Genomic DNA, 144,179 nt, shown 5'->3' on the forward strand with positions numbered 1-144,179 from the left:
TTCCCCGCTCCAGATACCCGTACTTCAAGTTCGCCCATACCCCACGCCTTAAGCACAATCGGGCGAAGTTTAACATTTACCACCTGGATGACCTTTGCCCTCCTGTGACCTTTAAAACCAATTGAGAATATTAAATTTTGAGAATTATCGGGCATAATTTAAAATTAGACCTCATATGACCTTTCACCTCGAGTGACCTCGGTTTGATTGAGTTCAATGCTCCCATGATATGAAGAATTACATTCACTGCAAGTTGAAGTCCAATCGGGGGAATTTTAAAATACGACGAACAAAAACGAAGCGTGTCAAAATGAGTAAGACACAAATTTTCATGGAGTCCAATATATAATTTTCAGTGTAACATGATTTTTTTTCAGATAATTACCATTATAATTATTTATTATGTGATTTAATTCATTATGTTATCCTACAGAATGAATAAAATCAGGTCACTGCGTCATAACGTCTTGCTTATCGGAAGTGGACCCGTCGTTGCGACCTTGGCTCGAAAATTGGTTGAGGGTGGGCGTTCGGTGTGCATGCTGGAAGCAGGGGCGTATCAGTCTGAGCGAGCAGGGGCGAACCTGAGGAATGCTGCGTATTATCAGCGCAACATCGACAAATTTTATCCAGTAGTGGCATCACATCTTCTAACAGTGTCAGTACCGACAAATAGTGCAACAACTCCAACGCTCGATCCAGTAGCATTCAAACTTAACACCAGTGATTATAAGGGGTATGCTAGTACTGCTCTTTCTGGCCTTACAAGATTAATACAAATTTTGAAAATAAGAAACAAATATATATTTATTTATTGTAACATCTAAATATATCGATTATGTTTTTATTGTTGTATTCATTTAATATCCCCATATGGTCCAATGTGAAAATTGTATTGCATGATGTAGGAAAGCCTCTATGATTGTAATAAGGCTAAAGTGACAGAAAAATAATTAGGGAGTATTACCAGTTTTACCACCTTGGTATAAAAAGTAAAAAGCAAGATGTTTTTGGGACAGAAAAATACTTGTATAGGCCTTCTAATGTGTTTTATAGTTTATGTGGCTTCAAAGAAATGTACCTGTGAGCCAGTCAATTTGCATAGCCAATAATGTGCTATTAATCCAGCAATATATAACGAATGAAACTTCGAGTGCAACAACTTGTTTAAAGGAGGATTTCGAGATCCTAGCATCATCTTTTTATGTCACTTTTCAGTAGATATCCACGACAAAAGCTTATTTCCAAAATTTCAGTTGATTCCGATTTAGAGTTTGCGAGTTATGCATGATTATGTGTATTACACTGATCCATAGGCCACTGTTGTAATTTCGTTCTGGTATACCAGAACGAAATTCAAATTTGGCGATATTTTTGCTAAACGAATTAATCTGCAAGAAATATTTGGTACGTAAGCATTATGTAGCCAGAGGTGGTATAAAAATCTCAACTTTTTTTGAGAAAAGTGGGGGATGAGGCTGTGGATCACGAAATGCCCTTTTAAGTCTGGTTTATGAAAGTACACATTTGTTAATGTATAAAGTGGAAATGTGCGGGAAAAACTTGTTTCCTGGAGAACGGGAGAAAGTGAATGATTGGTGAAAGCAAGAAATTGTCATCTGTGCGAAGATTTTATACGCAACGGATATATAATTCAAGCATACAGTGGACTTCGCTGAACAGTGATCTTCGCAGGACAAGTTTGAATTATAGTGAAAAATGAACTTGAACATAGCTGTCAACAGCGGAACGGCTGTCAACAGTGGCGGTCACCAGGATTTTTTTCGGGAGAGGGCATTAAGAGGGGCAAAGTTAATTTTGGGGAGGGGACAAAATTACCACAAAAAGTGGACATTTTTGTAATTTTGGGATCTTTTGCCTTAAAAGTGTGTGTGTGTGTGGGGGGGACCTCTCGATGAATAGCTTGTCGGCAAATCAAATCAGTCATATAGACATGTATACCTGGCAGCCGGCCACGCATCCCTGTTACGGGTAATCGATCAGCAACACTATTCAACTTATTTGAATGGTGCGCCTGAAATAACGTGGTTGGTAAATGCATCGACGCTAAAGTGTACCTTTTGTGCTTTCGGCTACTCAATCACACCCTAGGGCTGTATGAAAACAAAAGGTACCTGACGCTCAATTATGCACTTTCACGTGACTTTCGTTCGTTCACATATTGACAGCAGCCTCCCTGGTAAAGCGTTAATACGCTGAAGGTCAATTACCGATTTAATGACGGAACCCTTTTTCTATGGACAAAAAGGTACCTCTCGATAAATAGCATGTCGGCAAATCAAATCGGCACAAAGGAACAATGCGTTACGTAATCTATTGCTCCTCTATGTTATAAAAGCTCTTTGATTGTATCCATGGTCGAGTGTTCGCGTTGTACTTTGAAATACTCGACATGCGATCGCGGTCGGATCGCGTACAGCTGACAGGTAGCAGCTGTGTTCATTCAATTGGATTTTTTTACTATAGGATATACATCAGTCGTCCGGAACATTAAGTGCAACATAACTTTTAATCAACAAGAACAATTCTACCGGATAGGTAGCAAGAATTAATGTGGCTAATAAAGTGTATGCATTTACGTTTATGGCAGAATCATTGTTAACCATATAATTTTCATTAAAGATTCTGATTTTGTTGATGTCATCAAAAAGTGTGTTGTTGTTGTTGTGCATTCGTGTAAAAACAGGACCAAAATTGGGAAACACCAAACTCACTGTGAGGAAGGCCCTCTAATTGTAAAAATTTGGTTTACGTATAAGATCGACAGTGGCGGCGGATGCATTAGAATTTAAAGGGGGAAGAGTATATTTTGTTCCGATTTTTGACATTTGCACGTGACCAATTTAGTTTCAGACTAATTAAGCGCACAATGAAAGTGAAATTTGCTACTTGCAGGGCCAGTGCGCTCAAAATTGTGCCCAAAACATCATGTTTCTTGGGCTAAAAGAAGAAGACAAACTGTGCAATTTGGGACTCTCAAATTTCAGGGACCCTGGGCCCATCTAGCCCAATGCTGAATCCGGCCCTAATAAGAACTGGGAAAAGGTGGTTTTGGCTTTGAGTTATTTGCAACTCGTAACAATTATCACATTATCCGTAGAATTGTGATATAAGTGTGTCATCCGTTGATTATACTCATAGTGTACTATACATACAACTCGTAATAATTTTTTTTCCATTTTATTATGCATATCGAATAATTCAAAATTATCGTCACAAATAATATAATAATTCAACATTAAGAATACAATAATCTTCACGTTGAAACAATTGGCCTTTATGACGGTATTACGCTAAAACACAGGTTCATTCACGTGTCTTAATATCAGATAGATATTATTTTCTTTAAACTACAGCTATGTTCAGAATAACCAGAACCCGGATCAGGATCCGCACGTTAACCTAGATGGTGCTGCAGTAACCTATGCTGTGGGTGGGATGGGGACTCATTGGTATTGCTGCACACCACGTCATCATCCAACCATGGAGAGGTCAGATATCATCCCCGGCAAGGAGCGGCCATCACTGTATGACGAAGCTGAAAACTTCTCTTGACAAACAGGGATAGTTTTCAAAACTCCGTCAGGAACACAATTGTCAAGGAACAACTGCAGGTAATTCAGCTTGCACCTTTAGCAAAACAAATCATACAAAATTATATAAACCAAAGTACTGTAGGCCTATATGTTTCAAATACGAAGACAATTTCGATTTCTTTAGAACGTGAGCCTCTATATAGAACAATACAAGTATTACACATGAATCCAAGATGACAAAATCTGGTGATAGTATTCATTAGAAAAGAATATTTATAATATCCAAATATTGAATGTTTATGAAGATGTGAAGAAGGTCCATTCATTGTGTATTACACTGATCCATAGGCCACTGTTGTAATTTCGTTCTGGTATACCAGAACGAAATTCAAATTTGGCGATATTTTTGCTAAACGAATTAATCTGCAAGAAATATTTGGTACGTAAGCATTATGTAGCCAGAGGTGGTATAAAAATCTCAACTTTTTTGAGAAAACTGGGAGATGAGGCTGTGGATCACGAAATGCCCTTTTAAGTCTGGTTTATGAAAGTACACATTTGTTAATGTATAAAGTGGAAATGTGCGGGAAAAACTTGTTTCCTGGAGAACTGGAGAAAGTGAATGATTGGTGAAAGCAAGAAATTGTCATCTGTGCGAAGATTTTATACGCAACGGATATATAAATTCAAGCATACAGTGGACTTCGCTGAACAGTGATCTTCGCAGGACAAGTTTGAATTATAGTGAAAAATGAACTTGAACATAGCTGTCAACAGCGGAACGGCTGTCAACAGTGGCGGTCACCAGGATTTTTTCGGGAGAGGGCATTGAGAGGGGCAAAGTTAATTTTGGGAGGGGACAAAATTACCACAAAAGTGGACATTTTTGTAATTTTGGGATCTTTTGCCTTAAAAGTGTGTGTGTGTGGGGGGGGGGGAGGTACCTCTCGATGAATAGCTTGTCGGCAAATCAAATCAGTCATATAGACATGTATACCTGGCAGCCGGCCACGCATCCCTGTTACGGGTAATCGATCAGCAACACTATTCAACTTATTTGAATGGTGCGCCTGAAATAACGTGGTTGGTAAATGCATCGACGCTAAAGTGTACCTTTTGTGCTTTCGGCTACTCAATCACACCCTAGGGCTGTATGAAAACAAAAGGTACCTGACGCTCAATTATGCACTTTCACGTGACTTTCGTTTGTTCACATATTGACAGCAGCCTCCCTGGTAAAGCGTTAATACGCTGAAGGTCAATTACCGATTTAAGGACCGAACCCTTTTGCTATGGACAAAAAGGTACCTCTCGATAAAATCTGGTGATAGTATTCATAAGAAAAGAATATTTATAATATCCAAATATTGAATGTTTATGAAGATGTGAAGAAGGTCCATTCAACGAGGCTTTGCCGACTTGTATAGAACAGTTCATATTTTACCGAATAAAAATATTTTTATATTGAACGAATACAAACATTCAATAATTCCTTTTCTTCCACTTAATTTTATAAATCACCAGGAAAACAAAATAGATTAAAAATATATATAAAGTGTATTTATTTTAGAAGCGTCACCCACACCTATAATCGGCGAGTCGAGGTGGTCACCGTGTGCGCTATACGCTCGCGTTTATCAGCGTTGTCAAGGTAGCTGCGAGTGAGTGCAATGGAAAATAGACTATTGCACTCTCGCGGAGTACAATAGTCAATAGTAATTGACCAATCAAATGATAAGAATCTTTGTATTAGTTATATAATAGCTGTATAAAGTGTAAATTAAATATCTGCAAAAGAATAATGAAATTGCAGAATATTCACCCAATAACAAAATTCACACCATGACTTGATCGCAGAACGAAGTTCATTGAAATCACCATTAACCATCTAATTGATCAGTTGTACCTAGTATTAAAAATTAATTGATTAATTAATTAATTAATTGATTAATTAATTAATTAATTAATTAATTAATTAATTAATTAATTAATTAATTAATTTGTTATTTCCATCCATAACATAATTAGGCAGAATTCAGTGAATTACAAGGAGATGCCCGCCCTCAGAACATCCCTTCTGCTGGCTACCGTTTAAAGGACAACCCGGACTTCATGCACTGGACCGGAAGTGACGACATATTTGGTCCGTTACTTGACGATTCAGAATGCAAGTCACGTTTCACTCTCAAGGTAGACATTCTCAATCGTTAATAATTATAAACATATTCCGCTACAATAATACACATATAATCGATATGTTAGAAAATAAATAGAATGTGTTGAATGCGGTAACCTATAGTATGGCTTACTTGCCTTGTCTTAATAGCATAGGACGGGTGTCCACTCGTTCCAGTGATTCTTTTCCATACTGATATTTCTAGCGTTAGGCTTTCGGTCTTCTGAATTAGGGCATTCCTGAATCTTGCCGCACTTGGTATTTTGTTGGTGGTCGTTATGAATTTCTTTGGACATTAGAGTAATCCTGGTAGGTTTGGAGTGGGAGTAGTTGTGATGGCATTCCGACGACATGCTGAGAGACTTCTGCAGTGATTGTCTTTGTTATGTCTTTATTTCTTATCTTGTCCACTAGGTTTACCCCGAGGATTGACCGGATGTATCTCATTTGAAATACATCAAGCTTTTGGTACTCTGATTTTCGTAATGTCCATGATTTATCTCCATAGGTGGCAATATGGAAAAGGTGTGCTTTGTAGATTTTAAGCAACTAAGCGATCATACACTTTGTTGATAGTAGATACTTGAGTGTAATATCCCGTGGGTCATCTAACATAATCATGCACTTCGCAGAGTTATTTCATTCCACATCTGCTGCATGCTTTTGTCAGTTTCAAGACTGTACTACGGTCTGATCCAAGGTTGCTTTGAAGTATCCCAAATACAATGAGAGATCCTTCTTCTGGACTTTTTGAATGTGGATTTGAAAGGTATCGTAGACCTTATCGCTCACTGTTCACTGTGCGTAACTGTTGGACCATAGACCTGGATTATATTACAATACACTCCTTCATCTCCATTTTGAATTTGCCTGTAAGTATCGTGAACGTAATTGCTTCATAGCTTAACAGGCATTGGAGATATCATGAGCTCTTCTCCCTCTCTGCAGATGCTATCTTTACTACTGCACCATACGATGACATATTCGTCTTTGTTTATGAGTGTCTATGTCTGTTGTAAGTGTTCACCATATTGTATGCATATTTAAGTTTACTTCAATTTAAATGATAACCATGTCCTACTTTTCATTAATTATTTCTGCCTGTGTTTGTTTTGTTTATTAATGCTCCACAGTTGTTACCCGGAGTTGTTACCAACATAAAATCGTGTGTAAAGACCCCGGGAACTAAAAAGGACTATAAGGGCTTGATTCACATTAAGTGCATTTCGAGGTAAATTGCAAAGAAAGTTGTTATGACCATGTAGTTTATATGCAAAGAGGTTGTTTTGTCCATGCAATTTCGATGATCTACCACATTATTTCACTATGAAATTTACACAGAGGGTACTGTAGATAGTCCCCTTGACATAATCTCATTTTTCATGAATTTGTGACTTAACACCCTTTTGGTTATGAGGTCTTCATTGTAATATCAACTCGACTGTTTGTAATGCTGCGTTTACGCACAGGCTACTGGATTAGGTATATCCGGTGCTGCAAACTAAAAGTTCAATTGAGTAAGTAAGTTCAATTGAGTACAGTCCCTCATAAAAGGCTTTTGTCAAAGCTGAGAGCCTATGGTATCTCCGGCAAAATCCTTGAATGGATTGCAGCTTTCCTACAAGACAGGAAACAACAAGTTGGAGTAAGGAAATGCTTGTCAGAGTGGGCCGATGTCCTAAGCGGCGTACCGCAGGGCTCAGTATTGGGACCGATCCTTTTCGTCCTGTACGTCAATGATCTGCCAGAAGTGGTATCGTCCAAAACAAAGATGTTTGCTGATGACACAAAGCTTTACAACAGGGTCCAGAAGAACAGCTCTAAAGGAGGTGATGATATCCAGGAAGACCTAAACCATCTCAAAGATTGGTCTGATACGTGGCTCCTCCGGTTTAATGCCTCCAAATGCAAGTGCATGCACATGGGAATCAACAACAATGAGAGAAGCTATTTGCTAGGGGAAAAAGAAATCACGACAGCTAAAGAGGAGAAAGACCTAGGTGTATACATTACAGACGATTGCACACCAAGTCTGCGATGCACAAAGGCAGCAAACAAAGCTATGACTAGCCTGAGGATTATTAAGAGAACTTTCAAACACATTGACAAGGAGAGCTTCCCTATCTTGTATAAGGCATACATTCGCCCACACGTAGAATACTGTGTGCAGGCATGGTAAAAGACATCACAGCCATTGAGAAGATCCAGAGAAGAGCTACCAAATTGGTTCCAAGCCTGAGGGAGAAGCCCTACCAAGAAAGACTTGAAGAACTGAACCTGTATTCCTTGGAGATCAGGCGACTGAGAGGTGACTTGATCAAGGTCTTCAAAATTCTCAACGGCTTGGAAGATATCCACCCAGATCAGCTTTTCACCATGTCTCATAACACAGGCACCAGGGGTCACAAATTCAAACTCTTCAAAAGGCAGCTGAAGAAAGGTTTGAATTTGAGGAAGTTCTTCTTCTCCCAGCGAGTGGTAGATGTGTGGAATAACCTTCCTGAAGATGTTGTTGGAGTTAATACTACAAATCAGTTTAAAGGAAAGATTGATCAGCACTGGAAAGAAAATGGATATGGGGTACTAAAAGGCCTAAACCTATAATTAATCCCATCAATCCTGTAACTGTAACTGTAACTGTAAGCATGTTGTATTATATATATTCTTTGTATATTCAGGCTCAACATTTGGTAGAGAAGTTGGTATTAGCATCTGATGGGGGTAAGGTTGACTATGCCGTTGTGCGCGATCTGCAGAAAGATCAACTCATTCGTATGCATTCGAATCAATTCGTAGTGACAGCTGGCGCTATCTTGACGCCACAAATCCTCTTCAATTCCGGAATCCGACCGAAGGCACTTGGCCATTATCTGTCAGAACAACCACACACATTCACTCAGGTATAACGAGAATGTTTTTTTAACGATGGTGTGAACAAAGTGTGTTGTATCTGATCCAGGAAATGCCCTTACTTGTGTACGTTTAAGCACACTGTTGCCTTTGTCAACACTTGATGAGTGATTGCTACTGACAACTGATACTTCCCGCTCCGGTGACCACATTACTGCTAACGTTCCCCGCATCCTCCCTGTGTTCCACTAACCGCGTACCAAACTTTCTCCTTGTTTCCCGGTGTAAGATAGCTTACATTTCACGCAGGGGATCGTGTAAACTGCATGGGTCAAGTTGTTAGGATCACGCTAACATCTTTTGTGTGGGCTAGTTCACTTCGAAGATTGTTGTAAGACATTATTTCAGTTGAGATATTGTTCTTAGTAAATTCTGCACACACTTTCCGTGACTCCTTTGACATACGGTAGTACGATCATACCTTGATTATTGATGATTTCTTCAGTCATTTTAGCCGATTTCTTTGGCTTGACACTTTACTGATCTTTGACTTTTTCAAAAGACCACTTAGGTTAACATGTATATCATCCTCTTCTCTTACGATGCCTTCCTTCTTGTTGTACAACATGCGTACTACCACCAGTTTCTGATGTAAAGGGTGGAATGACTGGTAGTTGAGGTATTGGTCGGTGTACGTTAGCTCACAACATCTGGAGTTTATATTGTCCACCACCTATTTTACTTTAAAAGGCAAAATACATCTTCGCGCCCTTTGGTACGGCAATGGGCAGTCCAAACATTTTTATGGAAGCTTTAGAGCAGCAGGCTATTGCTATGGTTCCCCTTGATTTTAGACCAAAGCTATGGCTTAGTTATGTGGACGACATTGAAGAGGTTACACAAAGGTATAGAGTTCAGCAGCTCACAGACCACATCAACCAAGTTGACTATTAAGTCAAGTTCACCTCTGAGCAAAACTCCCAAGGTCAGCTTCCATTTCTGGATACATTAATTGTGAAGAAAGACGATAGAGCAGTCAAGTTGCTGATCTACAGTAAACCTACGCACACCGACCAATATCGTAACAGAAAAGGAGGACATAGTAGAAGAAAAGACAATCCAGGAAGCTCTCCAAACATGCAAGTACTCAAGTGATCTTTAAAAAAGTCAAAGACCAGTTTCAAAGTGTCAAGCCGAAGAAATTGGCTGAAAACCCAAAGGTCAAGGTATTATCTTACTACCGTATACGTCAAAGGAGACAGATGGAAAATCGACTGGCGACACCAAGACCTGCTGGAGATACATCTAGCGTCGGTTGCCAGTAGCAAGCACTCATCGTCTAGGCCTAGTGTTAACAAAGACAACAGTGTTTGCTGAAACATACACAAGTAAGTGCATTTCCTGGATCAGATACAACGAACTTTGTTTGCTGATGAAACTGTTCAAACAGGACTGATGATTACTGGATAATTTCAGACTCACAATCTCGAATCTCAGTTTTGATTCTAAGATGTTTCGGTAAGGAACACCACAGTTATATTGAATTTGTAATCTTATTTGCTGATTTTTTTCACACGCTTTGCCTGAATTAGATAAGATGGCATTTGCCGTACAAGTACAGTTTTGTGATAAGGTTATTTTCATAGAACAAAATGAAAATGCAGCTTTATCAATTTCGTTTAAGTATTTCAAAACTTCTAATTAAAAAAATGTCAATGCTAATTGCAGGTGGTGATGAAGCAGAGCCTCATTGATAGTGTGGAGACCGACCAACGATTTGCTGAAAGTGCAAAGGAACACCACGAGAAATACCCACAGGATCCACTGCCATTTAAATTCTCTGATCCTGACCCTCAGGTATGAATATTATATATATTTAAGTCCGTGTCAGCAATATAGTAACGAATAAGTCCTTTTTCTGGTATTTTTGTCCATTCATATGACTACCACCATCACATCTACCATCACACACACCCCACACAAACCCTACACATGCTACTCACCACGACACCCACGTGACTCAGTTTATTTGTGAACTTTTAACATTAAATATATTTTTGTATATGTTATAATTATATATATGTATTCTCTTTTCGGTTCCTTTTTACATAAACAATATATTACTTGCTTTTGTTTCTAGTTATACATTCCAGTATCGGAAGGCCGACCATGGCACTGCCAAGTGCACCTTGCTTTTGGAGCTCCCCAATCACACATCGACAGCCGAATTGTCGTTGACTTCCGGTGGTTTGGAATAATGAGGCCGCGTGCTGAAAACTACGTCACATTTTCTGAATCTATCAAGGACAGCATGGGGATGCCTCAACCCACCTTCAATGTCACTCTAACGTAAATGTTTTGATCTATTTTTACTGAAATTACAATTAAACGCAGAAATTATACTAACCCTTACATTAAATATAAAAAGTTGTTATTTTAGTATCGTATGTTTGGTCCCCTGGATATGCTCATTTCTACTCAAGTGGCACCCCTGCGGTGTCCTCAAAACGAGATCCGAAATTATACCAATTTGCAGATTTGTTTTGCAAATTTGGCCCGGAAATTTGGCTGAAAAATTGGCACTTTTTCGAGAATCAATAAACCAAAATGGCAAAAATGCACCCCGACTCTAAACAAGAACCCCCGGGTTATCGCATAATTACTTTGTCAAAATAACAAATGTGTTGTTTCATGATTTTCATGTGTACATTTATAAAAGCCTGCTAGTCATGTACAGCATGCTGTTTTACTAAGTTTCATGTTGCTTTATATCGTCGACTGTGCTGCATTGATCTATTCTTACCATCAAATTGAAGCTGACATATAACGAGACATCACCTAAAGTGACATATAAAGTCAGCTTAAGCGGTGTGTCATGGAATGGAACACGGGCCATTTCCATCTTCAGTATTTCTAAAGTTTAAGTCCAAAGTATATGTAACCCTGTTAAATTTCTTAACCTTTGCTGCCCTCGTGAGTGGCAAGAAAGTTAGGATTTCCCTGTCACTCTGGCACTGCCTGGCAAGCAGGTCACACACAACCCCAACTCTGCAGAGCTTCAATTTATCTTTTCGTTTAAAACAAGTATAAACCCATGAGATGCAAATAAAGGAAACTATGACAACTGTTAACTGTAAATTGGCTGAATCAGCAAGGAACGTGAAACTGGCTCTTTTAGGTGAGTTAGTAGTATATTGTATTATTTTCTCCATTATGTAATTGTTGCGATGAAGTAACATTTTAATGGGACGTACACCATTCATTAAGTGCGTTAAATGATATTTATTTTCTGATTGGTTGATTGCTTTATTTTGATAAAGCGGAAACTTACGAACATGCATGTGTATAGATTTGAATGTATTGAAACATACGTTGATGATTGTAATAATTAGGCCTCAAGATTATAGCTTGACGAAGTTATTCTTGGTGTAGGTTTATCTTCCACCCAAATGGAGGACATAATTAAATAATTCTCTTATCATCGTTTATTGATTTGAGTATCCCCTACAAAATGGTTTTCTATTACTTTTGAACTAAGAAACTGATTTATATGATTATGTAGATCTGAGTTATTCTACATGAATCAGGGCGTATCCCTGACTGACTAGACTTAATTGTTCTAGCTAGATTGTCTTAAAATACTCGAACGATCGATCATGCTTTATTGTTCTTAAACCATGTATTGATATTTGCTTACTATTTAATTCTAATGATCTAATTAATTATGAAGTTTAAAGGTTTGGATATTATTAAATATGTTACTTTGAGCATAGTTAGTTCTCTATAAATAAATTCAGGAATGTGCCGAAATGGGTGTGTTCCACACTACAAAACCATTAGTATAGTAAAGTGCTTGGTCATGTTATTAGGTGTATTTTAGCACCCAAACTAGGTGTGTCAAAAGGATTTCTTTTGAAACTTATTCAAGTATGGTTCAACAAAACCATTGAAGTGACCAGTGTTGTTGCATTTTACCACCCAAAAGTTATTTAGTATGCACCCAAAACTTTCTCACTTATGCACAAGGACACTCAATTGTCAGAGGCACAAAGCCTAAATACCCCCCCCTTTATACAGGTGATGATTTTATCAAAACATTGGCTGCAGATAGTTCTAAAGATGTTATTTTACTTAAGGAATAAGATTTGCATATTAGCCTTTCCTGTACAACTCTATGTAGAGATTTATTTTACTGTCACTTAATATGAGAAGGAAGTGTCATGTGTGTAATATTAAGACTACATTGTAACATAAAATAGGTATTTTGATGTAAACAACTTTAAATATTTGTCAACAATATCCAGCTGTTAATAACTTGAGCATAAAGAGCCTGCATGGTTTTTCAATTAATGTATTGCAGATATTGTTTGTACTAAACTATAAAATCTTGAGATAACTAAGTAAATTGCAGTTAGGATATTTAATGAAACTTTAAGTGAAATAATAGATCTTTGTCATAAAGATCTTCCGCAGATAACTATGCTTAATGTAACTTTTTGATTCTGCAGTTTTTATTTATTTGCAATTGTTGATATTCAAATGAAGTAATTTGTTTGTATTTGGTGAGATGGCCAATCACCATGTGGCATGCTTTACTTTTGAAAATACTGTGTGAAGTATAATGAGCTGCAGAATTGAACTGTTACTTGATTATAGTGCTGACCATATTAGCTTAGTATTATTGTATAGTTGTGCTTTTATTTTTCTCTTTTAGATACCGGCAACTCCAAGACGATGTGACAGTGTTATATTTAACCTTCCGTTATGTTATCCTGCTAATACTGTGAATCTGTGTGGATTGTGGAGTCAAATGGATCATCTTCCCCAAGCGCAGTACTTGGCATGCAGCAATGAAGCCGTTTCCTAATGGTGCATCCCTACAGGCGTGGATACAGAGCAGATTTGAGACAGCATTGCACTGGATGATATTATTCTGGACATTTGCTAGTTCTGAATTCAGTAGCGCGGTTACCTCAGCGGCAAGGCTCACGTATTAATTCTCGCTATTCGCAATAAGGGCGCAGCCAGCGGTTTGCCATGTAATCGTGATGTATCATGGAAAAAGGGCGACATCCAAGTCCGCGCAATACGAATATTACCATGCTATTACATAGGAACACGTGACAATATTTTTTAGTTTGTCAAAATAAAGGTGTTACACGCGAATCGATACTCAATAATACTTAATAATGTGATTTGAAATGTGCACAATTAATTTTTTCTCTATCGATTTGCGTGTAATACCGTTATATTGACAAACTAAAAAATATTGTCACGTGTTCCTATGTAATAGCATGGTAATATTCGTATTGCGCGGGCTTGATGTCGACCTTTCCCATGATACATCACGATTTTCCCATGATACATCACGATTACATCGCAAACCGCTGGCGGCGCCCTTATTGCGAATAGCGAGAATTGACCGTTCATTCGCGAATCGCGTGTTAGTAATTCTAGCGGACTTTATCCAAGCAAGGTTCTTGGTATCTCCGATTACGGAATCGGAAAGTCCCATGTTAAAGAGCGTATCTTGTTTGATCATTCAAGTGATACATGTGTCACATGACAATTTTATGTCCATTGATTATACTGTTTGATTAAACTGCTTAATTTAGTCCAGTTAATTCATATTTATGTGTTTATCTGTTTTTAGGTTTAAATAAAGAAGTACAAGTAGGCAAATATAACCATTCGTCAAGTTGTGTATTGTTTTATTACGTTTTATCTATGATCACAAGCAAACCTGGGTTACATATACAAAACTAATTTTGTAATGGGAAAGAATCAAGGAATCCTATGGTAAGTTGAATTTCAAGTTAGAAATTATATGCTGTACATGACAAGCATACCCAACATAATGTACATGGCACTCATTAAACAACGGTTGTTATTTTAGCAAAGTAATATGCGACCACTTCAGGTGATATCACTTGAGGTGATATCACTTGAAGTGGAAGCTATCAATATGCCCTACTTTATCGGATAGTTTTAAACGAAGAAGTGCAGTCGGTTCCTATATCATTTATATACATGAATATGAAGTCTCTCAACATTTTAAATGCCTTTGTTATGGTAATGTTACAGAGATGAAGACAAGGAGTTGAGTCACGCTATGATGAAGGACATGATCCGGGCGGCCACCGCCGTAGGCGGATTCATGCCTGATTCTCTGCCTCAGTTCATGCCGCACGGCGCGGCACTGCATGTCACGGTCAGTCACCCACCGACTCTTTATATTTTAGTTTAAATTACTTAACTTAAAATTTGATCGAAACGAATTATTATTAGTATAGAAATGAACAAATATATAAATGCAACAATGAAGGATCGAGGAGATATAATTTCAGGCAGCAACTGGACCCTCACAGTTTTCCGATAACCTTATATCTTAAAATGTAGACGTCGCAGAATATCATTTCATCATTATAACAATCTGACACAGATGAAACAGATGGTGTCAGTGTAATGCCACAAGTTCATACCCAATTTACGCTCAGGCACCTTTTTTCCGTGTCTGACCGACTAGATTGTAGATACTTATTGCGGATATTACTGTTCGTAATTTTAATTTATGAGCTCTTTTGTCCGACAATTTTCAATGGCTTATACACGTCGCAAAGGTTGCTTATGGTACTCCGATATATTTATATAACAGTATCGGTTTTTGACCAAAGAAGCCACATAGGGTTCCTATACTAGCATGTGCTGAAACCAAGATACCATTACAAACGTTAGGTGATAAACAAGTTTTGGTGTAGACCCTATGGACAATTGCAATAAGTTGTGTTCTGATAGTTTAAGTTTTTAATATCATTTATGCTACTTACCCCAAACGTTGTCGATTTTAGTTCTTGTTTTTTTAATATACATTTGGCCATTATTTCACGTAGTATATACCGTAGCTGCGCTATGGATTCAGATGTAACTTTTAAAATAGCCTCTTTTGAATCATTGTGACTGAACCCTATAATGCGTGATGCTATAACTTGGTCCTATAAACTGTGGATCCTATTCTATGATCCTATAGAGTATATATCCGTTTATACGCCAGTTCATACCGCATACTGTGCAGCTCAGTTCAAAATATTGTGCAACATAATGGTCTCAGGAGGGCGATTAACAGGGTATTTAACGGTCTAGGACTTATGCCCGTGTCTTATATGTCTACTTTAATTTAGCATGCTTTTAATTTTGCCAATAAACTAGGGCTATAACATGCTACTTGAAATGAATTGTATTTCAGTGCTTCAAGAAAAGTATATGCTTGCCAATATTTTGGATGGTTAAGGGCTGGGGTATGAACGCTTGGACAGTATTTATTTTGGGACATTAGATCACATCAGACATATCGAATTGCATTCTGAATACGAAGAATGTCATTCTGATATCAAATAATTTTGATTTTTGAAATTCGCAATTTAATACACATTTTATGGCAAATCATTAAAAATTGATATTTTTGATATTTAACAGTACTTGAAGTAAACTTTATAAATCTGATGATTTATACTTAAAGTGTATGTAGGTGGGATAAAAAGCCGACGATCAATTCAAAATTTTGACCTTTCGTTTTGAAGATATGGATTTTTTCCCCCAAACAAAAATAAGGTCTTTTGGGAAAAAATCCATATCTTCAATATGAAAGGTCAAAATTTTCAATTGACCGTCGGCTTTTCCTCCCTGCTACATACACTTTAAGAATATATCATTAGATTTATATAATTTACTTCGAGGACTGTTATATATCAAAATGTGAAAAATATCAAATTTTTATAATTTGTCTTAAAATTTGTATTATATTGTGATTTTGAAAAATGAAAATTATTTGATATCAGAAAGACATGCTTCGTATTCAGAATGCAATTCGATAGGTCTGAGGTGCTCTCATGTTCCACAAAAAATACTGTCGAAACGCAATAAACGGTCATTTTGGATCCCTTAAGGACCACTACATAAACATATTATGACTCAACCTGGTATCCTAATTAAACTACCGTGTATAGTCAGTTTACACATAGGCTCTTAACTGACTATAGATAAATAGATCAATTTAGGATGACTTTATTGACGCTCTCTGTTGGTCAACGTTACATTAAGGGCTGGGGTATGAACGTTTGGACAGTATTTATTTTGGGACATCAGAGCACATCAGACATATCGAATTGCATTCTAAATACGAAGAATGTCATTCTGATATCAAATAATTTTGATTTTTGAAATTCGCAATTTAATACACATTTTATGGCAAATCATTAAAATTGATATTTTTGATATTTAACAGTACTTGAAGTAAACTTTATAAATCTGATGATTTATACTTAAAGTGTATGTAGGTGGGATGAAAAGCCGACGATCAATTGAAAATTTTGACCTTTCGTATTGAAGATATGGATTTGTTTCCCAAAACACCAAAAAAATTAGGTCTTTTTGGGAAAAAAATCCATATCTTCAATATGAAAGGTCAAAATTTTCAATTGACCGTCGGCTTTTCTTCCTGCTACATACACTTTAAGAATATATCATTAGATTTATATAATTTACTTCGAGGACTGTTATATATCAAAATTTGAAAAATATCAAATTTTTATAATTTGTCATAAAATTTGTATTATATTGTGATTTTCAAAAATGAAAATTATTTGATATCAGAAAGACATGCTTCGTATTCAGAATGCAATTCGATAGGTCCGAGGTGCCCTCATGTTCCACAAAAAATACTGTCAAAACGCAATAAACGCTCATTTTAGATCCCTTAAGGTTACGCATACCGTACTTTCTTTTCATGCGGGCCTATAAAATATATTGGACTCCATTAGTTGCAAGCCTTCACTATGATGAAAGTCTCTGGCCTAGCCCTGCCGAGCTTGCGGCCTTGGTGTTTTTCATAATTCTGGCTCCTGGCCCGCCAGGGCTTAAAAATATCAAGGCCGTTAGCTTATAGCATTATATATTGCAAAACATATAAATCTTGTGCATTTCTTGCATTTTCTGCGTTGTCCACGCTTTCATATCGTACGTTCAGGATCTTAAATACTGGCTAAATAAGCGACCTCGAATCGATCCATGGTAGGATAGTGATTTTAAATAGTTAAATGGGCGTACGATCATGGCGTATGGGAATCGCAACCAAATTATGTTCCCTAAACCGACCGTTAACATTTTACCCATAATTTTCCAGTCTGCCGCCTGGACAACCAATTCTTTAGAAATGCTTAGTCGCGCTAAAAGTCGATCGATACATGTAAAAATCAGCACAATTCAGAGATACACCTTTTTGCTATGAAATTAATTTTCTCGGTCAAATATAAAGCAATATTTTTTTTCTTCAGTAATGTCAGTTAAAAACTTGGTGCTTGAATATACATTTTTTTAAATCCTGGTGTTAAAATTAAGCATCAAATTGTGTCTTTTAGTGTGATATTTTTGATTTTTATAGGCCTTGAATTCGCCTGCGAGCTTTTTACGGAATTCATGTTTTAGCGTCTCAAACTAACATAGTTTGCTAAAGAAAGATATTTCCCACCTCTGTAAAGCACATCGTGTGGGTCTATATGTTATAGTTTTGTCAGAATTTCCGTTTTTGTTTTACCCTTTTTCCATTCATGGTCCGAAAATGTCAAACTAAGTAAAAGTAGGCAATGGTGAGTACTTTTATCTCGAGAGCAACCAGCTGAAATAGTCGATATTTCCTTTGTTGTTATCCAGGTCAATTTTTCATTGAAAGCAAATTGCCCGACCAGCGATTAAATCCCCAATTGGGTGTTCTGGTTAAACATGATCAGTAGGAGCGCTATAGGTCTGGGAATTTCTTTGCTATATTGAAGTTCTGGCAACACTATAGCCATGCCGGTATTCCTATTAAACCCAGGGATATCGATCCACAATGCTAGTACTAGCCTTTAGATTTCACGTGTTGATTTATAATTTTTTTCAGCCGACAGTGAAAGATGGTGAAATCAAAACGGAAATTCTGACAAAACTATGATATATAGCTCACGGTGATGTGCTTTAGAAAGTTGGGGAAAATCCTTCATTAGCGAACTATATTACTTTGAAAAGCTAAAAGGTTGATCCAAGAAAAAGCTCGCGGGCCGAGCTGAAGCCTATAAAAATCGAATATCTTACACTAAATGACTGAATTTCAGGCCTAAGTTTAACACCAGGATTTTAAAAAAAATCAGTATCAAGCATTATAGTTTTTCCAGCCATTTACTGAAAAAATGAAAATTATTGCTTTTCATTTGGCTGAGAAAAAATTTTTACACTGAAAAGGTGTAACTCAAAATTTTGCTCATTTCAACACCAATTTCGATCGTTTGTATTGCCTCATTAAATGACTGAGTGAGCCTTGCAGAACAAAAAGAATTGGTTGTGCAGGTAGCTGACTGTTTCCATGTATTTATATACATTTGCAGGGTACAATACGTATGGGTAAGGAAGATGACGGCACGTCGGTTGTTGATGAATACTCCCGTGTGTGGGGAATAGACAACTTGTGCCTGGGTGGTAACGGTGTTATTCCTACCAGCACGGCCAGCAACCCGACCCTCACCAGCGTGGCCATCGCAATACGATCCGCCAAGAAAATAGGGGAGCGATTAACCGACTACCAGGGCACAGAGTAATTTATGTACGCATGCGCAGTGTCGGTGTATTTAAATGATCTCTTACGTGTACAATAAGCTAAACGGATGATGTAAACGAGATTAAATAGGCAAATATGTATTAAATTACATAAAGGCATACATGTTCTGTATTAATATGCAAGACAAGCGGTACGTTATTTATGATAAGAAAAGAGGTACCGCTAGAATGTACCTCATTTCTTAACATATATACAGCGTATATAAACACCTAATTGGCTGCACCAAAATTTAAACTGCATTTGACTTTTTAATGCATCAAAATAGAGGCATATTTAACAAAGTTATGTTAATTTATGAATAAAAGGGTAATTACTTGTACCGCAAGAGGAATATTATTGATCGAGCGAGTGGGGTGTGTTTGGAGGTGTCAGCGTGGACATCGGTCAGCTGATCGGTGTATACAAACGCCTAGGCCTTCTCATAAACCGCATTCGTGTTGATCACAAAAACCAAACCAAACCACACACACCCACCCCCACCCACACACCCCTAAACCCATATAATGAACCACTGACAATTTCAGTGAAGTAATTTGATTCCTTGCCCTTATAATATACATAACTTTTGTTACCAGTGTGTAGTTATTTTTTGAGAAAAATGCAAAGTGACAAAATTTATCAGGGGGTGTAGTACCACCTTAATGATCAAAAATTGCTTCAATGGCAAAGCCACTGTAGACATTCATGTTGGACCCCTCAACCGGGTCCTCATCCTGTATACAAGTTTATGTATTGTATTAGTGGAGATGGGTCAAACGAAAAGTCATTTTATATCTATCTGGCGGGTTAGGGTTAGGTATATCTATCAAAGTAAACGATTTCATTTAGTGGATATTTTAAAGAATAATTGGTAAGTTTTTAGCGGGTTCGCCCTCGGACAAGTTTACAACTGTCAAGTTTTCGTTAGGAGTAGCTCTGACTTCTTCAGGACAAAGTACCTAAGAATGAGACATGTAGGCCGCCCCTTGGCTACCGGTGGCTCTGAAAAGATTCGTTCACTGAAGACTGCCCCTTGTCAACAGAGAACAAGCAGACCTCACCTATCTGCTAATGTAAAAGGTTTGGTGGCTCTGAAAGAGCCGTTCACTGAAGACTGCCCCTTGTCAACAGAGAATAAGCAGACCTCGTCTATCTGTCCTTTGCCTATTTATTTATTTATTTATTTATTTAATAATCACACAAAGGGTACAGGGCAACCTACTTTGTTGCAAACTAAGGTTACTGAGGTCTGCTTGTTTTCTGTTGACAAGGGGCAGTCATCAGTGAACGGATCTTTTCAGAGCCACCAAAGGTTTAATTTAACAGTCAGACGAGGTTTATATAACCCAACATTTTAACGTTTTCTGGCCACCTTTTCTAACCTTTTGCGGATAATGTCGAAAACGTTTTGTGTTTGCTGGGCAGCAGTGTTAAGTTCAGCAAAGGAAACCATCTCAAATAAAAATTCCCTTTAAAAGGGAAAGCCAGCCTCAATGTAGAAGAGGTCTTGTAATTAGTTTTGGTCAATGTGAAAGGCATTTTTAGGATCACGCTTACATCTACATGACAGTCCACCAAACCATCAACGATGAGAACATGCACACTGAAACAGCAGAAAACATTAATTCCTAATCTCATGTCAACTCTTTTAATTCATTACATGTACTCCAAATTGTTCTGGTCTGTTTGTTTTGTTGTTGTTGTTGTCGTTGGTTTTTTTGTCTTTTCAGCTTTTACCCACGATATCTCAATTTCCAATTTTGTAATACCAGAACTTACGAACTCAATATCTTCGCTTAGGAATGTCCGATTTCACTGCTTTCGATATATACACTGCCGGTTTGAGTTAACTTACATGTACATTTTATTTTAAAATAACTTAATTAATTCGCAATGTATAGTTTAAGCCTACTATATTATAATAGATAGTGGCCAGCACATTTATAAAGGACTGGTTACTCACTACAATCTTCACTCTTAAACTGTGTTTTTCTGAATGTGCTGATCATGTTGATTGCTAGTCGGAAACTCCTGCGAAGCTATGGACATGGCATCTTACATACCCCATTCTATAACAGTCTGCCTAGTGCCTTGTGTGTTTTCTCTTCAATCATTTTGTTGAATGTAATTTTATGAATCAAATAGTTATGTGTCATTTTATTTATAATAAAGAAGTTATTAAATTAATAAAGTAAGACAATTTATTTATCTATAAGTGCATGTCAAATGGGGTACATTGTTCAATACTATATGCATAAATTATGCCCATATTATAGCTAGGCCCTAAAAACTTTATTTTGCATCGGATTTTTCCTGTTGAAAAGACAAAACTGATGTTTATGATAGCAACCATTTCATCAATAACATTTTGAGTCATTTTTATCCATAAAACGACACAGGATATGATAGATAACTACTTTCACATCAATATGGTCCATATGATCACAGATTGTTGAGAATCTGTGATATGATCCGGGATATGATGAAGATTTTGATTCTATAGATCTGTTATCAACATGATATCACGCTGTTCAGTGGTCAAGGAGTAAGGACCCCCGGTCAAGGACACTGATATGACATCATAGATGATGTCAGATTTTCTTCTGCTGATGATGCTATATATATTAACTATTATTGTTACATTTAGGCCTTTAAACTTTTAAAGTCATAATTAATTAGTTCAAACATAACTTTGGTAATACTCACTCGTTTTCGTTCGTTGAAACGGCAAAACATACTTACTTTTCCTAACAAATCGAATTAAAATATTTTTAAAAACATGTAACCACAAAAAGTAAAAAAAAAAAATCATTCCAATACCACTAAAATATAATCTCTTGAGTAAACTGACCCCAAACCTGAAACAGGTACCAGCCCCGAATGGGCTGGCGAAAATAAGGGAAAAAAGCAGCCTTGAATATCTAAGAATACACTGGAGCTTGCTGATAAGAGATGCATGATGTATGTGGGCGAAACAGTAGCCTTGATCAAGGCTTCCTCCTTACTTTTTCTCTATTCATGCTCCTCATAGGACCCATGTATAAATCAGTGATAGAAGTAGGCCTATCATATACTGGACTCTCTAAAATTTTTAGTCAGGTCAGATTTTTTGTGTAGGACGAACGGCAACATGAGCTAGGGAGGAAGTGTGCCTTGTGGGGTGGGCGTGGTGGTCATTTTGCTCAAACACTACCCCTGCAGTGCACAGTATGTTTGGAGTAAAGTAAGATAAGAAAGTCCACTATATCTGGCCTCAACAATTCAAATGTCAAATAAATTTTTACAAGATGCTAAATAATTATTTCAAAAGAATAACTTTTGAAACAGAAATTTTTGGAAAATGTGGCAAAGCTTCCATGAATTTTACATTCATTAACTATGGACGCCAAAGGACTTGAAACAAGTCTAGCGAAACAGGTGAAGCTCACTGGCTTAGAATTCTTTTTGACATTGGGAGATGGGGTTACAAAAATCTTAAAGTATAGTGACTCAGCACCTTTTGGCGACAGAATAAGATTATGGTACAAATGCGCGCGAAGTGCGAGTTGCGAAGTTAAGGTGATGAAATATGGTGTAAAAGTGGAACAAATTCGCGCGAATTGTCTAAAAAAAAAAAAAAATCTTTCGATTTGTCTATCAAAATTAAATAATGTTTATAAATTGCCTAAATCATAAAACAACATATTTGTTATTTCGACAAAGTGGTATGCGATCACCCCGGGGTTCTACTTTAGAGTCGGGTGTATTTTAGCCATTTTGGTTTATTGATTCTCGAAAAAGTGCCAATTTTTTAGCCAAAAATTTCTACAAATTGGTATAATTTCGTATCTTTTTGAATGTCGGGTAGTTTTTCATAGTTCCAGCCGCACATCGCCATGATCCGTCACACACCAATGTTGAGAACACATATCCAGGGGACCATACATAATATGTGATGCAAAATCAGTCGGAACTCGGAAATATTGATTTTGTGATATATCAAGACAAATGCAATTTCCTTTTTGTTTCCTGTTGTTTTAGAAACTCATTAAATGTTCCTATATTTGGAACTGGTTGCTCAATTTCAATGGGGTTTTCTGCAAAATGCAGCTTTGTAAATGTTTTTACTATCCTATAAGAAACTGCAAATTTAATATTTCCGAGTTCTGACTGATTTTGCTTGATCGCATCACATATACTAAAATAACAACTTTTTATATTCAACCAGCGGGACACCCGCGCATCGCGCGGGTCCCCGCTAGATGAGTAATTGGGAGCGTTCACTGAAACAGGAGGAATAACTGAACATAGAATCATTGAAAAGGTAAATTTTATTTATCTGAACCTGACCCTCTTTAGGTCTACATTTCAATTTTAGCTTCTTTCTTTCTTTTTAGTATGTAAAATATGTCCTTTCTCACATTTCCCTTTTAGCGTCTTTTTTATTTGCTGCTTGTGATTTCCCGTTTCCATGTTATTTATTTAATTCTGTTGTCAGTTTAATAGCATTTTTTATTAATATTTCCTGATCTTATTTTAGCTTTTTTTCTTACATTTCCTGATTAGTTTTTTTTCTTTCCTTCTTTAGCCTATTTTATTCCAGTTTTCATTTTCTTATAACTATAACCCAGTAATACCCGTACCTTTTTGTTGTTTGTACTTTTTAACAAACACACATCTTTTCCCGTAGACCTATTTATTACGTTTTCCTCTCATAGCTTGTCTACAGATGTTCACCCGTATAATCAATACGTGGCTGTGCGTCATTTACTCGCGTGATGGCGTAGTGCTGCGTTACCCGCGGGTTATCGCTGCGCTACGCGAGCCTTGGCGTTAGATACGCTCTTGCGACGCGCGTGGCTAGGTTAGCAACTGACTAACTGAATAGTATAAAACCAGCCTAAGGAGTGAGTCAAAACGTAACAAAACGAAACGAAATGCATCGATTTCGTAACAAAATGCGTCATTTATGTAACAAAATATATACGTAAATGCGAGTCGGTTGCACGATGAAATGCTTCAAAATGAGTCAACACCCCCCCTAATCCATGGCTTGGCCATGGTTTGGTTGGCTCAATTTTGAGATCATTTGCAAGGTCAATGCAGCCTTGTTGTGTACCAACTGTTATCAATTGGTCAATAGACCATTATCATACTGTGCCAGTTTGTGTCAATTAGACCTTTGAGTCAGTACGGTACGTTGTTGTTGCAGGAACATTTTTGTAGGAATTTTAGGACATCTTAAAATCTGGTAGGTATAGCTCATGAACTCTTTATGTAATCATGTTTATTCAAACTACGATATTGTAAGAGCTTTTTATGATAGATGGGTTACGGCGAATTCACCGTGACCTTTCCAGCCATTTCATTTCATTTCATTTCATTTTATTTGCCAGAAAAAACACAATTCATACAATATAAAAGTACAATACAATCATGATAAAATACATTAAAAAATTAAAATGTGACCGTACAGCACGAATGAGCCGTAAATGTCCTCAATTGTATTCTGAGTTACAGTGTAAAATGGGCATGAAGGTCGTATTCATAGGTACCTCAATTTGGTGCTACGTGTACCTCATTTAATGAGATACACGTAGCACCAAATTGAAATACCTATGAATATGACCTTCATGCCCATTTTACACTGTAACTCAGAATACAATTGAGGACATTTACGGCTCATTCGTGCTGTACGGTCACAAATAATGAGGGAAATCGATTTTAAATTAAATACAATCATTAAATTTAATTAAACATAAATTGACATTCCTACCAATAAAATATCGACAGCAAAAAAGGGGGAGCATTTGGGTGAGGTGTGTAGATGAACAGTCAAGAACACAGGGACGAACAAGAACGAGAGTGCCCTGGCAGGGAAGACCAAATAGTAGCAAATGCCACTTTCGAAGTGGTCAACCTAAAAGCACTCCATGAAGACAAAGAACAAAAGTGCATGCATGCTGTTCTCCAACCATCTCATCCAAAGGCTCCAAATCTAAAGAAAAAGAAATAATGATATTGCACATAATAAATTATTTACATTTACAATTATTTCAGAATCAACCAGCCAGCTGGATTGTTTAAAATGTAATTTACAGTTAGATAAAAAGCTAGAAAGACTGATATTCAACTTATCTCTAATGTGGAGAGGTAATGATTGGAATTGCACGGGAAACCGGGTATAAACATTATATTTGAAACAATCTGTCCTACCAAAATTGTGGTGAAATTTTGTAGTGTCAGTATGACGAGTGTTAATTTGAACATAAACAAAAGGATCCACATCATACACACGATAGAGACATTTACTGACAAAAGCTATGGCTAAGTAATGAAATCTGTTTTCAAGTGATGAAAGTCCTAGTTTTTCCAGTCTGAATTGGTAAGTAAGCTCCCCCCTAGGTGCTGGAATGCATGAACGTGCCAACCTCTTCTGAACATTTTCAAGACGGTTTATCTGACTTTGTTGATAGGGCAGCCATGCAGGAGCACCATACTCAAGAATGGGGCGGCACAGGGTTTTAAAAAGCCTAGTTAAAATAACAGGGTCATTACAACGGACAATGCGTTTAATAAAACCAACAAGCCGAGATGTTCTAGAGGCAACATGATTAACATGGTCATTCCACTTGAGATTCGAGGAAATAATAACACCCAAATACTTATAAATTTGAACAACACTTAAACTTGAGTTGGAAATTTTGTATGAAGGAGAAGTGCCATCACACGTAACCTTTTTACTTAGCCTCATGACTTTACATTTAGCTGCATTTAAACACATTTTATTTGTGGTACACCAAGAAATTATATTATCCAGGTCATTCTGCAAGATGGTGACGTCATCTTCCGAGTGGATGGGCCTATAAAGCAGAGTGTCGTCAGCATACTGGGGGAGGTTAGACTGAACAAAATTGGGTAAATCAAGAACAAACAAGTTAAATAAAAGGGGACCTAAAACAGAACCCTGAGGGACTCCCGATAAAACAGGCAACCAATTGGAAGAAGACCCTCTAAACTGAACACATTGAAAACGCTGATTGAGAAATGAAGAAATCCAGTGCCACATGGGGCCACAAATACCATAATTGTGCAACTTATTGAGGAGAATTGAGTGACTGACTTTATCAAATGCCTTACTCCAATCAAGGAAGATGACGTCAATAACTGGAGGGGATCTCACATCAAGCAGTTGAGCCCAGTGGTGGCAAACTGAGCTGAGGAGGGTTGTACAAGATCGACCTGCGACAAAGCCATGTTGCTGCTTAGAAATTAAACCTACGTCTCGCATGTAAACAATCATTTGATTTGTAACCACCCTCTCCAGCAGCTTTCCAACCACAGAGCACAACGTAATAGGTCGGTAGTTCTTGATACTAGAGATGTCACCTGACTTGTGAATCGGTACAACATTGGCTCTCTTCCAGTCATCCGGAATAATACCTTCTCTTAAGGAGCGGTTAAACAGCAACGTAAGAGGCAAAGCAATCTCACCGGCTATAATCTTAAGCATGGTGGATGTAATTCCATCAGAACCAGGGGCCTTACCAGATTTAAGACGGTTAATGAGATCAAAAATCTCATTGGCATTAGTGCTAATGGATGACAGTTGATGAGAACCAATGTGTCCTTCACAAATGGTGTTGCAATCAGAATCAGCATCTGTAAAGTTTGAGGCAAAAAATTCATTAAAAGTGTTAGCAATTAAGGTTGGATCTGTGATATCATTGTTATCAACTTTAAACGAGTTAGCACACTGTTTAGCTTTTGAAGCCCGGACAAAGGACCATAATTTAGTCCCATTATTGGAGTCATCAGCAGCAATATCAACAAGATAATTATGATACTCTTTTCTTACTTGGGATTTAAGTTTATTTCGGCACTGCTTGTATTTGTTGAGTTTGGTAACATTATTAGGTGATCTACGGTAAGAACGGTAAAGCTTGCGCTTCCTTCTGGCAAGATTGATTGTTTCCAATGTTATCCAAGGTTTCTTTGGATTCCTCTTAGCCTTCCTTTTTGGAACAAAGTTGTGAATGCATGCAAGAAATTTGTCCCGGAAAGCACACCACGCATCATTGATGGATTTATCCTCGATAAGTGCATGCCAATTGATTTTATTAAGATCGTTTCTAAGTCCATCAATGTCAGCCTTGGAATATTGAAAAAATGTGCCAGGAGGAAGAGCAGGTTTAGGAGTAACAACACTGAGAGTGAGATGAATACCAGAATGATCACTACCAGTTATACCATCATGAGGAGAGACCCTTTGAATAATATTGAGTAAGGTTTAATGGATCTAAAGTTTGCGAAAGGAGATTAAAAAGTCTAGTATCTCCTTCTGAGAATCTCCCAGATGGTTGTGTATGTGGAATATCAATATTAAAGTAACCAACGAGCAACACAGCTAAATATGAACTGGCATGCTCAAGAACTTTTTCAACACATTCATTTAAATCATTGAAAAAGGCCAAGTTAGGTTTTTTGTGGCAGTATAGAGTACCATAAAGCAATGTTCCTTTGCGGCATGTGATCTTGGTCCATATGAGCTCGAGATTATCATGTTCAAGTTCCGGAGCCCTAGTAGGTTTGAGAGAGTCTCTGGCTGCAACCATAACACCCCCACCGTTGCGGTTACGATCACGGCGAAAAACTACATAAGGGGAAGTGATAACCTCAGCATCAAATATGTGCTCTGCCATAAACCCGCTTATTGAAGATTAAAGGGACTCGATCTTTTGTGCGTAATTATAGAGGGTCAAGGGATCCACTCTATCATTAAAAAAATATTTGAAGAAGTCCTAGGAATAAAAACTGTAATGTAATTCACGCCAGATACAATTTCTTTATGCGACAAAAATTTATTTTTGTAATCGATCCAAAAACAAACGTTTTATGTCAATTTTAAATTTAGCCTGGATCCGTAAATATGGTACCTCTAGCCCTTTTTTAGGTCAAGGCTATTATGCAGCGAACCATTGTTGAAGCTATTTCACATACATGTACAAAACATTCTAGAGAAAGAATGAGGACATATAGTGTTGAAATATCTTTTGTTGATTTCGAATGATGTCATGAAGTCGTAAGTTTTAAGGTCAAATTATTAAAACCAAAACAAAACATTGCGACGCAGATAATTCCCGACTTACGCAATTTCATCATCACATCAGTGTCTTTATTATTTGTTTGAAACCTTTCCCAAACATTCGTGCTATTTATGCATAAAACGGCTAATCTATCTTTACAAAACGCGTCTTTTTTAGCAAACAAAAGGCTAAAGATGGCATTATGAGATTTATCTTTTATCATTACACTCATCCGTTCAACTGCCACGGTGGCCGAGCGGTAAAGCGCTAGACGCGTAATCGAAGGAAAGAATCGATGGTTCGAGTCCCAACGAAGACTGTGGAAACTTTTTTTCTTCAAAATTCATTATCGCATTCCGAAATGAGTCACTTGTCGGTAAATCATGTAATCGTATCCTTAAACCGATATATGCAGTACTAAACCATTATATAGTAATATATTGTCCAATGCAAATTTATTACCACCTGATAATATTGATCCAATGAGCGACCGAATTGTCCGCTACGGACGACTAATCCAATCGATAATGACTCTATTTACATGTACGAACGGAGCCCCACTGACCGAGTTTTGGGATATTTTTCACTGGTTTGCAGCTGTTTGCTGTCTTTTACTCATCAAGGCGGAGTACCGTTATTATAAGGACTATGCCAATTATTTAAAGATTTAGAGAATAAGCCATTGACCGAAAGTACTAAATTTGTACCTATGACGGTTTTATGACGCCAATCTTCAAAATACGATCAAAAAATGGCTGTCCGGTGAAGTAAAATGTGCATTGGAATAACACGGCGAGTTTGGATAGATGGTAGGATTTCTTTTAATAAAATGTATGTTCCCCCGTTATTAAAGCTTGTACCGGGTTGAAGATTCAGATATTTGGAAAAGAATAAGTAATTGAAACAGAGAAAAAATACTAAAATCATAGCTTTTATACTTTTTGATATATGATACTAACTAGTTCATCCCCAATAGCAAAGATACAGCGCTACCAGTAGGGTTCAATTGCCTATTGTGAGTACCCCTTTGTTGTGTGCATACATGTAGTTAACAATAACTGTATGATGAGTGTTATGTAAATTATAAGCTTTAAATATTTCCCTATTTTGCTGTTCTTTTCCATTATTAAGGCTTAGCTGATGCAATACATTGAGAGGGGTAGGGTTCACCAGAGAATGTAAGATGAAACAGGGTTAAGTGGGTCAATTTGAAAACGAATTGGTAGCGTTTCATATAAAAAGATAAAATGGTTGGTTTCAGGTTGGGGTTTCAGGATACCACAGATACCCAATTTGAAATAAATTGCAGTTGTTGATATTTTCATTCTGATATTTTCATATAGGGCGAGTTTCTCGACAGGAGTCTTATTAAGCCTTAGCCTTAAGGTGGCCCTAAGGCTACTAAGCCTGTTATCTCGACAAGGGAAGTTAATAAGCAGTATTAACGAAGAAGAAGACGAAGAGAAAGAAGCTCGAAACTCTAGCCGGATTTCTTAAACGCAAATTCAACCTAGTCTTAGTGATCTTGCAGGCTTAACGCTTGACAACCGCATCCCTTTCTACTAGGCAGTTGGAGGTAGCAGCTAGTGTCAAAAGTTTTACACTAAGATTGTCAAGACCCGATGACTTATTATTGTTCGTGTTACACAATTCATCCTATACAAATTCTGGAGTAATCAAATCAAATTCAACGTCAGAAGAGTAGTGAGAGTTGGGAGAATTTGAAATTGTGGCTAAAAACTCTTTACATAATATATCAGCCAGTTTATTACCAATAAAAGTAAAATCTTTAAATTTGTCAGCAGTTTCTTTATCATCATTAGTCATACCATTATCCGAGTTAACACAGTGTACAGAAGTACTATTATTAGGAATTAATTTTTAAGGTGCTGGGGTAAAACATTTTATCACTAAAATGAGCTACAAAAGGGTGGATCTACGAAAGTTTAGGTCGTTTGGGCGTAATGTCTTAGGGGTCAAAAGCGATAAATCGGCAGTACTTGGAAAAAATCGTGTCGCACACGTTGAATTATAATTTTCACGAATGCTTCAACTTCCATTGTTAATTTTTTTTGTAAAATCAAACAACCAGACTGTACTCAGAAAAATGGTAATGTTTTTTATTATCGCATTAATTCCTTTTATAAACCACGGTAGGTTGTTTGAGGGATTTATGGTCAAAACACTGTGTCGCAGGTGAAATATTTTTAATGTTGCTCATTCTTAACCAGAAGTGCATTCAGTTGGAACATGGCTCGTATTTGAAGTAACAATCTATACTGATACAAAGCAGCATGGCCTACTTCAAGGGAAAAATATTTTACTCAAACTGAGTAAAAAGATCACAGCTCAACAGTTGAGTAAAAAATTACTCAACATTGAGCTCATAATAGGTCACAACTTAACTGTTGAGTAACAATTACTCAACATTGAGGGATTTTTTTCTCATTTGTTGAGTTGTGACACATATGAGTTCAATGTTGAGTAATTTTTTACTCAACTGTTGAGCTGTGACCTTTTTACTCAGTGTTGAGCACTGAATAAAATATTTTTTACAGTGTTTGAGTTTTTAGAAATACCATCGAAATCGAAATATGTCGCAAGGTTTCGTGAAACCTACGTTACCCCGATATGTTAACACGTACCTTAGTCGCGGCAAAAAGAATTAGTAAAGAAAAAAGGGCGGAAAATGTGAAAAAATTATACTATACATCAAAATTTGGTGCTTTTGGGGCGGTAGCGCTTATAAATCCTATTTTATTTCACTTTTTCGAACGACCGTAAAAAAAATTGGGGCAACCTTTTCGGGCTGTTGAGGAAGGGGCGGCAAATTTTCTTCAGCCCCCCGGGAAGGGGAGGCCACGGTACGCCACTGCAAAGTGTCCTTAAAAATACAAGCTATATGATAGTAATGTTTTCAGGTCCACGTGATTTATGTATTTAAGAAAGAACTCCTAGGAAATTCGAAAATTCAGACCGTATTTTTAAGAAATGAAACATGCGTCACCATAAAGTGCAGGATTAAAACAAAAAAGTGACTATAACTGTTGAACAAATTATAGCCGCAGGCGCACTTGATAAACTTTATTAACATTATTTCATTAACGCATTACTTTAAATGTAACCTACGTATCTGAAACGGCATGCAATAGTTTGAATGTTGACACTTTTCTTTCCATATAGGCCAACATGCTTATATAGGCTTTTTAGCCTGGCTTGAGCATTTTGTTTGAGCCTGGTCTCATCAGGACCCAAGCGAGTCTCCACACGGAGCGACAGTTTAAACAAATAAACAAACAAACAAACCATGGAATGTAAATTCTGCCATTCCAAGGAGATGGTTGTCTAGCCAAAATATTTCTCCGTCGTGTCGTCTGACGATCGCCTTTAGGTCTGACCCCGATACAACTTTATATACGGACGGCGTAATTACATTAATTTGTGAACTCGTATTCGTGTTGTGACAACGTAATTTTCGGACGTTGATATAACGTCATAATGACGTTGTTTCGACGTTCACAACTTGACGTCGATCATGATCACGTTATATATTAATGTTCGGGAATAACGTTTCACAACACGAATACGAGTTCACAGATTTACGTACTTACAACGTCATATTACGTTTATACGACTTTACATAACGTTTATACGACGTTGTAACAACGAAAAATTGTTAGTTGGGCGGAGGCACTTTTAACAGAGCACCCTCATGTTTGTAAAAAAAAAAAAAAAAAAAAAAGGTCATTGAACTTTGCACAGAGGGTCATGTTCACGCCATCGTAATCCTCTGGTAATAAAGGATTCATGAAAAGTATACTTGATGTATGGTTATGGAGTTGTGTGCTAAAGAGTAACATTGTGAGGTCCAATTTTGCCCCCGGTGGGGGTGAAAATGAAATTTGCTCTGATTTTGATGAAGCGGGATCTCAAATTATCTGTCTTGTTGCAAGAAACCAGAAAAAGAATAGTTTGAACTATTTTGGGTGCTTTATTATCCTGGTAACGATTTGTCAAGATCAAATTGATTCACGTAGAACCATCTGTGGTAGAACTCAATGCGACTCAATGTGTCTGTTGTTGATTTTGATGTGTTACTAACCTAACGAAACATCCTACATAGTGTAAAGTAATATTTTTCTGAAAAGACCAATAGTTTGTGACTATTTTCACCTTAAAAAAGAGCATTTTTCAATTTTGTTCCCTGTGGTGCCAAAAGTAGACCTATTACGTCTCGCTCGATATTACATTTTTGCTCGTAACTCCATAGCTGTGTACATCGTAGATTGCTTAACCAAGTCAGAGCAATTTTGAACTTGTCCTCTATGTAAAGTTCACAAACCTTTTCCCACCAAATAATGGTGCTTTTTCAATGCCTCCATAGCCTATAATTCTCAGTTACCCCTGAGTCGAATCAAAGAAGTTGGACCGTGGACATTGCAAAATATTACAAGGTGATCAATCATTGAAAACAGATGGTTAATTTCAACAGCAGAGTCGAATCAAACACGTTTAACCGTGGACAATTGGTGCCACATACGCGCCTATTTCTGATTTAAATGATAACAGCCTTGTGACGAGCCTGATCACACCAAACAACAACCATGTTTGACCTTGAGCATTTTGTTTATTTTACATTGAAGTTGCAAGGTCAAAGTCTGAGCAAGATCAGGGGCGTAGCCAGCTTTTTGGTCGGTGGGGGGCACAGACAAAAAAAAACCAGTTGTGTTATGGAGCCCCGTTCCCGATTTCATTATAATCGGATGGAGACACCATGACCTCGTTAACCTAACCTTTTTAACTATTTATGAGTCGGCGCATTGACGACTAAGCCAGCTTGGCAAAGACTGCCCCGCCCTTGTTGAGTCAGTTGATTGCGAGCTGGCTGGTCGACAACACGTCTTTATTTAGTGAGTACATTTTATACATAATCAATTTGATTTGTAGTAACTTGAAATAAGAATTAAATATATTGCAAAGAAATTAATTTATTGGTTTCAGCTAGTTATTTTGTGTTAGATCTCGGTTTCCTCATTTGGCGTTTAACGTCATAATAGTTGCATCATACAATACATAGATACTGTGTGTCTTCGATCTTCAAATAAGACTTTATTGCGACGATGTGCGCGCGTAGCGCTCAAAAATTGGTATTTTACTATTTTTTTCCGTTTTTGTTAGGATGGAAGTGGCTTTATCTTTACAAAATTTGTATTTTACACTATTTTGGCCCATGATCAGGATGAATCTTTTTCCTTTTCCCTCCTGATTTTCTCTTTCATTTTTTTTTTCAGGGGGGCACTTTTTTCTTTCATTTTTTGTCGGGGACTCTTCCCCTGCCTACGCTACTGATCAAGACGAAAGGTTTTCGCCATGACACCCAGCAGCGTAGCCAGCGGGGGGGGCAAATAATGAAAGAAAAAGTGCCCTTTGACCAAAGGGCAAAGGAAAAGAAAACCCGCAAGGAGCCCCTTTTCCATCAAAATTCACCCCGATCATGGGCCAAAATAGTGTAAAATACAAACTTCTCAAAATAAAGCCATTTTCGTCTAGATCATGCGACGCGCGCACATCGTCCCAATAAAGCCTTTTTGGGAAGCTCGAAGACGTCTCTCTAAAAACAAAGATGGCATGTTGCAACTGCAATTTTTTTTTCAGCTGTGCCCCTGAATTATTTTTGCCCCCCCACCAAGAAAGCTAGCTACGCCCCTGATGACACTCATAGAATTCTCGCTATTCGCAATAAGGGCGCCGCCAGCGGTGTGCGATGTAATCGTGATGTATCATGGGAAAAGGTCGACATCCAAGTCCGCGCAATACAATTACCATGCTATTACATAGGAACACGTGACAATATTTTTTAGTTTGTCAAAATAAAGGTGTTACACGCGAATCGATACTCAATAATACTTAATAATGTGATTTGAAATGTGCACAATAAATTTTTCTCTATCGATTTGCGTGTAATACCGTTATATTGACAAACTAAAAATATTGTCACGTGTTCCTATGTAATAGCATGGTAATATTCGTATTGCGCGGACTTGGATGTCGACCTTTTCCCATGATACATCACGATTTTCCCATGATACATCACGATTACATCGCAAACCGCTGGCGGCGCCCTTATTGCGAATAGCGAGAATTGGCATACTAAAAGTAGAATACAAAAACAACAAAGCGACGTGTCGAGTTGACTTCATAGGGGCACTGCCGGGGGGCACTAATGACGATTTTAAAGGTATGTGCACTACTAAAAATAATATGCGATCAGATCTATATTCATAATTATGATAACACTTATCATAATTTCAATATTCAATGTAATTTAATTTTAACATTAATTCATATGTTATCCTACAGAGTGAATCAAATCATGCCATTGTATCATGACGTCTTGATTATCGGAAGTGGACCTATTGGAGCGACTTTTGCTCGAAAATTGGTCCAGGATGGGCGTTCAGTGTGCATGCTGGAAGCAGGAGCATATCAGTCTGAGCGAGCAGGGGCGAACCTAAGGAACGCGGCGTATTATCAGCGCAACAGCTACAAATTTGGTCAATTGGTTGCGTCACATATTCTAACACCGTCAGTTCCTACAAATAACGCTGCAACTCCGTCGCTCGATCCAATAGCATTCAAACTGAACACCAGTGATTACAAGGGGTATGCTAATGTTGTTGCTTTTGGTATTACAGTATAACATAAATACAAAATTATCGGAAAGAAATCTTTATTAATAAATCTATGAGCGAAGTCTGTGTGTCCGGCTATGCGTTTCATAGGTCATCCGACGTCAAAGGTCAAAATTTCAAACTTCGTCAGATCGGGCTCAAACCTCTTTGGTGGAACCCGCGATACGAGGAGAATATGATTGTGCGAAATATTATCGAGGTCAACTGAAATAAAAGATCATTTAGGGGCTAAATTTAAACGTCGACCGATTGAGCTTAAACTTGGGTGGTGGAATCCTTCGTATGAGAGGAGCATGGAAAAATTTAAATCGAGGTCATCCGAGGTTAAAGGTCATCTTGGGGCTACATTTTAAACCTCGTCGCATTGGGCTTAAATTTGGTAAAAGTAATCTCCATATCATGGAATGGGAGCATGAACAAAATCAAATCGAGGTCACTCGAGGTCAAAGGTCGTATAGAGTTAACCCGTTTAAGTATGTCCGATTGGACTCAAACGTGGTAAAAAGAATCCTCGATATGACGGAATTTCACGGAAACATGTCATGTCAAAAAGTCGAAAGGGTCATCGGGGTCAAACAGTATTGCTACCATGCTGTTGGTGTTCTCACAGCTATTAGGTGGCCTTAAATATCAAATCGATAATATAATTTCTTTAAACTACAGCTATATTCAGAATAACCAAAACCCGGATCAGGACCCACTTAACTTAGAAGGCGCTGCAGTAACATATGCTGTGGGTGGGATGGGAACTCATTGGTATTGCTGCACACCACGTCATCATCCAACCATGGAGATGTCAGATATCATCTCCGGGGAGGAGTGGTCATCACTATATGACGAAGCTGAAAAACTTCTCTTGACAAATAGGGATAGTTTTCAAAACTCCGTCAGGAACACGATAGTCAAGGAACAACTGCAGGTAATGTTCAGCTTGCACCTTTAAAATAACAAAACAAATCATGCAAATAATTATATAAACCAACCCAGCAAACACAAAACGTTTTCGACATCATCCGCAAAAGGTTAGAAAATGTTGCCAGAAAACATTTGTATCAATATCGGGTTATATAAGGGACATATAAAGGGTATAAAACGTGTTCATAACATTAAAAACATTTTTATGTAACCTACTGCAAACATTCTAACATAATGTTATTAAAGTGTTGACAAAATATTTGGCAAAAAAATGTTTGAAAAAAATATTTTACAATATAATCTTGAAAACATTTTAAAAACGTTATTGTAGTGTATTTAAAACGTTTTCATCACCTTTATATATGTTTCAAATACGAAGGCAACTTCGATTTCTTTAGAACGTGTGCCTCTATATATTTGTAGAACAATACAAGTGTTACACATGAATCCAAGATGACGAACTCTGATAATAGCGATAGAATAGCATCATGTCATAAAATCATATCTATTATTAAAGTTTAAAAAAAAATTAAAATCTGAATTGTTATTCCCCCATAACACAATTAGGTAGAATTTAGTGAATTACAAGGAGATGCTCGTCCTCAGAACATCCCTTTTGCTGGCTACCGTTTAAAGGACAACCCAGACTTCATGCACAGGACCGGAAGTGACGACATATTTGGTCCGTTACTTGACGATTCAGAATGCAAGTCACGTTTCACTCTCAAGGTAGAAACTCTCACTTGTTAATAAATATAAACATATTCCGCTACAGGATCAAAGGAATACAGCGATTTTGCTAAAATCATAGGACATTCTCGAATTCTTCAATAATACACAAACAATCGATAGGTTAGAATTTAAATAGAATGTGTTGAATGCGGTATCCTATAGTATGCCTTGCTTGCCTTGCCTTAAAGGGCAGGTCTATTGCAAAAACAAGTTTATCTCTATTCGAAGAGAATAATTATTACATTACAAGTTGACACTTGTTGCAATTTTTCCATGCGTATTTCTCCTGAAAAAGCAGAAATTGTGTGGGTAAAGTTCAGCCTCGTACGTGCTCTTCCCCCGTTTGAAGTGTACGTGTTCTCCCCCGTCTGGCTGATGACGTAGGTAAATGAAGCGGACACTATATCATACAATCAAAATCACTTTGCACATCTCATTTCATGACGACGATGACGTCGCCTTTTTTCTAGGCCAAATCTGTCTCGTTCGAAGGAGCTCACCGCTTAAGTTGTTTTTTGCGGAATATCAATTTTAAACGTCTTATTTTCTCAAAAAAAGTCATTTTCATTGTTATTCAATATTGCCAATGATATGATGTTGTTTTTGCAATAGACCTGACCTTTAATATAGCGCTCAGGAATCTACAAAGTTTAATCATAATTGTGGAGGGGTGGTGTGTAGGGGGGAGGAGTAGTATGTTAGCCTACAGAGCTAAATTTTCCAAAAAAATTAAAATGCGCTTTTACATGTATTTGTCAATATATTATTCAATGTGACAACGTGTACAGGTAAAAAGAAGGAAGGGTCATATCCAAAATATGAAGCAGGCTACATGTACTCACCAACGCCCCTCGTGTACCGACGGCCTTAAATGAACCGACGGCCATGATGAGCGGGAGAGAGGGGGGGGGGGCACCGGCCCTTGGCCCAGGTGGCTACGCCACTGTTTCCTCTACTGATGGAACTATACTAACAAGATCATCCACGTTGTCGATAGGTACTTCATTGCTTGTAATGTCCAGTGGATCATCTGACATTATTTCGTTTCCCATCTGCTGCATGTTTTTCCAGTATCCTGCCGAATACCTTACCAAAGACTGTAGGGTGATTTTGCTCTCTCTATATATAAAGTTGCAATTGGCTGGGTCTAGTTTATCCCCTTCTTGAATACTTGGGTGATGGGACATTTCCTCCCGTATTCAGGTATTTCCCATTATGACCAGACCAGGCGATGATTTCTGCAGATATGTTATCCCAGTCACAAGCTCTGTTGTTTTTCATACTCTTCTTCTTCTGTGAATGGCAAACATGACGTGTCCGATTCAGCTGGATCTGGGATGGAGTAAAAAGAACGCTTGTGAATTCTGTATTCAGATGTTTGCCGAAATATAATATTCTTCCCAGCACTTCCCATAATGTCAGTAGGTGCTTTTTTGCATTTTGTCTCTTTCTCCTGCTAGTTTCTTCACCTTCGTTGCTTTGTCTTCCAATTGTTACTTGATACCGGTACTTGATATTCTTGTTCAATTTGGAATATGCAGATTTATTCCATGCTGTAGGGTCATTCATCATTAGGATTCTGGACTTTTTATAAGGCAATCCTTTCACTTTCAGAACCCTTCCACGTCGCCTCTAGTTGATGGACAGGTTCAAAAGCTCCTTCAATCTTAGCTCTAAACTCTTCAGCAATTCTTAGCTCTAAATTCTTCAGAATATAATTATTTGAGGCCTGAAATTTCACTGGGATTATGAGAAACATATGAGCAATTTTCCAATGCCAAAATCTTAATTTTGATAGAAAAAGGTGGGGGACGAGGCTGTTGATCAGGTCACCCATATCTAATAAACTATGAACGAACGAATAATGAATGAATGAATGAATGAATTGAATGTTCAATTGAGTAAGTATATTTTATATTCTTTATATATTCAGGCTGAACATTTGGTAGAGAAGTTGGTATTAACATCTGATGGGAATAAAATTGACTATGCCGTAGTGCGCGATCTGCAGAAAGATAAACTCATTCGTATGCATGCGAATCAATTCGTGGTGACTGCTGGCGCTATCTTGACGCCACAAATCCTCTTCAATTCTGGAATCCGACCGAAGGCTCTTGGCCATTATCTGTCAGAACAACCAATCGCATTTACTCAGGTATAACGAGACTATTTCCAACGATAGTGTAAACAGAGCTGGTGATTCAGTAAACAAAGTTTGTCGTATCTGATCCAGAAAATGCACTTGTGTACGTTTCAGCACACACTGATGCCTTTGTCAACACGCGATAATGAGTGATTGCTATAGACCTTTCCCCTATTTCCCATCATGCACTATTCCAGGGGGTACTTCCGCCTGTCGGGTGTCACAAAACACATCATCTACCCGCGGGTGTACAGAGATTCATTACATTCTGGAATACGACATTTCGGCAGGTGCCGTCATCGGAAAAAGGAATCGAATAATCACAAATAATGGCGCACGATCACTGATACATTCGGGGGCAAAAAACAACATTTCTATGAGTTATTGACACGGGGTCGCCGGGAAAAACAGTTTCCTCTTATTAACACGTTTTATAGACCTAGAGGTGAAAAACTAATGACACGTAGTGATATACGGCCGGTGTCCGTTTAATTTTTTTCTCCAGAGATGAAAAACAAATACGTAAACAACAATCTCTTAGACAGATATTATACATCGCTCTATATCTGCATCACCCGTGTATTTAATAATAATTACATGATAAGTAACATCAATGGCCTTTTCGAAAATCCACATGGAATTAGTATGCCCATATCAAGACAAAATAATTGCCAGGACAATCGGATGCACACGATCAATGAGGTTGATGGAATAAGTCATACCCCCTGGAATAGTACATGAAGGGAAAAAGGTCTATTGGCAACCGACACTAGATGTATACCCAGCGCAGGTATTGGTATTGCCAGTTGATTTTCCATCTGAGGATTTTTATCCCAGTTTTAGAAATTCATCGCAAGATGTGAGATTATTGATAATGTCCTTCATCACTGTTCATGGTGGTGCCTTTCTTCTTCCTTAGCAATTTGCAAAATTGCTAAGGTCTGTTTCTGTCAAGTTCTTTGTTTCTTAAGTTAGGCGTGCAGCCTAACTTATTTCTTTCTTAGTCTAGCCGAGCGGCGGCTAGACTCCTGTTTCTGGGCGATTTCTTTCTTCTTCTTAGTCTAGCCGAGCGGCGGCTAGACTCCTGTTTCCCAGTAGTTTCTTTCTTCTTCTTCTTCTTCTTCTTCTTCTTCTTCTTCTTCTTCTTGCACAGCCGCCATCGGCGCTGTGCATTGTTTTTTCCGCGTTCTTCTTCTTTCTTCTTCTTCTTCTTCTTTCTGTCAACATCATTAAATCAACCATCGTAGCCACATGCTTTCAGCCATGTTGATCATAGTTGGTCACTGGGACTATTGGGTGGTGCCACATATGTCACATGATCAACTTCCGATCAAATGTCATCCACTTCCGGTCAGTGGCCAAAAACGTGATTTTCACTAAAAGTGCTACTCCTCCCACATATAACATACCATCGTGACGTCACTTGCACACATACATCACCTATAGCCAGTGTCTAAAAGTCCTTCACAGAATTGGGATCAAAGGTCATTAAGGGGTCACTTCCGGTAAAAGTATGAAAAATTTGTAAAAAATATTCAAAAAATCACTGTCTTTACAAATTACATAGCAGAGAGTCGCCATTAGCACACATGCATTGCTACTAGCTAGGGTCTTTAGGATGCCTACAGTTTTGGGGTCAAAGGTCATTAAGGGTTACTTCCGGTCAAAAACCAAAATTATCAAAAAGTTTAAAATTTTTTTATCTCAAAATGTAAACAGACCAGAGCAATATAACCATCATACATGAATTGGTATTACCTGATGTATGCACGGTATTTTTATTTTGGGGGTCAAAGGTCATTAAGGGTTCACTTCCTGTTTTTAGCTAAATAACTTTAAGAATTTTTATCTCGACAACTAAACAAAGTAGAATTTTTTAATTAAAATTGGAACAATGCATTTTGTCGGTGTACATAAGGTTTTTTTTTTCATTGAGGTCAAACGTCATTAAGGGGGTCAAAGGTCAATCATAAATTTTTAAAAAAATCAAAATCCATTTATAAATTCCGATTAAGCTGGAATTCACCAGGAATATTCCTTATGACATCCTGAGCAGTATGTAATATTTTGCGGGGTCAAAGGTTATTAAGGGATCACTTCCGGTTATCAACAAAACCGCCTGGTGGCTGTGCTCGCGGTCGCAGGTGACCGCAACCAATCAGATCTCGTTCTTCTTCTTTCTGTCAACATTTAACATAATTTGCTCTAGCTCCTTTATTATTTGACCGATTATGACCAAACTTGGGCACAAGCTCCACTACCCCAGCCTTTACATTTGACATGACCCATTTGGGGTCAAACGTCATGCATGAGTAATTTTGGCTAAAAATATGATTTTTACCAAAAATGCTTCTTCTCCTACAGATTACATGGTACAGTAATGAGATTTATACATTGACCTTGGCTATAGCCGGGTCCTATGGGGTCCTCACAGATTTGGGGTCAAAGGTCATTAAGGTGGTATTTTCGGCACATAACCAAATACCTTCAAAATGCTTCTTTTCCTACAGATTCTATGGTACAGAGATGCGACTGACACATATGCATTGACATTAGTTGGTGTCTATGGGGTCCTCACAGATTTTGAGTTCAAGGTCATATAGGGGACAAAAATGGTTGATTACTGAAAATCACTTTAAAATTCAATATTTTCTGCATATTACGTGCTGTGATCATCCGAATAATGCCAAAAGGGCTCTAGCATTATGTTCATATACGATTGTAATCAGATTTGGCTTAAACATGGAGGAGGGGTCTGTTTTGGGGTCAAAAGGGGTAAAATTCTAAAGTTTGTCCGATTGAAATGAAAATTAGTATATGTGATCTTGATATGATTCAAAATATATTGGAGGTCATGTCAAGGTCAGCAGAGGTCAACCAAAGGTCAAAAGGGGTCAAGTTCTAAAGTTTGTCCAATTTAAATGAAAATTAGTGTATGTGATCTTGATATGATTCAAAATATTATGGATGTCATTTCAAGGTCAACAGAGGTCAACCAAAGGTCAAAAGGAGTCAAATTGCAAAGTTTGTTCAATTTGCATGGAAATTAGTATACGTTATGTGGATATGATGCAAAATATGTGGTGAAGGTCATTTCCAGGTCATCAGAGGTCATTTCAAGGTCACGGCTAGACTTCGCAGCCTTACTAAGGATGCAATATATCTAGTTCTTCTTCTTCTTCTTCTTGCACATCCGCCATCGGCGATGTGCATTCTTTTTACCGCGTTCTTCTTCTTCTTCTTTCTTTCTTTCTTTCTTCTGTCAACACTATGATCAGCCATCGTAGCCACATGCTTTCAGGCATGTTGACCATACTTGGTCAGTATAACCGTTTGGTAGTGCCACAGATGTCACATGATCAACTTCCGGTCAAATGTCATCCACTTCCGGTCAATGGCCAAAACTTGGATTTTCACTAAAAATGCTACTCCTCCCACATATTACATAGCACCGTGACGTCACTTACACACATGCATCATCTATAGCCAGTGTCTAAAAGTTATACCACAAAATTGGAATCAAAGGTCATTAAGAGGTCACTTCCGGTAAAAGTCTGAAAAATTTGTAAAAATATTCAAAAAATCACTGTCTTTACAAATTACATAGCAGAGAGTCGCCATTAGCACACATGCATCGCTATTATCTAGGGTCTTTAGGATGCCTACAGTTTTGGGGTCAAAGGTCATTAAGGGGTTACTTCCGGTCAAAAACCAAAATTATCAAAAAAGTTTACATTTTTTTTATCTCAAAATGTAAACAAACCAGAGTAATATACCCATCATACATGAATTAGTGTTACATGGTGTATGCATGGTATTTTTTTATTTTGGGGGTCAAAGGTCATTAAGGGGTAACTTCCTGTTTTAGCTAAATAACTTCAAGAATTTTTATCTCAACAACTAAACATAGTAGAATTTTTTAATTAAAAGTGGAACAATGCATTTTGTCGTTGTATATAAGGTTTTATTTTCATTGAGGTCAAAGGTCATTAAAGGGGTCAAAAGGTCAATCATAAATTTAAAAAAATCATAATCCATGTATAAGTTCCGATAAAGCTGAAAATTCACCAGGAATATTCCTTATGACATCCTAAGCACTATGTAATATTTTTGCGGGGTCAAAGGTAATTAAGGGATCACTTCCGGTTCTCACAGATTCGGAGTCATAACTCATTTGTCACTGCTGGCTGTGCATCCTCGCGGTCGCAGGCGAACGCAATCAGATCTCGTTTACATTATTGATTTTTATTTAGGGTCAAAGGTTATGAGGGGTCACTTCCGGTGTTAAACAAAATACCTTCTAAAATACCTGGCGGTTGTGCATGCTCGCGGTCGCAGGCGACCGCAGCCAGATCTTGTTCTTCTTCTGTCAACACTATGATCAGCCATCGTAGCCACATGCTTTCAGGCATGTTGACCATACTTGGTCAGTATAACCGTTTGGTGGTGCCACAGATGTCACATGATCAACTTCCGGTCAAATGTCATCCACTTCCGGTCAATGGCCAAAACTTGGATTTTCACTAAAAATGCTACTCCTCCCACATATTACATAGCACCGTGACGTCACTTACACACATGCATCATCTATAGCCAGTGTCTAAAAGTTATACCACAAAATTGGAATCAAAGGTCATTAAGGGGTCACTTCCGGTAAAAGTCTGAAAAATTTGTAAAAAATATTCAAAAAATCACTGTCTTTACAAATTACATAGCAGAGAGTCGCCATTAGCACACATGCATCGCTATTATCTAGGGTCTTTAGAATGCCTACAGTTTTGGGGTCAAAGGTCATTAAGGGGTTACTTCCGGTCAAAAACCAAAATTATCAAAAAAGTTTAAATTTTTTTTATCTCAAAATGTAAACAAACCAGAGTAATATACCCATCATACATGAATTAGTGTTACATGGTGTATGCATGGTATTTTTTATTTTGGGGGTTAAAGGTCATTAAGGGGTAACTTCCTGTTTTAGCTAAATAACTTCAAGAATTTTTATCTCAACAACTAAACATAGTAGAATTTTTTAATTAAAAGTGGAACAATGCATTTTGTCGTTGTATATAAGGTTTTATTTTCATTGAGGTCAAAGGTCATTAAAGGGGTCAAAAGGTCAATCATAAATTTAAAAAATCATAATCCATGTATAAGTTCCGATAAAGCTGAAAATTCACCAGGAATATTCCTTATGACATCCTAAGCACTATGTAATATTTTTGCGGGGTCAAAGGTAATTAAGGGATCACTTCCGGTTCTCACAGATTCGGAGTCATAACTCATTTGTCACTGCTGGCTGTGCATCCTCGCGGTCGCAGGCGAACGCAATCAGATCTCGTTTACATTATTGATTTTTATTTAGGGTCAAAGGTTATGAGGGGTCACTTCCGGTGTTAAACAAAATACCTTCTAAAATACCTGGCGGTTGTGCATGCTCGCGGTCGCAGGCGACCGCAACCATATCTAGTTCTTCTTCTGTCAACATTTAACATAATTTGCTCTAGCTCCTTTATTATTTGACCGATTATGACCAAACTTGGGCACAAGCTCCACTACCCCAGCCTTTACATTTGACATGCCCCATTTGGGGTCAAACGTCATGCATGAGTAATTTTGGGTAAAAATGTGATTTTTACCAAAAATGCTTCTTCTCCTACAGATTACATGGTACAGTAATGAGATTTATACATTGACCTTGGCTATAGCCGGGGCCTATGGGGTCCTCACAGATTTGGGGTCAAAGGTCATTAAGGTGGTATTTCCAGCACATAACCAAATACCTTCAAAATGCTTCTTTTCCTACAGATTCTATGGTACAGAGATGCGACTGACACATATGCATTGACATTAGTTGGTGTCTATGGGGTCCTCACAGATTTTGAGTTCAAGGTCAAACAGGGGACAAAAATGGTTGATTACTGAAAATCACTTTAAAATTCAATATTTTCTGCATATTACGTGCTGTGATCATCAGAATAATACCAAAAGGGCTCTAGCATTATGTTCATGTACGATTGTAATCAGATTTGGCTTAAACATGGAGGAGGGGTCTGTTTTGGGGTCAAAAGGGGTAAAATTCTAAAGTTTGTCCAATTTAAATGAAAATTAGTATATGTGATCTTGATATGATTCAAAATATATTGGAGGTCATTTCAAGGTCACCAGAGGTCAACGAAAGGTCAAAAGGGGTCAAATTCTAATATTTGTCCAATTTAGATGAAAATTAGTATATGTGATCTTGATATGATTCAAAATATATTGGAGGTCATTTCAAGGTCACCAGAGGTCAACTAAAGGTCAAAAGGGGACAAATTACAAAGTTTATTCAATTTGACTGAAAATTAGCATATGTTATGTGGATATGATGCAAAATGTGGTGAAGGTCATTTCAAGGTCATCAGATGTCATTTCAAGGTCACGGCTAGACTTCGCAGCCTTACTAAGGATGCAATATATCTAGTTTGCATTTCTTTTTCTTTCTTTAGTCTAGCCGAGCGGCGGCTAGACTCCTGTTTCAGGTAGTTTCTTTAGTCTAGCCGAGCGGCGGCTAGACTCCGGTTTCCCAGTAGTTTCTTAGTCTAGCCGAGCGGCGGCTAGACGCCTGTTTCCCGTAGTTTCTTTCTTAGTCTAGCCGAGCGGCGGCTAGACTCTTGAATCCCAGTAGTTTCTTTAGTCTAGCCGAGCGGCGGCTAGACTCCTGTTTCTGGGCGATTTCTTTAGTCTAGCCGAGCGGCGGCTAGACTCTTGAATCCCAGTAGTTTCTTTCTTAGTCTAGCCGAGCGGCGGCTAGACTCTTGAATCCCAGTAGTTTCTTTCTTCTTCTTCTTGCACAGCCGCCATCGGCGCTGTGCATTCTTTTTACCGCGTTCTTCTTCTTAGTCTAGCCGAGCGGCGGCTAGACTCCTGTTTCTGGGCGATTTCTTAGTCTAGCCGAGCGGCGGCTAGACTCCTGTTTTTGGGCGATTTCTTTCTTCTTCTTCTTCTTCTTCTTCTTCTGTCAACATTTAACATAATTTGCTCTAGCTCCTTTATTATTTGACCGATTATGACCAAACTTGGGCACAAGCTCCACTACCCCAGCCTTTACATTTGACATGACCCCTTTGGGGCCAAACGTCATGCATGAGTAATTTTGGCTAAAAATGTAATAATTAACAAAAATGCTTCTTCTCCTACAAATTACATGGTACAGTAATGAGATTTATACATTGACCTTGGCTATAGCCGGTGCCTATGGGGTCCTCACAGATTTGGGGTCAAAGGTCATTAAGGTGGTAATTCCGGCACATAACCAAATACCTTCAAAATGCTTCTTTTCCTACAGATTCTATGGTACAGAGATGCGACTGACACATATGCATTGACATTAGTTGGTGTCTATGGGGTCCTCACAGATTTTGAGTTCAAGGTCATACAGGGGACAAAAATGGTTGATCACTGAAAATCACTTTAAAATTCAATATTGTCTGCATATTACGTGCTGTGATCATCCGAATAATGCCAAAAGGGCTCTAGCATTATGTTCATATACGATTGTAATCAGATTTGGCTTAAACATGGAGGAGGGGTCTGTTTTGGGGTCAACAGGGGTAAAATTCTAAAGTTTGTCCGATTGAAATGAAAATTAGTATATGTGATCTTGATATGATTCAAAATATATTGGAGGTCATGTCAAGGTCAGCAGAGGTCAACCAAAGGTCAAAAGGGGTCAAGTTCTAAAGTTTGTCCAAGTTAAATGAAAATTAGTGTATGTGATCTTGATATGATTCAAAATATAATGGATGTCATTTCAAGGTCACCAGAGGTCAACCAAAGGTCAAAAGGGGTCAAATTGCAAAGTTTGTTCAATTTGCATGGAAATTAGTATACGTTATGTGGATATGATGCAAAATACGTTGTGAAGGTGATTTCCAGGTCATCAGAGGTCATTTCAAGGTCACGGCTAGACTTCGCAGCCTTACTAAGGATGCAATATATCTAGTTTCTTCTTCTTCTTCTTCTTCTTCTTCTTCTTCTGTCAACATTTAACATAATTTGCTCTAGCTCCTTTATTATTTGACCAATTATGACCAAACTTGGGCACAAGCTCCACTACCCCAGCCTTTACATTTGACATGACCCATTTGGGGTCAAACGTCATGCATGAGTAATTTTGGGCAAAATGTGATTTTTACCAAAAAATGCTTCTTCTCCTACAGATTACATGGTACAGTAATGAGATTTATACATTGACCTTGGCTATAGCCGGGGCCTATGGGGTCCTCACAGATTTGGGGTCAAAGGTCATTAAGGTGGTATTTCCAGCACATAACCAAATACCTTCAAAATGCTTCTTTTCCTACAGATTCTATGGTACAGAGATGCGACTGACACATATGCATTGACATTAGTTGGTGTCTATGGGGTCCTCACAGATTTTGAGTTCAAGGTCATACAGGGGACAAAAATGGTTGATTACTGAAAATCACTTTAAAATTCAATATTTTCTGCATATTACGTGCTGTGATCATCCGAATAATGTCAAAAGGGCTCTAGCATTATATTCATATACGATTGTAATCAGATTTGGCTTAAACATGGAGGAGGGGTCTGTTTTGGGGTCAAAAGGGGTAACATTCTAAAGTTTGTCCAATTTTAATGAAAATTAGTATTTGTGATCTTGATATGATTCAAAATATATTGGAGGTCATTTCAAGGTCACCAGAGGTCAACGAAAGGTCAAAAGGGGTCAAATTCTAATATTTGTCCAATTTAGATGAAAATTAGTATATGTGATCTTGATATGATTCAAAATATATTGGAGGTCATTTCAAGGTCACCAGAAGTCAACTAAAGGTCAAAAGGGTCAAATTACAAAGTTTATTCAATTTGAATGAAAATTAGTATATGTTATGTGGATATGATGCAAAATGTGGTGAAGGTCATTTCAAGGTCATCAGATGTCATTTCAAGGTCACGGCTAGACTTCGCAGCCTTACTAAGGATGCAATATATCTAGTTTCTTCTTTCTTCTGTCAACATCATGTTAATCAGCCATCGTAGCCACATGCGTTCAGCCATGTTGATCAAAGTTGGTCACTAGGACCATTGAGTGGTGCCACAACTGTCACATGATCATTTCCGGTCAAAGGTTATTCACTTCCGGTCAGTGGCCAAAAACGTGATTTTCACTAAAAATGCTTCTTCTTCCACATTTTACATAGCACCATGACGTCACTTGCACACATGCATCGCCTATCACCAGTGTCTAAAAGTCCTTCACAGAATTGGGATCAAAGGTCATTAAAGGGTCACTTCCGGTAAAAGTATGAAAAATTTGTAAAAAATATTCAAAAAATCACTGTCTTTACAAATTACATAGCAGAGAGTCGCCATTAGCACATATGCATCGCTACTAGCCAGGGTCTTTAGGATGCCTACAGTTTTGGGGTCAAAGGTCATTAAGGGGTTACTTCCGGTCAAAAACCAAAATTATCAAAAATGTTTAAAATGTTTTTATCTCAAAATGTAAACAGACCAGAGTAATATAATCATCATACATGAATCAGTTTTACCTGATGTGTGCATGGTATTTTTATTTTGGGGGTCAAAGGTCATTAAGGGGTCACTTCCTGTTTTTAGTTAAATATTTTCAAGAATTTTTATCTCAACAACTAAACATAATAGAATTTTTTAATTAAAATTGGAACAATGCATTTTGTCGGTGTACATAAGGTTTTTTTTCTATTGAGGTCAAAGGTCATTAAGGGGTCAAAAGGTCAATCATAAATTTAAAAAATCAAAATCCATGTATAAGTTCCGATTAAGCTGAAATTGCCAGGAATATTCCTTATGACATCCTAAGCACTATGTAATACTTTGCGGGGTCAAAGGTAATTAAGGGATCACTTCCGGTTCTCACAGATTCGGGGTCATAACTCATTTGTCACTGCTGGCTGTGCATCCTCGCGGTCGCAGGCGAACGCAATCAGATCTCGTCTTACAGGTTCTTTCTTCTTTCTTCTTTCTTCTGCCGACCACTACATTTGCTCTAGCACTTACATGCTTGCACCGATTTTGACCTAACTTGGTCACAACTATCATTGCCCATGCCCCTACATGTCACATGAAACTCGTGGGGTCATAGGTCACGCAGGGGTCATAGGGGTCAAAAACGTGATTTCAACTCAAAACGCTTCTTCTCCTACAGATTACGTATGACGGTGACACCACTTGCACACATGCATTGTTATTACCCAGTGTCTATGGGGTCCTCACAGATTTGGGGTCAAAGGTCATTAAGGGGTCACTTCCGGTATAAAACCAAAAACATTCAAAAATTTTTATTTGCTAAGAAAAACATAGGACAGTAACGGTATGTTCACACATGAATTGTGATTATCCTGTGTATATGTGGTATTTTTTTATTTAGGGTCAAAGGTCATTAAGGGGCTACTTCCGGTATAAAACGAAATTCCTTTAAAATGCTTCTTCTTCCACAAATTACGTATGACAGTAACGCCACTTGCACACATGCATTGGGGTCCTCACAAATTTGGAATCAAAGGTCATTAAGGGGTCACTTCCGGTATAAAACTAAAAACCTTCAAAAATTTTTATTTGCTAAGAAAAACATTGGAGGGTGATGGTATATTCACACGTGAATTGTGTTTACCTATTGTACATGTGGTATTTTTTTCATTTGGGGTCAAAATTAAAAAAAGGGGTCACTTCCGGTCTGAGACGAAAAACCTTCAAAATGCCCCTTTCTGCTACAAATAACATAGCAAAGTGGTGCCACTTGCACCCATACATTGACATTAGCCAATGTCTATGGGCGTTTTATATATTTTAAGGTCAAAGGTCATTAAGGCGTCAAAACACGGCTGTGTTCGTGGTCTTAGACCACAGCTAAGTCTAGTTCTTCTTCTTTCTGTCAACATTTGATATAATTTGCTCTAGCTCCTTCATTATTTGACCGATTATGACCAAACTTGCGCACAAGCTCTACTACCCCAGCTTTTACATTTGACATGACCCATTTGGGGTCAAGCGTCACGCATGAGTAATTTTGGCAAAAAATGTGATTTTTACCAAAAATGCTTCTTCTCCTACAGATTACATGGTACAGTATTGAGATTTGCACATTGACATTGGCTATAGCCGGGGCCTATGGGGTCCTCACAGATTTGGGGTCAAATGTCATTAAGGGGGTATTTCCGGTACATAACCAAATACCTTCAAAATGCTTCTTTTGCTACATATTATATGGTACGGAGATGGGACTGATACATATTCATCGACTTAAGCTGGTGTCTATGGGGTCCTCACAGATTTTGAGTTCAAGGTCATACAGGGGGTAAAAATGGTTTATTACTGAAAATCACTTTAAAATTCAATATTTTCTGCATATTACGTGCTGTGATCATCAGAATAATGCCAAAAGGGCTCTAGCAATATGTTCATATACGATTGTAATCAGATTTGGCTTAAACATGGAGGAGGGGTCTGTTTTGGGGTCAAAAGGGGTAAAATTCTAAGTTTGTCCAATTTAAATGAAAATTAGTATATGTGATCTTGATATGATTCAAAATATATTGGAGGTCATTTCAAGGTCACCAGAGGTCAACGAAAGGTCAAAAGGGGTCAAATTCTAATATTTGTCCAATTTAGATGAAAATTAGTATATGTGATCTTGATATGATTCAAAATATATTGGAGGTCATTTCAAGGTCACCAGAGGTCAACTAAAGGTCAAAAGGGGTCAAATTACAAAGTTTATTCAATTTGAATGAAAATTAGTATATGTTATGTGGATATGATGCAAAATGTGGTGAAGGTCATTTCAAGGTCATCAGATGTCATTTCAAGGTCACGGCTAGACTTCGCAGCCTTACTAAGGATGCAATATATCTAGTTCTTCTTCTTCTTCTTCTTCTTCTTCTTCTTCTTCTTCTGTCAACATTTAACATAATTTGCTCTAGCTCCTTTATTATTTGACCGATTATGACCAAACTTGGGCACAAGCTCCACTACCCCAGCCTTTACATTTGAAATGACCCATTTGGGGTCAAACGTCACGCATGAGTAATTTTGGCTAAAAATGTGATTTTTACCAAAAATGCTTCTTCTCCTACAGATTACATGGTAGAGTATCGAGATTTGGACATTTACCTTGGCTATAGCCGGGGCCTATGGGGTCCTCACATATTTGGGGTCAAAGGTCATTAAGGGGGTATTTCCGGCACATAACCAAATACCTTCAAAATGCTTCTTTTCCTACAGATTCTATATTACAGAGATGCGACTGACACATATGCATTGACATTAGTTGGTGTCTATGGGGTCCTCACAGATTTTGAGTTCAAGGTCAAACAGGGGACAAAAATGGTTGATTACTGAAAATCACTTTAAAATTCAATATTTTCTGCATATTACGTGCTGTGATCATCAGAATAATGCCAAAAGGGCTCTAGCATTATGTTCATGTACGATTGTAATCAGATTTGGCTTAAACATGGAGGAGGGGTCTGTTTTGGGGTCAAAGGGGTAAAATTCTAAAGTTTGTCCAATTTAAATGAAAATTAGTATATGTGATCTTGATATGATTCAAAATATATTGGAGGTCATTTCAAGGTCACCAGAGGTCAACGAAAGGTCAAAAGGGGTCAAATTCTAATATGTGTCCAATTTAGATGAAAATTAGTATATGTGATCTTGATATGATTCAAACTATATTGGAGGTCATTTCAAGGTCACCAGAGGTCAACTAAAGGTCAAAAGGGGTCAAATTACAAAGTTTATTCAATTTGAATGAAAATTAGTATATGTTATGTGGATATGATGCAAAATGTGGTGAAGGTCATTTCAAGGTCATCAGATGTCATTTCAAGGTCACGGCTAGACTTCGCAGCCTTACTAAGGATGCAATATATCTAGTTACACAGCCGTGACGTTAGTCACGGCTGTGTCTTTTTTCTTACAGGTTCTTTCTTCTTTCTTTCTTCTTTCTTTCTTCTTTCTTTCTTCTTTCTGCCGACCACTTCATTTGCTCTAGCACTTACATGCTTACACCGATTTTGACCTTACTTGGTCACAACCATCATTGACCATGCCCCTACATGTCATATGAAACTCGTGGGGTCAAAGGTCACGCATAGGTCATAGGGGTCAAAAACGTGATTTCAACTAAAAATACTTCTTCTCTCACAGATTACGTAGGACAGTGACACCACTTGCACACATGCATTGTTATTATCCAGTGTCTATAGGGTCCTCACAGATTTTGGGTCAAAGGTCATTAAGGGGTCACTTCCGGTATAAAACGAATAACTTTCAAATTTTTTTATTTGCTAAGACAAACATAGGACAGTAACGGTATGTTCACACATAAATTGTAGTTATCCTGTGTATATGTGGTATTTTTATATTTAGGGTCAAAGGTCATTAAGGGGCCACTTCCGGTATAATACGAAATACGTTTAAAATGCTTCTTCTCCCACAAATTACGTAGGACAGTGACACCACTTGCACACATGCATTGTTATTACCCAGTGTCTATGGGGTCCTCACAGATTTGGGGTCAAAGGTCATTAAAGGGTCACTTCCGGTATAAAACGAAAAATCTTCAAAAATTTTTATTTGCTAAGAAAAACATAGGACAGTAACGGTATGTTCACACATAAATTGTAGTTACCCTGTGTATATGTGGTATTTTTTTATTTAGGGTCAAAGGTCATTAAGGGGCCACTTCCGGTATAAAACGAAATACCTTTAAAATGCTTCTTCTCCGACAAATTACGTAGGACAGTGACAGCACTTGCACACATGCATTGTTATTACCCAGTGTCTATGGGGTCCTCACAGATTTGGGGTCAAAGGTCATTAAGGGGTCACTTCCGGTATAAAACGAAAAACCTTCAAAAATTTTTATTTGCTAAGAAAAACATAGGACAGTAACGGTATGTTCACACATACATTGTAGTTACCCTGTGTATATGTGGTATTTTTTTATTAAGTGTCAAAGGTCATTAAGGGGCCACTTCCGGTACAAAACGAAATACCTTTTAAATGCTTCTTCTCCCACAAATTACGTAGGACAGTAACACCACTTGCATACATGCATTGTTATTACCCAGTGTCTATGGGGTCCTCACAGATTTGGGGTCAAAGGTCATTAAGGGATCACTTCCGGTATAAAACGAAAAACCTTCAATTTTTTTTTTTTGCTAAGAAAAACATAGGACAGTAACGGTATGTTCACACATGAATTATGGGTACCCAATTCATATGTGGTATTTTTTTATTTGGGGTCAAATGTCATTAAGGGGCCACTTCCGGTCTGCGACGAAAACCCTTCAAAATGCCCCTTCTGCCACAAGTAACATAGCAAAGTGGTGCCACATGCACCCATGCATTGACATTAGCCAATGTCTTTGGCCGTTTTCATATATTTTGTGGTCAAAGGTCATTAGGGGTAACAACACGGCTGTGTTCGTGGGTTAGACCACAGCTTAGTCTAGTTCTTCTTCTTTCTGTCAACATTTGATATAATTTGCTCTAGCTCCTTCATTATTTGACCGATTATGACCAAACTTTCGCACAAGCTCTACTACCCCAGCCTTTACATTTGACATGACCCATTTGGGGTCAAGCGTCACGCATGAGTAATTTTGGCTAAAAATGTGATTTTTACCAAAATGCTTCTTCTCCTACAGATTACATGGTACAGTATTGAGATTTGCACATTGACCTTGGCTATAGCCGGGGCCTATGGGGTCCTCACAGATTTGGGGTCAAAGGTCATTAAGGGGGTATTTTCGGTACATAACCAAATACCTTCAAAATGCTTCTTTTGCTACAGATTATATGGTACGGAGATGGGACTGATACATATTCATTGACTTAAGCTGGTGTCTATGGGGTCCTCACAGATTTTGAGTTCAAGGTCATACAGGGGCAAAAATGGTTGATTACTGAAAATCACTTTAAAATTCAATATTTTCTGCATATTAAGTGCTGTGATCATCAGAATAATGCCAAAAGGGCTTTAGCAGTATGTGCATATAGGATTGTAATCGGGCTTGGCTTAAACATGGAGGAGGGGTCTGTTTGGGGGTCAAAGGGGTAAAATTCTAAAGTTTGTCCAATTTAAATGAAAATTAGTATATGTGATCTTGATATGATTCAAAATATTGTGGAGGTCATTTCAAGGTCACCAGAGGTCAACCAAAGGTCAAAAGGGGTCAAATTGCAAAGTTTGTTCAATTTGAATGAAAATTAGTATATGCTATGTGGATATGATGCAAAACGTGGTGAAGGTCATTTCAAGGTCATCAGAGGTCATTTCAAGGTCACGGCTAGACTTCGCAGCCTTACAGGGATGCAATATATCTAGTTCTTCTTCTTCTTCTTCTTCTTCTTCTTCTTCTGTCAACATTTAACATAATTTGCTCTAGCTCCTTTATTATTTGACCGATTATGACCAAACTTGGGCACAAGCTCCACTACCCCAGCCTTTACATTTGACATGACCCATTTGGGGTCAAACGTCATGCATGAGTAATCTTGGCTAAAAACGTGATTTTTCCCAAAATGCTTCTTCTCCTACAGATTACATGGTACAGTAATGAGATTTATACATTGACCTTGGCTATAGCTGGGGCCTATGGGGTCCTCACAGATTTGGGGTCAAAGGTCATTAAGGTGGTATTTCCGGCACATAACCAAATACCTTCAAAATGCTTCTTTTCCTACAGATTCTATGGTACAGAGATGCGACTGACACATATGCATTGACATTAGTTGGTGTCTATGGGGTCCTCACAGATTTTGAGTTCAAGGTCAAACAGGGACAAAAATGGTTGATTACTGAAAATCACTTTAAAATTCAATATTTTCTGCATATTACGTGCTGTGATCATCCGAATAATGCCAAAAGGGCTCTAGCATTATGTTCATATACGATTGTAATCAGATTTGGCTTAAACATGGAGGAGGGGTCTGTTTTGGGGTCAAAAAGGGTAAAATTCTAAAGTTTGTCCGATTGAAATGAAAATTAGTATATGTGATCTTGATATGATTCAAAATATATTGGAGGTCATGTCAAGGTCAGCAGAGGTCAACCAAAGGTCAAAAGGGGTCAAGTTCTAAAGTTTGTCCAATTTAAATGAAAATTAGTGTATGTGATCTTGATATGATTCAAAATATAATGGATGTCATTTCAAGGTCACCAGAGGTCAACCAAAGGTCAAAAGGGGTCAAATTGCAAAGTTTGTTCAATTTGCATGGAAATTAGTATACGTTATGTGGATATGATGCAAAATATGTGGTGAAGGTCATTTCCAGGTCATCAGAGGTCATTTCAAGGTCACGGCTAGACTTCGCAGCCTTACTAAGGATGCAATATATCTAGTTAGTCTAGCCGAGCGGCGGCTAGACTCTTGAATCCCAGTAGTTTCTTTAGTCTAGCCGAGCGGCGGCTAGACTCCTGTTTCCCAGTAGTTTCTTTCTTCTTCTTCTTCTTCTTCTTCTTCTTGCACATCCGCCATCGGCGATGTGCATTCTTTTTACCGCGTTCTTCTTCTTTCTTTCTTCTTCTTCTTCTTCTGTCAACACTATGATCAGCCATCGTAGCCACATGCTTTCAGGCATGTTGACCATACTTGGTCAGTATAACCGTTTGGTGGTGCCACAGATGTCACATGATCAACTTCCGGTCAAATGTCATCCACTTCCGGTCAATGGCCAAAACTTGGATTTTCACTAAAAATGCTACTCCTCCCACATATTACATAGCACCGTGACGTCACTTACACACATGCATCATCTATAGCCAGTGTCTAAAAGTTATACTACAAAATTGGAATCAAAGGTCATTAAGGGGTCACTTCCGGTAAAAGTCTGAAAAATTTGTAAAAATATTCAAAAATCACTGTCTTTACAAATTACATAGCAGAGAGTCGCCATTAGCACATGCATCGCTATTATCTAGGGTCTTTAGGATGCCTACAGTTTTGGGGTCAAAGGTCATTAAGGGTTACTTCCGGTCAAAAACCAAAATTATCAAAAAGTTTAAATTTTTTTATCTCAAAATGTAAACAAACCAGAGTAATATACCCATCATACATGAATTAGTGTTACATGGTGTATGCATGGTATTTTTTATTTTGGGGGTCAAAGGTCATTAAGGGTAACTTCCTGTTTTAGCTAAATAACTTCAAGAATTTTTATCTCAACAACTAAACATAGTAGAATTTTTTAATTAAAAGTGGAACAATGCATTTTGTCGTTGTATATAAGGTTTTATTTTCATTGAGGTCAAAGGTCATTAAAGGGGTCAAAAGGTCAATCATAAATTTAAAAAATCATAATCCATGTATAAGTTCCGATAAAGCTGAAAATTCACCAGGAATATTCCTTATGACATCCTAAGCACTATGTAATATTTTTGCGGGGTCAAAGGTAATTAAGGGATCACTTCCGGTTCTCACAGATTCGGAGTCATAACTCATTTGTCACTGCTGGCTGTGCATCCTCGCGGTCGCAGGCGAATGCAATCAGATCTCGTTTACATTATTGATTTTTATTTAGGGTCAAAGGTTATGAGGGGTCACTTCCGGTGTTAAACAAAATACCTTCTAAAATACCTGGCGGTTGTGCATGCTCGCGGTCGCAGGCGACCGCAACCAGATCTAGTTGCACAGCTGCCATGATACATGAATTGGTATTACCTGATGTATGCACGGTATTTTTATTTTGGGGGTCAAAGGTCATTAAGGGTTCACTTCCTGTTTTTAGCTAAATAACTTTAAGAATTTTTATCTCGACAACTAAACAAAGTAGAATTTTTTATTTAAAATTGGAACAACGCATTTTGTCGGTGTACATAAGGTTTTTTTTTCATTGAGGTCAAACGTCATTAAGGGGGCAAAAGGTCAATCATAAATTTAAAAAAAATCAAAATCCATTTATAAATTCCGATTAAGCTGGAATTCACCAGGAATATTCCTTATGACATCCTGAGCAGTATGTAATATTTTGCGGGGTCAAAGGTTATTAAGGGATCACTTCCGGTTATCAACAAAACCGCCTGGTGGCTGTGCTCGCGGTCGCAGGTGACCGCAACCAATCAGATCTCGTTAGTCTAGCCGAGCGGCGGCTAGACTCTTGTTTCTGGGCGATTTCTTTCTTCTTCTTCTTCTTCTTCTTCTTCTTCTTCTTCTTCTTCTTCTTCTTCTTCTTCTTCTTCTTCTTCTTCTTCTTCTTCTTCTTCTTCTTCTTCTTCTTCTTCTTCTTCTTCTTCTGTCAACATTTAACATAATTTGCTCTAGCTCCTTCATTATTTGACCGATTATGACCAAACTTGCGCACAAGCTCAACTACCCCAGCCTTTACATATGACATGACCCATTTGGGGTCAAACGTCACGCATGAGTAATTTTGGCTAAAAAATGTGATTTTTACCAAAATGCTTCTTCTCCTACAGATTACATGGTAGAGTATCGAGATTTGGACATTTACCTTGGCTATAGCCGGGGCCTATGGGGTCCTCACAGATTTGGGGTCAAATGTCATTAAGGGGTATTTCCGGCACATAACCAAATACCTTCAAAATGCTTCTTTTCCTACAGATTCTATGGTACAGAGATGCGACTGACACATATGCATTGACATTAGTTGGTGTCTATGGGGTCCTCACAGATTTTGAGTTCAAGGTCAAACAGGGGACAAAAATGGTTGATTACTGAAAATCACTTTAAAATTCAATATTTTCTGCATATTACGTGCTGTGATCATCAGAATAATGCCAAAAGGGCTCTAGCATTATGTTCATGTACGATTGTAATCAGATTTGGCTTAAACATGGAGGAGGGGTCTGTTTTGGGGTCAAAAGGGGTAAAATTCTAAAGTTTGTCCAATTTAAATGAAAATTAGTATATGTGATCTTGATATGATTCAAAATATATTGGAGGTCATTTCAAGGTCACCAGAGGTCAACGAAAGGTCAAAAGGGTCAAATTCTAATATTTGTCCAATTTAGATGAAAATTAGTATATGTGATCTTGATATGATTCAAAATATATTGGAGGTCATTTCAAGGTCACCAGAGGTCAACTAAAGGTCAAAAGGGTCAAATTACAAAGTTTATTCAATTTGAATGAAAATTAGTATATGTTATGTGGATATGATGCAAAATGTGGTGAAGGTCATTTCAAGGTCATCAGATGTCATTTCAAGGTCACGGCTAGACTTCGCAGCCTTACTAAGGATGCAATATATCTAGTTCTTCTTCTTCTTTCTGTCAACATCATTAAATCAACCATCGTAGCCACATGCTTTCAGCCATGTTGATCATAGTTGGTCACTGGGACTATTGGGTGGTGCCACATATGTCACATGATCAACTTCCGATCAAATGTCATCCACTTCCGGTCAGTGGCCAAAACGTGATTTTCACTAAAATGCTACTCCTCCCACATATAACATACCATCGTGACGTCACTTGCACACATACATCACCTATAACCAGTGTCTAAAAGTCCTTCACAGAATTGGGATCAAAGGTCATTAAGGGGTCACTTCCGGTAAAAGTCTGAAAAATTTGTAAAAAATATTCAAAAAATCACTGTCTTTACATATTACATAGCAGAGAGTCGCCATTAGCACACATGCATCGCTACTAGCTAGGGTCTTTAGGATGCCTACAGTTTTGGGGTCAAATGTCATTAAGGGGTTACTTCCGGTCAAAAATCAAAATTATCAAAAAAGTTTAAAAAATTTTTATCTCAAAATGTAAACAGACCAGAGTAATATAATCATCATATATGAATTAGTGTTACCTGATGTATGCATGGTATTTTTATTTTGGGGGTCAAAGGTCATTAAGGGGTCACTTCCTGTTTTTAGCTAAATAACTTTAAGAATTTTTATCTCGACAACTAAACAAAGTAGAATTTTTAATTAAAATTGGAACAATGCATTTTGTCGGTGTACATAAGGTTTTTTTTTTCATTGAGGTCAAACGTCATTAAGGGGTCAAAAGGTCAATCATAAATTTAAAAAAATCAAAATCCATTTATAAATTCCGATTAAGCTGGAATTCACCAGGAATATTCCTTATGACATCCTGAGCAGTATGTAATATTTTGCGGGGTCAAAGGTTATTAAGGGATCACTTCCGGTTATCAACAAAACCGCCTGGTGGCTGTGCTCGCGGTCGCAGGTGACCGCAACCAATCAGATCTCGTTCTTCTTCTTTCTGTCAACATTTAACATAATTTGCTCTAGCTCCTTTATTATTTGACCGATTATGACCAAACTTGGGCACAAGCTCCACTACCCCAGCCTTTACATTTGACATGACCCATTTGGGGTCAAAGGTCATGCATGAGTAATTTTGGCTAAAAATGTGATTTTTACCAAAAATGCTTCTTCTCCTACAGATTACGTGGTACAGTAATGAGATTTATACATTGACCTTGGCTATAGCCGGGGCCTATGGGGTCTTCACAGATTTGGGGTCAAAGGTCATTAAGGTGGTATTTCCGGCACATAACCAAATACCTTCAAAATGCTTCTTTTCCTACAGATTCTATGGTACAGAGATGCGACTGACACATATGCATTGACATTAGTTGGTGTCTATGGGGTCCTCACATATTTTGAGTTCAAGGTCATACAGGGGACAAAAATGGTTGATTACTGAAAATCACTTTAAAATTCAATATTTTCTGCATATTACGTGCTGTGATCATCAGAATAATGCCAAAAGGGCTCTAGCATTATGTTCATGTACGATTGTAATCAGATTTGGCTTAAACATGGAGGAGGGTCTGTTTTGGGGTCAAAAGGGTAAAATTCTGAAGTTTGTCCAATTTAAATGAAAATTAGTATATGTGATCTTGATATGATTCAAAATATATTGGAGGTCATTTCAAGGTCACCAGAGGTCAACGAAAGGTCAAAATGGGTCAAATTCTAATATTTGTCCAATTTAGATGAAAATTAGTATATGTGATCTTGATATGATTCAAAATATATTGGAGGTCATTTCAAGGTCACCAGAGGTCAACTAAAGGTCAAAAGGGGTCAAATTACAAAGTTTATTCAATTTGAATGAAAATTAGTATATGTTATGTGGATATGATGCAAAATGTGGTGAAGGTCATTTCAAGGTCATCAGATGTCATTTCAAGGTCACGGCTAGACTTCGCAGCCTTACTAAGGATGCAATATATCTAGTTCTTGCACAGCCGCCATCGGCGCTGTGCTTTCTTTTTACCGCGTTCTTCTTTCTTTACACAGCCGTGACGTTAGTCACGGCTGTGTCTTTTTTCTTACAGGTTCTTTCTTCTTTCTTTGCACAGCCGCCATCGGCGCTGTGCATTGTTTTTACCGCGTTCTTTCTTCTTGCACATCCGCCATCGGCGATGTGCATTCTTTTTACCGCGTTCTTGCACATCCGCCATCGGCGATGTGCATTATTTTTACCGCGTTCTTCTTCTTTCTTCTGTCAACACTTGCAGACCCCCCCTCTTGAAATTTACAAATTGCTCTAGCTCCGACATACTTTCATGGATTTCAACCAAACTTAGACACACTCATCACTGGCACTTGCTACAAATGTCACATGATCAATTTCCGGTCAATGGTCATCCACTTCCGGTCAATGGTCAAAACGTGATTTTCACTAAAATGCTTCTTCTTCCAAATATTACATAGCATCGTGACATCACTTGCACACATGCATCATATATAGCCAGTGTCTAAAAGTTATACCACAAAATTGGAATCAAAGGTCATTAAGGGGTCACTTCCGGTAAAAGTCTGAAAAATTTGTAAAAAATATTCAAAAAATCACTGTCTTTACAAATTACATAGCAGAAAGTCGCCATTAGCACACATGCATCGCTACTAGCTAGGGTCTTTAGGATGCCTACAGTTTTGGGGTCAAAGGTCATTAAGGGGTTACTTCCGGTCAAAACCAAAATTATCAAAAATTAAAAAAAAATTTTATCTCAAAATGTAAACAGACCAGAGTAATATAATCATCATACATGAATCAGTGTTACTTGATGTATGCATGGTATTTTTATTTTGGGGGTCAAAGGTCATTAAGGGGTCACTTCCTGTTTTTAGCTAAATAACTTTAAGAATTTTTATCTCGACAACTAAACAAAGTAGAATTTTTTAATTAAAATTGGAACAATGCATTTTGTCGGTGTACATAAGGTTTTTTTTCATTGAAGTCAAAAGTCATTAAGGGGTCAAAAGGTCAATCATAAATTTTTTAAAATCAAAATCCACGTATAAGTTCCGATTAAGCTGAAATTCACCAGGAATATTCCTTATGACATCCTAAGCACTATGTTATATTTTTGCGGGGTCAAAGGTAATTAAAGGATCACTTCCGGTTCTCACAGATTAAGGGGTCATTTTTATTTTGCATCAGCCCCCCTAAAATACCTGGCGGTTGTGCATGCTCGCGGTCGCAGGCGACCGCAACCATATCTAGTTACCTAGCCGGGACACCGGCTAGGTCTTGTGATGCTATCGGATCTTTCTTCTTTCTTCTTTCTTCTGGCAACAAATTTCAAAATGCTTCTTCTCCTACATGTTACATCCTACAATGACGTCACTTGCACATATGCATCGGCTATATCCAGTGTCTATACGATATTTACAAATTTGGGGTCAAAGGTCATTAAGGGGTCATTTCCGGTATAAAACCAAATATCTTCAAAATGCTTCTTCTGCCACAAATTACATAGCACGATGATGTCACTTACACATGTGCATCGGCTATATCCAGTGCCTATAAATTATTCACAGAATTTGGGTCAAAGGTCATTAAGGTGGTCACTTCCGGTCTGAAAGCTAAAATATTCAAAAATCACAGTTTTTACAAATTACATAGCAGGGTGTTGTCATTAGCACACATGCATTGCTACCAACCAGGGTCTTTGGGGTGTCTACAGTTTTGGGGTCAAAGGTCATTAAGGGTCGCTTCCGGTCAAAAACCAAAAATCATCAAATATGTTCATTTTTTAAATCTCAAAACGTAACCAGACCAGAGTTGCATAAACTTTATATATGCATTAGTGTTACCCGATGTGTGCACGGTATTTTTATTTTTTTTGGTCAAAGGTCATTTAGACGTCATTTCCGGTTTTAAGCTAAATAACTTCAAGAATTTTTATCTCCATAACTAAGCATAGTAGATTGTTTTTATTTAAACTGTAACAATGCATTTTCGTGGTGTATGTGAGGTTTTTTTGTATTGTGGTCAAAGGTCATTAAGGAGGTCAAAACGTCAAATTTGCAAAAAAAAATTTAAGATTACGGAAAAGTAGCTATATCTCAGCCTATGGAAGACGAATAAAGCCCCTACATGCTACAGTGATGCACCATTAATGGTATAAGATGTCCATAAACTTTAAGACTGGCATTTCCGGCTCCGGCTAGGTCCAGATCTGTAACCAGATCTAGTTCTTTCTTTCTTCTTCTTCTTCTTCTTCTGTCAACACTATGATCAGCCATCGTAGCCACATGCTTTCAGGCATGTTGACCATACTTGGTCAGTATAACCGTTTGGTGGTGCCACAGATGTCACATATCAACTTCCGGTCAAATGTCATCCACTTCCGGTCAATGGCCAAAACTTGGATTTTCACTAAAAATGCTACTCCTCCCACATATTACATAGCACCGTGACGTCACTTACACACATGCATCATCTATAGCCAGTGTCTAAAAGTTATACCACAAAATTGGAATCAAAGGTCATTAAGGGGACACTTCCGGTAAAAGTCTGAAAAATTTGTAAAAAATATTCAAAAAATCACTGTCTTTACAAATTACATAGCAGAGAGTCGCCATTAGCACACATGCATCGCTATTATCTAGGGTCTTTAGGATGCCTACAGTTTTGGGGTCAAAAGGTCATTAAGGGGTTACTTCCGGTCAAAAACCAAAATTATCAAAAAGTTTACATTTTTTTATCTCAAAATGTAAACAAACCAGAGTAATATACCCATCATACATGAATTAGTGTTACATGGTGTATGCATGGTATTTTTTATTTTGGGGGTCAAAGGTCATTAAGGGGTAACTTCCTGTTTTAGCTAAATAACTTCAAGAATTTTTATCTCAACAACTAAACATAGTAGAATTTTTTAATTAAAAGTGGAACAATGCATTTTGTCGTTGTATATAAGGTTTTATTTTCATTGAGGTCAAAGGTCATTAAAGGGGTCAAAAGGTCAATCATAAAAAAAAAAAAATCATAATCCATGTATAAGTTCCGATAAAGCTGAAAATTCACCAGGAATATTCCTTATGACATCCTAAGCAGTATGTAATATTTTGCGGGGTCAAAGGTAATTAAGGGATCACTTCCGGTTCTCACAGATTCGGAGTCATAACTCATTTGTCACTGCTGGCTGTGCATCCTCGCGGTCGCAGGCGAACGCAATCAGATCTCGTTTACATTATTGATTTTATTTAGGGTCAAAGGTTATGAGGGGTCACTTCCGGTGTTAAACAAAATACCTTCTAAAATACCTGGCGGTTGTGCATGCTCGCGGTCGCAGGCGACCGCAGCCAGATCTTGTTCTTCTTCTTTCTGTCAACATTTGATATAATTTGCTCTAGCTCCTTCATTATTTGACCGATTATGACCAAACTTGCGCACAGGCTCTACTACCCCAGCTTTTACATTTGACATGACCCATTTGGGGTCAAGCGTCACGCATGAGTAATTTTGGCTAAAAATGTGATTTTTACCAAAATGCTTCTTCTCCTACAGATTACATGGTACAGTATTGAGATTTGCACATTGACCTTGGCTATAGCCGGGGCCTATGGGGTCCTCACAGATTTGGGGTCCAATGTCATTAAGGGGTATTTCCGGTACATAACCAAATACCTTCAAAATGCTTCTTTTGCTACAGATTATATGGTACGGAGATGGGACTGATACATATTCATTGACTTAAGCTGGTGTCTAAGGGGTCCTCACAGATTTTGAGTTCAAGGTCATACAGGGGGCAAAAATGGTTTATTACTGAAAATCACTTTAAAATTCAATATTTCTGCATATTACGTGCTGTGATCATCAGAATAATGCCAAAAGGGCTCTAGCATTATGTTCATATACGATTGTAATCAGATTTGGCTTAAACATGGAGGAGGGGTCTGTTTTGGGGTCAAAAGGGTAAAATTCTAAAGTTTGTCCAATTTAAATGAAAATTAGTATATGTGATCTTGATATGATTCAAAATATATTGGAGGTCATTTCAAGGTCACCAGAGGTCAACGAAAGGTCAAAGGGGTCAAATTCTAATATTTGTCCAATTTAGATGAAAATTAGTATATGTGATCTTGATATGATTCAAAATATATTGGAGGTCATTTCAAGGTCACCAGAGGTCAACTAAAGGTCAAAAGGGGTCAAATTACAAAGTTTATTCAATTTGAATGAAAATTAGTATATGTTATGTGGATATGATGCAAAATGTGGTGAAGGTCATTTCAAGGTCATCAGATGTCATTTCAAGGTCACGGCTAGACTTCGCAGCCTTACTAAGGATGCAATATATCTAGTTTCTTCTTAGTCTAGCCGAGCGGCGGCTAGACTCCTGTTTCTGAGCGATTTCTTTCTTCTTCTTCTTCTTCTTCTTCTTCTTCTTCTTCTTCTTAGTCTAGCCGAGCGGCGGCTAGACTCCTGTTTCTGGGCGATTTCTTTCTTCTTCTTCTTCTTCTTGCACAGCCGCCATCGGCGCTGTGCATTGTTTTTACCGCGTTCTTCTTCTTCTGTCAACATTTTGCAGACCCCCCTTCTTGAAATTTACAAATTGCTCTAGCTCCGACATACTTTCATGGATTTCAACCGAACTTAGACACACTCATCACTGGCACTTGCTACAAATGTCACATGATCAATTTCCGGTCAAAGATCATCCACTTCCGGTCAATGACCAAAAACGTGATTTTCACTAAAAATGCTTCTTCTTCCACATATTACATAGCACGTTGACGTCACTTACACACATGCATCATCTATATCCAGTGTCTAAAAGTTATACCACAGAATTGGGATCAAAGGTCATTAAGGGGTCACTTCCGGTAAAAGTCTGACAAATTTGTAAAAATATTCAAAAATCACTGTCTTTACAAATTACATAGCAGAGAGTCGCCATTAGCACACATGCATTGCTACTAGCTAGGGTCTTTAGGATGCCTACAGTTTTGGGGTCAAAGGTCATTAAGGGGTTACTTCCGGTCAAAAACCAAAATTATCAAAAATGTTTAAACAAATTTTATCTCAAAATGTAAACAGACCAGAGTAATATAATCATCATACATGAATCAGTGTTACTTGATGTATGCATGGTATTTTTATTTTGGGGGTCAAAGGTCATTAAGGGGTCACTTCCTGTTTTTAGCTAAATAACTTTAAGAATTTTTATCTCGACAACTAAACATAGTAGAATTTTTAATTAAAATTGGAACAATGCATTTTGTCGGTGTACATAAGGTTTTTTTTTCATTGAAGTCAAAAGTCATTAAGGGGGTCAAAAGGTCAATCATAAATTTTTTTAAAATCAAAATCCACGTATAAGTTCCGATTAAGCTGAAATTCACCAGGAATATTCCTTATGACATCCTAAGCACTATGTTATTTTTTTTCGGGGTTAAAGGTAATTAAAGGATCACTTCCGGTTCTCACAGATTAAGGGGTCATTTTTTATTTTGCATCAGCCCCCCAAAAATACCTGGCGGTTGTGCATGCTCGCGGTCGCAGGCGACCGCAACCATATCTAGTTCTTCTTCTGTCAACATTTAACATAATTTGCTCTAGCTCCTTTATTATTTGACCGATTATGACCAAACTTGGGCACAAGCTCCACTACCCCAGCCTCTACATTTGACATGACCCATTTGGGGTCAAACGTCACGCATGAGTAATTTTGGCTAAAATGTGATTTTTACCAAAATGCTTCTTCTCCTACAGATTACATGGTAGAGTATCGAGATTTGGACATTTACCTTGGCTATAGCCGGGGCCTATGGGGTCCTCACAGATTTGGGGTCAAAGGTCATTAAGGGGTATTTCCGGCACATAACCAAATACCTTCAAAATGCTTCTTTTCCTACAGATTCTATGGTACAGAGATGCGACTGACACATATGCATTGACATTAGTTGGTGTCTATGGGGTCCTCACAGATTTTGAGTTCAAGGTCAAACAGGGGACAAAAATGGTTGATTACTGAAAATCACTTTAAAATTCAATATTTTCTGCATATTACGTGCTGTGATCATCAGAATAATGCCAAAAGGGCTCTAGCATTATGTTCACGTACGATTGTAATCAGATTTGGCTTAAACATGGAGGAGGGGTCTGTTTTGGGGTCAAAAGAGGTAAAATTCTAAAGTTTGTCCAATTTAAATGAAAATTAGTATATGTGATCTTGATATGATTCAAAATATATTGGAGGTCATTTCAAGGTCACCAGAGGTCAACGAAAGGTCAAAAGGGTCAAATTCTAATATTTGTCCAATTTAGATGAAAATTAGTATATGTGATCTTGATATGATTCAAAATATATTGGAGGTCATTTCAAGGTCACCAGAGGTCAACTAAAGGTCAAAAGGGGTCAAATTACAAAGTTTATTCAATTTGAATGAAAATTAGTATATGTTATGTGGATAAGATGCAAAATGTGGTGAAGGTCATTTCAAGGTCATCAGATGTCATTTCAAGGTCACGGCTAGACTTCGCAGCCTTACTAAGGATGCAATATGTCTAGTTCTTCTTCTTCTTCTGTCAACATTTAACATAATTTGCTCTAGCTCCTTTATTATTTGACCGATTATGACCAAACTTGGGCACAAGCTCCACTACCCCAGCCTTTACATTTGACATGACCCATTTGGGGTCAAACGTCATGCATGAGTAATTTTGGCTAAAAATGTGATTTTTACCAAAAATGCTTCTTCTCCTAGATTACATGGTACAGTCATGAGATTTATACATTGACCTTGGCTATAGCTGGGGCCTATGGGGTCCTCACAGATTTGGGGTCAAAGGTCATTAAGGTGGTATTTCCGGCACATAACCAAATACCTTCAAAATGCTTCTTTTCCTACAGATTCTATGGTACAGAGATGCGACTGACACATATGCATTGACATTAGTTGGTGTCTATGGGGTCCTCACAGATTTTGAGTTCAAGGTCAAACAGGGGACAAAATGGTTGATTACTGAAAATCACTTTAAAATTCAATATTTTCTGCATATTACGTGCTGTGATCATCCGAATAATGCCAAAAGGGCTCTAGCATTATGTTCATATACGATTGTAATCAGATTTGGCTTAAACATGGAGGAGGGGTCTGTTTTGGGGTCAAAAGGGGTAAAATTCTAAAGTTTGTCCGATTTAAATGAAAATTAGTATATGTGATCTTGATATGATTCAAAATATATTGGAGGTCATGTCAAGGTCAGCAGAGGTCAACCAAAGGTCAAAAGGGGTCAAGTTCTAAAGTTTGTTCAATTTAAATGAAAATTAGTGTATGTGATCTTGATATGATTCAAAATATAATGGATGTCATTTCAAGGTCACCAGAGGTCAACCAAAGGTCAAAAGGGGTCAAATTGCAAAGTTGTTCAATTTGCATGGAAATTAGTATACGTTATGTGGATATGATGCAAAATATGTGGTGAAGGTCATTTCCAGGTCATCAGAGGTCATTTCAAGGTCACGGCTAGACTTCGCAGCCTTACTAAGGATGCAATATATCTAGTTAGTCTAGCCGAGCGGCGGCTAGACTACTGAATCCCAGTAGTTTCTTTCTTCTTCTTCTTTCTGTCAACATTTGATATAATTTGCTCTAGCTCCTTCATTATTTGACCGATTATGACCAAACTTGCGCACAAGCTCAACTACCCCAGCCTTTACATATGACATGACCCATTTGGGGTCAAACGTCACGCATGAGTAATTTTGGCTAAAAATGTGATTTTTACCAAAATGCTTCTTCTCCTACAGATTACATGGTAGAGTATCGAGATTTGGACATTTATCTTGGCTATAGCCGGGGCCTATGGGGTCCTCACAGATTTGGGGTCAAAGGTCATTAAGGGGTATTTCCGGCACATAACCAAATACCTTCAAAATGCTTCTTTTCCTACAGATTCTATGGTACAGAGATGCGACTGACACATATGCATTGACATTAGTTGGTGTCTATGGGGTCCTCACAGATTTTGAGTTCAAGGTCAAACAGGGGACAAAATGGTTGATTACTGAAAATCACTTTAAAATTCAATATTTTCTGCATATTACGTGCTGTGATCATCAGAATAATGCCAAAAGGGCTCTAGCATTATGTTCATGTACGATTGTAATCAGATTTGGCTTAAACATGGAGGAGGGGTCTGTTTTGGGGTCAAAAGGGGTGAAATTCTAAAGTTTGTCCAATTTAAATGAAAATTAGTATATGTGATCTTGATATGATTCAAAATATATTGGAGGTCATTTCAAGGTCACCAGAGGTCAACGAAAGGTCAAAATGGGTCAAATTCTAATATTTGTCCAATTTAGATGAAAATTAGTATATGTGATCTTGATATGATTCAAAATATATTGGAGGTCATTTCAAGGTCACCAGAGGTCAACTAAAGGTCAAAAGGGGTCAAATTACAAAGTTTATTCAATTTGAATGAAAATTAGTATATGTTATGTGGATATGATGCAAAATGTGGTGAAGGTCATTTCAAGGTCATCATATGTCATTTCAAGGTCACGGCTAGACTTCGCAGCCTTACTAAGGATGCAATATATCTAGTTAGTCTAGCCGAGCGGCGGCTAGACTCCTGTTTCTGGGCGATTTCTTTCTTCTTCTTCTTCTTCTTCTTCTTCTGTCAACATTTAACATAATTTGCTCTAGCTCCTTTATTATTTGACTGATTATGACCAAACTTGGGCACAACCTCCACTACCCCAGCCTTTACATTTGACATGACCCATTTGGGGTCAAACGTCATGCATGAGTAATTTTGGGTAAAAATGTGATTTTTACCAAAAATGCTTCTTCTCCTACAGATTACATGGTACAGTAATGAGATTTATACATTGACCTTGGCTATAGCCGGGGCCTATGGGGTCCTCACAGATTTGGGGTCAATGGTCATTAAGGGGGTATTTCCGGCACATAACCAAATACCTTCAAAATGCTTCTTTTCCTACAGATTCTATGGTACAGAGATGCGACTGACACATATGCATTGACATTAGTTGGTGTCTATGGGGTCCTCACAGATTTTGAGTTCAAGGTCAAACAGGGGACAAAAATGGTTGATTACTGAAAATCACTTTAAAATTCAATATTTTCTGCATGTTACGTGTTGTGATCATCAGAATAATGCCAAAAGGGCTCTAGCATTATGTTCATATACGATTGTAATCAGATTTGGCTTAAACATGGAGGAGGGGTCTGTTTTGGGGTCAAAAGGGGTAAAATTCTAAAGTTTGTCCAATTTAAATGAAAATTAGTATATGTGATCTTGATATGATTCAAAATATATTGGAGGTCATTTCAAGGTCACCAGAGGTCAACGAAAGGTCAAAGGGGTCAAATTCTAATATTTGTCCAATTTAGATGAAAATTAGTATATGTGATCTTGATATGATTCAAAATATATTGGAGGTCATTTCAAGGTCACCAGAAGTCAACTAAAGGTCAAAAGGGGTCAAATTACAAAGTTTATTCAATTTGAATGAAAATGAGTATATGTTATGTGGATCTGATGCAAAATGTGGTGAAGGTCATTTCAAGGTCATCAGATGTCATTTCAAGGTCACGGCTAGACTTCGCAGCCTTACTAAGGATGCAATATATCTAGTTAGTCTAGCCGAGCGGCGGCTAGACTCTTGAATCCCAGTAGTTTCTTTCTTCTTCTTCTTCTTCTTCTTCTTAGTCTAGCCGAGCGGCGGCTAGACTCCTGTTTCCCAGTAGTTTCTTTCTTCTTCTTCTTCTTCTTCTTCTTCTTCTTTCTGTCAACATTTAACAGAATTTGCTCTAGCTCCTTTATTATTTGACCGATTATGACCAAACTTGGGCACAAGCTCCACTACCCCAGCCTTTACATTTGACATGACCCATTTGGGGTCAAACGTCATGCATGAGTAATTTTGGCTAAAATGTGATTTTTACCAAAATGCTTCTTCTCCTACAGATTACATGGTACAGTAATGAGATTTATACATTGACCTTGGCTATAGCCGGGGCCTATGGGGTCCTCACAGATTTGGGGTCAAAGGTCATTAAGGGGGTATTTCCGGCACATAACCAAATACCTTCAAAATGCTTCTTTTCCTACAGATTCTATGGTACAGAGATGCGACTGACACATATGCATTGACATTAGTTGGTGTCTATGGGGTCCTCACAGATTTTGAGTTCAAGGTCAAACAGGGGACAAAAATGGTTGATTACTGAAAATCACTTTAAAATTCAATATTTTCTGCATATTACGTGCTGTGATCATCAGAATAATGCCAAAAGGGCTCTAGCATTATGTTCATATACGATTGTAATCAGATTTGGCTTAAACATGGAGGAGGGGTCTGTTTTGGGGTCAAAAGGGTAAAATTCTAAAGTTTGTCCAATTTAAATGAAAATTAGTATATGTGATCTTGATATGATTCAAAATATATTGGAGGTCATTTCAAGGTCACCAGAGGTCAACGAAAAAACAAAAAGGGTCAAATTCTAATATTTGTCCAATTTAGATGAAAATTAGTATATGTTATCTTGATATGATTCAAAATATATTGGAGGTCATTTCAAGGTCACCAGAAGTCAACTAAAGGTCAAAAGGGTCAAATTACAAAGTTTATTCAATTTGAATGAAAATTAGTATATGTTATGTGGATATGATGCAAAATGTGGTGAAGGTCATTTCAAGGTCATCAGATGTCATTTCAAGGTCACGGCTAGACTTCGCAGCCTTTCTAAGGATGCAATATATCTAGTTCTTCTTCTTCTTCTTCTTCTTCTTTCTGTCAACATTTGATATAATTTGCTATAGCTCCTTCATTATTTGACCGATTATGACCAAACTTGCGCACAAGCTCAACTACCCCAGCCTTTACATATGACATGACCCATTTGGGGTCAAACGTCACGCCTGAGTAATTTTGGCTACACATGTGATTTTTACCAAAAATGCTTCTTCTCCTACAGATTACATGGTAGAGTATCGAGATTTGGACATTTACCTTGGCTATAGCCGGGGCCTATGGGGTCCTCACAGATTTGGGGTCAAAGGTCATTAAGGGGTATTTCCGGCACATAACCAAATACCTTCAAAATGCTTCTTTTCCTACAGATTCTATGGTACAGAGATGCGACTGACACATATGCATTGACATTAGTTGGTGTCTATGGGGTCTTCACAGATTTTGAGTTCAAGGTCAAACAGGGGACAAAAATGGTTGATTACTGAAAATCACTTTAAAATTCAATATTTTCTGCATATTACGTGCTGTGATCATCAGAATAATGCCAAAAGGGCTCTAGCATTATGTTCATATACGATTGTAATCAGATTTGGCTTAAACATGGAGGAGGGGTCTGTTTTGGGGTCAAAAGGGGTAAAATTCTAAAGTTTGTCCAATTTAAATGAAAATTAGTATATGTGATATTGATATGATTCAAAATATATTGGAGGTCATTTCAAGGTCACCAGAGGTCAACGAAAGGTCAAAAGGGGTCAAATTCTAATATTTGTCCAATTTAGATAAAAATTAGTATATGTGATCTTGATATGATTCAAAATATATTGGAGGTCATTTCAAGGTCACCAGAGGTCAACTAAAGGTCAAAAGGGGTCAAATTACAAAGTTTATTCAATTTGAATGAAAATTAGTATATGTTATGTGGATATGATGCAAAATGTGGTGAAGGTCATTTCAAGGTCATCAGATGTCATTTCAAGGTCACGGCTAGACTTCGCAGCCTTACTAAGGATGCAATATATCTAGTTCTTCTTCTTCTTTCTGTCAACATTTGATATAATTTGCTCTAGCTCCTTCATTATTTGACCGATTATGACCAAACTTGCGCACAAGTTCAACTACCCCAGCCTTTACATATGACATGACCCATTTGGGGTCAAACGTCACGCATGAGTTATTTTGGCTAAAAATGTGATTTTTACCAAAAATGCTTCTTCTCCTACAGATTACATGGTAGAGTATCGAGATTTGGACATTTACCTTGGCTATAGCCGGGGCCTATGGGGTCCTCACAGATTTGGGGTCAAAGGTCATTAAGGGGTATTTCCGGCACATAACCAAATACCTTCAAAATGCTTCTTTTCCTACAGATTCTATGGTACAGAGATGCGACTGACACATATGCATTGACATTAGTTGGTGTCTATGGGGTCCTCACAGATTTTAAGTTCAAGGTCAAACAGGGGACAAAAATGGTTGATTACTGAAAATCACTTTAAAATTCAATATTTTCTGCATATTACGTGCTGTGATCATCAGAATAATGCCAAAAGGGCTCTAGCATTATGTTCATGTACGATTGTAATCAGATTTGGCTTAAACATGGAGGAGGGGTCTGTTTTGGGGTCAAAAGGGGTAAAATTCTAAAGTTTGTCCAATTTAAATGAAAATTAGTATATGTGATCTTGATATGATTCAAAATATATTGGAGGTCATTTCAAGGTCACCAGAGGTCAACGAAAGGTCAAAAGGGGTCAAATTCTAATATTTGTCCAATTTAGATGAAAATTAGTATATGTGATCTTGATATGATTCAAAATATATTGGAGGTCATTTCAAGGTCACCAGAGGTCAACTAAAGGGCAAAAGGGGTCAAATTACAAAGTTTATTCAATTTGAATGAAAATTAGTATATGTTATGTGGATATGATGCAAAATGTGGTGAAGGTCATTTCAAGGTCATCATATGTCATTTCAAGGTCACGGTTAGACTTCGCAGCCTTACTAAGGATGCAATATATCTAGTTCTTCTTGCACATCCGCCATCGGCGATGTGCATTCTTTTTACCGCGTTCTTCTTCTTTCTTCTGTCAACACTTGCAGACCCCCCCTCTTGAAATTTACAAATTGCTCTAGCTCCGACATACTTTCATGGATTTCAACCAAACTTAGACACACTCATCACTGGCACTTGCTACAAATGTCACATGATCAATTTCCGGTCAATGGTCATCCACTTCCGGTCAATGGTCAAAAACGTGATTTTCACTAAAAATGCTTCTTCTTCCAAATATTACATAGCATCGTGACATCACTTGCACATGCATCATATATAGCCAGTGTCTAAAAGTTATACCACAAAATTGGAATCAAAGGTCATTAAGGGTCACTTCCGGTAAAAGTCTGAAAAATTTGTAAAAAATATTCAAAAAATCACTGTCTTTACAAATTACATAGCAGAGAGTCGCCATTAGCACACATGCATCGCTACTAGCTAGGGTCTTTAGGATGCCTACAGTTTTGGGGTCAAAGGTCATTAAGGGGTTACTTCCGGTCAAAAACCAAAATTATCAAAAATTAAAAAAAAAATTTTATCTCAAAATGTAAACAGACCAGAGCAATATAACCATCATACATGAATTGGTATTATTATTATTATTATTATTATAACACATTTATAAAGCGCATAAACGTAAAAAACATCTCAATGCGCTAACAAGCAAAATGGCAAAAGCAACAAACAAAGAGTACTCAGTACATTGCAAAATAAATAATGTGGGAAAACATGACAAAGTTAAACAAGGAAAGCAATTCTGTACAGGTGGGTTTTTAGCTGCGATTTAAATTGAGCAAGATTGGGTGATTTGCGGATCTGTTCCGGGAGGGCGTTCCACAGTATTGGGGCGGCAACAGCAAAAGCCCGTTCACCATAGGTCTTTGTTCGGGAACGGACAATTTGCAGATGGTCATTGGGACGCACATTACCTGACCTAAGGGCACGAGGTGGAATATAAAGGGTGATCAATTCAGACAAGTATGGAGGAGCAATACCGTGGAACGCCTTGTATGTGAGGAGGAGGATTTTGAATTGAATTCTCTCCTCAATTGGGAGCCAGTGAAGTTGGTCGCGAAGAATTGGAGTTATGTGATCCCGCTTTTTTGTAAGTGAAATTAGACGAGCGGCCATGTTTTGGATTCTTTGGAGTTTGTTTATATCTTTCTGTGGGAGACCGTGGAGGAGTGAATTGCAATGATCAAGCCTGCTGATGACAAAAGCCTGGATGAGTTTGTGAGTGGAGTCCTGGTCAAGGTATTTGCGCAGCTTCCCAATCTTGCTCAATGCAAATGTAGCGCCGCGGCACAAGTTGTTTACATGCTTGTCCATCCTAAGATGTTGATCAAGAACTGCACCAAGATTTCTCACTTGGGGTGTAGGATGGACAGCAGCATCACCCACACTGATAGAAGGCAATTGACGAGGCATTGCAAAACGAGAAGTGAAATGAATAATTTCTGTTTTTCTATCATTTAAAACAAGAAAATTAGAGGACATCCATAATTTTATGTCCTTGACACAATTCTCAATTTTCTCTATAGCGCTGTCCTGATTTTTGACATTGAAACTGATATACAGTTGAGAATCATCAGCAAACTTCATACAGGAGAGTCCATGAGCAGTAATTATGCTCTCCAGGGGGGCAGTATAGAGAATAAAACAAATGGGACCACACACCGACCCCTGTGGCATACCATAATCTATCTCAACAGGATGAGACAACACTCCATCAACAAGGACACTTTGACTCCTGTTTTGAAGATACGAGGAGAACAAGTTGAGTGCAGAGCCTCCGACACCATAGCGTGATTTCAGACGATTAATGAACACCTTATGGTCTATGGTGTCGAAGGCTGCAGTTAAGTCTAGGAGGACCAAAATGGTCTCACCACCTTGTTTATCAAGATCCATGAGGATGTCATTATACACACGAGTTAGGGCAGTCTCAATACTATGGTACTGCCTGTACGCCGACTGAGAAGAAGCAAAAAGATTGTTAGAGTTTAAATACTCAACATACTGCTTCATAGCACAGCGCTCAATGACCTTACTCAGAAATGCCAAGTTAGAAATAGGCCTGTAATTTTTCATTGTTTCTGGGTCGAGACTGGGCTTCTTCAGAATCGGCGTAACAAGGGCAGATTTCAGAGCATTGGGAAAAACACCCATTTTAAGAGACATATTGGTAATTGTAGTGATATGTGGCAAAAGCAAGTCTAGATTGTCTGCTATCAAACAAGCAGGAAGGGGATCAAGAGAACAAGATTTAATTTTTGATCCCTTGATAATTTCAAAAACCTCGTCTTCGGTCACTGGACAAAATTTGGTAAAAGAGCTACTACACGATTCCTCGTTGAGCCCTGCAACAGAGCAATGACTCTGTTGTTTTGCAGCAAGAGTACAACGGAGAGTCCTAACTTTGTTGTCGAAAAACTCTGCAAAATCTTGGACAAGGTTCTCCTTAGAGCTGTGGGAAGGAGCACCTGTTTTGGTTTGTGCACAGACAATCTATCAATGACACGGAAAAGTTGTTTTTGGTCACAGTTTTTGATTTCAAGTTGATGATATTCTCTCTTGGAAGCATTAAGTGCTTCTCTGTATACTTTACATTTTTCAGTAAGTATTTGTTTGTGAACTGTCAAACCCGTCTTTTTCCACTTGCGCTCAGCTGCACGTTTAACACGTTTGAGGCTGTGGAGGTTCTCATTGTACCAAGATGTATTTGGTCTTGGAATAATACTATGTGTAGTCAATGGGGCATGCTTATCCAAGACTTCACTTAAAACTGAGTTGTAATTACTAACATATATGTCTAAATCATTACAAGGATCATTGAGATTAGAAGACAGAATATCATTACGAAATTCTTCAGTGTTTATTTGGCGGATCTTGCGAAACTTGATCTGAATACGCGCAACTGGAGGACGAACAAGATTGACATTAAACCTGATAACATAGTGCGGTAAAGGCATAGTATGCACCACATGAACGCCACCTATGCAGTTGTTATTCTCATTAGTAATGAGAAGATCAAGCCAATGTCCTGCAGTATGCGTTGGTTCAGATACAAGCTGGACAAGACCTGCTGAGGCTAGGATCTCATTTAAGGTTCTAGTGTCACTTAAGTCAGGTATGTCCATATGGAAGTTAAAGTCACCACAGATGATCATGGGTGTAGTACACAGACATGCAGTTTCAAGTAAGCTGTTGAATTCTTGGAAGAATACAGATGGTGGAACTTTGCTACACTTGCTGGGCGGTCTGTAGATGGTTATCAGCTTCAGATGATCTTGCATTCCTGAGGTGATTGACAATTCAAGGCAATCAGATGATTGGAAACTATGTTTTTCTCAACAGTTTCAAATCCGTCACGGAGGATAACACAAATGCCTCCACCTCTCTTGCCTAAGCGGGGAAGTGTGTGGAATTTGTAACCAGGAGAGTGTTTGATATGTCTGCAAAGGCATGATCATCTCGGCTATCACCATAGAGCCATGCTTCGGTTAGTGCAAATATGTCCAGTTGCTCAGATTCTATGAAATCACAAATGTCAGTGATTTTGTTCATCATTGATTGTGCGTTCCACACAGCCATTTTACACGCGCTGGATTTACTTTGATGAACAGTGATAGGATGGGTTGGTTTTAGGCTCTCTTCAGTAGACTTTTTCCTCGTCTAGTGGGCTTTTGGGCATTTAGACCAAGGGACTTGATCTTTTCCCAGTCAGCTTGGGCAAGTCTAGCAGTAACAGAGTTGTACTTGAGAAGTTCTTTCCTAGTATATTTGACAGGTCCACACATTGTTTTGATGATGTAGTCAATTTGATAAACAAACTGATAAGTGGATACTTGAGAGTGGTAATCAATGAGATGAGTACTCACTTGAGAGTTAGACTGATCACAACTTGAGATGGAACCAGTTGTTGTCACAGATAATGCAATAATCAATATTGCAACACTGTAGTAACCAGTATATGTAGTAGCCATTGGCAGTTTTAAGCTTTCCCAGATGAAATGATGAATTCGACAAAGTCAAAATATTTCTCCTCTTAGTTATCAGAAAGTCACAGGAACAAGTAGACGACTTCAGAACAGCAAAAGAGGAAGACAGTTAACTTTGTAGGGTAGTCACAGTCCTACCACAAGGCCAAAACATAACTTTTGACAGAGAGCTGTACAGGGTGCTACCAACCGGTGCACACCTAAGCAATCTATTACCTGATGTATGCACGGTATTTTTATTTTGGGGTCAAAGGTCATTAAGGGTTCACTTCCTGTTTTTAGTTAAATAACTTCGAGAATTTTTATCTCAACAATTAAACATAGTAGAATTTTTTAATTAAAATCAGAACAATACATTTTGTCGTTGTACATAAGGTTTTTTTTTCATTGCGGTCAAATGTCATTAAAGGGGTCAAAAGGTCAATCATAAATTTAAAACAAATCAAAATCCATTTATAAATTCCGATTAAGCTGGAATTCACCAGGAATATTCCTTATGACATCCTGAGCAGTATGTAATATTTTGCGGGGTCAAAGGTTATTAAGGATCACTTCCGGTTATCAACAAAACCGCCTGGTGGCTGTGCTCGCGGTCGCAGGTGACCGCAACCGATCGTATATCTTTTCTTCTTCTGTCAACACTATGATCAGCCATCGTAGCCACATGCTTTCAGGCATGTTGACCATACTTGGTCAGTATAACCGTTTGGTGGTGCCACAGATGTCACATGATCAACTTCCGGTCAAATGTCATCCACTTCCGGTCAATGGCCAAAACTTGGATTTTCACTAAAAATGCTACTCCTCCCACATATTACATAGCACCGTGACGTCACTTACACACATGCATCATCTATAGCCAGTGTCTAAAAGTTATACCACAAAATTGGAATCAAAGGTCATTAAGGGTCACTTCCGGTAAAAGTCTGAAAAATTTGTAAAAATATTCAAAAAATCACTGTCTTTACAAATTACATAGCAGAGAGTCGCCATTAGCACACATGCATCGCTATTATCTAGGGTCTTTAGGATGCCTACAGTTTTGGGGTCAAAGGTCATTAAGGGGTTACTTCCGGTCAAAAACCAAAATTATCAAAAAAGTTTACATTTGTTTTATCTCAAAATGTAAACAAACCAGAGTAATATACCCATCATACATGAATTAGTGTTACATGGTGTATGCATGGTATTTTTTATTTTGGGGGTCAAAGGTCATTAAGGGGTAACTTCCTGTTTTAGCTAAATAACTTCAAGAATTTTTATCTCAACAACTAAACATAGTAGAATTTTTTAATTAAAAGTGGAACAATGCATTTTGTCGTTGTATATAAGGTTTTATTTTCATTGAGGTCAAAGGTCATTAAAGGGGTCAAAAGGTCAATCATAAATTTAAAAAAATCATAATCCATGTATAAGTTCCGATAAAGCTGAAAATTCACCAGGAATATTCCTTATGACATCCTAAGCACTATGTAATATTTTTGCGGGGTCAAAGGTAATTAAGGGATCACTTCCGGTTCTCACAGATTCGGAGCCATAACTCATTTGTCACTGCTGGCTGTGCATCCTCGCGGTCACAGGCGAACGCAATCAGATCTCGTTTACATTATTGATTTTTATTTAGGGTCAAAGGTTATGAGGCGTCACTTCCGGTGTTAAACAAAATACCTTCTAAAATACCTGGCGGTTGTGCATGCTCGCGGTCGCAGGCGACCGCAACCATATCTAGTTCTTCTTCTGTCAACATTTAACATAATTTGCTCTAGCTCCTTTATTATTTGACCGATTATGACCAAACTTGGGCACAAGCTCCACTACCCCAACCTTTACATTTGACATGACCCATTTGGGGTCAAACGTCATGCATGAGTAATTTTGGCTAAAAATGTGATTTTTACCAAAAATGCTTCTTCTCCTACAGATTACATGGTACAGTCATGAGATTTATACATTGACCTTGGCTATAGCCGGGGCCTATGGGGTCCTCACTGATTTGGGGTCAAAGGTCATTAAGGTGGTATTTCCGGCACATAACCAAATACCTTCAAAATGCTTCTTTTCCTACAGATTCTATGGTACAGAGATGCGACTGACACATATGCATTGACATTAGTTGGTGTCTATGGGGTCCTCACAGATTTTGAGTTCAAGGTCAAACAGGGGACAAAAATGGTTGATTACTGAAAATCACTTTACAATTCAATATTTTCTGCATATTACGTGCTGTGATCATCAGAATAATGCCAAAAGGGCTCTAGCATTATGTTCATATACGATTGTAATCAGATTTGGCTTAAACATGGAGGAGGGGTCTGTTTTGGGGTCAAAAGGGGTAAAATTCTAACGTTTGTCCAATTTAAATGAAAATTAGTATATGTGATCTTGATATGATTCAAAATATATTGGAGGTCATTTCAAGGTCACCAGAGGTCAACTAAAGGTCAAAAGGGGTCAAATTACAAAGTTTATTCAATTTGAATGAAAATTAGTATATGTTATGTGGATATGATGCAAAATGTGGTGAAGGTCATTTCAAGGTCATCAGATGTCATTTCAAGGTCACGGCTAGACTTCGCAGCCTTACTAAGGATGCAATATATCTAGTTCTTTCTTCTTTCTCACAATTTGCTTCTTCTGCCACATCCTTGATCGGATTTCGACCAAACCCAGTCACAAGCAGTATTGGGTGGATGGCTACGAAAGTTATGGGGTTTTTCAACGTCCAATGTCATCCAGGGGTCACAGAGGTCAAAAAAGGTCATTTAACCGAAAAATGCTCCAATTGAGCTGAAATTTAAATACAATGATGCTTATGACTTTCTAAACATGTTTAAAATATTTTGATGTTCATTTAAGGTCATTAAGGGGCCATAAAGGGGTCAAAGGTCAAGTTTTTCAAAATGCTCCAAATGAGCTGAAATGTAAATGCAATGATCCTTATGACATTCTAAACATTTAAAAAATATTTTAAAATTCAATTAAGGTCATTAAGAGGTAATAAAGGGGTCAAAGGTCAAGTTTTTCAAAATGCTCCAATTGAGCTGAAATTTATATGCAATGATTCTTATGATGTTCTGAACATTTTAAAACCATTTTAAGATTCATGTAAGGTCATTAGGGGGCATTAAAGGGGTCAAAGGTCAAGTTTTCAAAATGCTTCAATTGAGCTGAAATTTAAAGGCAATGATCCTTATCTTATCCAGCACAGTATTGCTGCTTCATCACAATCATCCGCCTAACTTACCTCGTGCCCTTGCAAAGGGCACAGTTGCTCTAGTTTCTTTCTTTCTTTCTGTCAATCTTATAATGAGCCACCGTAGCCATATGCTTTGAGCCATGTTGACCATAGTTGGTCATTAGGACCATTGGGTGGGGGACAAATGAAACATGATCAACTTCAGGTCAAAGGTCATCCACTTCCGGCCAATGGCCAAAAACATGATTTCACTAAAAATGCTACTCCTTCCACAAATTACACAGCACGATGATGGCACTTTGGTACATGCATCAGCCATACCCAGTGTCTAAAAGTTATTGTCCAGAATCGGGGTCAAAGGTCATTAAGAGGATACTTTCGGTATATGACCAAATACCCTACAATGCTGCTGCTGTCGCAAATATATATAGTACAACAATGTTACTTGGTCATCAGGACTAATAGCTGGTGGCACAAATGTCACATGACCAACTCAAGGTCAAAGGTCATGGAAAGGTTATTATGGCCGAAAATGTTATTTCCTATTATTTTTACTAAAACTGCTACTCCTTACTAAATTACACAGCAAGATGACGTCACTTGACACATGCATTAGCCTTGAGGTCAAAGGTCATACGAAGGTCATTATGGCTGATGTGATTTTCTGTTCTGTTACTAAAAATTCTAAGTCATTACACAAATTATAGCATGACATTACTTGCATACAACCATTGGGGTCAAAGGTCATTGGGTCAAAGGTCATTGGGGTCAAAGGTCATGTAGGTATTACTTCCAGTATGTAGCAAATTACCTTAGGAAGTCGCACTATAATAGCGCATGGCCAAAGTTGCACAGAAATATTTACATGAATATTGAATAATTTTTGGTTAGGCCAAATAAAAAATAATCATGTTTCGCGTCTTCTCCTGCTTCCTTTTTTGAGGTTTCTTCAATTATATTTTTATTTTTTGAAATTCAGTTATAACTTTTAAAAAATATGTCTTGGGAGTAAAAATGCTTTCTATAGCCTTGCCAATATACAAGAAACGCTTTTGGAAGGTTTTGTGATAATTAGAGGAGGCCTATCTCTTTGAACAAGATATAAAAGAGGCCTCCTCCTTTTTCCAGGCATTATTGTGTGCGCTAAAACAGTTCTAATTATGGGTATTTGCACCAATTTTACGATAAAAAATAAAAAAACCTCTTCCTCCTTTTTTAAACATGTTTTTTATTTTACTTGGCCTTATCAAAATGATTTCACATACTGTAATAGTATGGAAAATAATTATGTAATATAATTTATGATTATAATTATAATATACTACAAACATCTGTTCATACATGTATATTCCAATGAATTATACATATGCTGGACCTTTTGAACTCGCATATGCTATAGGTGAGCTAACGAATTAACCTTGGTCTCTAGCCAAATTCCAAAGTTATAGTGCATTTCAAAAAAAGACCTCTCAGTAAAATCAGCATAATATACTACCTCTTACATGCATTTATGCTGGGCTAATATGCCTAGGTAATTAGCTATTGCTAATGTCGCGTATATGTGTATGCGCAATTAGCTCTAGTTTCTAATTTCTATAGCCTCCTTTATCCAGAGTGTGAATCGTTCTTGTTCTGTGTCAATGACCTCCTCCTCCTCCATCCAATTACCAGGAAGCTCTCCATATAGGTACCCTAAGCGGTCCATATCATTTTGTAAGCGCTCTTTAGCAAAGTCATAGTTCATTGATTATTTACAACCGTATGACAAAACAGGCAAAAATAGTAACGTTTTGCACAAGGTTTGCAATTTAAAGAGAATTGGTCATTGCTCATTAAAATGAAGCTAGTGACAATATGAGTGTGCTCTTTCCTTAAATCACATAAAAAATGTTGTAAGGAACACTTGAGGTTTTGACTTTTAAAACCTACATTTTGGTCAAAAATTGTGCTGGGATAGGTCGTTCCCAACAGATTTACTACATTCGCCTTGCTATAAACATTGAATTGAGTTATCTGTTGAGCTAATGGAAAAACTTTGGGGGGGGGGGAAGTGTTAGCTTTCGTTCCATATAAAAAAAATCTGATTGGATGAAGGGAACACTTGAGGTTCTGACAAAAACCAATCACAGATGCCAATTTTCAACTAAATCTCGCACATCTCAGCTCTTATGCTATGTACTCAACCGTGTAGTATATATAACCACAGACTGCGTAGAGGCTGGACTCGCTGTGCTTGGAAATGTCTGTGTACTCGGGTGTATCGAGGTGAAAACTGTGCGTAGATGCATTTGTATATAAGAGAATCGTTTTTGTAGTCAAACCGTATGTTTCGAAAAAATGAAAGACCAGTTGGAAAGTGTCAGGCAAAAGTAATTGGCTAAAAAGACTGACTGCTACTGACGACAGCTCCGAAAGTCAAGGTATAATCGTACTACCGTCCGTATGTCAAAGGAGTCACGGAAAGGGTGTCCAGAGTTATGAAGAAGTATAATATCTCAACTGCAATGAAAAGTAGAAAGAGGAGGGTCACAACCATAAATAGCTACAGTATCAATCAATTATCTCACATTTTCGATGAGTTTCTAACAATGGGATCAAGAAAATCGCTGGATGTAAAATTAACTGGCAACACCAGGACCTGCGCTGGAGATACATCTAGTCTCGGTCGCCAGTAGCAATCACTCATCATCAAGTGTTGACAAAGGCAACAGTGTTTGCTGAATCGTACTCAAGTAAGTACATTTCCTGGATCAGATAACGCGAACTTTGTACACTAGGTACTCCACCGATCCTGGTGAATTTGTTCAATCAGGGCTGGCGATTACTGGCAAATTGAAGTTCGATTGTAAGATGTTTTGGTAACAACACGCTAGTTAATTTACAACCTTATTTGCTATTTTTCAAAAGACTTTGCACGAATTGGATAAGATGGCACTTGCCTTACCAGTACAGTTTTGTTAAGGTTATTTTGATAGAGTAAAATGAAAATGCAGCTTTGTTCATTTCGTACAAGTATTTCAAAACTATGAATTGTTTGTATTTAAATAATTGTGAAACCAACACAAAAGAAAAAATGACCACAATATGTAATTTCAGAATTCTTTAATGAGGTAAATGTAGGACTTCATTTACCATTGTCAATGCTAATTACAGGTGGTGATGAAACAGAGCCTCATTGATAGTGTGGCGACCGACCAACGATTTGCTGGCAGTGCAAAGGCACATCACGAGAAATACCCACAGGATCCACTGCCGTTTAAATTCTCTGATCCTGACCCTCAGGTACGAATATTAGAAGCCATATTATAACATTTGCTGAGGAGGACGCCCTCACTGATTTTTTAAAATTAATTTTTTTACACGATTATATTGTACTTTATTAAACCAATATACCCTGAGAAAATCAAGACTCTAGGTGCTGTAGTTTTGTCAAAATCCGAGATTTTGAATAAAACGCCTGAATCAGCGTTTTATTATTACGATGGAATTATTAGTCGAACGCATACACGATGTTCATAACACACAGTACGTACACGGCGTGCGCGACGGTGATCTACACAAGAAAGGGCCGTACCATAACATGACCGAAGGAGTGGTACGTATTGGCGACATATGCGCTGGTAGTAAATTCCAATTTTCTTTGCTCTGCCGTAGTTGTTCGGCTCATAAATAAAAGGGGATATATCTGACAGTAAAAACTAACATTTTATGGCAAAGAAATGCTAATCTATTTTGTATGAAAATGTTATAATATGGCTTTAAGTCTGTGTCAGCAATATATAAAAACAAATCAGTATAGTTAAATTAGTATATGTGACCCAGCAGCACAAACCCCACAAACGAGCCGTAAATTCCCTAAATTGTATTCTGAGTTATGGTGTAAAATGTGTACGAAGGTCGTATTCATCGGTCACTAAAGCGCGCTTCAGACTCCGAGTATTGTACGTACAATATTGTATGTACAATATGTACGTTATTTAATCTATTGCCATTCTATTTCCAGTAATGTTTAAGTTCTAACGAATGTTTGATGACGAAAAATCGATAATATGTTACATACAATATCTAGCAGAAATATATTATCGATTTTACGTCATCAAACATTCGTTAGAACTCAAACATTACTGGAAATAGAATGGCAATAGATTAAATAACGTACATATTGTACATACAATATTGTACGTACAATAAAAAGTCTGTATACTGCTTTAAGGGCTGGGGTATGAACGTTTGGACAGTATTTATTTTGGGACATTAGAGCACATCATACATATCGAATTGCATTCTGAATACGAAGAATGTCATTCTGATATCAAATAATTTTGATTTTTGAAATTCGCAATTTAATACACATTTTATGGCAAATCATTAAAAATTGATATTTTTGATATTTAACAGTACTTGAAGTAAACTTTATAAATCTGATGATTTATACTTAAAGTGTATGTAGGTGGGATGAAAAGCCGACGATCAATTGAAAATTTTGACCTTTCGTATTGAAGATATGGAATTTTTTCCCCAAACACCAAAAAAATTAGGTCTTTTTGGGAAAAAATCCATATCTTCAATATGAAAGGTCAACATTTTCAATTGACCGTCGGCTTTTCCTCCCTGCTACATACACTTTAAGAATATATCATTAGATTTATATAATTTACTTCGAGGACTGTCATATATCAAAAATTTGAAAAATATCAAATTTTTATAATTTGTCATAAAATTTGTATTATATTGTGATTTTCAAAAATGAAAATTATTTGATATCAGAAAGACATGCTTCGTATTCAGAATGCAATTCGATAGGTCTGAGGTGCTCTCATGTCCCACAAAAAATACTGTCGAAACACAATAAACGCTCATTTTAGATCCCTTAAGCTGGCGCGACATCTGGCTTATTTTGATAGTCACAACACCAATCAATAATCCTATTATTGAAGTGGATAATAAGCTTCTACCTTAGATGGCTATAGAACTTTTAATAGCTCTGCTTTTGCTAAATCCTTTTCAAGTGGTGGGTTATTTGTATAGGTATGCATAACCAACAATTAACAATGAGAGAACCTTCTTAAACCTCGTTGACTTGGGGATGATTTGAAATGACCGCCAATTATGACTGTTTGATATTTATTGCCAGCAATGTGGAAAAAGAGACAAACATGGAAACGAAAAAAGCTATAATTTTGTTGAAGGAGCAAAGTTTAACTAACCATAACTCCGCTTCTGGATATCGTTTGAAGTCAAATGATATACCATTTTTATGTTTATTTTTTAAACACGAAATAAAACAAAATTGACCGGGGAGGAATTTACGGCTTATTCGCCGTGGACGGTCACATATGTCGGGTATTTTTGACCATTCATAATATTAACATACCAACCTACATACGTTGCCGGCAAACTGGGACACTGTACAAGACCGGCAAAACGGGTCGTGTGTGTTTTTTTTTCTTTTTTTTCTTTACCCTCACACAAACATGACAAATTATACACATTTAAATTTTTTTAATAACCTATCAACCGGGGCTGATTTTTATTAATGGGACGCACTCTCAAATGCATTATTCTATTTACAGTCAAATATTGCCCATCGTAGTTAAACACGGACGGGTGTAGCGATTTATTACGTGCTTTTGGTTCTAGTTATACATTCCAGTATCGGAAGGGCGACCATGGCAGTGTCAAGTGAACAACGCCTATGGATCTCCCCAATCACACATCGACAGCCGAATTGTCGTCAACTTCTGGTGGTTTGGAATAATGACGCCACGTGCTGAAAACTACGTCACATTTTCTGAATCTATCAAGGACAGCATGGGGATGCCTCAGCCCACGTTCAATGTCACTCTAACGTAAATGCTTTGATCTGTTTTTATTGAAATTAGAAACGCAGAAAATATACTAAACCTTCAAGGAATTCAAGGAATTAATGTAAAAACCAAGCACAATAATGATAATGTTACATTAATTTAAACTAATATGGCTGTAAACAGCTACTCGATCTCTTCATATCCATAGGGCCCTACTTTATCTGATAGCTTTGTGCGAAGTAGTGCAGTATGTTCCTTTATCATTATGTACATGATTATGAAATCGCACATTTTTAAATGCCTTTGTTTATGGTAATGTTACAGAGATGAAGACAAGGAGTTGAGTCACGCCATGATGAAGGACATGATCCGGGCGGCCACCGCCATAGGCGGATTCCTGCCAGATTCTAGGCCTCAGTTCATGCCGCACGGCAATGCATTTCATGTCACGGTTAGTACCCACAAGCCGTATTTTTGATTTTTATATATTTTACTTAAAGTATTAAAATTAAAATAAATTTATATAATCCAAACGAATGAAAATTAATCATTTGGTACCTGAATTGGTATCAGTAGCCACATTAGTTCCCGATACTATACTGAAACCAATATCCCAGATAACACACTACGTATTCACGACGTTCGCTTACGTTGGAGCAAAGTATTCTAGACTTTGGTAGGAGTTAGGTTGTCATTTACGTTGTAAACACGTAAATCTGTGAACTCGTATTCGTGTAGTGACAACGTTATTTTCGACGTTGATATAACATCATTATGACGTTGTAATGACGTTGTTTCGACGTTGATGCAATGTTTGACCAGACCTGGTGACAACGTTTGAATAATACGTTCAGAAAACGTTACACAAATACGTATCTTACAAATAGTTTAGATGTTGACAGCATGGAATGTAAATTCTTCCATTCCAAGGAGATTGTTGTCTGACGATCGCATTCGGGGGCGTGAAACTCAAAGTAACGACTTCTATTCCTGAAGTTCTAAAGTTTGAATTTTTATACGCTCTCCCTTTTTGTGATTGAGCATCATTGTTGCCGGATGTTAATGTTATGTCATAATCACGTTGTCTCGACGTATAAAGCACGTGGTTTTTGACAATAAGGAAATTGCACTTAACCAAACTTCGTTTATTGTTGGCATTATTCAATGCTTTCTTCTCCTTTCCGCGTATGATACGGCCAAACTCGTCATCTTTCAAAAGTTCACGGATTTGAGGACTAACAAACACACCCTCTTTAATTTTTGCTTCACTCAGCCTTGGGAATTTAGTACCAAGGTACTGGAATGCTGATCCTGTCTTGTCCATAGCCTTAGCGAAGTTATTCATGAGTCCCAGTTTGATATGTAAGGGTGGTAGTAAAACTTTGCTTGGGTCTACAAGTGAAAGGCGTTGCACATTTTTAGTTTCAGGTTCCAGTGATTGACGGAGAGGCCAATCTCGTTGAAGGTAGTGAGAAGATCTTGCTCGACTATCCCATTCACAGAGAAAACAGCAATACTTTGTGTAACCTTGCTGGAGCCCAAGCAAGATAGCAATGACTTTCAGGTCACCACAAATCTGCCATTGATACTTGTCATAGTTGATGCATTTCAAAAGTTGCTTCATATTGTCATACATATATGTTTCTTTCATGTGGACTGCATGACCAACTGGAATGGATGGTAAAACATTGCCAACATGTAATAAAACTGCTTAAAAGACTCAATATTGATACGTCAATGAAAAGTCTCCACTCATTAAGATTATGTGTAATGTTGAGGGCTTCCATTAAACCATCTACATCATTACAGGCTACCAAATCACCTTCCATGATGAAGAATGGAGTATAATCTTTTTGACGGTTGCGAAAGTCAGCCACTTTAACATCATCTTCAAGAAGATTACACTGCTGTAATCTAGAACCTAATAGTTCAGACTTGCATTTTGGTAGTTCCAAGTCTCTGACAAGGTCATTCAATTCACTTTGGCTTATCACTCCCTATATTGCCTATTGTTGGCACATAGTATACCACAGGGGTTGTGTATCTTTAAAACAAGAGCTAATGAGCATTTTTAAACATCATTTTTGGACTCAGTGACCCAAAATTAGTCAAGATTGACTACTTTTATTTCAGATATTTTTACACGACAAACGTAACATTTTTCTGCATTTTGTAATGCAGTTTTTTTGTCATTTTGGAACGTCATTTTTTGCTACCAACCGCAACGTAACCGCCTTACGGGAATTCCACGACTGACCAATTCATAATGGATTTCACCCACTAGAGGGCATACTAACTAGTTTTCGACTAATGTAGCATGCGGTTGGCGTTCCCGTATCGCGTTTCATGTAAATTTCACAATCTCTCTGTTATGTTCCCTAAACCGACCGTTATTATTTCGCCCAATAATCTTGTGTTTATATAATTTTACAGGGTACAATACGTATGGGTAAGGAAGATGACGGCACTTCGGTTGTTGATGAATACTCCCGTGTGTGGGGAATAGACAACTTGAGCCTGGGTGGTAACGGTGTTATCCCCACCGGCACGGCTAGCAACCCGACCCTCACCAGCGTGGCCCTCGCTATACGATCCGCCAAGAAAATAGGGGAGAGATTGACCGACTACGAGGGCACAGAATAATTTACATACGCATGCGCAGTGTCGGGAATTTAAATGATCTCTTACAATTACGTGTACAATAAGCTAAATGAATGATGTAAGCGAGATTAAATAGGGAAATATGCATTAAATTACATTAAGGCTTACATGTTCTGCTGTATATTTTTTAATTGTTAGATATGATTAGGAGGAGATATTATAATAATGGGTGTTTTATTAAGCATCTCGTAGCTAAATTGCATGTGAAATTTACAGTAAATAAAAACATTTGAAAGATATTTAAAGAATTTGCACATACATTAAAATATAAAGCTTAAGAATTAAGATAACCACAACCATTCCAATTATTGCACTCACTATTTGAATACAGTATAAAATAGCTGACCTCAAATAGGTAATTAGAATTATTAAATACGTAGCTGAAGAACAAGCCAATGGGAGCTTCAGTTAGCCATAATGTACGATCTTACAGTATGAAATGGGTTAATTTGTTTCAAACTTGATTTTTTGGCATTTTTGTAATGTCCCTACACCTAAATGGAATCAGCCAAAATGGTTGTGTTTGTATGTCAACATTTAGAGCAAAGTTCGACATCAAGTCATAATTCATGAATTATGACTTAACCGTATGTCCTCCTATAGAACTACATGTTAAATGGTCAAAATAACTAGTAGGGTTTCTTTCACTTTACCTTGTTACTTCAGCTCAAAATGGACAGAAACCCTTCCGGACAATTGTTATTACTAGTATTATTTCAGTATTTTTAGTAATTGAAGAAATAGAAGAAATTGTTCATGAGGGCTTAAATTAACATTAACACCATCATCCAAACCATGCAAAAATTGGGCATTTCATTGAGTTAATTCGCAGCTCAAGTGCCCTTTAAACCAAGGATATCAACTGTTTTAAAACTTTCCATTTTCGTATCTAATCTACTCTGCACTGATCTTACAATAAATCAGTGATATGAGACATAATGATACAACATCCTGACTCTGACTTATAATATAACTCGCCAGCAAGTAACTCGTGGAAATACAAGCTTTCAAATCAATATCACTATCATCAGTGCCGACGAGCGCCATTAAGCGCGCTGCAGACTCCGTATGGTACGTACAATATTTTATCAGACTCCCAGCATGCATCAGCGGTAGCAAGACATGATCCGGAGATGTTCGGTCTTATTTTTCGTCTTTTTTAATGGAATACGGTGGAAATGTAGTCTAATTGTTGGATATATATCTGCATAAGTGTCTCGAGCTTCTAAAGAAACTATAAAACATGTCGAACGGGCGAAAATCCGGAAAGAAACACAAAAGACATTCATCAAGTCGATCAGCACAGGTGAAGAGTTTGCCGAATTCGGAAACCGTAACAGTAACGAGTCTCCGGTGTGCAGCAGTGAAAGATACGACATGACGACTACGAAAGAACAACTCGATATAATAATGAAAAAACTTGAGAAGCTCGAGATACTTGACACAATCAATAAGCGGCTAATGGATATGGAGAAGGATATTCACGATGTTAAGTCCAAGGTGGCGGAATTAGAAGAAGCTGATGCTTTTACAAGTGCAAAGATGAAGGACTTGACTGATGGGAAGGTAGACAAGAAAGACTATGACAAGCTGGAATCGCAACTCGAGGATTTGGCTAACAGAGCAAGAAGGAACAATCTGGTATTCATAAATGTTCCTGAAGGCGTTGAACAAGGTAATAATAAATGTGCTGAACTTATTAAGACGATTATTGCTACGCACCTTGAACTTGACCTGGATGATAATGATATAGAAAGAGCTCATAGAACCCCAACGCATCTTACGGCCCCCAGAGCCAATCCCAGGCCAATTCATGTGGCATTCCACGCCTTTACTGTCAGACAGAAAGCGATTAAGGCTGCTAATCTGTTAAAAACTAATCCTTATCCCGATGGCGAGGCTCAGCGTAAACTTGTGGTTACGGAAGACGTCACCCAAGCTGCAAATTGAGCGTACCAAGTTGTGGAAACTTCGCAGAAAACTTTTGGAGGATAATCCAGCTAGAAAGGCCTTTGTAAATTACCCATCGTCGCTCAAAGTAATAGAACCAGATGGATCCGTAAGGCGGATAGATGCAAAGAACATTGAGTAATTGTTTTCAATATGATTCGGACTATCCGGATATAAACTGCATGCATGCTGAAAGGTAAACTTTAGGAAAACACAGGTTTTGACTTTGTTTACAAACAGTTAACTGTGGTTTCGCGGGTGTTTTTACCATCTTAAGCCTGCATTTGTTTTTTTCTTGTAAACTTCTGTTTATGAATCTTTATCTGTGTGTTTGTTGTTTTTTTGTCAACCCAAAAAATTTCAAGATTAATAATCGTTACCTGATATGTTTATTTAGAAATATTTTCTGAATCTTTTTCATGATTAATCTAAGATTTTGTACATATAATGCCAAAAGCTTAAGGGCTGGGGTATGAGCGACCTTGAAGTACCGGTATCTGGAGAGGGGAAGCAATGAGTTACCCCAAATCACAGCGGCAGGTAGTGACTGGGCCGCCGAGTGCTAATATATATTTATTTTGGAAGGTTCGTGTTTGTTTTAAATTTTGGGGCGTTTTTCCAAAATTTGATATTTTTGGTGATATTTCAAAAAAGCGACATGGCAAAGACAACTCTTTGGGCACATAGTTTGTTATTGTTATTGCAGTTCTTTTCCACATACCTACGTTAACATTCGATTGGGTGATTTACTAATATTATATATTTTATGACTGCAATTTGGCGTTTTCAATGCGTTTTACACGTATCATGAAATTAACGCAAATATCTAGTCACGCTGCTTTTAGAATTTTTACCTGATCGTCGGCTTTTGCAGGCAACAGAATGCAGATCGGCTCACGATAGATGTGGTATTCCTCTATGTGGTTCACTTATTGATAAAATGAGTTTGTATTCCTTGTAACAACACACACATTGCCGTCTGGTAACCGCGTCTGGTACTGATTTTGGGACAGCCATAGACTTCAGCGCCGTATCAAATCTCATAAAAACCACACGACTGACGATTATGTGTTTATGTTTCCCGCACGAAAGCTTGTGTCTACGTCTATTACTATACTTCTTTGGAAACGTTGACCTTTGACCATTCTTTGTATAACGCCCTGATATGACCTTGATATGTTCGCTTGATTGGGTACGTTATAGCATCCATTTCATTGAGTTGTTAGGACTTGGTCAGTAGATAATACTATACAGGGATACAATAGTTTAACATGGTGTGTGAGCATGGTGAAAGACTCATTATTGATTAGGCGCGGACATATTAAAGGCACAGGTCCTTTGCGTGTATAGCAGACAATTATAATAGAATGTGTGAATAGAATGTTTGGAATTTTGCAACTAAAATACTAACTGCATTCTGCATTATGTATTCATTTATTTATTTAGGCCTATGCCTATTTATTTATTTACTGACTTATTTATTTATTTTATTTACTTGGTATATTAGTTAGTAGGCCTAGTTTAATAGTAATATTCCATGATAGGCCTACGTCGGTTTATTATTGATTGTTGATAACTTGACAACTTGATTAATTGATCGATTGATAGTCATTTCACATTATATTCCTAGTTTATAGGCCAATTTGAATAGCATCGTACATTAGATAAATAGACCTATCAGTATTGATTTATTCTATTCAGCAATATCAAGGATTACTGTCAAACTTCTCATAGCTAATTGTCAGTTGGCTCAGTGGTAACGCAGTAGGTTTTACAACACGGAGGTCCCGGGTTCGATTCCCACCTCTGCCTATTTTTTGCAATTAAGGCTGAGAAAAAAATGAAATTTCTGGACTGCAAACTTATTTGGCGCGCGATCTGAGCTGGTCCTTTTCTGGTGGCTGTGTCTGTTACAGGCACACTACCTCTGCATCCAAACCAGGTTCACGCTCATTACACCTCCCTTAAGAGATGGTAAGAAACGTTCCACTGTGTTTTCTGTACTTTTCAATCTTTGCAGTAGCCAAACCTCCTCCGTGAACAAAGAGAAAAACGGATACATTTCTTTAAAAGGGCGTATCTTCAAAAGTTATGAGCCGATTGAAATAATTGTTTCAGTTTATTAAAGCTAATGGGTAAAGGCTTCTTTACATACCAACATATACAGCTATATACTTGATCAAGTTTTCTGAAATAGGAGAAAAAGAGGGCGCAATTAGGGCCTCTTTTTTTTTTTGGGGGGGAGGCACCCTGTACATGGACCTTTGGAAACCAGTGGCATTGTCTATATATTATGTGCTGGCTGTAGGGCCATGGCCTCTCATATTAAACATTGACTTGAAACTGTTGATAAAAAATATGACCTCCTATTTGTGGTTTTGACCTTTCAGTGAGCATTTTCTCAATCATGATCTACCTGCAGGACACAGTTCTTCAACTAATGTTTTTGTACTTATCCAAAATGGCCTCAGATTACGCTGGGTACAAAATCTGACTTGACGTAACATTTTGAGACATAATTGTTAAAAGAAGGTCAGGAACTTTGGAGAAGATGGCTAACAAGTGCATCAAACCATGCATAATCCTAAAGGATTATGCATGATAAGTATGGAACAGCATTGAGAGAATAGAGCCCGTAGTGCAATGGGCAGGAGACTTGGCGCATCGTTCTGAGGACAATGAAGTCATTACTTAGAACATAGGTCTTGATATAAAATACGCTGCTGTGTGGTTGGGAACAAAATCCACAATAAGCCTTATTCCTGTTACACATTTGCAATTAAAGAAGTAAGACACAAAATTGACTGAATAGAGTTTGAAACCAGAGGATGATTTAAGCACTTCCCACCACGCCACTGTGTTGACTTGCGGTTAGCACAGCTGTGTGAGTGAACATGACACGACTGCTCGCACATGGCATTGACGGCCATGGTTAAATTTGAATTTGGACTGATATATTTACAATAAAAACGCATTCACAATGCTGGTCGAATTCACATTTTATGTTACCTACAGAAGGTGTGAATTATCCTTCATGCATACATCACTTTAGATCTGAAATCGACCAACTAATAATGACACACGCACAATTCTTAAACAACGTCTTTTGCACAGAATTCAATGGGATTTGAAAAGTAAAGTGGCAGTTGAAACTCTGGTGATAACACGTTTGCAGTGCATGATGGGGCTTCCTTAAATCATCCTCTAGTTTGAAACGGCGGCTTCTCGATGCAGTGTTCTATCCAACGTTCAAAACACTCAAAATTAAAATTCATTTTTCACAAGGTCATATCTTAAAATCCTGTCTATCAAAATTAACTAAAATTACACACAGGATTGCCTCAATACTCTACTCTAAACACATGTCACTAATTATGCAGTTGTCCAACTGACACAACAGCAAAATGCACTGACATGCAACACCTTCCTGGACCACATTCACAGCGCAACAGATTTCTTTGGCTGGGTTCCAATTATTCGCCTGTGAATGTGATCCCGGAAGCTGTTCCGTGTCAGTGCATTTTACTGTTGTGTCAGTTGGACAACTGCTTGGTTACTGACATGTGTTTAGAGTAGAGTATTGAAGTAATCCTGTGTGCAATTTTGTTCATATACAGGCGAATTATTGGAACCCAGCCAAAGAAATCTGTTGCGCTGTGAATGTGGTCCAGGAAGGTGTTGCATGTCAGTGCATTTTGCTGTTGTGTCAGTTGGACAACTGTTTGGTTACTGACCAGTGTTTAGAGTAGAGTATTGAAGTAATCCTGTGTGCAATCTTTGTTCATTTTTATGGAGAGGATTTTAAAATATGACCTTGTGAAAAAAGTTTCTTTTTTGGCTTAGTGTATAACTGGTAATATACCAGTATCAATCAACACAAAACACGGACCCTCCGAGTCTGTTGACATTTTCCCTTCCACTTCCCATATTAAGTGTGTGGGAAGTTCTTTTACCGATTCTAGGTCGGACAATTTTTCTATAATGTCAGAGTAATAGTACATTTCCGCGATCAATAAAATGAGTAGATTAATTGATTATATACAATCTATGGATAAAACATAATAACTCGTGTTCCACTTGGCAATAAAGCCTTCCGCTATTTTGGCAAATATATCAGTGAGCGATATTGGACGCATTTTGTCAACGGAAGCGGGGAACTGCTTGGGAATAGGGACTACATTGGCAGACCTCCATTGGCAAGGAACCACCCCTTCACGGAAAGAACAATTAAGCAAATTAGTCAGTGGACTACTCAGTTCATACGCAAACTCTTTAATGAGTTTAGGAGGGATGCCATCTGGGCCACTGGATTTGGATGTTTTAACCTTCAATAGCTCAGAATATAATGTACTTCCCAAGGTTGCAATTCAGGGGCAGAATATTTGACAGGTAGATAGGCAAGCAGATTTGAATACTTCAGGGGCTCAATATGAGATGAAATACTGACAAACTTGGAATTGATAGCATTTGCCATATCTTTGTGACTGGTTCTATCAACACCAGGTATATGCATATCAAGGTCCGAGTTTGTAGAGTTCATCATAGACTTAATTCTTTGATACCATTTACGTGGCTCATGATTTATGATCACTGTGATCGTTCCCTTCAACAATGTTCAAAGAGTCAACGTGAATACCTTCGGTACGCTTGTTCCCTGTGAGGTAAGATGTTTTCACGCAAGTACGATCGTCAGAGGCTGCAGAATCAGGATCGTCATGGGTGTGGTCCAAGGAGTAGATAATCAGCTGGAAGTGAAGTACATCATCAGTATCCTCAGCCAGAGCAGGCAGGCCAGCTAGCCATATCTTTTACTTGTTCTCATTCCTTCATATCAACTCCAGTTAGCTAGGGTTAAGTGATTCCAGCTGCATGGTAGGGTTAGAGGCGCCTGATACCGTCCGCTTACTACAGACTAGTTTGGTCATCTGGGGGTACATATACACAGGCCCCCCTTTTGACGGTGATGGCGTATCCCCATACATGCCATATGGGCAAAGCGTCTTGCTTTGTCATGCTGACATAGTATGGGTGCTAACTGGTGCTTGATCTTCTATTTTGGTTAACTGGCCTGTGCCGGTTTCATTTTCTGAGAAGCAGATTATTTATTCAGCAACAGATACTAGAAGCATAGTTTTAGTTTTATTAGTAGCTCACCAGCGGGGGGGTGTTTCTTCCCGCTGGTGAAAGCACAAGACAAATTCCCATCTGTGGTCTTTGTGTATATTTAACTTGGAGATCCGGATTGCGTAACAAAATGCTTCAAACTGAATCGATTGCATAACAAAATGCATCGATAGCATAACGAAATGCGTAACGCAAAAGTTTTTAAAAGATTAAAAATTGAAAAGAAGTGACCCGTTTGACCTTTGACATTGGTCGACCTTTGTCCTCGTGACCCGGATGTGACCTCGGTTGGCTTTTGACATTGGTTGACCTTTGGTTTCGTGACCAGGATGTGAAGCCCTAAATTGGCCGTCGGAGTGACGTAATTAATCGGATTAACTACCATAGCAATAGATGAATACAATTTTGAATATATCAGAAAATCTTCAAAAAAGGAAGCGGAATGGGACGAGAAACATGTTTTTTTGCTTATATGTGTGGTATTATAGAATGTCCACAGTTGTGTTAAAACACAACTGTGGACATTCTATAATATCCACCACAAATATGAAGCCTGATGCTCAATGCAAACACAAGGTGTTACAGGTTTGAAAAATGTTTATTCACTTTATTCGAAAAGTACTCAATAGATGAAAACCAAACTTGGCAGGCATAATAATACAGAAGCATATCAAAAAATTAATTAAAAAGAAATCTAATATAGTCTCCATAATATACCCAACTGTTTTAATAAAGTATTCTAGTGGTCTCGCCTTTCAGATGGGGCTTAGCAACCGGTCGACTGTGCACTTTCCATTAATTACTATATTTTAACATGTTTAATATAGGTTTTCTCAGTTAATTAAACACATTTTGCGTTATATCTAATACCCCGTTAAGTTTGAATTCGTCCTTAAAATTTGGAAGTGTCTATTTGTAAACTTAAATTTCGTCTTTGGTCAAATAAATTCATATTTTGATCAAAAAGATTCATACAATGTTCATTTGATTTCGTCCTAGAGCGCATTGAAATCGTCTCACCTGCAGCATGGAGAGTACTTGCACAAATATAATTCATCTTTGTTCATTAATTTTCATGCTTTGATCAAAGCAATTCGTCCACCATAATGCATTGTAGGCCTTCATTAATCACATCTTAGATTTCAACCACTGGTATTGAGTTCTCACTAGTGTTATTACGATTCAGAAAATGAATTTCAATTCAATTCAGATTCACTTTCTTATAATAAAATCATTTTGATGCAATTTCAATTCAATTCTTCTCTACTTTAAAATCATTTTGATTAAATTCCAATTCAATGCATTGAAAATAACTGCTAACCAATTTCAATTCCAATTCACAGCTTTTGAATTCAATTCCAATTCACAGCATTTGAATTCAATTCATATTCAAATTCAATTCTTATTACCAACACTGATATATTTTACCGGGCATTACAAGCAGTTCAGGGAGAAAGTTCATTGTAACTGATAAGCTGACAATACAGGTGAAATGGCAGAATCAAAATGCATGTTGTATGCATTTTCGATTCAATAAATTGAATTGAAATGAACAAAAAATATATTTCGATTCAATGCATTGAATTGAAATGAAAGAATAAAAACATTGAATTGAAATGAATTTAATTGAATTCAAATGAAAAAAAAAAATTGATTCACTTCACTGAATTGAAATGAAAAATGACCTAAATCAAATTCAATTAAATTCCTATTCCAATGCATTAAAATAACACTAGTTCTCGCCTTGCTGATATAAATCCGAACAGACGTGTCTAAATTTATTCTGACCAAATAACAATTATCACAATAATATGGGAGCGAGACAAAGAGGGCCACACAACCACGTTTGAAATATATAATGATATAAAAAGAATAAGAAAAAAAAAAAAAAAAAAAAAAAAAAACGAAAGAAATAACGAAAGAAATAAAATAAAATAAAGAAATATGAAATATATAAAAATGGAAAGATAAGCAGAAAGAATGAAAGAGAGAAAGACAGAAAAAAAGAAAATATGCAGGCCTACTTAAAAATTTTATGGACGAATTCAAACTTAACGAGATATTAAATATAACGAAAAATGTGCTAAATTAACTGAGAAAACCTATATTATATTATATTTCACGTAAGATTAAAGCATATCTCAGTATCTCATATATGACAGTTTGTTGGTAAATATCTAATTGAATGGAATGATGAATCTAATTGATTGATTAGTATTGCGATAGTAAAAGCATCCTAGTGGTATTCGTAGGTAACAATGGGTTATGATGTCACATTAACTATCACATGTCCTGGATTTATTTTTCAAGATTAGAAATGGCACTTTTGGTCCCTATAAGGCCAACATGCCTTCAATCAATGGGCAAAAGGAAATAATTGGAGGCATTTCTATTTTGGACTTTTAAACATGGACCGTGTACACCTCGTTCGACCATATACCTGTCCTCCTCAGCAAATATTACAACATGGCTTTAAGGTTACACATATACGTGCATCTTCCTGATTCAAAAATGGCAACAGCCTTGTGACGAGCCTGATCACGCAGCAAACCTGGCAGCTACTATGTTTGACCTTGAACGTTGAAGGTACAACGTGAAAGTCTGGTGCGCAAGAAGAAAGGTTTTCGCCATGACACACCAATAGAATTGGCAACTAAAAGTAGAACCCAATTGTTGCAACAATGCGACGTGTCGATTTTTCTTCATTGCTGAACTATAGGGGAATGACGATTTTAAAGGTATGTGCACTGCTTAAAAAATAATAAGCGATCAGATTTATATTGATAATGTCAATATTCAATATGTAATAAAGTCTGCACAAAAAGTAACTCAGCTGTTATAAATACGCCTATAGATTAAGAACTAATAATTGTTTTCACAATATTTCAACCGTAGCGAGAAGGATGATTTATTTACACGCATTTTGTTCAATATTAACAACACAGTATACCCGAATTTAAAAGATGCAGTTTACAGCGATTAATGGTTATAATGCCAGCACTGTAAACACGAAAGCCCGCCATTATCTTCGCGCTTACTTCAAATCAATACAATTATAACTGCAACTTTTAAATTGGGGTATTTTTCTTTCAAAACACTTCTGTATTGTCAATATTGAACAGAATTGGACAAATGGGGTATCAAAATGCGCGTAAATAAATCATCCTTCTTTTTTATGTTGAAATATTGTGAAAACAATTATTAGTTCTGAATCTATAGAGGAATCCAAATTCACGCATTCCTACACCTGACTAGCAGCCTTTAGTTGGGTAGCCGTCGGCTACAATGCACTCAAAATGTGAAATGATTCGCCCTTGGCGGAAATTTTAAACTGCATTCCATCACCCGTTTTACACCTTCCGCGAAAACACAGGCAGACAAAAGAATAATACAATACAGTTCCCTTCGACAAAACACACAGCATGGTCTATTCGCTGTTGAAGTGACATAATAATCGGATTAACGGGATTACCTGCGGAATTATCTCCATTATATATATTATTAGCTATTATTCTATTAACCCTCCTCGTCCTTACATCTTCCCTAGGTGTTAGGCGGCTTTTATGCGCACAATTGGACGCTCAAAACACCAGGTTGGTGCTAGCGGCTACCCAAAGATGTCCGACCAAATCCTGACCATGACTTGGCTACTTGGATTCGTCTATAGGCGTATTTATAACAGCTGAGTTACTTTTTGTGCAGACTTTATAATTTTAACACTATGCATATGTTATCCTACAGAATGAATCAAATCATGTCACAGTATCATGACGTCTTGATTATCGGAAGTGGACCCGTTGGGGCAACTTTTGCTCGAAAATTGGTCCAGGATGGGCGTTCAGTATGCATGCTGGAAGCAGGAGCGTATCAGTCTGAGCGAACCTAAGGAACGCGGCAAAAGACTAGAAATTCATATCTGGTGTACACCTAAAGTTATTAGGTGTCAAAATTTGCCGATTTTAAGCGCCATTTGTGGCTGAACCACTTTAGGGGGGCCTAAAATTCTGTAGGGGGTCTAGAAATTTCTCTTTTTGAATTGCTCATAGACATTGGCACATAGTTCATCCATTCTGAACATTATTAGTACCTATAAGTGCACTGTGGCATTATCATGGGTCCTTCAAAATCAAAGATAATTTGATTGAACAGTATGAAGTGCTGATTTTGACCCCTCTGAAATCCCAACTAAATTCCGAAATCAATTTTTTTTGGCATTATGCATTCCAGACACAGCCAGTGAGTGACCACATTCAAAAAGAGTGTCACAACTGATTTAATTAAGAAGAAAATGCCTCTCAAAGAGAGCGCTTTGTCATTGGGACACCTTAAATTCCCAATTTTGGTCAAGGTCGCCAAACTTTGATGGCCCGCCATTCGGAAACGAAATTGAATTTGAATTTTTTTCTTGTGACCTCACCTAGGGGTCCATGAAAGGTACCCCTGAGCCAAAGGAGAGCATAATGCAAGAGGGTGGGTGTACACTCAGTCTGTTTTGACATGGACTGACCCTTTAGTAACAGCACAGATCAGTGGGACGATTTGAAAATTTGCCCCTCTTGCTCGGTGCTCCGGCACATTCGTGGATCCCATCGTGAAGGTACCATGACGGCCCTTAAGAGCCCACACTTTGTGCTCAACACATTTTTAATACCACCCGGGCCGAATTTACCACAGGGCCTAGTGGTCACGTGTCCAGGGTCACGATCTAGGGACGGGGAAGACAAAACATACAGTCAACCCCTTTGAAATTTAACATTAAATTTGCAAATTTTCTTACGCACGCACTTACCCCGCACTTTGAGTAATTATATGAACGTTTCAGCGCGCGGGACGGCTTGGAAAAAACTTGAGTTACAGTTGTGGGGGAGGGTGTAACACTTCAATCCGAAGAGCCAGGGGTGGCAATTATGTTGCCCAGGTAAATCTGGCACTGATAATAGCACAATTGTTTTCTCCACCTCTCCCCCACCCCGAGAAAATGGTCTAGCGATGGCCTACACAGGATCAATCAATGATACACAAACAATCGATAAGTTAGAATTTAAATAGAATGTATTGAATGCGGTATCATTATGCATTACTTACCTTGCCTTAATAGCGCTAGAGAATCTTAAAAGTGGAGGGAAGGGGTGGTAATAAGTACAGATCAAAATTTACATTCATTCAATGTGACAACGTCAACAGGCAACGAAGGTTCACATCCAAAATATGAAGTATTTGGGCTACATAATTACTCTTTATTTCTTCAGAGGGTGGGTGTACACTCAGTCTGTTTTGACATGGACTGACCCTTTAGTAACAGCACAGATCAGTGGGACGATTTGAAAATTTGCCCCTCTTGCTCGGTGCTCCGGCACATTCGTGGATCCCATCGTGAAGGTACCATGACGGCCCTTAAGAGCCCACACTTTGTGCTCAACACATTTTTAATACCACCCGGGCCGAATTTACCACAGGGCCTAGTGGTCACGTGTCCAGGGTCACGATCTAGGGACGGGCAAGACAAAACATACAGTCAACCCCCTTTGAAATTTAACATTAAATTTGCAAATTTTCTTACGCACGCACTTACCCCGCACTTTGAGTAATTATATGAACGTTTCTGCGCGCGGGACGGCTTGGAAAAAACTTGAGTTACAGTTGTGGGGGAGGGTGTAACACTTCAATCCGAAGAGCCAGGGTGGTAATTATGTTGCCCAGGTAAATCTGGCACTGATAATAGCACAATTGTTTTCTCCACCTCTCCCCCACCCCGAGAAAATGGTCTAGCGATGGCCTACACAGGATCAATCAATGATACACAAACAATCGATAAGTTAGAATTTAAATAGAATGTATTGAATGCGGTATCATTATGCATTACTTACCTTGCCTTAATAGCGCTAGAGAATCTTAAAAGTGGAGGGAAGGGGTGGTAATAAGTACAGATCAAAATTTACATTCATTCAATGTGACAACGTCAACAGGCAACGAAGGTTCACATCCAAAATATGAAGTATTTGGGCTACATAATTACTCTTTATTTCTTCACCATGCATAAGCAGTGCCGGGAAGCAGTGCACACGAAAATTGTCCATTGTTGACCCCATTTTTTCACCAACGCCATTCGTACCGACCCGCCACTGTTTCCGCTACTATATTGACGGAACACTACTGTCAAGGAAAACAAGATCATCCACTTTGCCGATAGGTACTTCATTCAGTGTAATGTCCCGTGGGCTATCTGACATTATTTCGTTATTTCACTCCCCATCTACTGCATGCTATTTCCAGTTTGTGGACGGTGAAGTTTATCGATTACCAGTTCTATGAGGGATGTATCTTTAGCAATACTGGGTGTTGTTAATGCACTAACCACCTATTTAGAATCGGGAGCTTCAGAGGTTCAGAAGCTCCTTCAATCTTAGCTCTAAACTCCTCAGCAATTACAGGGTTGCTAAACCTGCTCACATAGTATGTTGCTGGGAAGAGATGAGATTTGGTGGGTACCAAATTGTGATCTGATACAACGTCAGCTGAGCAATATGATCTGCAGTTCTGGAAGGTTTTGAAGTTGTCTTGTTGAGTCATGATCAAGTCAATTTGCTTCTTGTATTAGCCTCCTGGTTGTCTTGTTGATTCCTATCCGATTGTACGTACACACATTGGCTACTGGATTAAACCATTGCTGCAAACCAAAGTTCCTGAACTTCTGATCTAAGTATTAAGTTTGCTTTGATAGGTTTTACTGGTCTTGTTGCTTTGGAGCTAGTGAACATGCCCTTATTAGAGGTTTGGTGTTTTTTCATATCTTTTTCTCTTACCTCTCATGAAAAGCCGACCCACTCAACACGACTCCATCTTTTTACTGTTATGTATTGTGAATAATTTATTTAATTATGTGCAATAATGAACATCGCTGTTTTGACAAACTGTCGTATGACGAAAATGTAGCATGTCAAAACAGCGACGAATGATTTTATTCTCAGGTCATTGCGGACGTTTCTTACCTTGGGATTTTGTTGCAAGAGGAGGTCTCGATATGTGTGCTTTGTATGTGGCTGGGGTGTGTGTGGGGTGGGTGTGTGGAGGTGTTTTAATAAATAATTATTGAATGATTGAATGAATGAATGAATGAATGAATGAATGAATGAATGAATGAATGAATGAATGAATGAATGAATGAATGAATGAAAGAATGAATTTTCAATTGAGTAAGTATATATATATATTTATATTCTTTGTGTATTCAGGCTCAACATTTGGTAGAGAAGTTGGTATTAACATCTGATGGGGATAAGATTGACTTTGCCGTAGTGCGCGATCTGCAGAAAGATAAACTCATTCGTATGCATGCGAATCAATTCGTGGTGACTGCTGGCGCTATATTGACGCCACAAATCCTCTTCAATTCTGGGATCCGACCGAAGGCTCTTGGCCATTATCTGTCAGAACAACCAGTCACATATACTCAGGTATAACGAGAATATTTTCCAACGATAGTGTAAACAGAGCTGGTGATTTAGTAAACAAAGTTCGTTTATGATCCAGAAAATGTGTAGGTTTCAGCACACACTGTCGAGCTGTCAACACGTGGTGACTGAGTGATTGCTATTGGCAACCGACACTGGATCTATATCCAGTACAGGTATTGGTGTTGCCAGTTGATTTTCCATCTGGGGATTTTCTTGATCCAAGTTTTAAAAATTCATCGCAAAATGTAAGATAATTGACAATGTCCTTCATTTCTGTTCATGTTGGTGCCTCTCTTCTTTCTAATTTCTATAGCCTCCTTTATCCAGAGTTTGAATTGGTTTTGTTCCGAGCTAATGACCTGAACTTCCCCATCCAATAGCCAGGAGGCTCCACGGGGAGGCTCTCCAAACATGCGGTTTGAAAGAAGTGTCAAGCAATAGAGCAATGAGAAGTGTCAAGCAATAGGAATTGGCAAAAAGACTGACGACAGCACCGAAAGTCATGGTATGATTGTACTACCGTCCGAATGTCACATGAGTCACGGAACATACTGCAGTTACTGTCCGTTTTCCTATAGGCCTACACAATACACAGTGCTCTTACCATTGACGCGTGACCTCTACAAATAGTGTATGTTAGAAGTATGGGGATTTGCCTAGTTAACGTCGTTGTGTGAAAAATAACAGGCCAATATTAAAAGTTCTTCTGTAAAATTCTAGAAAATATAGTTTTGTAACATGTCCTAAATTTTTAGCTAATTTAGATGTTTGGAAATATTCGTACTTTGGTGTTTTAGGAAGGATATGTAAACGACAGATAACCACCAAAAATAATGTGAAGAAATTATTTCCAAACCGTGTTAAGTCTGCAAACCACCATGCTTCTCATTTTCAAGAACGCTGGTTAACAATAAGCAGAGTTTTGTCTCATTTCGTAAACAAAAGCCGACACAGAATTGTTCTCTAGCGTTCGCTTTATAATCGTTCACCAACTGAAACTATAATACCAGCTCATTGCTCCATTATACATGTAAAACAGAAACATATGTTGTGTGTATTTAACCCGAGAAGATATGATTTAATCAGTTGAGCTGTTTTCAATGAGTGTTATCTTGGTTTAATAGCTTTTAATGGGGTTTAAGTCCTGCAAAGGTCGTGGTGAATTCTACTGTAGACATGACTGCATCATGAAGGGTGTCCAGAGTAATATGAAGAAGTATAATATCTCATATAATGCAATGAAAATAGAAAGAGGAGGAGCACAACCATAAACAGCAATTATAGTGCACAGTATCAACAATCTCTTATTTTCGATGAGTTTCTAAGTATGGAATTAAGAAAATCCCCAGATGTAAAATCAACCGGCAACAACACGACCTACGCTGGAGATACATTTATCGTAGCAATCACCCATCATCAAGTGTTTGCTGAAACGCATTTCCTGGAACAACGAACTTTGTATACTAAGATATTTTGGTAATCTTATTTGCTAATTTTTCCACACCAGTTTTGTTAAGGTTACTTGAATAGAACAAATAAAATTGGGCTTTGTTAATTTCGTACCAGTATTTCAAAACTATGAATTGTTCGTATTAAAATCATAAACCTAACACAAAAGAAAAAAAAACCACATCATATAATTTCAAAATTCTTTAATGTGGTAAACGTGTTGAAGTTAGTATTGAGTAGTAAGTAGGACTTCATTTACCATTGTCAATGCTAATTACAGGTGGTGATGAAGCAGAGCCTCATTGATAGTGTGGAGACCGACCAACGATTTGCTGCAAGTGCAAAGGCACACCACGAGAAATACCCACAGGATCCACTGCCATTTAAATTCTCTGATCCGGACCCTCAGGTATAAATATTAGATATAATTTTATATAATAAGAAATTATTATAGTCTATTAGTATTTATCGGGTATTTTGTCCATTTATATTATTAACCACCGCCATAAAAATCGCCCCCACACACACACCCCGCGCGCACACCCACCTACTAATAACTAATTATACACATTTTTTAATAATTTTAATAACATATCAACCGGGGACTGATTTTTATCAATATGGGACGCACTCTCAAATTCATTTTTAGGTTATTTGCCCATCTTAAAACACGGACGGGTGAAGCGATTTATCACGTGGTTTTGTTTCTATAGTTATACATTCCAGTATCAGAAGGCCGACCATGGCACAGCCAAGTGAACACCGCCTATGGAGCTGCCCAATCACACATCGACAACCGAATTGTCGCCGACTTCTCGTGGTTTGGAATAATGACGCCACGTGCTGAAAACTACGTCACATTTTCTGAATCTGTCAAGGACAGCTTGGGGATGCCTCAACCTACCTTCAATGTCACTCTAACGTAAATGTTTTCATCTCTTTTTATTGAAATCAGAATTAAACGCAGAAAATATACTAAACCTTATATTATTTATAATTGACATACCGTAAATATTATATAGTTAGCATATACGCATACTAACAAGCGCTTTTAAAAACATGAACTTGTACCAAAGTCCGGCGCTTTAACAACTGAGGTTGAGACACACATTTGCAGATTTAGTTGTTCGTATACAACTATGTGTGTCGATGATTTGCTCAAAACCCTTTACACTTTTGTGGATGGAGATCTTCATGTTTGCATGTTTCTGCGCTCGATAGTAAGCACGTATTATGCTAAATAGCGAGTGTTTACGGTAGATGGTCATGTTTGGTTAGGGTGGTGGGGATGTGCGGCTGGAACTCTGAAAACACTTCTCGACTTTCAAAAAGAGACCCGAAATTATACTAATTTTTGGAAATTGTTCGCAAATTTTGCTAAAAAACGATTTAAAAAAATTGGCACTTAAACATATCTAGGCCGCAATATAATAATATATTGTAAAACATATAAATATTGTGCATTTTCTGCGTTGCCCGCGCGTTCATATTGTACGCTCAGAACATTTATACTGGTCAAATATACTAGCGACCTCGATACATCACAGGAGGGTGATTTTGAATAGTTATACGGGCCTACGTTCACACGGCGTATGGAAAGCTAGAAACATATATCCATGTCTGTATCATTATTTATTGTAGACATAATTGATTCTGATTCTGAAGGAGTAAGGGAAAAACCAAGCACAATGATGATAATATTGCCACTAAGATGGCTGTAAACAGCTACTCGATCTCTCCATGTCCATAGGGCCCTACTTTATCTGATACCTTTGTGCTAAGTCGTGCAGTCTGTTCCTATATTATTATGTATAATGTACATGATTATGAAATCTCACATTTTAAATGTCTTTGTTTATGGTAATGTTACAGAGATGAAGACAAGGAGTTGAGTCACGCCATGATGAAGGACATGATCCGGGCGGCCACTGCCATAGGCGGATTCATGCCTGATTCTCTGCCTCAGTTCATGCCGCTCGGCAATGCACTGCATGTCACGGTTAGTTACCCACAAGCTGTATTTTTGATTTTTATATATTTTACTTAAAGTATTAAAATAAAAAAAAATTGTTTAAAGAACTTTATTTGATTTTTTTATTTACATTCGGCCATAATTTCATTCTACAGAATGGTGAACTTATTTTTGCAAGTTCTCAATCAATTAAGGACTTGGTGTTTTTTCTTGAAACTGACGCGGCCCCCAGCCCGTCAGGGCTTTTAAAAAACATATCTAGACCGCAAGCTCATATAATAATATATTGCAAACCGTATAAGTTTTGTGCATTTTTTACGTTGTCCGTATGTTCAGAATCTAATAATTAGGCGGGCGTTCGACCACGGCGTATGCGAATCGCAACCTCTTTATAATCTTCCCTGAATCGATGGTTATCATTTCGCCCAATAATCTTCCATATTAATGTTAATATTTTCAGGGTACAATACGTATGGGTAAGGAAGATGACGGCACGTCGGTTGTTGATGAATACTCCCGTGTGGGGGGGATAGACAACTTGTGCCTGGGTGGTAACGGTGTTATTACCACCGCCACGGCCAGCAACCCGACCCTCACCAGCGTGGCCCTCGCTATACGATCCGCCAAGAAAATAGGGGAGAGATTAACCGACTACGAGGGCACAGTGTAATTTACATACGAATGCGCAGAGTCGGGAATTTAATGATCTACACTGCCCCAAAAAGTATCTTTACACATGAAAAAGTTGTCATGATTCAAAAGCTAAAAGGGTATTGAGCAAATTAATAAATTCACTGCTAATTTTGATATCTCGTTAGGTTGCTCTGCGATTTTGTTTAAAAAAAGGTTACAACCATTTCAATAGTAACGGATCGGATTTCAAAAGTTGCAGATGTCCCTATGCAAAGGATTCTGCGCAGATTACTAGATGAGTATCCAATGCAGTGCTTGCTTTATTGTGCGCGCCTTTGTCATTCAAATTAAAAATATTATCTTTGACGCATGGGTGATTAATCGACGAAAAACAGACTTGAATCCAATAGAGAACTTATGGGACACTCTGAGGAAGATGGCTAACAAGTCCATCAAGCCATGCACAACCCTAAAGGGTTTGCGCCAAATCTTTTTGAGAAAGTGGAACAGCATTGACGATGGACGAGAGAATAGAGCACGTAGTACAATGGACCGGGGACTTAGCGCATCGATCTTAGGACAGTGACGTCATTACTTGGAACATATTAAAGTATTGATATAAAATACGCTGTTTACGTAGCCTTTATTACTGGTGGCAGCAGTATTTTTCTTAATTATATATTCAGGCATTAATGACAAAATGGAGGACCTGGAGTCAGCTCGCGCATCGTCTGCTTCGGCTGCGATGATTTTACGATTAAATGTGGATTAAACATGTCAAATGTGCGACTATTATTGAAACGAGATTCCATATAAAAGACAATAGTGTCATTTAACATAAAAATAATTTAACATGGCGAATTTAAGCTGTCAGCAAGTCAGCAGTTGCTGACAAGGCCCCTTTCTATTTCGGCCTGCCTACGGGCTCCCCTGCCTTACTAAAAAATGTTTGGCTTTTTTTCGAGAGGGTGGGGCCTTTTTTCCTACATAGTTCTTAATAACTGTTTATAAATTAAAGCTATGTTCACAGGTGCAGGTATAGTGAAATAGTAATGCCCGTGCCACAAGCCATAAATAAATTATACCCGCATGCGATGATTTGTGATACTAGTACTTGCTTCTCCTCATTCTCCCTTCCTTATTAAACACACTAGTTTCAAGGCTAGCAACCCAAAATCTCAGGCCTGGTATGTGGCATACTAGGGCCCTACCCCGAAAATGTGCAAGAAGGTCAGGGGACCCAAATGTATGTATATTGTTCGGAAAATAAAGTATCTCAGGCAATAAGGTAACATTATACATGTTTACAAATAGACCAATACATGCAGTTCATCTAGTATGGGCCCGAGGCCCCAAATGTTAAAAATAAGGGGCATCATATTAACATGGCTAGCTCTATAACTACAAAGGACCCATGGGGGATATGTGAACTGGTACACTTAAAGGCCTTACCCCCTACAGATGTAACTTTTGCCAATTTTGGTCTATATATCCGAGGTCAAGGGCTCCCAGGGGGCCAATTGTCAAAACAAAGGACCGATTTTTTTCTCAGTAACTAAAGCAGCTTCGGGGGCCATGAATTATTGAGCATTTTATCTTTACATTGGTACATAGGCTCCAAAGATCATAAATGATGGTCTCCCATGGCCATTTGATTTAACATTTGTAAACCTCTACCCCAGGACATCAAATGTTAAAACAAAATACATTTACAGCAAATATAGCAGCTACATGGTTCTGAGTTGGTACATCTATAACACTTGAGCAACTTAACTTTACATGGGACATCATGATGATCCTACAGGGTGTCCCAAAGAAAAAAATTTCAGAGAAGTTGATCAAATATATTTTGGTATGTAAAGAAACCTTAAGTCATTAGCTTTAATAAACCAAAACAATTATATCAATCGGCTTACAACTTTGGAAGATATGCTCTTTTAAAGAAATGTACCCGTTTTTCACTCTGTCCACGGAGAAGGTTTGGCTACTTCAAAGATTGAAAAGGAGTACACGTACCATGCATGAATATCAAACATTCCTCAATGATAACTTTATAAAATAACTTTATTTATGGAATGGGCTTTACCGGTGGGTTTATGGGCAATGGATTTTGTTAATAGTGTCATTAATTTGTGGGTAAAATGGATGCCGAATGGGACTTCTTTTGCTTTACTTGCAATTACTTATTTTTTCTTGGTTATTTATGCCTTTTTGTTTTATTATGTTTCTTACTTTCTTACTTTGTTGTTTCTTGCTTGCTTTCTTTTTTTTTTTTTACAACATAAGTCATTTCTCTTTTTAGGATAAAATGAAGCCCTAAAAGGCTGTTTGGTTTGTTTTTGGTTCTTCTGAAGTGAGTTTACTGTGCAGCTCTGTCCTCTACCTGGTTGCCTCCTTGGCGAATACAGGTTTCAGCCCTGGTCCTCATTGCATCAATTGTGTTGCGTACCATTCTTGTGGGCCGGATACTTGCGAATGCATTCAGTAATACGTTTGTGAAGATCTTGGATTTTGCCACAAAGGAAACAATCAAGTGGTGTGAGGTCTGGTGATCGTGCAGGCCACTCCACAGCATGAGCCATCCCAACCACTCTGTTTGCTATCCGTGGACAGAGTGAAAAGCGGGTACTTTTATTCAAAAGAGCATATCTTCAAAAGTTGTGAGCCGACTGAAATAATTATTTTGGTTTATCAAAGCTAACGATTAAATGTTTCTTTACATACCAAAATATATTTAATTAACTATTCAGAAATAGGAGAAAAAGAGGGCGCAATGAGGGGCCTCTTTTTTTTGGACACCCTGTATATGTCAAATATTATGGGCCACAGGGCCTTATTTGTTATAAGAAAGGGCTACTGTACCGATAACCTCCGAGTATAATACATTAGCAGGATATTTGCCCCTCCCGTAAATAATAAGGGCCCGGGGCGGATTTAGAGGGGGCGCACCCGGTGCGCGCCCCCTCTAATTTTGCAGAGCGGCGCCTGACTATGTGTATTTTGGGCCGCCATGGCAGCGGCCGTGGTAGGTCGCCCACTCTATTGAAAATTCCTTGATCCGCCCCTGCCGGCCCTGTATATTCATGCGGTTAAATGTATAAAAAGGCTCAAATCCATTGGCTTTTAAGGGTCCTCCGCCCCTGGACCCCTTCGCATGCATTTGAGCCAGTGGCTGGTCTGACGGGGGAGGATTGCCCTCCCCTGACAACTCAAAGAAGAAAAGGGAAATTTTCCTTGTTCATAATTCCCAAACATTCTGCAAACACCTTGAGTTGGGTATAAAATAGTGTGGGATTAAACTGTAAAAATGACGTGTGAAGGTCTCCTTCTTCTTGCAATTTTATTTTCTTGCCACATGTCAGATAAACTTTTAGATTAAAATAAACACCATTCATTCCTAAATTGCAAAATGTGGCATAATAATACATAAAAAATAATATTACTTATTTTACAAAATATCCGAAAATAAGGTATGCATCCTTCCTTGCATCACACACCCGGAGGGCCGGGGGGAGGGAGGGTGTGGGTGGTTATCTAATTTTAATTTGGGTGTGGATGTGTGGCTGGGTCGCAGAAAGTTTACCCAGCATGTTTGACGAAAGAGAGACTCGAATTTATACCAATATCACTTTTCAAGTTCGACCCTTCTTTAGTCGAGGGTGAGGTCAGTATATTAATCTTGAGCCGATCTGAGTTACTGCGTATCACTAGAATGACAATGACTGTGACTGTCTGGAATGACTTTGAGCGCAGGGGCGTAGCAAGCGGGTGCACAGTGTGTACGAAGTCCAGGGGCTCCGAGGGTTCAGGGGCTAATAAAGGAGATGTTAAAAGGCCCACCCAGCAGTGGCGTAGCTGCCGGGGGGATTGCCCCCTGGCAAAAATGGCCTATTTGGGCCCCCGGCCCCCTAGTGCAAGGAAAAAAGAGGAAAAAGGAGGAAGAAAATACGCCTACCGCGTATGTCTACCGTGATGACAGTAGCGTAGCTGCCGGGGGGGGCAATTGCAAAATTGCCTATTTGGGCCCCCGCCCCTAGTGCAAGGAAAAAAAAGAGGGAAAGGGGGGGGCGGAGGAAAAAGAGAGGAGAGAGAGAGGAGGGAGGGGCAGAGATGGGGAATCCATACGATATGCAATACCATAAAATTATTATCAATAAGCCTGGCAAAATTGTCTATTTGCCCCCCCAATGCAGGGAAATTTGATGGATTTGGGCCCCCGCTCCATACAGGCTTGCCACCCCTGGAAAAATCCAGCTACGCCGCGGCCACCCAGCGCTCCTTGTCCATGGGCGCTAGAGACTCTGGCTACGCCCCTGTATGAGCGGTGCAGTGGTGAAGGCTCACTAGTGACGTAGTTTCGAATAAGTGGTGTTCTACAATAGAATCTTAGTCATTGTCCACAGGCCGATTTTCATTCCATTCTTGCTTTCGATACTCTTAAGGTTATACACAATTTTGCCATTTTCAGAAGCAAAATGGGATGCACGTAGCCCCCTTTAAACTTATCTATTTCTGGAAATAAATATCGGAGAGCGAAAACGCAAACTACGTCTAAAAGCTGAAAGTGTAAGGGTCATTATTATGCTTGAATTTTCCACTTGGCTCAAAATGAAATGTACTTTTCAAACATTTCAATTTTTTTTCAATATCCGGAGCATCAAGATTTTTGGGAACACGGCCATAATTTCTCATTGGAAGTGGCGATTTTGTTGGGAACTTCGACGCACATTACAAACAAGTCAATAAAAGAATGTGCATATTCATTCTTGATATTGGTTGTCTCGATTTTTATGTAAGCTTAAAATGTTGGCCGAATTTGAAGTAAAATGGCCTCCACTTGTATGTCGTTTTGTAACCAGTAATAATAATTCCGTGCACGATTTCATAGACAAAATTCTGACCTACATTATTTCTATAAACCCTCTTCTGCATGCAGGTGCTATTTAAATTTTTATTTCGATAGCAGAAAATTGAGATATTTGCTATTTTTCCGACTCGCTGCTGCCAAATTGTCTAGTTTCGCGATAAAAAGATACAGCGAAATCAATTTTTTTTCCGAACCATTTCACCTCGTTTCGGCTTGTGCTTTGAAGTACAAACTTCAAAATTGATAGGCCTATAGTGATTCTATATTTCAAGCTGCGTCATACTGTGTTTTTCTTACCTCTGATTGTCGCTGCTCAAGGCCAAAATTCGAAATTTTTGGACAGAAGTGACACTCTCATTTTTTTTTTAAACACGTTGTTTACGTACGACGGGCTCTATTTGCCCGATTCCTTTCGTCACAAAGTGGTGTTGCCGAGTTTGGATTTTAAAATATTTAGGTATTTTCTAGCTTAAAATCTAGCGCCAATGAACCTGGTGCATCGGAGGGAAAATGGGGGGGTAGTTAGGGCGCGAAAAAAATGTGCACATTTTCATGCTTGCTGCGCTTGCAACAGGTAGATATTTAGAAATCCATTTAAGGTATGGGTATGGGTATGGAAATTGGGGATCCCAAAAATTGGCATATGCCTATGCAAAGGGGTGGGGCATTTTGGCAGGCCAAGGGGAGGGGGCCACAAAATTTGGCAGTCCAGGGGGTGCGGACAAGCGATTTTTGGCTGGCCGAGACGGGAGGCAAGCGATTTTTTATAGCGAGTCGCTTGGAAATGTTGGCTTATAATTAGTAGGCTAATACCGGTACTGATTGCACAGCCTTTCGAGAAAGCAATTTTTTGGCAAGCCGGGGCCGGGGGAGGGAATAAATTTTGGCAGGTCGAAAGGAGGAAGAATGACTTTACCTAGCACACATTAAAGGAGCATTTCGTGATCCACAGCCTCATACAACCCCATAGGCCTACGTCCTTTCTCACAAGTTAAGATTTTTATACCAGTCAGGCATTTTCACGCAGATCAATTCATTAAGCAATGGAAAATATTGCCAAATTTGAATTTCGTTTTAAAAGCCTACTCCCCATTTAAAAAACCCACTAATTTTGGGGGATTAAAAAAGTTCTGTAAAATGAAACAAAAGGCTGCCTCAATCCTAATTATTCATTTAATAGGCCAGGCCATCATTTCTGAAAATAGCGGGAGCTCAGTTAGTCACTCTCCTATGTGTAGACCTACTGAGGAGCTTGACAAGGAGCTCAATTATATAATATCAATATTAAACCATAGGATTTTCAAGAAGTGAGCAGCTCAATAAATGCCATTGGTAAAATTATTAGGCCTACGATTTTTATATTTTATTTGACTGTGATCCGTTTTTCTATAGGCTATATACATGCCTACACTGTATATAGGCCTACCTTTAAAATTTCTAAAATTGGCGGAATTGAACAAGCTCTAAATTTCTCATACGTCCAGAACCAAGGGCAACTGGGGGGTGGGGGGGGGACGCCCCCTAGCTATGGCCATACCCGTAGTGGCGGAACCATAATTTTTTTCGCGGGGCATGGGGCCCGGGGGGAAGTGAATTTGAGACGGGGGCACTTGGAAATCATTGCACTAAACTTGCCGCAAAAAGTGGAAAATTACATAATTGTGGGGATTTTGCCTAAAAACTGGATGGGAAAGAAAAAATATTGGGGAAATACTGCCCCCCCTAGCGGCGCCACTGCATATCCATCCATGATGCTAGAATGACGGAAGTTCTGGCGCTGAAATTCAATTTCAATATCACGAGTTTTTATCAGGGATTTTACCAAGGGAAGGCGATAGGTGTAGGATTTTGCTGATATACCAGGCAACCCGAGTTTTGCTATCATGCTGCTGGTGCTCTCACAGCTATAGGTGGCCTTAATATCAAATCGATAATATATTTTCTTTAAACTACAGCTATGTTCAGAATAACCAGAACCCGGCTCAGGACCCACACGTTAACCTAGATGGGGCTGCAGTAACCTATGCTGTGGGTGGGATGGGGACTATTTGGTATTGCTGCACACCACGTCATCATCCAACCATGGAGAAGTCAGATATCATCTCCGAGGAGGAGTGGTCATCACTGTATGACGAAGCTGAACAACTTCTCTTGACAAACAGAGATAGTTTTCAAAACTCCGTCAGGAATACGATTGTCAAGGAAAAACTTCAGGTACTTGAACTTAAAATAGCAAAACAATTATATAAATCAAATTTAACATTTTTTAACTATATAATTAATCAGGAAAATTTGAGGTCTGTTATTTATTGAATTGGAAGAGCTCCATAAAAGAAACTATAACACCAAGTTTCTCAGAAACAAATTCAATATAGACCAGTATCTGATGCACCCGACGATATGTTTCAAATACGAAGACAACTTCGATTTCTTTAGAACGTGGGCCTCTATATATTTTAAAGAACAATTCAAGTGTTACACATGGATCCAAGATGACGAACTCTGGTGATAGCGTTAGAATAACATCATGTCATTTATAATAATTTAGCTTATAATGTATAAATTAAACGTCTGCAAAAGAATAATAACATTGCAAAATATTCATCCAGTAACAATATCCAAACCATAACTTGACCACCTCATTGTACATTGTATCTAGTATTAAAGTTTAATCTTATTTGTTATTTGAACCCGTAACACAATTAGGCAGAATTCAGTGAATTACAAGGAGATGCTCGCCCTCAGAACATCCCTTTCGCTGGCTATCGTTTAAAGGACAACCGAGACTTCATGCACAGGACCGGAAGTGACGACATATTTGGTCCGTTACTTGACGATTCAGAATGCAAGTCACGTTTCACTCTCAAGGTAGACATTCTCACTTGTTAATAAATATAAACATATTCCGCTACAGGATCAAAGGAATACAGCGATTTTGCTAAAATAATACGATAATTCTAGAATTCCTCAATAATACACAAATAATCGATATGTTAGAATTTAAATAGAATGTGTTGAATGCGGTATCCTATAGTATGCCTTACTTGCCTTGCTTTAATAGCGCTCAGGAATCTAAAAAGTGGAGGCGCGGGGAGGGGGGTTAATAAAGCCTACAGAGCTAGATTTCCCTCCACTTTGTCGATAGGTTCTTCATTCAGTGTAATGTCCCGTGGGTCATCTGACATCTCGTCATTTCATTTCCCATCTACTGCATGCTTTTTCCAGTTTGTGGATAGGTGAAGTTTTTCGATTACCAGTTCCATGAGGGATGTACCGTTAGCAATACCGGATATTGTTAATGTACACACCACCCATTTTGAATCTGGAGCCTAGGTTCTGGACACCCTTAATAACACATTCTAGAAACAGGTTAAACATGCATGGAGAGACCAGGCATCCATGTCTTACGCCTCCATTTACCTTTATGGGAACATTTGGTATACTCGTACAATATCTCGATGAGGTTTACCAAGATGTTATCCACTCTAGTGGATCTCAAAAATGTCCATAGTGCTTCTCTTCATACGGTTTCGAAAGTTGTCTTAAAGTCAACAAATTGGTAAGTTCTTCTTCCCTTGGTTTTTGTATCATAATATAGTGGTCCCACTGGAGCGGTTTAGGACATCCTGTCGAACACCTTCCCTTGAAAAGACAATGGGTGATTTAGCCCTCTCTATATATAAAGTTGGCTGGGTCTAATTTATCCCCTTCTTGAATACTGGGGTGATGAGATCTTTCCTCCCGTATTCAGGTATTTCCTTCATATGTCCTGGCCAGGCGATGATTTTGAGCTTTCTCAATGGGAAGCTCCTGCTTGCAGGGTGCAGGGTTTCTGCAGATATTTTATCCCAGCCACAAGCTTTATTGTTTTCATACTCATGATAGCCTCCTCTACTTCTTCTGTGAATGGCAAACATGTCGTGTCCGAATCAGCTGGATCTGGGATGGAGTAAACAACGCTTGGGAATTCTGTATTCAGATGTTTGCTGAAATATTCTTCCCAGGACTTCATGACGTTAGTAGGTGCTTTTTTACATTTTGTCTCTTTCTCCTAGTTTCTTCACCTTCGTGAAGAGTTCATGACTGTTGTTTATTTGCATGACCAACTGAAGCTTTACTTCTTTGGCTTCCACGTCTAGCTGATTTCTCTTCCAGTCTTGATGCCGGTACTTGATATTCTTGTTCAATTTGGAATATGCAGATTTATTCCATGCTGTAAGGTCATTCATCATTAGGATTTTTCATATGGGAATCATTTCACTTTCAGAGACCTTCCACGTATCCTCTAGTAGATTCAGATTCAGGTTCAGAAGCTCCTTCAATCTTAGCCCTTAACTCTACAGCAATTATTAGCTCTAAACTCTTCAGAATATATTTGAGGCCTAAAATTTCGCTGGGATTTTGAGAAAAATATGAGCATTCTTCCAATGCTAAAATCTTCAATGTTCAATTGAGTAAGTATATTTTATATTCTTTGTATATTCAGGCTCAACATTTGGTGGAGAAGTTGGTATTAACATCTGATGGGGATAAAATTGACTATGCCGTAGTGCGCGATCTGCAGAAAGACCAGCTCATTCGTATGCATGCGAATCAATTCGTGGTGACTGCTGGCGCTATATTGACGCCACAAATCCTCTTCAATTCTGGAATCCGACCGAAGGCTCTTGGCCATTATCTGTCAGAACAACCAGTCACATTTACTCAGGTATAACGATACTATTTTCCAACGATAGTGTAAACAGAGCTGGTGAATCAGTAAACAAAGTTCGTTGTATCTGATCCAGAAAATGCACTTGTGTACGTTTCAGCACACACAGTTGCGTTTGTCAACACGTGATAATGAGTGATTGTTACTGACAACCAACAATAGATGTATATCCACACCACTCTTCGCCATACATACATTATCCCAGCCACATTTCCCTAATATAATATGAAATTTAAAAACAAAAAGGAAATTTATTTCGGCCGTGGCGCCGGCGGGGCGCGAACCCACGATGCACTGAGCCGCTATCATATCACCAGCGCCTTAGACCGCTCGGCCACAAGGACTGGTTGGTGTCATCGTGAAAATCTAAACATATAATCACAACTTCATTACTTCAACATACCACGTGACAAGCAAAGACAGAAATCGTACCATATTTTGGAATTTTATTTGTTTAAAAACATTAATGTGTATTAATAGCGCTCAATTGTTGATAACTGCGTGTTCTATATACAGAAATCGGACAATAAATGAGCCTATACATGCACAATAGTTTTTTCAAACATTATATCGATTTTGACTCGTGCGTGCGCTACTAGCCTGCTACTCAGCGTATATGTCGGTCAGTATGTGGCCTACCATTTTTCTTGAAGCTTCTTGTATACACGTCGATGTTTTTATCATTTATACAAGAAATCCACATTAGACCCCTAATTTTATTTCAGGAAATAAAGATTAGATTACCATAAAAACGAAACAGTAATCTTTGGCGGGGTCTAATGTAATTTTTACATGGAATTTTCAACGTTTTTTCTATCGCCATTCTTGCTCTATTAAAAAAATATTTTGGTGTATATAAAATTGAAATAAAATTCTCTGCCTCATAAAGGACATCAAATGTGCCACAATTAGGTATCACGAATCGTTATATATGATGTGCAGTTAATATTCATATTTTCTTTTATACAGAGGATGCTTCAGTTTTGACAGGAAAAACATTTTCTTGAAAACCCTCTCACTCGGTTATTTCAAAAAGGTAACCACGCTTCCCTAGAATGTGCAATAAATTAGCATTAACATTTTTCTTATTTTAACAGCATTCTAGAAACTCTTGGCGTTTGGCGAATAGAGGAGTAATGTACATCCAGCGCAGGTATTGGCCTTCCGAGTTGATTTTCCATCTGGGGATTTTCTTGATCCCAGTTTTAGAAATTCATAGAAAATGTGAGATAATTGATAATGTCATTCATCTCTGGTATTGGTGCCCCTCTTATGTCTAATTTATATAGCCTCCTTTATCCAGAGTTTGAATCGTTCTTGTTCCGTGTCAATAACCTCAGCCTCCCCCATCCAATAACCAGGAAGCTCTAGCGGTCTTTTGAAAAAGTCAAAGACCAGTTGGAAAATGTCAAGCAAAAGGAATTGGCTAAAAAGACTGACGACAGCACCGAAAGTCAAGGTATGATCGTATTACCGTCCATATGTCAAAGGAGTCACGAAAAGGGTGTCCAGAGTTATGAAGAAGTATAATATCTCAACTGCATAAACAGCGATGGTGGACAGTATCAATTATCTCACATTTTCGATGAGTGTCTAAAAATGGGATCAAGAAAATCCCCAGATGTAAAATCAACTGGCAACACCAAGACCTGCGCTGGAGATACATCTAGCCTCGGTCGCCAGTTGCAATCACTCATCATCAAGTGTTGACAAAGACAACAGTGTTTGCTGAAACGTATACAAGTGTGTGCATTTCCTGTGTCAGATAACGTGAACTTTGTATACTGAGTACTTCACCGATCCTGGTGAATTTGTTCAATCAGGGCTGGCGATTACTGGCAAATCTCAGACTCACAATCTCGAAACTTGAACTTTGATTCTAAGATGTTTCGGTAATCAATACGCCAGTTAATTTACAATCTTATTTGCTAATTTTTTTACACGACTTTGTCTGAATTGGATAAGATGGCACTTGCCTTACAAGTACAGTTTTGTTAAGGTTATTTTAATAAAGGAAAATGATAATGCAGCTTTGTTCATTTCGTACCAGTATTTCAATGAATTGTTCGTATTTAAATGATTGTGAAACCAACACAAAAGAAAAAAATTACCACAATATATAATTTCAAAATTCTTTAATGTGGCAAACGTGTTGAAGTTAGTATTGAGTAGTAAGTAGGACTTCATTGTCAATGCTAATTACAGGTGGTGATGAAGCAGAGCCTCATTGATAGTGTGGAGACCGACCAACGATTTGCTGAAAGTGCAAAGGCACACCACGAGAAATACCCACAGGATCCACTGCCATTTAAATTATCTGATCCTGACCCTCAGGTATGAATAAAGATATAATTAAGTCCGTGTCAGCAATATATAATAACACATTAGTATAGTCAAATTAGTATATCGGGTATTTTTGTACATTCATATTATTGACCCCCGTCAGACACACACCCACACGTGCTCATACCATTCTACATAAGTTGCCAGCAAATTGGGACGTACAAGACCGGCAAACGGGTCGTGTTTTTTTTCTGCGGCTAACCCCCACACAAACATGACATATTATACACATTTTTAAATGCATTTTAGGCTATACGGACGGGGTGTAGCGATTTATTACGTGGTTTTGTTTCTAGTTATATATTCCAGTATTGGAAGGCCGACCATGGCACTGTCAAGTGAGCACCTTCTATGGAGCTTCCCAATCACACATCGACAGCCGAACTGTCGTCGACTACTGTTATTTTGGAATAATGACGCCGCGTGCTGAAAACTACGTCACATTTTCTGAATCTATCAAGGACAGCATGGGGATGCCTCAACCCACCTTCAATGTCACTCTAACGTAACTGTTTTGATTTTTTAAAATTAAAATTACATTTAAACGCAGAAATATACTAAACCTTATATTATTTATAATTGACATAGATGCTCATGTAACTAAATGGTGCAAAACGTATACATCTTGTGCATTTTCTGCGTTGTCCTCGAGTTCATGTCGTACGTTCAAAATCTTAAATACTGACTAAATAAGCGGCCTCGATCCTTGACAGAAGAAGTCTCTCAACATTTTAAATGTCTTTGTCTATGGTAATGTTACAGAGATGAAGACAAGGAGTTGAGTCACACCATGATGAAGGACATGATCCGGGCTGCCACTGCCATAGGCGGATTCATGCCTGATTATCGGCCTCAGTTCAAGCCGCTCGGCAAGGCACTGCATATCACGGTTAGTTCAAGCCGTATTTTTGACTTTTATATATTTTACTTACAGTATTAAGATAAAAAATAAATTGTTTAAAGAACTTTATTTGATCCAAACTAAACATAATTAATCATTTGGTATCAATATCGGTATTTTAACCAAAAAAGTATCCACATTAGTTCCCGACACTTTACTGAAACCAATATACCATTACAAACGCTAGGTGATCACTAAATTAAAAACCTCTAAAATTGAACATTACGGCGTAGACCCTCTAAATATGGACTATTGCAATATATCGTGTTTTAATAAGAAATTTTTGACATCATTTTCAATGTGTTTGACAATAAGGAAATGTCTATCACGGCCTTAATGTTTTTTCCTTGAAACTAGGCGCCCAACACGTTAGGGCTTAAAACATATCTAAGCCGCAAGTTCATAATATATTGCAAATCTGGTGTATTTTCTGCGTTGTCTGCGCGTTCATGTCGTACGTTCAGAATCTTTAATACTGGCTAAATGTGACCTGCTACCACGAAATCAGTGTAAAGTCGCAAGGTGTTAGTCACTCAAAACGCCCTGGCGACTGCGTTGGTGTTCACTCACCTGTTAAAGCCACTAAGTATGTCTGTATGTTCTTTGTGAATGGGGGCACAATGGGCCATTCACGAAGGATAATACTACTGGCTTGTACAGGTGGCGACAAAAAAAGAATATAGACTTAGTCAGACTAAATATCTCGAAACTACCAACTCAACAAAATGAGTATAATGTCGCGGCGACTTTACGCTGATTTCGTGGTAACAGGTCACAAATAAGCGACCTCGATCCGTCACAGGAATTGATTTTTAATAATTAGACGGGCGTACGATCACAGCGTAGGGGAATCGCAACCTCTTATATGTTCCCTGAACCGATGGTCATCAGTTCGACCAATAATCTTCCATATTAATGTAAATATTTTCAGGGTACAATACGTATGGGTAAGGAAGATGACGGCACTTCGGTTGTTGATGAATACTCCCGTGTGTGGGGAATAGACAACTTGTACCTGGGTGGTAACGGTGTAATCCCCACCGGCACGGCCAGCAACCCGACCCTCACCAGCGTGGCCCTCGCTATACGCTCCGCCAAGAAAATCGGGGAGAGATTGACCGACTACGAAGGCACAGAGTAATTTACATACGCATGCGAAGAGTCGGGAATTTAAATGATCTACACTGCCCCAAAAAGTATCTTTACATATGAAAAAGTTGTCTTGATTCAAAAGCTAAAAGGGTATTGAGCAAATTAATAAATACAGCATTCACTGCTAATTTTGATACCTCATTAGGTTGCTCTGCGATTTTGTTTAAAAAAAGGTTACAAGCATTTCAATAGTAACGGATCGGATTTTAAAAGTTGTAGAAGTCACAATACAAAGGATTCTGCACAGATTACTGGATGAGTATCCAATGCAGTACTTGCTTTATTGTGCGCACCATTTTCATTTAAATTTAAACCATTATGTTTGTCGCATGGTTGATTAATCGATGAAAAGCTGACTTGACCCAATAGAGAATCTATGGAACACTCTGAAGAAGATAACGAGTCCATCAAGCCAGACACAACCTTATAGGGTTTGCGCCGCATCTTTTTGAGAAAGTGAAGCATTGACCAAGATTCATAACCTTGTGAATATATGCGATGTGATTAAGACCGCGTCTCGTGACGTAGACTTCTCCGTAGTCCACTTGCCAAGTGTGCACTACTCTGGCTATTACATTTAAGCTTAAAACTCTGATTTAATTAATGAGTGCACAATTGATAGATTTTCACAACTGATCTTTTCAGTCACCGTACGCCCTCTGTTTGTTAGCTTCCCAAGTGGACTACTGACTTTGCCTTGAGAGTTAGGCCAATTTCTGGCCTAACTAAAATTGGTGATGATGTAATGCATCTTTAAAAATGAATCTGGCTTGTGATTGGTCGCCCAGATCTCGTTATTGTTTAAATCCTCCCGACGCGTACTGGTACCATTATAACTATACATGGTACACAACTATCTAGGGAATGCGGCGCTTTTGTGCTGGTGGATGAACGTATGCATCTAGCGCGTATTGTACCACCATGCTTAGTCTTGTGGTTAGATTTTATTGATAAACAAGTATGATTGACAGTGTGTGAGTCCTGGGGTAAAGTTCTGCTTAAAAGTGAAAGTCCATAGTCGGTTTTTCGGATAATAAACTGGCAGATTCTAAAATTAGAATTGTTCATTTCAGTATTGAAGTGTCATTATAATTATGCCATTATGATATGTTGCATTCAATAATATAAGCCTACGTAGGGCCTATACTTTACTTTTACTGTCACAAATATAATTATACAGCCTAAACTTTTTCATAACCATTTTATACTAGTATTTTGATGTAGGCCTACTAAATATCAGTATAATTTCGAGTTCAACTGAATGCGTTCATCATGATTAATAACATTTTTATTTATCAAAAATCGACTATGGCATAGTCTACTCGTGACGTAGCTAAAGTACGTTTTAGAATGACCGCGTTGTTTTCAACTTTAAAAGAATTGAATTAAAAAAGTGAAAACTTTTCACTGAAAAGTGATGGTTCTGAATGAGGTTAATGACTCTTCATCAGTTATGTTCCCCCAACATTGTACTTTGGATTAAATGCAATTGTGTATTAATTTAGATTAAAGGTCTTAATTTTTTTATGTTTTGATTGTCTGATGTAATATGGACATGGATATTTTATTAAACACTATCACTTGTTAAATTCAATGCAAATTTACAGCATATAAAACATTTAAAAGATATTTAAGATATTGCACATATATTAATATTTAAATAAAAAGGCTAAATAATTAATATTAACAATTGCAGTTATTGCACTCACTATTAGAATACAGTGTTAGCTGACCTTAAAAAGGTAAGGTAAACAGAATAATAAAATACGCAGCTGAAGAACAATTCAATTTTACCATTAGACAACGGTGCTTAAAACGTGATGCTTGAAGTAAATTTAATGAATTCTGAGTTTTCTTCTCAACAGGGGATGGCTGCGTCTGCTTTTATTGTATTTTGTTTACTTTTTTGTGTGTGGGGTGTTTGGGTATTCTCGTATAAGTCTGTAATATGACTAGAAAAATACAAAATTAAACACAATTATTGTATTGCCAACAAAAGTAGAACTATATCTATTAGACTTGGTTTTTAATAAGTTGATATTGAAAATGGTAAAGTTACAAAGCGAAAACAAAGAAGCGCCTTAAGGTCATAGTGAGACAATGCTATTGCATTTTGCAAAGTAAAGCACATTTGTTTGACCTCACAAGAAAACCTCATTTGAACCCATCTCGATCTCAGTCAGTATTGCTGATGTCTTATAAGCAGTGAAAGCACAAATGTGTGGCGAATCAACAGTCGACCTCCCAGACACTTATTGAAAACCATCCCATACCTATTGATGTATGATGTCCATCAACTTGATACTTTCAATGGTGTAACCGCTTCCACTGCTAAAGAAAAGGCTACTCTCTCTAACAGTTATTTCTTTTCTGTATTTACAAAACCAAAGAATGATCTGAATTTTCCAAATATTCCCATCTTTGAACATGAATCATTGGGCAATTTTGAACTTCAAAATGATGATGTTCTTGATATTCTGAAAAATCTGAATGTTCACCACGTGTCCTAAAGGAATGTGCATATCAAATTGTATCTCCCTTATGCCATATTTTTAACTTGTCTCTGAGTGAAGGTAAATTACCTCAGGAATGGCTTGAAGCCAATGTAATACCAGTTTATAAAAAGGCCGACAAACAACAGGTTGGAAATTACAGGCCGGTATCTTTACTTTGTATATGTGGGAAGATCATGGAGAGAGCAATTGTCAATTTGGTTTTTCCTCATATAAAGAGAGGCTCTATCATCTTCAACATGGCTTTATAAAAGGGCGTTCCACTGTCACTCAGCTGCTTGAAGTTTTTCATGAAGTCAGTGCAGCCTTGGACAACGCTGGGCAGGTCGATATGGTTTATCTTGATTTTTCCAAAGCTTTCGACAGTGTTAGTCATAAATTACTCTTATACAAACTCCGGTCTTTTGGTTTTCATTCTGGTCTACTTAATTGGTTTGAAGCTTATCTTACAAATCGACGCCAACGTGTTGTTGTTGATGGCATTCAATCTGATTGGCTTCCAGTGGTTTCCGGGGTTCCACAGGGCTCTATCCTTGGGCCCCTTCTTTTTGTTTTATACATAAACGACCTGCCCAGTGTTGCCCAACATTCTAAGATTGCTTTATTTGCCGATGATGCTAAGTGTTTTATTATTGTAAAAAAACCTTCAGATTGTGAGCAGCTTCAGTCAGACTTAAATGCTCTAGTCAATTGGAGTAATACGCGGGAGCTTAATTTTCACCCTTCCAGATGCCAGGTCATTTCCTTGACAAGATGTAGGAAACCCGTCCTTTATGATTACAATATGAATGGCACAACTCTTAGTAAAATTGATACCATCAAAGATTTGGGTGTTGGCATATCAGCTAAACTTGTCTGGGATACCCATATTAATAGAGTTGTCAAAAAATGCAATCGTAAGATGGGCATGATAATGCGTACAGTAGGGTTCAATGCCCCAGTAAAAGTTACTAAAACTCTTTATAGTTCCCTGATCAGGAGTGATCTTGAGTATGGTAGCTGTCTTTGGAGCGGTACATCCAAACACAACATCCAGATGTTGGAAGGTGTTCAGTGTTTTTACATTATCCTGATCAGGATTATAAGGAGAGGCTTACCAATTTGGACTTACTTCCCCTTACTCTCAGGAGAGACAAAAGTGATCTCTTGTTTTTTTACAGATGTAGGGAGGGTCACTATGATATTAATATCAATAATTATGTTATATTCAGCCAAGGGAATGGGCAGGACCATCCCACCACTAGATTATCTTCCGATACATTTAAACTTAAAGGGAATCTGTACCATAAACCAATCAACGGCTATATAGTTGCAGTAATAATAAAAACGACAAACAGTAAAAGTCCCAAGCTTATATACGTCCAAATAAAGGAGAAAATCTTAATTCCTTACGACGATCAGCGGTGAGTTTGCGATCCATGGTGGCTGCCATATTGATACCCGATGTATTTTTTATTACGCTGTAACGGTTCCCCGATTTTGAAACCAGCGAAATCCGTGCCACAAGCCTCGTCCCTCGTGAACTTTGGTGACACGAAGCGAATACTACCAAAGTTCAGATTCTACATTCGTTCAAAAGAAAACGCGACAATTTTTACCCATAAAACTACAGAAGAACATAAAAAAATGTATTTTAAGTAATATTTATGATCAACAATGTCTTTTAAGAACGAAAAGTAAAAACAGCACTAAAAACCAAAATTCGCTGTAGGGGTCGCGCATGCCATACAGCAACACACGCTCGCCGTGGGTCTGTGTGAAAGGTTACACTACCGCTTGTGGCAGAAAGGATTCGCAAGCAGCTATCATGGCGGCTCCCTTGAATCGCAGAAACGAATGATTAAAAGTGCTTTTTCTTTGTTAGGAATATTCCGAAATTCATATAGACCGTCTGGTATGTTTAATTTAGGGGTATATAGCTATATTAGCCATTGATTAGTTTATGGTACAGATTTCCTTTAAAATTCAACGTTGCAAAACCGAAGCGCACACGACTTTTTATTTTAATCGCATTGTGCAGCTTTGGAATCGGATGCCCTTGTCTACAAGGACAGCCGGTTCCTTTTCATCCTTCAAATCTGGGGTGGTTGAATTTTTGAATTCTCATTTTACTCAAAATTTTTGTTCTTTGAATACATGCTCTTGGAGCTCTTACTGCAGATGCTCGAATTGCAGGCTTATTTAATTTGGGATGGGGCTGTGATGGGTTTTTTGGTTTTTTTCCCCCCACAAATTGTTTTCAAAAAGGTGGGATGGTCCTTGAGGTGATTTTGCACCTGTTTGTCCCATTCTTTTCGCTGGCATTTTATTCTATTTACTTTGTCTTGATTAGTATGTGCAATATTTATATATAACTAGTGCACCTGTAGCTGTGAGGACCCTGAAGCGGTGACAGCACCAGCAGCATGGTAGCATACTGTTTGAAGGTTGATATCAGCAATTTCAAACATATTGGGGAATCCCCCATATTCCTACTTGGTTGCTTCCAGTAGGGAGCCTTGTGTGGTACCTGCAGCTACTTCAGATACATTATTTCTTTGAAAGCAAAATAACTCTTGTCCCTTGTGGTCTCTGGCAATACTCCAGGAATGAATGAATGAATGAATGACCTATTCACCCATAAAAGCACCATGCTGCTTGGGCAACTGGAGACATGTTGGGAGTCGTCTATTGGATTCTTTGCATCCACTTGTTTGTTATCCACTTAAGGTATATTTTCTCCCTAGATGACCTTTGACCTCGAGGGGGCCCTTCGAAAACCATCCGGTCAACATGCTTTTCCCGTCACCTACCCATATCCGAAATTTCGGCTCGATGCGTCGAAGCATGGTGGAACGCATAGCCGGACAGACAGACAGAGCTTATGATTATTATAGTATAGATATATTTGTCTTTGTAATTGTATATGAGCCAGTGATGAAGCATAATAAATAAATAAATAAATAAATAAACTTTCAAACAATATTCAAACTGGGATCTAAAGTTTTAACTTTAAAAATAGTCATATATTTTGGTGAAGCCGTGGTAAACGATCTTATGTTATACACTGAACTTTATACTGAACAATTTGACGCTTTAAAGTTAGCAACTATTTCAAACTGTTGCAATTTGGTAGTTCACAGCATCTTGCGACTGGTATTGAGCTTTGGAAACAATTGCATCGATCATTTCATAGCGAGTGTGTAGAAGAATTCAAATATCACAGATATACTTTTGTAGGTCCTGTGGTTCTTGAGTTATGCTGTAAAGAGGGCTGAAACAACAACACTTTTATAAACCAGACATAAATCATTAACAACAATAAATCAAGCAAGTTTTCAAAGTATAAGATTTGTAGAATGAACTTTTGTAAAACATCAAAGTGTAATTTTTTAATAATATATTGATTTAGATAATGAAAATCGATTTTCTTTTGGCTGCTTCGACCAAGAATACCTAATGTACCCTTAACCGCGGTGTTGGCAATATTGTACGTTATTGTATCTCTTTTGTTCTCGGATCGATCAAGATCCAAGTTTTAAATATAACTTGTTCGTTCCAGGCAAGCATGCAGCATGTGAATGGTGTTTTTGATATGCCTATGGACATAAAGATGAACAGATTGAAGACTCTGTCACCAGGATATAACAGATGAAATGATAAAATAAATAATAACACATAACAACCTCTGCATTCATGTTTAAACTGCAAAATAGGCAGAGAAAATGCACTTCAAGTCCCATTAGGAAAAAACAAACAAATAACAACAACAAGAACAACAACTACAACGTTTTCGGGTATATTTTGTCTCGAAACTATCCCCATGATCGACGGCTCCATCAAGACTTGCACCTCGGAATCATTTTGACAAAAGTGACCATCTCAGGAATGCATCTGCATGTATATCGAAGCCCGGGAGAATAGCCTTATTGTAATCTAACAGATGTGAAAGCGCATGTATTACATAAAGACTTACCGGATACGTAGCAGACTGCCGTTATTTACGATAACAGACAACATTATTACTAACTCTGTTATTCTTGGGTTACATTTATTAATCAAACTTCATCCTATATACAATAAATAAATTACAGTTTAATGTGAGTTTTGAGTCCGTTTATTGTTTTGTCTTTATCCACACTGAATCCAAAACCTGCATTAGTATCACAGCTAATCCCACGGCGAATGAAATAACAGCAAATATAAAATACGAGACACTCGGATTGATTCCCTGTATTAGACTTCCTCCAAGCAGGCTACCGACAGCATTACCTAGGCCGTAATTGATGGTAGTCATCAGAGCCATAAGGGTACCTAAATATTGACTGTCTACAGCATTGGCTAGGTATGCTCCAGATGCTTGCTGAGTAGGGGCAAATGTAATTTCTGCAGGAAAAATAAACATAACACCAATCATGTGATTCGTATTTTTGCCATAACAAAACATAGCGCTGTTTACATTACAGCCAAAATAGATGATAACAAAATATTTAAAGAGTAGCCTACTACATTGAAACATTATTATAACAAGGATGAGCACGTAGTTGATTTAGTTGCTTTATGTTCAGGGAATTCGAATATTGCCTTATTATATCTTGATATACAAAAATCAAGGAGGATAATACTCTATTAAGCTTGTTTCAAGCTGAAAGTCAACTATAGTCTGTCTTGTCCAAATATTGGATTTCGCTGTGGCAGATTGGAATCAGTCCGTTTTTGGCCCGGGGGATTCGAATCGGCCACTGCAAAATCCAACATATTTCTAACATATAAGGCATAATGTTGTGATTGCCGGAGCCATCCTTTAACCTGAAAGGAGACAAACTATTATGGTGAGTTACTTTATAAACAACAAATAAATTCTAAACTGTCGTGTCATGCGGCTGAACAGTGGATTCCTGTGGGACCTGAAACGAGCAATAGCTCAACCAGGCTATGGGAAAGCCTTCACAGAAATGAAAAGAAAAAAGACAGAGAAAATATCCTCACCTCGAAGGACCAATGAAACTGTCATCCAAGTCACGTTATCCTCTGTTATGTATGCTCCGATAATGCAACCAATACCGAGTCCTATACAAGATAGGACCAGGAATGGGATATGTCCAAAGCGATCGTTCAGATACGGTAAGACAGCGTAGGTTAACATCATGCAAATAAAACTTAACAAACCACTACATGCCATCAAGGTGTAGGAGCCGCCTAAATATTAAATAAAAGCAACGATGAATATATATATTATTACTATTATCTCATAAATACTTATTATGCAATCCCTATATATCACCGGTCAATTGCGTCAGCGTCCGTGTGCGATATTCTGACTACTTCCCGATTGCGCGTAATCACGCATACGCGGGGAAGTAGCAAAAACTACTGCACCCTTACTATCACACGGTGTAGCGCTAAAAATTGTATTAGGAATAAAGCAAAACTGCAATTATAAATATATGTGAACACAAACATAGCACCCATTCCTAGTACCCACATATTCACATCACCCATTCCTTCATTTGGCAATATTATCGTAATAGTAGCGTTATTGATTGCGCAAAATATAATTATAAATCATAGGCTATTAAATGTTCTGCTTACCTAGTGTGCCAATATACCAGAAATCAAATGTTTTCATTTTACCACGAGCAATGGCCACCCATGCTATCGCTAACACTACACTCCCGTAGCGTAAATTGAGAATACTTCGTGTAACTGTTCCGAATTGGTATCGTGTACTCGAGGATTGAATCTCAAAGAAATGGAAAATAATGTGTAAATGCTATTACAATGGTCGGTAATTGCGTGAGAGATATCGCAAAAACAATACCAGATGTTACAAGGAGACATAACACGTTTTCCCGTTAGTAGTTATTTATGGATGGAGCGGCAGGCTTTGTGCACCTACCCAGTTCCAACATCTATTATGTCGATGCACCTTCTTGGTTATTCAAGATCATCATGTTGACGCTTTCACCACGCGCGTGAATAATACATCTCCTTTCATTAATTTCACGGTCCATGGGACGCGAAGAAAACGGACAACTCCTCATTGCATGCTTGACACCATAATCAATAGAGACGATAACGGAACGGGACTCTCAAGATCACCATTTACCGCAAGGCAGGCACACACTGACCATCGCCCAATTCAACACAAACCTGCTTCCGTTCGGAATAAGCTCAGCTCCAGAGATATTCAAGCCCATATGATGTTGGACAGCCTTTACGGTGTCAATTGTCACATGGATGACAACCTGATTCATGGTTAAACGCAAGAAGAACACGACAAACGCGTGAGAGCTACAGGAATCTCACAGTTTATAGCTCCAAATAATATAAATGAACTGCAAGGCTTCATGGGCATGGCCAATCAGCTCAAGAAGTTTGCCCCTGGCTTTGCTGTTGGGGTGAAAGCCAAGGAAGATCCTTCTAGAAAGTAAAAGATCTTCTGATGTCACCCAGACAGACAGTTGGACAGACAGTTGACCGAGGATCTGAGCCAAGATTTTTCCTAGTAAAAACTACGCAAGGTCAGTAACAAATCAGCACTGGTGTCCATCGCACAGCATCAAGACACAGCGGTCAGTACACAACAAGAACCAAAGACAAGCGCCAATCAACAGCAAGCTTAACAACCACAAGTCCCAGCTTCTCCAACCAGCAAGCAACAGACAGCTATAACAGTCCCAGCATCTTCAACAGAACCAGTTACATAGATGAAGACGGTGGCAGCCCGGAGTGGCAAAGTAGTAAAGTCAAATCCAAAATACAGTGACTTTGTTAAAGCAATTCTATCGTGGTAACTGGGTAGGATTATGCTTTCTGCGGCGCCGGCTGTCTGGGGCAATGACGTCGTGGTTATTTGTGTTCAATTGTCGCCAGCCTTCATTGTATACTGGGACGTCATTGCACTAGAAATTTCGGCGCCCAAGTATTTCGAATATCGCGTGTTGAGAGACGGATTTTTTGTTCGTTTTTATTTTTGGTCAATGTGAGTATTTTAAATAAAACCATGTGATTTGTGCTTGATAATTATTTTTCTTACATATAAGGCTTAATGTTGTGATTGCCGCAGACTTCCTTTAAAGTATACCAAAGCACGATAGTTTACAATGTTTCCACTTGTGTTTACCTGCCTAATTAAATAATAGCTACCAGGTGTCAAATGTGTACAATATATAATGCAGCCATTGTCGAATGTCCGTATGACAGCTATTGGCAACCATTTTCTGAAAGAAGTAATCTTTTATGATACGTTTCTCCAACCAGGCGTATTATTACTAAATAAAACATCTTTTTAAACTAAAACCATCAGTAAATTATAAATACTGCATGTCATTTTTATAACTAAATGTATTATTTGTTTTTTTATTACAAGGTAACAGGCAAACTATTTTATGGCAAGCATTTTAATACATCACATATAATAATAGGTAGGATAGGCAGAACATATTGTCGATTTTTACGAAGTAATTAAATATTACTGTTGCAACAAAATTTTTATACATAGCATCTGAAACAACCATCCTACACTGTTGTTTGTTTGATGGCATGTAAAACTGAGTCATTTTAAAGAAAATGTTGAACAATTATGGCGCTATTTATCTAAAACTTCTTTGCATCTTTACAAGGGAAAGACAATTGTAAAATGGTAATAGAACATCAGCAAACAGACTTACAAATGACAAGGGAATTAAAAAAATATATTATGAAATGTAAAGTATAACTCATATTATTTGGCTAATTTAAATTTAAAATATATGTAAATAGCGCCATCAATTTGCACACAAATGTACAGTTTATAGAATTAAAATTACCACAAACAAAAGCAGAAAAAGATGCATAATTTGAAACGAAAATCTAGGTTTAAAATTGCTACAAAATGTATGTGTATATACAGTATAATTAGTGTAATAGCTGTTGGTATTATTCTGGTCTAGAATTGAACATTATAATAATGTTTTGTTCGAAAAATTAATAAATGATCACATCAAACAACCATGCCTACAGTCCTATATTGAGAGTAACAGTTCAAGTTCATCTAGTCCGAAAACATGGGCATATCAAAGACATTTGCAACTTAGCTATCCTTACTATTTAAATCAATCTCATAAAGCATACAATGTAACAACAGAGGTAAATTAAATTATTGCACATTAACAAGTATTGATGAAGGCAGGAAAATCACAAGGCCAAAAGGCCTGAAAACGATGTGCCACCTTATAACATATAATTATAATTGTACATTAAATAATCAAAACATTAATTATACACAAAAACATACAAACATACAAAGAACCCATCTTAAGTTATAAAAATACAAATTAAAGTGTCAACAAATAATTTAAATGGAAATTAAAATTTTACATTCAATTTATAATTCATTATATTCTTACCTCATTAACACGCATCAACCATGCCAGCATTGCTGCTAAGATATGAAATCCAGAGAACGCTGCAAAACATATTACAAATTGGATGTGATACATACAGATGCTGCAGTGTGAGAAGGCTTCTTTAGTGGTTTCCAGCAGTATGCCACCTGCAAATATACTAGCAACAACAAAAAACAAAACAAACAAAAAATATTATACGAGGATGTATCAAAAACTTTTTGATACACCCTCGTACGCCTTCAATTGCACCACTTACAAACGCAGACTCTGCACACAAATTGGATTATCCGAAAGGCAGTAGCGTAGCCAATGGGGTGGCAGTTGGGTAGAGTGCCCCCTGACAAAAAATGAAATAAAAAAGTACCCCTTTGACAATTTTCTCCCGACCTTGGGCCAAAGTAGTGTAAAATATAACTTTTTTGATCGCTACGCGCGCACATTGTCATTATAAATCCCTTTTCATCCCGATCATGGGCAAAAATAGTGTAAAATTTGATGCAACTGCAATTTTCTTTCGTTTGTGCCCCCGAAATTTTATTTTGCCCCTCCTGACCAAGAAAGCTGGCTACGCCCCTCTCGAAAGGGACCTTTTATCAGTGCAGACAAAGGCGTACTAGTACGTATACTACTTGAACGTACTGACGTCATGATTTTCCCACATTCATTGCAACATTAGAAAGAAATACATAAGATTTTAGAATCATCGTCCGAGACACTTTATCTTAACAGGTGAGATGCTTACATTTTAAGACAATGAAGCTGGAGTGCTTAGGAACAAATAATTGTATGTGTGGATCTTTTAAATCATTGTATTGATTACGTAACACCCCATTCTTTTAACGATAAATAATTTCAAATTTGACGTATGATTTTAGAATTTCGACGCATACAATATATGTACTAGTATGCCTTTCTCTGCACTGTTTATTTTTTATGACCAAAGCCTGTAGACATTTTTCTAGGTAATTTTAAAGTAAACTTGACTTACAAAATAGCATGTCCAACGGCTTCAATACCTTTGAAGTATCCGTATTGGTTTCGTCTTTCCTCTCCAAGTGATTCCAGAACAATGGTGATTAACAATGACCCCCACATTGAACCAAAAATCTGGCAACATATGTTGATTATTTTCAGCCAAGTAAATACGGCATTCAGATCCTCGCAGTGATACATGCTAACGCTATACTCAGTTTCATAGCGACAACTGATGTTCTTGTCGATCATTACATCTAAACATTCATAGAAAAGTAACATTGAAGAGCCAGAGGATCGGTGCTCATCTTTTGCGGTGAAATTTGAACATTGAAGTTGTCTTGTTTGTATAAAGCTTGGTACAAGATAAATCAACAGATTAAAGACACTAGAACCCAGAAGAGAAGAAATCAAAACAAATTTATGTATCTGAAATCGGTCGGTGATGAAACCTAGAAGAGGAATCCAAAAGATGGACACCCATGGTTGCACGCTGGAGAGAATTCCAATTTGTTGAGCATTGAATCCTAGTTGATGATAGAACAGGGGTGTATAGGCCTGAGATAATGAACGTGTGCCGAAAGAAGTAAAAAAGACAACACCGAACAAACAATATCGTGTAGAAAACAAATCTTGTAATTTTCTTTCAGTCGTCTCCTTTTGAATCAAATTTTGCCGTTCAATTATAGCGTCTTCTTTGTAATCAGATTTTTGTGGTGGCATGGCGTCACCGAGAGATTTTATATTGAATAGCGGGAGCCGGCCTTTTTCATACATCTTTGGTCACAAACAGATGATAACTATTTTTTTATGTCGGTGTAGATTTATTTTATAGTGTCATGGCGATTGGAGTCAGATGTATTAGTCTCAGTCCCAGCCGGCTTCTGCTCCTAAACTCGTCACTAAACCGTCTGTCGAATAGCTATCACTGATATGGATGAAACTTGAATGCCTTATTAAACCCGACAAAATACTGGGAAAAAAGCAAATTGACAATTAAAGCCGCGCAAGCGTCTACAAACAGTTTGTTTAGTGACAAAAGAACACAAGCATACCAACAAAAGTACAAACATTCCCAGATTTATGTCACAGTGACGTCATAATTGACCAAAAAGCTCGACAATCTGTGATTTTCAGCCAAAATTGCACTCTAAACGGATTTTAATATTCATATGGATTGGGTGGATGGTGAACCATCTAACTTAAAAGGAGCCCTTCCTAATCTTCTTATTGATTGTATGAATTCTTGTGGGTTTACTCAAGTGCTTAATGAGGCTTCTTATGTTACTCGTAATGGTAATCTTGTGTTTGTATCTGATCCATTGTATGTTAAGTCATGTGTAACTTCTTTCAATGTAAATGATAAGTGTGATCATAAAGCTATTGTATTGAATCTTAATTTGAATACATTGAAAAGTAAGGCTGTTGATAAACCTGTTTTCTGTTTGAATAGGGCTAATTTTGGTGAAATGCGTGATATTATTTCAAGTAGCCCATGGAATGTTTGTAATATGATTGATGATATAAGTAACAAATGGGATTTTATTGAGCATAATATTAATGCTGCTGTTGATAAAACTGTTCCTAAGAAATTTGTTAAGAAGGGTAAGTCTGTTCTTTGGATGACAAAGGATATTAGGAAGTTATGTACAAGAAAGAAGCTTATGTACCGGAGGTTTAAGAAATCAGGTAGTCATGTTGCCGAGCAACAATTTAAAGAGTGTAGTAAGAATTTGAAAAAAGCTATTCGGACTAGTCATTGTAATTATTATCTTGGTATTTCCAAACTAGCCAGGAGTAATCCTAAGAAATTTTGGAATTATGTAAGATCTAGTTCTAAGGACTCTTCCCAGCTTTCATTTACTACTGATAGTGGTGATTTGACTGACCCCGATGATATTGCTTGCGCTTTTAATAAGCATTTCTCAAGTAACTTTGGGACATCTTCTACCGTTGATGTGAATTGTCTTCCTGACTCTCCCCCCTCTCATGGTGGTGCTTGTCTCTCCTTTGACATGTTTTCTGTTGATGAAGTTGTTGATATTCTTAAGGGTCTTGATACCAATAAGTCTCCCGGTCCTGATAGTATTCTTCCTGTTTTCTTAAAATCATGTGCAAGTGAATTAGCTCCTGTTTTGTGTACCTTTTTTAATGAATGTATTTCAAAGGGTGAAATTCCGTCTGCTTGGAAGTGTGCAAATGTTGTGCCTATTTACAAAGGCGCCAGTAAGCCTAAGAATGCTATTTCGAGTTACAGGCCAGTTTCCTTAACAGCAATCCTCTGTAAGGTCATGGAAAGATTGGTTTGCAAACGTCTCCTTGGTTATCTTGATGAGCACGACATTCTTTCAGATAATCAATTTGGTTTTCGACATGGTAGGAATTGTGAGCAGATGTTGGCTAAATTTGATCATTTTCTCGGTGGTAACCTTGATAACAGCAAATATTGTAACTTGGTGGATGGGATTTTTCTTGACTTTAGTGCAGCTTTTGATAGAGTAGATCATACAATTTTGTTGCAAAAGCTTCATTACTACGGTATCAGGAATAATGTGTCTCAACTGGATTCAAAGTTTTCTTTCTGGTAGAAAACAGAGAGTTATCTTTGGTGGAGCTAAATCTGATTGGGCTTCAGTCACATCGGGTGTTCCTCAAGGTTCTGTTTTGGGGCCCATCTTGTTTCTGTTATTTGTAAATGACATTAATGACAACCTGTCCTCTCCCTTATTTCAATTTGCTGATGACCATACACTTGTACGCTCTATTAGAACTTTTGAGGATCAAGTTGCACTGCAGAAAGATCTTGACACAATTCACAGGTGGACCATTGAGAACAAACTCCCCCTGAATGCTTCTAAGTGTGCTGTTGTTCATTTTTCGAGGTCTAGGGCTTGCAGTCTTTTTACATACAAGTTAGGTGGTATTCCAATTAAGGTTGTTGATGAATATAAACTGCTTGGTGTTGTTTTCAATTCATCCCTATCGTTCTCTTCACATGTTGATAAAATCTTTAAAAGGTTTCTCGCCTAACTGGTTTTATCATAAGAACTTCTCGCCATATGCACTTCGGTGCTCTTCTGCATCTATTTAAAGCATTGATACTCCCTCATCTTACACACTGTGCTGTTATTTGGAATCCTTGTCAGACTGGCCTGCTTGATAGGTTAGATAAGAGTCAGAGAAAGATTTCTAAAGTTTTGATGTATAGAAAGAGGTGTCCTTCTGATCTTTCATACGAGTCCAGATTAGATGAATTTGGATTACTTAAAACATGTGACTTATTTGATTTGTTGAGGTTGATCTTCTGCTTTAAATTGGCTAATGGAATTGGTCCTTCTTCTTCTTTTTGCCAATTTTTTAAACCTTCTAAGGTTAAGGAGTTTAGGTATCTCCACTGTAGTTCTCATACCAATGCCTTTTTCAACTCTGTTTTTGTTTCCTTTCCACGTTTGTGGAATGAACTTCCCAATGATGTCCGCTCTGCGCCCTCCCTTACCTTGTTTAAGGCCAGGTGTAAAGAACATTTTATGATGTAAATTATGTTTTTCATATTCATAGGCCCACTCTAAGGCAATAACTTTGTTCACATGTATTTTAAATTTTGTTGCTGCCTGCCTATCTTGTGCACTGTGACGCATCCTGTGTGCAAAAGTTATGTAATAGAGTGAGTCACTCATATATATTTTTTCATTCAAATGTTTTGCTTTAATTAATGTGTATCTTGTATTTATATTATTATTGTTATTTTATGTACTTTAATATAATCAGGAAAGAAGAACACATTGTGCTTGGACTGTTTAGTCTACTTCTTCTTTCCTGGATTGTCATTTAAATTGCTTTTAATGTTGTTTTTTCATGTTTGTAATTTATGGCAATTGAAATAAATATTATTATTAAATATTATTATAAAGTCTAATTCGACTAATGTTCGACTAACTAAAATTACTCATACAAGATGTAATTTTTTATCCAAGGAAAATAATGCTGAAATTATGTATTTATAATGCTAAAAGAACAGTAATATCATTTCACATTAATTTCCTTTATTTCAACGTATTTTTATGACTTATAATGACTTTGTGAGCAGTAAACAACAGTATGTCCGTTATAAACAATCTTTCTTAATAAAAAAAACTATAAAATGGTGGTCTCGCACAAGGTATAAAACTAGGCCCAATAGTACGGACAGTTCTAAGTGCCATCAGATAGCAAGATAATTATCTTGACAAGATGACATAATATAGGTATCATGTCGTCATTTACATACAATATTTATAATCATGTCGACTTAATTATGATTTTAAGTGATGTTGAAAAGATCAAATGTATTAGCAAATCGACTTCTCAAAAATATATGTCGTCATAGCTTTCAGATTATAATTAATGATGCTGTATCAAGTAGTGGGCGCAACACAAAATGTTGGTAATATGTTATGATTTGACACTTGTATCCATCCCAATCTAGCCAAATTCAAGATGTGTTGGATGAATTCAGTGAATGGGCTGCCAATAATAATGTCAAACTTAATCCTTTAAAATGTCAAGCCCTACAGGTCTGCTGTAAGAGGAATCTTCCTAACAATGTTATCAAAAGCAATGATATTCCTCTAAACTTTGATTCCGAGGCCAAAATATTGGGTATTTGGATGCAGGACAACCTCAACATGTATTTTAATAACATCGTACATTCGTAGATAAATATCAGTATTGATTTATTCTATTCAGCAATATCAAGGACTACTGTCAAACTTTTCACAGCTAATAGTTAGTTAGATTAGTATTAATGTATGGAGTTTCAGAACCAAGAGGTCCTGGGTTCGAGTCCCGAGTTCGATTCCCAGCTCTCCTTAATTTTTTTTTTCAAGGCTGGGAAAAATGGCAATTTCTGAACTTATTTGCCGCGTGATCTGAGCCAGTTCTTTTGTGATGGCTATGTCTCTTACAGGCACACTCCCTCTGGAATTCAAACCAGGTTCCCACCCTTTATACATCCTTAAATCATGGAAGAAAGAGATAAGAAGGAACCACAACGAACGCATTCACTTTGTCCACTCCCTTTACCGACATTTAATTGACATTGTTATTCATGAGGATTTACTTTGATCAATACCCCGCGTTAAATAGGTGATTGGTATTGTACTCCATGTATTTGCATGTCTTCTGGAGCGTGTCTGAAGGATGATTTGAACTAATGACCTTCCGTGCAAGCACTCTATAGGATTTTCTCTGGTGACGTGATCATCGGTCATTGATGGCCTACATCTTTTTCTTCCATTTCGCCCAATTTTCCCGAACTTTGATGACTTTTTTCTCAGAGTTGGCAGTCTTTGGCACTGAAACGAGTTAGCTAGTTACGATTATACACATATAAACTATTAAATTAAACAGGTTTCATGTACCGGACTCAACCGGAACATTGTACAATTTTTAAGAACATTTTGCATCTATTTTTCATCGAAAAAGTCACCAAAATCTTACCTTATTTGCTAAAGATGAAACTCAGCAAAAAAACGGCCGATTTTGATGACCTTTTCGATGTTTTAAAGGACATTTTCTACACAACACGATCAAGAAAACAGTTTGACTGTAGATCCCAAAACAAAGCTACTATTCATGTTCAGAGCATCAGTGAAATTCCATAATCTTACTTCTGGGTAGCGTTTGTTTGTTCTTGGATGGGTTTGTTATAGTTTTTTTCCAGTAATGATTTCGCCAAGCATCGATCGCGGTAAATGGATCATACATGAAAGTAAGTACCATTGATAGCTTTTCTTTTCATGCGTCAATAGATAAGCGGATTAAAACTTGGCTGATCGAAGTTGTTGTGGTTCCTTCTCATCTCTTTCTTCCATGCTTAAATGAAATGAAATTCTTAGACACAGCTGAATGTTTACAGCTGGTTCACTGATGTCAAGTTAAATGGTAATAGCGTTGTTGCGGCTCCCGTATGCATATGTACCGTAGATATTGATGAATAGACTTACGGTTAAAAGTCAATCAGCTGTAAAATTTGAAGTAGATTCACGTGCGTGACGCACCACGAATACAGGCTGATATCAATCAATAAATCCCACCGTTAAGTCTTTATAAATGTGACCCTGAAAGTTGTGCCTCATACATCAATAGAGGCCCTGCATGAAATTATCGATTGGCTCCAAACAAAGGATTTGAGCCAGTGTCCTTCACCGTAGTTATGGCGGAGTGCAGTCCATTCAATCAAATGTTGTCATCAACCTATTTGATCGTAGTCATGGTAGTGCAGGGTTATGTGTGTGAGTGAACTGTCACGGTAGATTGCAATCATGCTTTTGTTGAATGCATTTGAGTAGTCCGCCATATTTATGGGATGATACGTCACATGCAAGGCCTCTATTATAGAGCTGGGTGGGTGCTGTCCACTATATCTGTCAGGTTTCAAGGTTTGATAGACACTCATGGTGTTTGAATTGGTCAAGCGTCCTCATTGCTCATAATAATTATTTTATTGATGGAATCGGGGCAAGTTTTTTTAAAAATATAAAATAGGGTCTTTTGATGATAGTGATGAAATTGGGAACATCATCTAAATCTAATTCCACCCTTTTCCCCCTTCTCTCATCTCCGGCCGGGGCTTTCCCTCCCCCGCTCGCGATTATTTTTTCGTACATCATATTTGACAATTATTTCCGTTTTTGATAATCAAACACGGAATAAAGCAAAACTCTGAAAAATCAACTGATTTTACCACATGCGTTACAAATAGGCCTAATTATGATGTACGAAAAAATAATCGCCCCGCTCCTATCCTGTCCTCGATTTCTTTTCTTCGCCTTTCCTCTCCTCTCCTCTCATCTCCACAGATGTCCGCATTTTTCTCAAATGTTCCTCAAAGCTTAAGTTTTTGGGTAGGCCTACACACCGTCAGTCCAAACCACTGTCAGTCCGAATTTTTAGGGTTTCTAACCCTAACCCTAACACTAACGCTAAACCTAACCCTAAACCTAACTCTAACCCGGACCATAAAAATTCTGACGGTGGTTTGGTCAGCCCCCCCCCCCCGCCAAATGGGTTGATCTCCCCCTCCTGAAATTCACTTTGCCCCTCTGCGGACTCTGCCATTGTAGTTGGTAACTTCAGTCAAAGGCGGTCAGCCTCCCCCCTCAGCCTAGAGAAAAAGAGGGTGTATGTGTGTGTTTCATGGAGTTGTGTGTGGAGAGAGAAGAAAGGGAGGGTGGGGTGAGAAAGGGACCGGGAGATGAGGGACAGGCGAAGAGGGGAAGGAAAAATTGGATCAAGTTCCCAATAGCGGCACCACTTTCACCAAAAGACCCTTGAACTTGAGTTTTATTAACTGAACTAATAATATCGAGTTGGTTCAAATAGTGATAATAATTATTATTATTATGAGAGAGGGGGCGCCTGACCACTTCCAATGACAGTATAATAAGCCCTCTGCTGAATTCTATTTAAAAAAGATAAATTAATGATCAAATCTTTGTTAAAGAAGCCAAGTTATAAATCAACTCACATAATCTCTTCGGTTTTCGTTTGGTACAATAACAAACAGAAATTGAGTTAAAATAGTGATTATAATATTACATGTATTATGATGAGCGTTTGACCACTTAAAAGATAACTAACCCTACATAGTATATCTATCGGTATTTGGCAGCATGCTTAATTGTATTTAAAAAGATAAATTGATGTACAAATCTTGTTTAAAGAAGCCAAGTTATAAATCAACTCACATAAACCCACAATAAAGAACCAGAAATTGAGATAAAAAGACCTTTTGCTCCAATTTTGCGCAAAATGGGTTGATTCACCCCCCTGAAATTCCCTTCGCCCCCTCCCCACCCTTGTACCTCCGAAAAATGCCTGCCGCCGCCACTGCCCCCCCATCCCCCACCTCCCCACCACACCATGGTTAGTTTGCGTAAGGGATTAGAGAGACTGCTCAACTGCGCAAGCCCGCTCAGTGTTATGCTAATTCTCTTCATTGTTTTACCCGCAAGTTAGACACTTTAGGTAAACAAAGGTTTACACCCAGTCGCCTTTGGAACAGCGGTTTTATTCAATAAAAGTCAATCAATCGTCGCGATAACGTAGCCACTGAGTTTAAACCTTTACCTAAGGTGAGTAACCTCTTCCGTAACGAACAATGAAGATAATTAGCATAACAAGCGGCCTTGCGCTCTCTAATCCTTTAACAATGAAGGAACGGAGTAGTCATGGTTCCGGTCATATCCTTTATCCAGAACAATCAAATGTACGGTATCTAACAAAGGAGAATTAGCATATTAACAAAGGATGTACCTAGTAGCCATGGTACCCGTGATGCATAACAATGAAGGTACCGAGTAGTCATGGTTCCGGTCACATCCTTTATCCAGAACAATCAAACGTACGGTAACTAACAAAGGAGAATTACCATAGTAACAAAGGAGGCACATAGTAGCCATGGTACCCGTGATACATAACAATGAAGGCACGGAGTAGTCATGGTTCCGGTCATATCCTTTATCCAGAACAATCAAACGTACGGTAGGAGAATTAGCATACCAACAAAGGAGGCACCTTAGCGGTCATTCACCTAATCCCAGAGTGGGTGTGTTTACGTAGGCCTACTTGTAAGTTCACTCCCGGGAGAGGAGGTGAGAGGGAATGAGAGAGACGGGATGGGTGGATTGGGGCCATATGTGGGAGAGAGAAGAAAGGGAGAGAGAGCATATAAGGAAAGGGGATGGACTGGGAGAGGATGAAGAATTAATGTTACAGGAGGGAAGCGGACTCTGCCATTGTAGTTGTTAACTTCAATCAAAGGCGGTCAGCCCCCCCCCCCAGAGCGAAAGAGGGTGTGTGTATGTGTATTTCATGGAGTTGTGTGTGGAGAGACTGAGAAGAAAGGGAGGGTGGGGTGAGAAAGGGACCGGGAGATGAGGGACAGATGAAGAGGGGAAGGGAAAATTGGATTAAGTTCCCAATTGCGGCACCACTTTCACTAAAATACCTTTGAAGTTTTGTTAACTGAACTCATAATATCGAATTGGTTCAAATAGTGATACCCCGGTAATAATAATTATTATTATCATGAGAGAGAGAGAGAGAGAGAGAGTGAGCAGTGGCGCACCGTGGCCGCCCCTACCCCGGGGCTGAAGAAAATTAAATTTTGGCGTCCTTCCTCAAACAGCCCGAAAAGGAGGTCTGAAAAAGTGAAGAGCAAAAAAAAAACAAAAAAAAAAGAAAAAGCGTTAGCTTTTAGCGCCCTAAAACAAATGTATAGTACCATTTTTTCCAAGTTTTTTATACTATTTAAAATTTGTTCGCCCTTTTTTCTTTACTAATTCTTTTTGCCGCTCCTTCTTCTTTTTGCCGCCCCGTCTTTTTGCCGCCCTTCTTTTTGCCGCCCCTTCTTCCGCCGCCCATTCTTTTTGGCCGCCCTACCTTGACCCCGGGGGCTGGCGCCCCAAAAAGCCGTCCCCCCAAATACTCGCATGGAGAGAGGAAAGAGAGGGGCGCCTGACCACTTCCAATGACAGTATAATAAGCCCTATATATCAGTATTTGGCAGCATGCTGAATTCTATTTAAAAAGATAAATTGATGTGCAAATCAATCTTGTTTAAAGAAGCCAAATTATAAATCAACTCACATAACCCCGTTTGTTTTCGTTTGGTACAATAAACAACCAGAAAGTGAGATAAGAAAAACCTTTTGCTCCAATTTTGCGCAAAATGGGTTAATTCTACCCACCCCCTGAAATTTACTTTGCCGCCTCCCCACCCTTGTACCCCCGAAAAATGCCTGTCGCCGCCACTGCCCCCCCCCCAAACATTCCCCACCTCCCCCACCCCACCACTTATATGGTTAATTTGCGTAAGAGATTAGATAGACTGCTCAGCTGCGCAAGCCCGCTCAGTGTTATGCTAATTCTCTTCATTGTTTTACCCTACAGGTTAGACACCTTAGGTAAAGGTTTACACCCAGTCGCCTTTGGAACAGCGATTTTATTCAATAAAAGTCAATCAACCGTCGCGATAGCGTAGCGACTGAGTTTAAACCTTTACCTAAGGTGAGTAACCTGTTTCGTAACAAACAATGAAGAGAATTAGCATAACAAGCGGCTTGCGCTCTCTAATCCTTTACGGAAACTAACAATGAAGGCACAGGTAGCCATGGTTCCGGTGTTATCCTTTATCCAGAACAATCAAATGTACGGTATCTAACAAGGAGAATTAGCATATTAACAAAGGATGTACCTAGTAGCCATGGTACCCGTGATACATAACAATGAAGGTACCGAGTAGTCATGGTTCCGGCCATATCCTTTATCCAGAACAATCAAACGTACGGTAACTAACAAAGGAGAATTAGCATACTAACAAAGGAGGCACATAGTAGCCATGGTACCCGTGATACATAACAATGAAGGCACGGAGTAGTCATGGTTCCGGTCATATCCTTTATCCAGAACAATCAAACGTACGGTAACTAACAAAGGAGAATTAGCATACTAACAAAGGAGAACCTTAGCGGTCATTCACCTAATCCCATAGAAGTGGGTGTGTTTACATGTTCGTTTAATTTCGAAAGTAACTTGCGAGTGTGTCCACACAAGACGTTGGCCTACTTGTAAGTTCACTCCCGGGAGAAGAGAGAGTGGAGGTGAGAGGGAATGAGAGAGACGGGGTGGGTGGGTTGGGGCCACGTGTGGGAGAGAGAAGAAAGGGAGAGAGAGCAGATAAGGAAAGGGGATGGACTGGGAGAGGAGGAAGAGTTAATGTTACGGGAGGGAAGGGGACTCTAGCATTGTACTTGGTATAACTTCAATCAAAGGCGATCAGCCCCCCCACACACACACACACCTAGAGGGAAAGGGTGGGCGTGTGTGTGTGTGTGTGTGTGTGTGAGAGGGGGTGAGAGGGAGTGAGAGAGACGGGGTGGGTGGGTTGGGCCATATGTGGGAGAGAGAGAAGAAAGGGAGAGAGAGAGAGAGCATTATGATGAGAGAGATAGAGAGGGCGCCTGACCACTCCAAAGGCCAGTATAATCAGCCCTATATCATCCCTTCGGTTTTTATTTAGTACAATAGAAATTGAGATAAAAAAATACCTAATTTAAACAAATACATATAGGCGGCGCCGCGAGGGGGGCATGGGAGAAAATTAGTTGATTTAGCCCCCTCCCTATGCCCCCGAAAAAAATCCTGGCCCGCCATTGTTTATGACATACCGTCGTTTTATCTTTTCAGTTTCTGTTTCCGTATCCGTAATAGTTTTTGTAAGTCATTGTTATTCTGAAGTGGTAGTC

At 38.1% G+C, this 144,179-nt stretch overlaps 3 protein-coding genes across 3 annotated transcripts; all 3 read left to right on the plus strand.

Moving 5' to 3' along the window:
• Positions 1–446: 446 nt before the first annotated feature.
• On the plus strand, positions 447–19,554 carry LOC140171375 (uncharacterized). The gene is made up of 8 exons (XM_072194619.1): positions 447–736; positions 3,378–3,635; positions 5,586–5,747; positions 8,412–8,633; positions 10,312–10,440; positions 10,724–10,932; positions 14,668–14,794; positions 18,999–19,554. Exons 3-8 carry the CDS (start codon positions 5,670–5,672, stop codon positions 19,206–19,208), a joined length of 975 nt encoding a protein of 324 aa, XP_072050720.1. The 5' UTR covers positions 447–736; positions 3,378–3,635; positions 5,586–5,669; the 3' UTR covers positions 19,209–19,554.
• A 15,091-nt stretch (positions 19,555–34,645) lies between these two features.
• Positions 34,646–107,146, plus strand: LOC140170780 (uncharacterized). Its single transcript, XM_072194004.1, has 8 exons — positions 34,646–34,935; positions 35,628–35,883; positions 36,447–36,608; positions 102,788–103,009; positions 104,739–104,867; positions 105,172–105,380; positions 106,331–106,457; positions 106,891–107,146. The coding sequence occupies exons 1-8, from the start codon at positions 34,646–34,648 to the stop codon at positions 107,098–107,100; spliced, it is 1,605 nt and encodes a 534-aa protein (XP_072050105.1). The 3' UTR covers positions 107,101–107,146.
• Positions 107,147–113,886: 6,740 nt separating this feature from the next.
• LOC140171374 (uncharacterized) lies at positions 113,887–121,559 on the plus strand. The gene is made up of 7 exons (XM_072194618.1): positions 113,887–114,144; positions 114,637–114,798; positions 116,417–116,638; positions 118,847–118,975; positions 119,281–119,489; positions 119,747–119,873; positions 120,817–121,559. The coding sequence occupies exons 1-7, from the start codon at positions 113,968–113,970 to the stop codon at positions 121,024–121,026; spliced, it is 1,236 nt and encodes a 411-aa protein (XP_072050719.1). The 5' UTR covers positions 113,887–113,967; the 3' UTR covers positions 121,027–121,559.
• The last annotated feature ends 22,620 nt before the right edge of the window (positions 121,560–144,179 follow it).

This window comes from Amphiura filiformis, chromosome 15 (genome assembly GCF_039555335.1).
Source record: "Amphiura filiformis chromosome 15, Afil_fr2py, whole genome shotgun sequence".
Lineage (NCBI taxonomy): Eukaryota > Metazoa > Echinodermata > Ophiuroidea > Amphilepidida > Amphiuridae > Amphiura > Amphiura filiformis.

What these genes read in the sequence shown, in the direction of transcription:
- LOC140171375 (XM_072194619.1), top strand. Translation starts at nt 5,670, where the DNA reads ATGCACTGGACCGGAAGTGACGACATATTTGGTCCGTTACTTGACGAT. An exon ending in AACCACACACATTCACTCAG is followed by an intron (nt 8,634 to 10,311) that starts GTATAACGAGAA and finishes TGCTAATTGCAG; the next exon opens with GTGGTGATGAAGCAGAGCCT. An exon ending in GCGCGGCACTGCATGTCACG is followed by an intron (nt 14,795 to 18,998) that starts GTCAGTCACCCA and finishes ATACATTTGCAG; the next exon opens with GGTACAATACGTATGGGTAA.
- LOC140170780 (XM_072194004.1), top strand. Translation starts at nt 34,646, where the DNA reads ATGCCATTGTATCATGACGTCTTGATTATCGGAAGTGGACCTATTGGA. An exon ending in TAGTCAAGGAACAACTGCAG is followed by an intron (nt 35,884 to 36,446) that starts GTAATGTTCAGC and finishes TAACACAATTAG; the next exon opens with GTAGAATTTAGTGAATTACA. An exon ending in GCAATGCACTGCATGTCACG is followed by an intron (nt 106,458 to 106,890) that starts GTTAGTTACCCA and finishes TAATATTTTCAG; the next exon opens with GGTACAATACGTATGGGTAA.
- LOC140171374 (XM_072194618.1), top strand. Translation starts at nt 113,968, where the DNA reads ATGGGGACTATTTGGTATTGCTGCACACCACGTCATCATCCAACCATG. An exon ending in AACCAGTCACATTTACTCAG is followed by an intron (nt 116,639 to 118,846) that starts GTATAACGATAC and finishes TGCTAATTACAG; the next exon opens with GTGGTGATGAAGCAGAGCCT. An exon ending in TATCTGATCCTGACCCTCAG is followed by an intron (nt 118,976 to 119,280) that starts GTATGAATAAAG and finishes TTTTGTTTCTAG; the next exon opens with TTATATATTCCAGTATTGGA.